General features: G+C 45.2%; 1 protein-coding gene, 4 long non-coding RNA genes and 1 other non-coding gene across 11 annotated transcripts in view; 4 read left to right on the top strand and 2 right to left on the bottom strand.

Moving 5' to 3' along the window:
* LOC129381379 (uncharacterized) overlaps nucleotides 1-5,298 on the top strand; it is a 20,375-nt gene extending 15,077 nt beyond the window's left edge. For both annotated transcript variants that reach the window (XM_072285258.1, XM_055064183.2), the window contains exons 4-5: nucleotides 1,578-1,700; nucleotides 4,025-5,298. In XM_072285258.1, coding sequence (XP_072141359.1) covers nucleotides 1,578-1,700; nucleotides 4,025-4,211 — 310 coding nt within the window. In that variant the 3' untranslated portion in view covers nucleotides 4,212-5,298. The remainder of the gene's footprint in view (nucleotides 1-1,577; nucleotides 1,701-4,024) is intronic.
* Nucleotides 5,299-46,186: 40,888 nt separating this feature from the next.
* Nucleotides 46,187-68,547, top strand: LOC140214250 (uncharacterized). 2 transcript variants are annotated; one of them, XR_011891209.1, is made up of 7 exons: nucleotides 46,188-46,281; nucleotides 57,899-57,991; nucleotides 59,906-60,010; nucleotides 63,258-63,352; nucleotides 63,969-64,107; nucleotides 65,317-65,481; nucleotides 67,504-68,547. It is a non-coding gene; the product is annotated as an uncharacterized lncRNA (long non-coding RNA). The 2 variants fall into 2 exon arrangements; XR_011891208.1 differs by having other exon boundaries at nucleotides 46,187-46,281; nucleotides 63,258-64,107.
* Nucleotides 48,187-48,259, bottom strand: TRNAS-CGA (transfer RNA serine (anticodon CGA)). Its single transcript has one exon. It is a non-coding gene; the product is annotated as a tRNA-Ser (tRNA).
* Nucleotides 68,548-68,556: 9 nt separating the features above from the next.
* On the top strand, nucleotides 68,557-71,111 carry LOC140214251 (uncharacterized). Its single transcript, XR_011891210.1, has 2 exons — nucleotides 68,557-69,592; nucleotides 71,039-71,111. It is a non-coding gene; the product is annotated as an uncharacterized lncRNA (long non-coding RNA).
* Nucleotides 71,112-73,147: 2,036 nt separating this feature from the next.
* LOC140213961 (uncharacterized) lies at nucleotides 73,148-94,369 on the bottom strand. 4 transcript variants are annotated; one of them, XR_011890889.1, is made up of 6 exons: nucleotides 94,284-94,359; nucleotides 88,438-88,822; nucleotides 78,504-78,645; nucleotides 76,533-76,756; nucleotides 74,389-74,781; nucleotides 73,148-73,220 (listed from the first exon to the last, which is right to left on the bottom strand). It is a non-coding gene; the product is annotated as an uncharacterized lncRNA (long non-coding RNA). The 4 variants fall into 4 exon arrangements; XR_011890888.1 differs by having other exon boundaries at nucleotides 76,569-76,756; XR_011890890.1 differs by having other exon boundaries at nucleotides 74,410-74,781; nucleotides 76,569-76,756.
* On the top strand, nucleotides 78,611-128,185 carry LOC129381583 (uncharacterized). Its single transcript, XR_008609766.2, has 3 exons — nucleotides 78,611-78,698; nucleotides 94,306-94,476; nucleotides 127,799-128,185. It is a non-coding gene; the product is annotated as an uncharacterized lncRNA (long non-coding RNA).
* The last annotated feature ends 15,994 nt before the right edge of the window (nucleotides 128,186-144,179 follow it).

Genomic DNA, 144,179 nt, shown 5'->3' with positions numbered 1-144,179 from the left:
CTCCAGCAGGCTATTTGTAACCAGTTAGGCCACCAACGTTACCCTTTGAAAAAGTCGGCATCGACTTGCTTGGCCCGCTCCCAAAGACGTCAGCTGGCTACCGCTGGATTATAGTATGCGTAGATTACCTTACTCGTTACACGGAAACGGCGGCACTTCCATCTGCCACTGCAGCAGATGTATCTTCATTTTTGTTGCATCACGTCATACTCCGTCACGGCGCTCCCCGTGTTGTCATCAGTGACCGTGGACGGCAATTCACCGCCGACGTCGTTGAAGAACTTTTACGGCTTTGTGGTTCTGCATATCGTCATTCCACTCCTTACCACCCGCAAACCAATGGCCTCACGGAGCGAACGAATCGAACCCTTACCAACATGTTATCAATGTATGTCGCCGCTGACCACAAGAATTGGGACGCCGTCTTACCTTTTGTAACGTAAGCGTACAATAGTGCCAAGCACGAAGTTACTGGATATGCGCCGTTCTTTTTGCTGTACGCACGCGCACCCGAGCTTTCTGGACACTATTCTACCTTTATCGTGCCAAGAAGATTCTTCCATCGCCCAAACTATGTGTCGTGCTGAGGAAGCACGTCGACTGGCGCATCTTAGGACGTTGTCCTCACAAGGCAACAGCAAGATTCGCTATGATGCGCGGCATATCCCCGTCAGCTTTACTCCCGGTGATTGTTTGGTTGTGGACACCTGTTCGCAAAAAGGGATTGTACCGCAAGTTTCTCGCCACTTACACTGGACCATTCGTTATACTCAGCCGCTTGAGTGATGTGAACTATGTCGTCGCCAAAGTGACGGCAAGTAATCGGCGTTCACGTGCCACGCAAGTTGTTCACGTGGCCAGACTCAAGCAGTACCATCACAGGTCCCTTTAACTGCCCCCGGGGAAAATGTCGCAGCACTGCGCGACTGAGGCAGAGAAAGAAGTAGTGTGCGCGCCTGATCTCGGGGTACTCTGCGCTGGCTAGGCCTGGGCTGTAGCTTCCCTCTCGGACCTCGTTTCACCTTGTAAATAAACATAATTCGTAACAATACCATATTAAAAAGGCTGCCCATATGCGACTATTGACTTCGGAACGCTGTCCGTAAATAAAGATTTCGAGCACTTGTAAAGGAATTCCGTTACGAAGGCCGTAATTCACTCGCACACATTGGCCATGATTCTGTGGCGTTGTTCAAGCTTCCGAGGGTACTCTATGGCTAGCCTGGTATTGTGCCAACGTTTCAGTAAGGTTGGTAGCTGTAGTGTCGAAGAAGCGAGGGTCATATTCAAAAGTTCTCAAATTTGTGTCTGGGATTGGAGTGCCCAATGTTGTTCGGCTACTACCAGAATAAATTTAGCACTGATCTTGCTCGGAAGTCAGTGCGCTAAACGAACGTGTCATGCATAGCCGAGAGATTTAAAGTACTATTCTTTAGAACGAGAAGCCGTCCCTGGCCGGAAGTAATAGCACAGTTTAGTTACCAGTATAGTTATCGCCATGTGCAAACGCTCTGCTGTGAACTTCAAAGCTACATATTTGCGTATTTGCTACGTTACATATGTTTCGTATTCGCCAGCTTTCGCAGAAGTAAACGCAACCAGTGCAGAAATAACCGCACCAGCGGCACCGATGAGTCAAAGTCCAGGAGGAGGATGGCTGCCAAGCAGAAAGCGCCAGCCATTTTGGAAGACGATGCGAGGTGAGGCCTGCCATATAAGTTCATTTAAATAAGTTCTTTGAAAAAATTCCAAAGAAGTCACCTCGTGGTGCAGTAGTTCTTCCAGGGGCAATTTCCCCTTCGGTACGGGAGTGCTGCTGATCGAAGGGTTCCGTTTATTCTTGTGGCGGTGCAGCAGATGCCGATATCTCGTATTCAGCGGAAGGCAAACATTGTAAATGTGCATATTGAACTTGCAATACGATACACATACCGCATGTAGGGTGTACCGTAGTGTTGTGTAGTTTCTAGAAAAAAAAAAAAACGTTAACACAAACTTTGAGTGATAAGGGCACACCCCTGTGCATGCCCTCGTGCAAGTTGAGTGCAAGATCTGCGTTAACAGAAAAGTTACCCAGCTAGATTAAGCGGCATCTTTCTATACGGCGACTGATTTAGCAAGAAAGAACGGCTTCCAATAAGTATGTAGTGGAATACTCATTGCGATTTTCACTCGGTCAACACAACCATATTTAAATAGCGGAAAGGTTAGGAATAAATAGTTTTCAGTAGCTTAGGAGCCTTCATGTAGAACGGCACGATTCCTTGCAAAATCGCTTTTGCATGACGTGAAGTCGCTCGTTTATTTATTCAGTTTTTTGTAACTTATTTATTTTTGATGTATTGCTTGCATAATGTGGTCTAGTTAGTCCGACCCAGCAGGCTCACAAAATATTCGGAAGGTAACAACACATGAGTTCAACTACAACATAAAATATAATCGGTCGCATCATCGATGCAAACAAATATAAGTGTACAAATAGGTAGCATTTTACCGGGATAAGTAATAGCGGATAAGGTTCATCAATTTCCGAAGCAACGCAAGTCACAACCAACGAAAGAAAAGGATGAAACGTAAGCAGGTTGTCTATTTACATAATATCAGATTGGAATGACCGTGCAAATGTATATTTGCAGAAAGAGATAAAAAAGACTTCTCTCAGCAGCATATTTCATCCACTGTGCGGGAAAACATGGAAGTAATTAACATATTTTTGCACGTGGCGCATGAAACTATAAGTTATGTGCGTATAGGTTGCTTAATGCGCTCAGCATTGTCGGCCTAATGGGAAAATGCATGCCAGTTCTTAACTGACTTGTTACGTAGGCAGCACGAAAATAATATCCCGCAAGTTCTTATTCATATATGCAATGCAGACATTTAGTTATGACACGTGATGCTCGACGGGGACACAGTCCACCTATATTTGTCAGAAATAACGCGAACAGTGCACTGCTTTGTAACCATTTATAACAACGTAATCATTGTAACAATAACCCATTATAGTCGTAAGCGTAGAAGAGGTCGTAAAGGATGAAGACATCCTCCTTCTCGGTCAAAATTAGTTTTGAATGCCGAAAGCTTCTCTTCCGAGGGCAAAATTTATCCCTTGTTCCTCGAAATTCTTAGTTTTCGATTTGAAGATGCACGAATATTCTCAATGGATGAACCAGGTAACTTCCTTGGTAAGTCAATTCCAGATAACTGAACTAACCTACTCCTTTTACATGTACGTTCTATTTAATGTAATAGGAGAACACGAAGTGTTCTAATTTGCGACTCGAAAGAGGGCTGTGTATCTCAGAGTTAGGCGCCACAGACCACCAAATGCATTAGTCTTCAGTTTCCGCTAAACTTGAGCCTACCGAAATCGGGCGATAAATACAAGTGCACGAAGTTAGCACTGAGGCTAAGCAGGCTAGTTTGCCAAGCTATGTATTCACAAATAAGCGTCTCGCTGCCTGTCGTAACAACAGACCGTGCGCCATCTTGAAACATGTTGTCGAGCTATGCGGGGAGAATGCTGCCGGAACAGGGGAAAGAAAACGGCGATTGTTCCTCGGTGTCTGCGGCTAGACTTGCAGTAGACATGTCTTTTGCAGGCATGCCTCAGAGTACACGGGCGATACAGCCTGCATTAGCAACGCGTGGATCGGGCCTCTGTAAAGGAGTCGAATTCCCTAAGACAGTTGCGAAAGTGCACGCGCCGAATAAACCTCATCAAATGCAAAGCATGTGCTAAGTCGCTCACGTGACTAGCGAGTCTTCAACTGCATGAGCGCGCGCACGTTGGCGTGAAGTCCCACAATGCAATGCGTGTGGTAAATGGCTCACGCAGATGGCGAGTGTTAATGCACATCAAGGTTCGCACGCGTGCGAGAAATCCCACGTCCGCCAAAAAAAAAAAAAAAAAAAGAGTGCCGAATCGTTTAAATGTGAGCGAATTCTTAGTGGCCGTTTCACCCTGCCCTATGGGCGTCAAATCTTTCGTTTGCCGAATAAGCAGTGAATCTTTTCCGTACAGCCCAGGTCTCGGACGTCACCGTCGTGGCCACACCGAGGGAGTGCCGGGTCAGTGCGATTACTGCGAAGCCTTTTTCGCAGACAAGTCAGCTTTCGACAGACACATGTGCAAGAAATTTACGTGCGTTTTGTGTGGAGCGTATTTCCCGGATACGGACCAACTGGTCGCTCACCTCAAAGCGCACTAATGTGCGCTAGTAGCGTCACTGGTGCACGGATGAAGCAACTCACTCGCGGCTTCTGCACGGGAACGGGAGAGTGAAGCTGTGTACAAAAAAAAAAAAAAAAAAAAAAAAAACGCCGATATTCGTTCGCAAATCTGAGAAACCGACCGAAAGCAACGTGTGCGAAGAAAAAGCCTCTTTTGACGTGAAAAGTGGCTGAGTGAAATGAATTTTAGAAGAATGCTATAGCTGGCTCTTCTACATCACTGGACTCGACTGTCGCCTGAAGAGTCTGGACATCTCCAATGCCAGAGAATTTTAAAGACCTTTCTCACTGCCCGCGGTTCGCATAACTGTGTTGTCCTAGAACTTGGCTTTTGCGAACTCACTTCAAGGCAAACTGTAATGGGCTGCAAGTTTGTGGTTTGCATAATTAGCACGTTTAAATGTACGCATAAGGTCCGTGGTTCCTCGTTCACATATAGAAGTTTCCCCTGCAAGCGTTTTGAGTGTTCTAGTAAGAAACGTTCATTCAATTTTTTTTTATGGATCTTGCAGTGGGAATAAAAAAAATTTGTAGTTTTGCAGAATCTTGAAAGCAAAAAAAAAATTGCCTTGGTGTTCACAGTGCAGTTTTCTGAAAATTTGATTGATTCAATGATTTATTTCGTGATTGCCAAGATAAGCGCGAGGCATGCTGCAGTCTTTGTGTATCTCACTGATTCCGAAGGACTTTGTGCTGTACCTGAAACTGAGCCGATGACATTGTATAATGAGACCATAAGTCAGATTCAAATTGCTTGGAGTTTCACTGCATGATGCGTTCTCTACAAATTTTTTACCTATCGTTGTTTTATCTTGATCGAACCTTTGTGACTTTCAAAGGGCAGTTTCTTATCCACATGGAAGAGATCTGTGTCGACTTGCTCTGCTTCATGGTTACAGCTGTGGAATCATTTTAGCCTGTGACAGGTACGGATTCAATAAGTGATAGACGCATTTGTGCTAGCAATGACTAGACAAGTACGCTAGAGTTTTTAGGCATGTGAACGATTAGCACTTATCCTGACGGGACTTTGTTCGATAATAAATCGTCTCTTACCCAGGTGGAGGGCATCTGTGTCGACTCGCCTTGCTTTACTTATAGGTGCACAATATCTTTAGTTCAATGCGGCGCGAGAAGAAAGGGGATGGAAGAAAATACGGGCAAGACAACGATCACGGTCATCTATCTCAGCACGCGCGCATATGCGCTGAAGAAAAAGAAGAATCAAGCACCCGGAGTTCGCGTACTGCTATCTGCGGCCATGAACAGAGAACGCGGTACGCCAGGCGATATTTCCGAGCGGTCCGTCGCCGCAAGTACCACACCGAGTAACGCCACGACAGCGGTTCCCGTCGCTGGCGGCAGGCTCAGCGACCACAATGGCGCCGAAGAACCCTCGCATGGCGAACCGGAACGACTGACGCTGCCTGACGCGGTGGAGACTGGTTCACACCGCGAAGACAGTGGAACAGCGGCTAAGCATCGTCACGCTGATGTTGAAGACGCCGAAGAGAAGTCTTCCTTGGAGCACGAAAAGAGCCAGGAGAGCCTGCAGCCAGAGTTGCCACGTCATAACCAAGGTAATCAAAAAAAAATTTTGTGGTCATTATTCCCAAAGAAGGTGTTAAGGTAAGACTAATTAGTAAGAGCAGGTGCTAGCCGATCTCGATGTCGAACGTGTCGTTAGAGACGGCTGAAGGCTAATGGCAACCAGCACATACGAGTTGTAAGCTTTGTGAACACTGATCCAGATGATTAACCCCGTTTTCTGTAGATGGCTGTCACGCCGAATAAGCGGGGCCGCAAACGGAAACTGTAATCGAAGCTTGCCCGATCCCGGGTGAAGTGTAATCAAAGTTTCTAATTTAATACGTTGATACTGATAGCATTGCATGATGCATGACCATGTGAGGATTTTCATGTGGTTCACAACGCGGGCCGATTCAATCTTTGAGGCAGGGCGAAGTCGCGTCGCCCCAAACTGCTTAACACAATAACAAATATGGCTAACCAGTAGCTTATCTCAGAAGATCTATAGAGAAGCTTTCACTTGAATTTGATGACAATTCTCCCTTTGGTTTCCGCCCAGTTTTCTTGATGTTCGCAGTGCGAATTTATTTCACATGCTTAATATTTCCGAACACTGCGATATCTATCAGATATTTTTGCATGTTGGAGTGCAGAAAGATGTAACGTAGTATATAAATTGGTAGAAAAATAATTGCACGTTGTAGTACGTGAGTCAATAAAACATATGTTCATGAAAAAGGAACAGGTACTATATAGGTGGCATCAGATTACGTCCCTTTATTACTTTAGCCACCTGAAATAGTTTTACACAAGAGGTGGATTACGTGAAGAAATTCACCGACGATTACCATACTTCCTAACGCCAAATTTGAGCGCAGCTCTATACGCGTTTTCATTTCGCGATATATTGAGGGAAGCAGTTTGAAAGGGACATGTAGCAATGTCGGCAATCGGTCAAAAATCTGATCTGCGGGTGAAGCGCGTCGGCTTTTAAACATGACTCGTCGAAGGTTCCACAGTGCCATCGCTGGTGCCGCTTGGCTTTCAGAAAGTACTACACAATTCGCGTCGCGCATACAGTCAGATTACAAAAAACAATCGCAAATTATTATAATCGAAACAAGCGCGAACGAGACCCAAACCAAGCAAACCAAACAAGCGCCAGAGAGAGCTGACGCGAGCAGACGATAGTAGACGATGGTGCGAAACGAGCGGTTCGGCTGAGATCGCATAGGAGTACGCATCGAGCGGTCGGGCGGGTCCGCATGACACCAGTTTCCCGCGCGCACGTCGCTGAAAGGGCCTCTCTCATTGGTCTCTTCCGTTCGCGACTCGAGTCTTTCATCTGCCGCTCCGCGTTCGCTCTTTCATCTTTCGCTGTTGCACTCGTTCGCTCGGTTACGTCGTCACCGCCGCCGCTCACCGCAGGAACGGGCCATTAAGAGATGTGCTCTAAAGGACAATTCGCATTGAAGTATTAAAGGTTAGTTATTGCTGGTGACCGCTTCCACACAAACCAGACGAAGCCGTTATTTCTTTGGCGTAGAAAGCGGTGTTGTAAGAAAGGCTGTATGTCCTTTCGGGAAGCAATGCTGGTCAAGGATGCCGGCAACACTTCATTGATAAACCCAGTCATATTTAGTAAGAATATGTAAAGCATTTTTGTGTGTGCGTGTATGGACGAGCTTTGTGGTGGCATGCTTTTTTTACTGAAAGTAGACTCGTCTAGCGAGGTGGCTTCTCTGACTCCCTTTATCATGTTGATATTCCTGCTTTAGACGCGAAGTGCAATTAGGTTGGATCAGGTTCATCATGCATGCCGGAGCGAAAATTCATCTGTGGTCTATAGTATCGTTTGCTTTATTTCCTCATTCCTAATGTAACAACAATTTCGCTCCCAAAGCAACTTACACGATCCAGTTATATCAGCGCTTGTTTACGAAGAACTCCCTTTTTCAGCGAAGGCTCTTTGAAGTTGAACGTGCTGAAGCTGCGCATTGTGATATGAGGAAAGCCGTAGAGCAAGTAGTGGCCAATACGGGAGGAGGAGGAGGAGGAGTAGGAGGAGGAAATAACTTTATATTGTGCGCCCTGCGAGTTGGTGGGGAGGGCCAAAGGCCCCGCCTAGGTGACGGCCAGGAGTTCTTGGGTCCTGGCGGCATCCTCGGCTCGCTGGACGGCCCGTAGTTGATCCTCGAGGGCGGGGCTGAGCGCGTGCGAAGGCTGCTGCTATAGGCCGCGTTTTTTTTATTGTTATGTATCGCTTGGCATTCCCGTAATATATGCTCCAGAGTGACTCTGGATTCACATGTTTTGCATTTGTCCGTTGGCTATACATCCGGATATATGATGTGCGAGAGATTCCCAATACAGGAGCATTCTTTTTTGTTTGTTTCATGCTTAGCGGAATGCAGCCGCCACCGCTGCCAGAAATGGAACTCGTGATCACGTGTTCAGCCGCAAACTCCACCATGGGCACTCCTAACTCAATAAATTGAAATTCAAATGTCTGTGTTCAGCGTCACCTAAACAGATTTTCGCGTTTAAAAGCATGCTAAACTCCACCTCGCAGGCGGCTTTTCAATTATATTTGTTGCACTGCACATCACTGGAATAGATTACTGCGATACACATCTTCAGGCGTTTGCCGCCATATTTTTTCACGTGTAACCTCACAGTCCACTTACTCTCGTGCTTTCAATGAAATTTTCTGTTGTAAGTCAACCCTGTGACACCTCTAGTCCGCTGCATCGTCCTTTGTTGATTTGCGCTGTTTTTCACAAGTGCGGAATGCCATCACGCCCAACGTATGATTATCGTAGTATTTGAGTTGGCAGCTTTGGTTTTACGAAAATTCGTTTAACATCCCGACAATGTAACTAAGCTGAAACATCATGTTGAAAACTCTAACGGTGTCTATGTCTAGGTGAGAGAGTTCGCAAACTTCATATATTAAACGTGCCAGTGAAGAACACAAATAATTTGTGGATAGGGCATTGTAAAAATCGGCCTGTTAGCGATTCCAGCCAACGTGCCTAGATTTTTGCACAAAGCTTCAGGCTTGTCCGCCGTGCGCTTTGCAGAGTTGATAGTCTATTTTTCGTGCAAACCTTTGGTGTTGTAAACGTTCTGCTTCAATTTTCTGAAATTTTCATGAATTCTCGGACACATTATTGCGCAATTACTCCAAAAGAATTTCGGTTCGTAGGCCAAATTCTGCTAATTATAGTCTGCATAATTTAGCGGTTCCTTTTAAGTGCAACCAGCTTTGTCCCCTCGGTGGTTGCCCAGAGGTATCGGTGGTAACACCGAGCGAAATATTGTTTTTAAAAAGGCTACATGACCTCTCTTACTATTTGATATTACTTAGAAGAGTACAAGCGCAGGGTGGCATTTTCAACCAACAGAGGCCGTACGGAAACCAGGTTCGCCTGGCAGGAACCGGAAGAAAGTTCCGCCCGGTGGCTATGCCGAAGTGCCAGGAATGCCGGCGACTTCTCCGCAGCCGACGGCCGACTCACGACGAGATCTTCCGCGGCACCACATTGTCGGGCCGTCCCCTTCGGTGGTCCACGGCTCCGGTGGTGCTGACATGCAGGTAGCTGACGTGCCTGGTCCTTCCTCGGCGGTCCACGTGGAACCATATCGTGGAGCGTGCGAAGTCCACGAACACGCTACGCAGCCAATGACGGCGATGCCAAGTGTCGAGACGCACGAACTCATCGGGCACTCGAATGCACCACATTCGGCACAGCGTGAGCTCCCTCCGCCACTGCTGAGTACTGCCACGATTTTGTAACGGTAACACCGATTGGATTGCTCCTTCTTTTTTTCTTATTCTTCATCGCAGATATTTGAGGACATTGTCTCATGCACAACGTTACGTTGGCGGAGCTAAAAAAACTCCTACTTTTGTATTGGCGTTGACCCCACCGCTGGACCATCGCCCCTGCTAAAGTTCACATTTCGTAGTTAAAGAAAGAAAACGGGCTTCGGTGATAAGAAATCCTACTGAGGCTTTCTCCAGCAATAGATTATTGATTGCGTTATCAAGGGTGAGCTGAATGCGCCTTCATTTTCCCCTCCAGGTTTGCAAAATATCGGTGCCACATTTTGCGGGAGAGAGCAAGTACTTCGAAGATAGCGAGTCCGAGCAGACAGACTGGCTGCATCCCACGTCGAAGGCGAACACTTGGACGACGTCGTCATGTAGACCGCAGCGACTAATCGGCAAAGGTACATTGGCTTCCGCATCTCCAGCGCACCCTCTGGATGCGACAGAGTCGCCCGTGGCTGGTTTTCACGCAACCGCAGGAAGCAGCAGTGTTCAGCAAATGCCATCCTTCTCCGATATGCGTGAAGAGGAGCTGCAGTCAATTAGGAGACGGCGTGAACATCTCGATCGACCAAGCACTGATTCTCGGGCCACAAAAGACGGCATATCTGTGCGAAGGTATCATTCGCATGCGACGCCATCATCGAGATTCCTTTCAGCCTCGTTAAGCAAAGACGACGGCTCGAGGACTGAAGAAGCGGAACGCGGGAAGATTTCTCGGCCGGCTACCGGGATCTCCACGTGGTCTTCTGGCGGGAGCTCGCGAATCCCATGGAAAAATACCACCACATCTGCAGTTGTTACAGCCGACCTTCCACAAACGGCCGCGGGCGCGAAGTTTGTGACGGCTCAGTCATCTCCTTCGCCTTCTGATCACCTCGAGTTTCCGGACCAGAGCACTACCTCCGAGCCGAGTCCGGAGAAGTGGCCGCCTTCACCCGCGCCAAGTGCGTTGTTTGAATCGCCCGAGCAACGGAGTCTTCGCTCGAAGCAACATTTCATGTTCCAGCCGCCATGGATGAAGAAACTGCAGGACAGCGATGCTCTGTCTCTCAGTTTCCACAGCAACACCGCTTCGACCCCGACTCCGTCGTCATGGACGCGGGACTCGTCGCCTAAGACCGCGGGATGCCGTGCAGACGTTCACCCCGAGGGCGTGACTCCGTCTTCTAAGCAGCTGAGCTCACACTTCCTCTCCAGCACGATGCAGGTATCGTTAGCCGACAAGAGCGTGAAGGTGCTCGACGCAGTTAGTCTTCATTTTGGGCGCCTAGAAAGGTGAAGCGTATGCGAAATTGACAAATGCGGAGGCTGGCGCGTTATGATCATAGCAGGGGCTTGGCCGTATCGGGGCGCTTCGATTGTGTGGGCTCGCGGAGGCCGAGTATTCGAAGGTGCGGAAGTGGCCACATGACTCTCTGCGCATGGAGGAAGGTGAAAGACTAGGAGGGAGCATCACGACACAATCTTGAAGTCCAGTCTCAAAACGATAAACCAAAGTATCATAATAAACAGGCTCTCAGAACGTGATGCTCTATCAATTCTATCTAGCTCATAATGAAAGTATACAGCGCAAAGTAACAAGAACAAGATAGAAGATAGGATGATTCCTCCTATACAACTTAAGTTTCTTAAGGAATCTTGGGATGTACATACACGTCAGAATTACACCTGGCAGATAACAAAAGCTACGGCACCCTTAATCTAACAGATTCATCCAGAACAGAGTCATCCAGCACTAAATTCACCAGAGCATGCGTGAACACTGAACGAAAGTCGATCAGGTTCATGAAACTGACGGCATTAGCACAAGTAGACATGAAATCACGAGGCTTGTGACAGAGGCCTATCACAATGTGCACGGTATGCGTGCATCGATCAGCCATCCGTCACGCACTCGGAGACTCGGACACAGAGGTGCTATATCTGTTATCTCTGTTATCTGGGATCAGGTGTTATCAGGTAACACAGACAGGCGAAACCGAGCACGGGCGCACCAGCTTGCCTGACCAGCCTGCCTCCCACAAAGCATTCTTTGTCTACAACTCTGCGTGATAGGGCGTGTAGTCATCGCCTGTCTCGCCATGTTGAAGGTTGTTTGTACTGTCTATTGGGGATGTGATCACTTTCGAGATGTTTCGCGTGACTCGACATAAGACGCGTTGGCGTTTATCTATGGCCGATAACGTTTCTGGTGCTGTGCCAAGCTTGCTATCTTTCCGCAGTGCCTGCAATACTTTCGGCCGTCTGCTTCGACGCGTCCGCTGCCGAGTCACTCGAAATATTGTTGAGATGATGACATCACCAGAGGTGATCTCTCGAGATTACCCCGGAAGAAAAAAAAATTACCTTTAGTATGTATGGTACGCCACCACGGCTGAAGACTTTTACGGTGCACGTTCGAGCAGTGCATGGCTGAAAAATGTTCTTTATTCCCCCTTAGGAATGTCTATAGTCCATGGTCGAATGAATTAAGATTACCGGAGACACTTCACAGTTATCGGGGAAAATCTTTATTGCTTGAAATAAATTAAACTCATATTTTATTTCTAGACGTTTTCACAAGACCCACGCGTGCTTGTTTGTAGTACAGTTCTTATGGAGCTGCTCTTCAAAACTGAATAAAGGTAAATGTCATCGACAACAAACAAGCAAAGTGCTTTCTAAGCTGGAATTTGTGAAGACAGCGAGGTTGTGCGTGCATGTTATTGCTGTATTAAACACGCGGCCGCACCTACTTGGTGTACTCAACGTTCTCCGCATATGCAAAGAAAAGCCTAATATTTTTAATTGCAGGTCTTTCTTTTGTAGCCAGTTAAATCGTGACACCAAAGTGAAACACGTGGACCGAAACGGTGACTGAATATCCACGTCTGTCGAGTCCCGACAGTTTTACGCAAGCCGAACCCGAGCTTTGGAATCTGAGCTCCGTAAACGCCACCGTGATGCCATCCACACTTGAGCCAACATGAGTACCTGCTTAAAGTTAGTAGCTGCAGCAGTCGCACATGCACTTTGTCCACACTAAACACCTGGAGAGATTAGCAGCACCTGCAGACGGGCTAGATGGTGCATTGCAGACCTGGAGAGATGTTCCCGTGTCCCGACGAAACGCCAAAGAGGCTAAACTGAACCTGTGACTGCGTAATCGTTCTGCTTCGACGGCTTGCAGGCGTTGCTCAGAAGGCGGCAGACGACGGTCATCTTGCGCGCTGCGCTTCTGTTGGCCGCGGTTATAGCCGATCTCCTCCTGCTCGGCTTATTCGGGGGCCAGGGCGACAGACGGCAAGGCCGTGCGGCCGCTGTGTGTCGCAGTGAGCCGTGTCTCGAGTACTCGCGCCGGCTCGCGGAGTCGGTCAAGCCAGTGATGCCATGGCTGCTGATTTATCAGTAGATCTACTGATTTTTAAAATTTTCTGCTGATTCAGTGATAAAGCGCTTGAATCTACTGATTTTCTTGCTTTTCTACTGAAACAAAAGTGAAATCTGCAACTTTTTCAGTACAGAGGTTATATTAATGTGATGCCACATAGCGAGAGAAAAAAAAACGTGGTTGGCTCCGAGGTTTTGAAGTATTCATTATTTAAGAACTTTTTTTGCGCAAACAGACAGGGACAAAAAAGAGGATCAACACAAGGACGAGCGCTTGATCCGCTTCTTTGTCCCTGTCTGTTTGCGCACAGAAAGTTCTTAAATAATGAATCTGTTCCAACTAGGCCGACTCGCAGTTATCCTTCAGTTCATTTGAAGTAATTACGCGCTCAATGTGCCTTATCGTGCAGCAGATGTGCGCTTTCTTCCTTTCGCTGCTTTTACCTGTAAAACGTCTTTTTCCAGCTAGCCAAGTAGACGTGTCAGCCCTTAGACAAATGCGCGGGAGCTGCGTGCAGGTTCGGTGCAGCACGTCGCGGAATGCGATGTCGGTGCATCGAAAACACGATCCATTCGTTCCTTATTTCGAAACGCAACTCGAGGCTTGCAATAAGTGCATTGAATGACTATTGCAGGCAGCTTTTGCCATGTTTAGCGGGTTTCTATCGTGGTACCATCTGCGGAAAACATGCCGAATCGGGAGCATGCCAAGAACGCTAAAATCACGCAGAAAAATAATGCAGATGCAAAGCACATGCTGGTGTCTATTTGAAGCGAAGTTTTATCTTTAAATGCTATACAACTAATGGCGATGCACACCACATTTTAATTTCATCATACGCAACGAGTAAACTTACGCAATGCTTAAGCACAGCCTTCACCTCGTACAATTTTTTTATGATTGTGCACTACACCGTTCAGAACCTATCCCCAAATGCAAACGTCAAATTGGTCTGGTTAACTCCCTGCCTTTCCTTCTAAAAAGGCCCTCCCTGGAAAGGCAAGAAGGTTAACCAGACTGAGTGGAACTGTCTGGTTAACCTCCCTGCCTTTCCTCCTCCTCCTCCTCCTCCTCCTCCTCCTCCTCCTCCTCCTCCTTCTCCTCAACCTCCTCTCTCTCTCTCTCTCTCAAATCGGTCGGACGCACAGTGCGAGACGACTGCGTAGTGATGTCACGAGGACGAAGACGATGTGGGATGCTTGTCGAGGGAAGAACGCTGGTGACAGGTGTGCGTACAGATAACCAGGACACACTTGTAGTCCCGCGTATTCGAGGCAGTTGAAATCTTTAAAGAAAGCGCGTTTCGGCAGCTCTGCTTCGGCGATCAAAGACGGCCATCTACTCTTTGCTGTTGCGGCTACGTGATTATGTCCCTGAGTATCTTCGAAGAGCGATCTTATCATTGTGGAAAAGTTTCTTCGTTGTTCGGAAAGTGAATAGGTTGAAGTTAGGAAAAAAATCGAATTTACGTTGTCCCTTGTGCATTGAGTGACTCCGCTTCGTATATGACCGTGCCTGTTTTCCTCGTGGACGAGCCTTGAAACTTTTCTTTGTGTTCAATATGGACCTCCTCTTTTGTGTTCGCTTCGGTTTGTAGCTTTAGGCAAATGTGTTTTCACTTCTCTTGAGACGTAATTAATTATTAAGGAGTTCATTATAAACCCCGGTGATATGTTACATTCTACTAAATCCTGTAACAACAGCAACGACAACAGCAGCAGTAACGACAACACCGACAACGACAACACCAGCAACGACAACGATAAGGACAACAACAACGACAACGACAATGATAATAATTTCTCAGTATTGCGTACATTAAAGTGAGGCGTTCAAGGCTTGGTCATGGGCCCGTTACTATTCATAATGTATATTAACGACTTGCCTGCCGTAATAATAGTGCTATTAAGCTGCCGACGATTGCGTTCTATGCCGTGAAATACATAGTCAGAATGATAACTATTCTTTATCCAAATCTAGATAATGCCTCAAGATGGTGCTCACCATTGCTAATGGTTTTAAATCCCACTTAATGCAGAATTATGTCTCGCGTCGCGCAACCTCACCTACTCCTTTCGGCTATGTTATCAATGGAGCAACCTTGAGCACGTGATTGTTTATAGATATATCGAATCCAGCTGAACAATAAGCTTTCGTGGCATGCTCGCATTAAACTCATCACTAATTATGCAAAAAGATCCCTTGGCTACAGAAGCAGGAATTTCTCTAAAGCCTCACCCATTTAAAATTACTGTTCTACAAAACACTAATTAGGCACGAGCTAGAGTACACGCCATCAGTTTGGGACACTGGTCAAATGACATTAGCAGATACTGTTGAGTCGTTTCTGAACAGGAAAGATCGTTTCACCCTTTCAAGTTATTCCCGTACACCTAGCGTTTCTTTATTGAAAGCAGACCTTGGTATTATTAATTTGCAGTTCCGAAGAAAAAATTTCTCGTCTTTGCATTCTTCAAAAAATTTCTTTACCAATATAACTCACTTAAAGAATTCATTTCAGAACCTTCGTAGATGTCGTCGCGTCTTGATAATCTTTTATTCCTTTCTATCGCACAGCCGCCTACCCAATTCCATCGTCTGCATCGAGCACGCATCTTTCAATACTGTGTGTGTATAGTCTTGGTATTTTAGTCTACACCCACCTTTGCAATGTCCTTCTAAGCCTTGAGGATTAGGCAAATAAATAAATAAATAAATAAATAAATAAATAAATAAATAAATAAATAAAAAAATAAATAAAATTTTTTTATTAAAGAGCTCAGCAACAACCTCGCAGGTCTTGGTGCTGGCGCAAGATAGGCAGGTATATATATATATATATATATATATATATATATATATATATATATATATATATATATATATATATATATACACACCAATATGTATGCCGCGTGGAAGTACCAGCAAACGGTAATATATAATCACTTTATGCTCACCGGCATAGTGCCAGTGCGCATCTCTGTTCTGTGTAATAAAACAATATGTGAATTCCTACATAAACCCTTAACATACAATATGCGCGCATTAGGCTCTCTGAAGCACCGATACGCTTTAATTAATTCTTTAGTAGACTTCATTTTCTGTGAACTGTTCCTGTTCTGTGTGTTCCACTGGGTGTGTGCCACCGTGACAAGAGGCACATAATCCTAAATGTATCTAAACGCGTGTCATACTTTTCTGCGCACACGCCTGTCATCGTCATTCTTGCAATGACAAGCATCGTGAGTTGCATTTGTCCTTGTGGCCTTTCTGCGTATAGGTCTCACACTGTGTGTCTTAGTTATTTAGCTTTTGAAATTCTGCATAGATTGTGAGCGGTGTAATCTACAAACATAAAATATTCCACGAGATTAAGGTTGCCACTTTTGTCGTAGTTAAACAAACATTTTGGTATTACACACTCCACGTATACACATTTCTACGCGTCGCCGTTAGTCTTATAGCACTTGATGACACACCTCACTTAATCTTGGGTAGCCAACCGGAGATAATCTCTGGTTAACCTCCCTGTCATTCCTTTGCGTTTCTCTCTCTCTCTCACTTAATATTCGCTCCACGAAAATTCCAGCGTAGACTTAACATTTGAATAATTCTGTTTTCATGTGACATGCATTGGCCATTACGAAGGGCTAACTTGGACCAACTGAGACATTGCACGTTGTACAACAGCACGAGGATACGTGAAAATGAAATTCTACTCTGGGCGATCCGTATTGGTTTTGTACTTCATTACTTTTCATATGTCCTCTTGGTTCCTAATACTGACTGCGAATACTTTCAGTAAATTTAAAAGGTATTTGTGGCAAACGGGACAATTATAATTTTTGAGCAGAATTGCGGAAACAGGCGGACATTATGCGGGTGAAAAAACGAACTGCATAATTGAATAATAAAAAAAACTCACTAATTATGTTACAACGCATATTACCCTTACAGCACTTATTGCAATTTATGAATTGTAGCCTTGGAGTTCGCAAGGTAGATCGAGTTCAAACAAATTCTCAGGATGGCACCAATTTCGAAATATTAATTCCCGAATTTCACGCAGAAATACATTGGTGGTCCTGTTATATTGTGCTTGAATGCATAAAACGGCGTTGTGTTAAAAAAGCGGAATGACAGTCCACATTTAAAGCAACTTTGATAGCGCGTATATCTAAGATGGTGTCATCCAAAGAATTCTTTTGAAATGGGTAGGCCTTGCACTCTAACGAGATAAAATTGTTAAATTGCGACATTTGATGTAAAGTAATTAGTTCAGTTAATTAATGAATTTTTTTTAATCAGTAGATCAGGCACTTCAATTTCTTGTGCAAGTAACGTTCACCTCTTCGAGTAGTCCAGCCAGAGTAGATTAAAAAAAGTTACGCGAAGGCTTCGCAGAAACAAAGTATATGCTACAGCGCTCTGAACAAAACCATCAACTGATAGGCTGCACAAAAATTTAGTCTGAGCTCTTCCTCTTGCTACTCGAGAAACAATGATATCCCTCTCGATTCTTGAATCCTTGTACATGCTTTGTACTTGCATTTACTTTATCGCGAACATAAAACTGTTGATAGAAAATTTACTAGTTGGGCTGTTTGGTAATCTAGTAATGATATACTGACAGTGCATAAGTGCACTAATAGAAACGAAGCACGCAAGCATAGTACGATCCTATATAAAAAAAATCAAGAATAGGATATAGTTTTGTCATCCATTTCGATATACCATCACTCCGTACGCGATACCGCAACTAATGCTATGTTCAAGCACGACAAATACCAACCGCTATATCTGTAATGTAATGCCTCATTGTTGTCTTTGAGGGAAAACGAAAATCTCCTTTTATGCCGAGTATTTTTCGCATAATTTTGTTTATTGTTGCCCAAACTTACCGCGTTGGTTTGTCTGGTTGCCCAGTGCACCTCAATGCAGTTATCAGCGAAGGTGACCGTAAAAACACAAATTAATGAAGCAGAAAGCAAACCCCGAAGAGAAAGAAAAATAAAGCAGTCATAATCATCAATATCAGACTAGTTATGTCCTCTTCCAGTAATTTAGAATAACCCTTGCTTTGCGTAAACTTATTTGTTATTTCTGCCTACTTCCTAATTTTATCACACCGCCTATTTCCCTGACATGCTCGACTGTACTACTTCCGTTATCTTGGCACCCATTTTTGTAACTTCAATAACCCACCGGTCATCTGCCTTACGGATTGCATGGCCCGCCCAGCTACATCTTTACCTCTTAACGTCAACTAAAATAACGGCTATCCTGTTTGCTCTCTAATCCACTTCGCTGCTTTCTTGACTCTGAACGTTATGCCTAACATTTACGGTTTTTTCTTAATCGCGAAGTCCCTGCTTGTTATGTCAGTAGCCGTAGAATGCAATGATTGTACCCATGTTAAGGATAGCGGTAAGCTGCTGATCATGGTCTAGTAAAGCATGCTGCATGCGATGCAATCAATTTTATTTTTCCTCTAAATTTCATTTTCTTGATCAGGATCACATTTGCCTATTTACCTTGATATGTGCTATGCTAGAGGCTGTAACCAATGGCTAATTCCTTTCTTTTGCTAGACAATCCGAGAATACTTTAGCCTAGTATATGTTAATCTTTTGCCTTACGCTTTCATTCCATTGGCTGAGTCATACCATAGCAGTCATACTTTACATTTAACGCCAATTCCCACAGCCGAAAAAAAAAAAAAGATAGCTTACCGCAATGATGTACACGTGAGAATTTCAGCACCAAAAAGATCGAAGGTTATAACCAAGGACTTATCCTTCTAGCAAAACGCATCACGTGCACCATAGTCCTTTCGACAATCAGTGGGCAGATGTTGCGCATGGAAAATTGCACGCTGCGTTAAGAAAAGGTCGAATAAGCCCAATGTCAGGAGAATATGATGATGGCGTCCGACTTCCAGGCATACTGTTATCTCCGAGAATTGAAAGAAACTGATCTTGAACATTCATAAGAGTGAACTGCGGCGAGAGAGATACTAGAGGGGAAAAAACATACTGTGGTTGGGTTAGTTACACGCTATCAAGGTTCTTGTCACATGCGAGGAATTTCGGTATGATGGATGCATGGTATGGATGGTTTATTCCAGTCTGCACAACTGTAATTTTGCGCTTTATGCCTCCGTTGCGCTATTTCGCTGTGGCGAGACATAAGCATTTATCCTCGGCTTTTTTAGAATTCATTTGCAGGGCATTGGCGTTGCGTTCATGTGCTTCGTTTCCCTGCTTTCCTTTTACTGTCCATTATTTTACAGCTCATCAGCCACTATCGCATCAGCTCGCTATCTGACGGTGTTCAGAATAGAGCCCCAAGGCTTCGCGTTCCTATCTTCCTTCCCCGTGCTTCTCACATACGCGTGCGATGTTATTTTTCTTTTTTTTCATCGGTGCCGAGAACGAAGGGCGTGTGATCGACATGGCCGTGTCGTACACGCATCTGTACGTCGAAGACGAGGCGGGCCTTTCGTGCATCACCCCCTTGGGATGGGAAGCTTGGGAGACATCACGTGGCACAATGTACGAGTAAGGCCAGCAAGGTAAGCGTATCGAAGACGTGACGGCTTGTGTCGGTCTTTCCATGGCCTTTCGCTCTGCCTAGTATTTTTTTTTTTTGCCTATAAAATAATTTCGCGCACACTAAACTCGAGTATGCTAATGGCTCTCGTAATTCTCAGCAATGCAGTGTGAACAAGACCTCATATTTGTCTCGTTGATATGGTGAATAAAATGTAATCGAGTCAACATTTATGACTAAAATAGATATTTATAACTAGCGTAGCCGCAATTATTCTACCTGACTAATGTTATCACAAACAAAAATTGCAAGATGCGCGAAGTGTAACTGATCCAGTGAAGCGATCCAGTGAATTTCTCGGTTGCGATTGGTTCCTTTGCGCAAGCTGCGCGAGGAAATTTCGATCCGGATGACGCATGACCTCGTGTTACACACCTATGACAGTACATGACTGTGATGAATTGGGGCCCAAAGTCGTTTTCACTTAACGACTCGGAAGTTGTTGAGCCCACCGACTCAATAGTAATAATATTATAAAAAATAACGGCACAACCCAAAATATGAACACGACAATATTACAGTGCCGTGCGCTCGTGCGTTAGAATTGCACCTTCACTTTCCATTGCAATTTCCCAAAGAGTCCCAACCGCAATAATGATTGCAGTTGGCACTCTTTGGGAGCCTCACCGAGTTCGCGGTATGATAGTCTGTTGGTTTATTTATGCGTATTTAACCTGGTCCACTGCAACACTGGTAACGCGGTATTCCGTGGTTTAATTGGTAAAACATGGGCCTGACGTGCTGAGGGAAAGGGTTCCAAACCAATCTTTGGATCAAGTTCGGTCACTGGTTATGTGATGAAATGTGCCGCTCCTCATTGAACTTCTTTCACGCCATTCGGGGTGACTGTATGCACCGATCTTCAGTGAAAATGTTTTATACGTACTTTGGTCCCTGGTTATGTACAGTTACGTACAATTACGCGACGTAGTGACGTAGTGGCTTTGGCGTTGCGCTGGTTAAGCCCGAATGCGCGGGATCGAAGCCCGACCGCGGCGGCCACGGTTAGATGGTGGTGACATGCAAAAAACGCCGCGTAACATTCACTGAGTGCACCGGAAAGAACCTCAGATAGTCAATATAATCCACATTTACACTCTGCGGCGTGACTCTTAATCACATCGGGATTTTCGCGAGCAAAATTCCAGAATTTAATTCTTTATGTGCCATTGGGTATGCACTGTTAAAAAAAGACGTGAAATCACAGGAACATCCTACGGGACCACAGCCACACGAACACCGCACCTGTCACGTCCTATAAAGTGCTTCAACGGCTCCGAACTCGCTTCACAATGGAATCTTATTTTGAGGTATGATAAGTACTTATGTTTAGTCTGACTGATGTGCGTACCGTTATTGTCTGCGATTACCAAGAAGCCAATCCTATATTCGTTTCGCTAATGCAGCATTGAAACTTCAATCGAACTAACTTTTGGCTCGGAACCTGCGCGACGACGCCACCGCGCGGAAGAACACTGCCAGGCGCACGCACTTCTGGTATCTGCGGTGCTCTCGGATGTGCGAGCTGCGGCCGGCTTCGTCCCGGGATTCATCATTTCCAGCGTATTATCGCAGCTGCAAGGGCCAACCGTGCAGCGCTGGTGATTCTCCGGCTCCTAGTCAAAGGATTGCACGGTGAGTTCAAGTGAACATGAATTCTTTGTTGTGGCAGAAAGCTGTTCATCTGCGAATCACTCATACACCGCCCGCCCGTGCGCCTGCCTTTCTGTATGGCACGCTTCGTTACTATAGGTTAATATTCTAGAACTCATGCGAGTGCCTTTGTGACTTTTAGCCGTGGCCATTCTTTTTGGGCATGTAACAGCAGCGTAGCGTGCTCTGTCGCCCCTGGAATTTTAATATTTCTCGCCCAATCGCCGGCCGGTGTTTGCTTGTCACTTCGTCTAGCAGCTCGAGGATCCGATATATGTAGCTGATGTGCCTGTGCGATGGTGATTTATATAGTGTGTCGTTGCACGAGTTTGTGTCGGCATTGACGGCGCGCTCATGTTTCCTGCGTGTACCTCACAACTACTCATAATAACGCGCGGAAGCACGGCCTGAGGTGCCACCCGCGCCTTTTAAACCCGTGTTCAGACTACGTGCGCTTCGTACGAAGCGTTCACGCGTATTGTAAGCACAGACCCCTAAAGCTCGACTAGTTTGTGCAGTTTGTGTTTGCGCATTGAGCAGAAAGTACGCAACATTCGCAACCAGCCTCGGCGTTAATGTTGGAGTACCCGCTACTTCTACGAGAGGCACAGATGCGACTGTTACGATGCCGCCAATGCGCGAAGTAGTTTCGGTTTGCATCTACCGGTCATTCGACGCTGCTGCGTAATTACCTGTGGTTCTGCTAGCACCTCTGCTATAGCTCTCGCTTACTAATCGGCGTCGTATTGAAAGCTGTGTTTCCCAGCTTTCCGTAAGCGCAGATTGGCCGGTCGTAATACGCACCTAACCGAAGTACTGAACGCGAATAATGCGCGCTTTATAGCGAATTAGCAGAAGTTCAAGCAGTTACGTTAAATGTGACAATTACTGCCTTTATGGCGGACGTGACCGTAGTCTGTTCACGGCTTTGCACTGGCCCACCGGCGTTAGGTTACGCGCTCAGGATGCGTTCGAGTAACGTTGGAATGTAACTCGCGAGTCAGCTGCGGTTATCGCAGCAAGAATACCTTTCTTTGGGCCATCGCGCGTAATTTCCAACGCTGGCGGCGAACTAGACGCGGGTAAGACTGCGTGACTTCGACAGAAACGCCACTCGTAATTGAGCGCCAGCCCGCATGATTCAGATATCTTGCTTATCTGTTTTTCTTGTTTGTCTTGATTTTTTTCTTTCATACATGCGCCTGCGGGCGCAGTTTCGCGCTAGGCGAGGCGTAAGGGCGGAGTGACTAAGGCGTCAAGACATGACATGGCGTCAAGTGACATGACGTCACGCGACATGACGACACGCGCGAGCCGTCACAAAGAAGTCGAGGAAGTGGCATGAGGGGTGATCATGCCGAGCGTTTCAAAGAGCTGGATAGCTTTGGAAGAGAGACTTATGCATGGGATCGTGGCCTAATAGAGCACCCGGCTTCTGTGCTCGACGGCCGAGGTTAGATACCGCCGTCGGTCCTACACATTGTTTTCAGTTTGCGTGGGGCTGTAGAAAGAGGCTTCACCCGGAAAGAGGTACAATCCAGGTTAATAGGCTAGTAGTGCTTTCGCACTAAAATAAGCAAGGAAGCTAACTGCGTTCTTGAATACTTGCGTCGCTCCTTGGTACTCGCACCACTTTCTAGTAGTAACGCTGGTAGTAAAACTAGTGGCATATTCAACAAAAGTATAACCAGAAATAAAATATTCCTGTTCAGTCTGGGGCCCTCGAAAACTAATGTGGCTGGGGCGTTACAAAGGCGAAAAGGCGTCACGTTAGATTCATAAAGGCCGCCCGGTGTGGCGAATGCGGTATTTGTCAGTCTCGTTCATCAGAATTTGCCAATATCCTGATCGAAGATTAAGGCTGGAGAAGTACTCCGTCCCCTGTAGCGTGTCGAAAGCGCCGTCAAATCGAGGTATGCGATACACGTGCTTGCGTGCGATATTATTTAGCGCTCGATAATCGACGCAAGAGCGAGCAGAATAATAATTTTCGCAGGAGAAGCCCAGAAGCTAGATGAAAGCAATATTTGGCGCAAGCACGCGGGAACCTGTTGTTCAATGACCTTCCGTTGAACGCTGATACCCAACAGGGGCCGCGTCGTATAATAGTAGAACTATCGGTTTTGTTGGGGTGTGTGGCAACAGAAGTCTGGCTCAACACAGTGGAACAGCTGTCGAAACAGCTTTGTGCTTCGCCAAGCACAAATTATTTTAAGAAAGCAAATAGTGGGAATTCCACAGACCTAGCATGGATTGCGGCCATGTATTCCCATAGATAGAATTCAGGTTGTTTAATCACCTTGCTTTTTTTATCACACAGCACTAAGAACAAACGGCAATAAAGGTGACATACTTGCTGTGAAATGTGTGCTACCGTTCGCAGTTTACAACTCTGTTTTCTGCAAAAGTTCCCTCTAGCCAAGACTGGCCAAGGTAACACTGAAAGGTAACACTCCAAGATAAGACTACATAGTATTGCCTTGTCTGTTATGCCCTGCCATTTTTACATGTTGACCACAAAAAAACAGGTAATGATGCTGTGAAGAAAGCATGTGAGGCTAGGCAGTTTATTTTGCAAGTTGCATCCGCAAGTTACAGCGACATGTATTAGCGCGCTCAATCTCCCTTACCCTTATTGCTCAGATAGCATTACCTGTAAACACTATTACTCAAAAAAATGAACACAACGTAGATTTATTGGACTAGTGCCTTTGGGGTTTTCATTGTACCTGATTCTGACTTCTCCATCAGAAAGACATGCCGTTCTTAATTTCTGCATCGTGTTACGTTGAAAGTACCACTTCTTTCCTGAGATTTGACAGCTTCAAGGTAAGTTATCACATTATTTCTTGGATATATAAGAGCAAAGTTTTAAATTGGTCCATCTCTGATGATGCCTGTTAAGAACGCAGTTACAAACATAGTTACACGAGCTGTTCACGCATGGACACCACCATGGCTACACGTATTTTCGTTGCCGTGTGCAATAGCCTAGCATAAGTGCCAAGATTTGGATAGATGATCGTGTGTGGCTCCCGAGATGTGTTTGCATCTTAACAAGTTACAATAGTGGTAGGGGCTGAAATTACATGCAAGGCTTAGTAGGTGATGCGTAATAAACCTGGTATTATAAGGTAGTTGTTGCAATTGTTTTTTCACGGGTGTTTTTGTTTGCATTTGTAACCTGCCTATCTCATATTCATTCCAGATAGCTCGTTGGCAAATGCGAAGAGTGCAAACACCACCAAATGAATACAAACAACAGAGCCTGCTCAAAGGCTCTGGCGGCTTGCGCATAGATTGCGATCCTTAAGAAAAAAATGGAGCTCTGACGCTCCTTTTTATTGTTGTTTGCTTCACTTCAGGCACTGACTTGCATTTCCTGCTTTTCATTTTCAGCTCCTCTGATGGCTCAAGACAGGCTATTCATGTTCTTCAAGTACACTACAACTGAAAGCCGACCTTGCGTTTTTTTTTTCCAAAAACTATCCTGAGTATTCATGTAGCCTTTATGGAGTATCGATTATTACTGCATGAAAAAATATTTGCTGGTGATGGACAGAAAAGAAAGCTCACCGACCGAATCTGAGCTTCTGATAGAGCCAAAAAGCTTATTTTATTCATTATTCTGGCTAACATATTTCTTACCTAATGACTTCTTGACTGTATGAGTTCTATTTTAATTAGACTGCCTAACAGATGGGTACAACACTGGGGAATGCTGCACAACACAGAAGGAAAGGAGTAACACACACAAGCATCTATAACAGTCGCTGATGTTGTGATTACTTGAATATCAATGTTCCATAATTTTATGACGTTTTCATTATTTATTAAACCTGCTGTACAGCACAGCAACCATACAAATTTATTATGGCGTCATTACAGCCACGATATCTCACAGATGAGATCCCTCATGCGCCAGTTACGGTTCCGACCCTGAACGTGGATCTTAAATTTATATAACCGTTTACCCATTCGTTCGTGGTATGGCATTGCTAATGTTCATAGGTAACTATGGCTTCAGTAGTATTACTCGTTATTAAGGCAACTTCCTGTCATCAAGAGTTTGAGGGTTGTCATGCCGTTATATGACGGGACTTTTTTTAACAGTGTACCTACTGCCTTTCACCCAAAAGCCCTGACGCCAAATTTGGCAGCTGGGCTGTCCTAGCAGCCCGGTATCTTGCAGCTTGCTGTGCGGACTTGGCGGCCAGGCCTTCGAGCATTATGCTGTCCGGAAGCCAGCCCTTTGGACCTGGCTGCAAGCTGTTGTTGCAGCCTGCCGTCTTGACGCCTTCCCTGGGAATCTGGCGGCCAGCTGATTTAGCGACCAGGTATCTGGGTGCCCTCTCCGTTAGCCTGTTGGCAGCTGTATATGATGTCATGTGGATCCCCGTCGATATAGTGGCCAGTTGATCTCGAAAGCTGGTAACTTATTACCCACCCAGTGGAGCTGGTAGCCAGCTGTTCTAGCAGCCTGGTGTCTTGATGCCCGCCCTGTGGATCTGATGGCCAACTGATTCATCAACCTGGTACCTCGATGCCCACCCTGCTGACCTGGTGTACAACTATTCTAGCAGTCTGGTGCCTTGCTGCACGCCCTGCAGACTTGGTGACCAGCTATTCTAGCGGCTTCCACTGCTGGTGTTCAGAGAATCGCGCGGGCGTTAAGAAAACGCTGATGTCAGTGTTTATTTATCTGTCAAAATTTCTTTATCCAAAAGACAAGCTGGGCGAGTTGTTTGTTAAAATACGTAAAATCAGCGTCTTTGTTAAATTCGCTCCTTTCGCGCTGTTTGTGTTCTGCCATGTTTTACAGTGACGCTGTCTATGGCTACCTTCCGGAAAAATTGTGGCGGCAAACAGAAAAGGCCTGCGGCAAAACCAACTTTCGCGTGAATGCTGTGTAGCTCTCAATCTATAGCAAGTACCTCGGAAAAAAATCATACAGAAATTGGCCACTAAGACAACTCTGTTATTACGCCGAATTTCATTTACTTGTCATAATTACTTTGTTCACAGCGAAGTTGTAAATGTTACAGAATTCCCGTTGGCTGTCGATACATGGGCATACAAGGAAAACGGCTGTAACCCTTGTTCTATGGAAACTATCCCGAAACAAATTATATGAGAGCCGCACAAACGACTATAACATTACGCCTAGTTTCATTTACTTTTCATACTTACGTAGTGCACAGTGTAGTCGTAAATATTGTGGAATTCAGGTATGCTGTCAATACATGGGCATATACGGGAGGGTAACGTACAGCTCAGTGTTTTTCCGCTGGAATAAAACTCTTGTCCTTCCAATTGTTATTCAGCTAATGAACTAGCAAGTATGCCCAATCACAATTTAAAAACATAACTGTTTTATTTCGTGCACTCCTTTGGACTGAGCAACGGTCAACGCATATCATCGCTCGCATCGAGGCTCGGTTTAACGGCCACCTGCGTCTAAACGGCGCTCCGTCGCAGCTGTGTCGACAACACATGCGTCTTTAGAGAGTCGTCGTAAAAGAGCCATTGGCCGCGTATCACAGTGACCACAACGCCATCATCACTTGCGTGGCAAGATAAAGAGAAAAGAGACAACAGATGATTGCGTATTTTTTTATATTTCGCATAAATGACGTATACATAATTATATGTATAGTTACATACTAACAAAACTCCGTACCAACATAATTTTTGCCGCCGTAGCAGCTTCGCTGGTCAGCCACCTTCACAGAGTAAAGTGGCTTCTCAATTTTTTGTATTCTAAAAATTGCATTCACTGAGGACGAACAGCCTGGCCAAGTTCATTCTTTTCCTCCTTCTGCTCCTCCTCCTGAATTTGGCATAATAACGGTATATGCAGACTGAATCGATATCGCGGGTTGCGTTGGCGTTGACTGCAATTTTGCGATTGAAGGTGCATGTGGGCCTCCCCAGGTTTCGCGAATAAATTTAGCCTATAACGTCTGAATGCAATTCACGCTGATTTTAATTGGATCAATGCTGGCTGCTCGTTCATGTAGGATGTACCCGTGGCTTTTGGTTGAAACAACGCGGGGATGGACAGCCGGGCGAGGTTCCGCTTCCTAGCAGACGAGGTGAGCCCAATCCTTTCGACTGCATTGAAGTATTTAAGCTCAGTCAGCTTTGTGTAGCAGTCACGCGAGGTGCCGTCCGCTGTATTTTGCTGTGACTGCCTTTTCTTTCTTGCCGTGAAGTTGGCCTATTCGCGAAACGTACTACAGTTGCCTGTTCAGTGTAGCAAGTGCCTATATTCAGTGTTCGTGCAGTTGAAAGATTAATCTGCTCGTTCCTTATTGCTAAACACAATTCAAAACTTGGTGATAGAGTACTCAAGGAATACTGGACGCAGGTTTACGTTTACTGAAGCGTCGCCCTTATCATATATCCTTTCGATGGTAGCAGCTTCAATGGGGAATAATGCTGAACCAACAGACATGGTATACTTTATTTGAAGTGGAGCTTTTTGTTAAATGCTATACAACTAACTATGATATGAACAACAATTTGATTTCATCCTATGCAACGAGTAAAGTTATGCAATGTATATGTGCAACCTTCATCTCGTACAATTGTGTGATGTGTTCTCTGCACCATTCGGAAGTTATTCTGAAATAGAAACACCGAATGAGGTGCATGCACATTAGGAGACGTACTTGTAGTGATGTTACAAGGACGAAGGCGATGTGTGATGCTTGTCGAGGGAACAGTGCTTATGGCAGGTGTGTGCACGCAGAAGTAGGAAACATTTGTAATCACATGTATTCGGCACATATTCAGGGAAATTGTAATCTTCAGAAAGCGCGTTTTGGCAGATTAGCATGTATGGTTACAAGCGGCCATGTACCCTCTGCGGTTGTGGCTAAGTGCTTATGGCCCTGCGTATCTTATGAGTGGTCGTATCGAAATAGGAAGGAATTTCTTCGGCGCTGGTGAACACACCTGGTTAAAATGAGAATGAATGAGAAAATGCGCTTGAAGAAACTTCGTTTGACTTCGAAGAATTGCTCACTGAAGTGAAGGCCTTATATGAGAATTAAGAGACCTCATAGTAGGAGAAAGTTGAATTTCACATCCTGGGTCGTCTCGCACCACAAATAATCTCGCATCTCTCGGTGGTGTAATCTTCCTTTGTGTATTTGTCGTATACTTCGCTATCACCAATATTGCTTCGCCTTTCCGGCGTATAACTGCAGCCTCTCTCTCTCGCTCTCTCTCTCTCTCTCGTTTCCTTTGCTGCGAATCCGTGTATAAGCGCTGCTGAGCGTGACTCTGTTGATCTTGATTTAGAGTGAATCCGGCTTGGACTAATTTTGGTTACTGAGTGAATTATACAGGGTGCCCCAACTATCATGCACGAAGACTTTAAAAAACGACAGTTGCGTTACTTGAAGAAATCCTAGTACATATTGTTTCCGATACAGTGGAGTAGCCCCCAGTAATTCTTTCGGTACGGAGATTTAATTCGGTAATTGCAGTTAATTATCTAACTCGAGAAGTACTGTCCTGATTATGAAAGTGTGTCAATGAGGCATCAATAGGCACCCCCAGATGACATCTAATGGTAGTGTTTTCAGCGACGTACTTATTGCGTACTGTTTTTTCTGACTGGGTAAGACTGCCATCTTCCGACTGGCATCTGCTGCTGCTCACGGTCGACAATTTTGTTATTACCACTGTTGTGCAGATACATAAATTAAGATAAATTGAAAGGCGCAGACTAGTATTTGGTTGCCACATTATAGTGTGTGCGAACTGCTGCGCTGTTGTTTTTTAGGCATGTTTTCTTATCTTTTCTATCCCTTACCCTATCCCTCTGAAAAGAATAGCCCACCGGACACTTAATCTGGTTAACCTCTCTGCCTTTCACCTCTTGTTTTCCCTTCCTTCCATAATTCCTTGAACAAAAATCTGAGGGGCTATAATGAAGGATTCATCCTTCAAGCAAAACTCATTTCAAGCATCGCAGTCCTTCGCGGCATGGGCGCAAGCTGCAATCGATGACATTCGATAATCAGTCATCAGACATAACGTAGGCGAAACAGTCAGAATATGCTCGGCGTCTAGTTCCCAGGCTTGCAGCAATCGCCGCAAGATAGAAAGATAAAAGAAGCTCACTTATTGCATATCCAGAATCGTAAGCTAAGACGAGTAAGATGAGGTGAAAAACATACGGCGATTGTGTTTGTCATGCTTTTGTAGCGCACGGCACCAATTGTGCTGTAACACAGGGAACTAGTACGGTATCACGGAGTGGATGGCCTAGGTGCTTGTGCACAAACTACTGTGATGAAGCTAATAATCTCTAGCCAGAAAATACCACGGCCCGTGCGTTTGCGTTTCAGCTGGCGTCGCGGTATGTGGGACCACGTAGGCAAATAACTATCATCCAGGCGCCGACGGCCTATGGTTCGCGAGCAACATCTTTCGCAATCACTTTCGGAGGCTATCACAGCGAATCCGTACGGGTATAGTGCCGAAAGAGTTCCTGGCTCTTGGCTAAGCTTGCTGTCTGACGGTTTACAGAATAAGTCAGTGTTTCGTGTCCCCTTGTCTTTCACCACGTTTCTTACATGCGCGTGCAATGCCTTTTTTTTCCATCGGTGCCGAGAACCAAGTGCTCGAGATGGAGATGGTCCGTTCTTGCACGCATATGTCGGGCAACGGCGGTGCTGGCCTTTCGTTAGTGATCACCAGGCACCGTGGGAGGCAGCACGGCGGCAGACAGTACGGGCCAAGCGGGCAAGGTGAGCGAATCGATGACGTGACCTGTTACATCGTAATATTTCTATTGCCTCTTGTTCTGGCAAGATAATTGCCTATAAAACAACTTTACCCACACTAAACTCGAGTATGCCAATGGTTCTTGCAGTTCTTATAAATTAGGTGTGAACAAGACACTATCAGATTTAAATAATTATTTTTATTGAATATTGACCAAATAAATATTTATAACTACCATAGCCACAATTAATCTGTGTAGTGCTGTCATTCCCAGAAATGTCAAACTGGGTGAGCTGGTACATATTTCGTCAAAACGCGCATCAACAACAGGTTACAAAGATAATAGGAAACGTGCGCTGCCTTACAAGGGAAAGTTCATTGGGAAACAGCTTCAGACCATCTGCGTCGTTCACAGCATGGAAAACTGCTGTCCAGTCTTTAAGTTATCAGCAAAAGATCGCCTTGTCTTGCTGTTTCAAGCGTGCTACCTAAATGGCTACATTCCCAACTCGAGAATCGCAGCAGTGAAATCTGCATTGTCTGCGTACTTCGCTTTTCTGTCGTATAACCTCTGTTAAAAATTAGTATCTACCCAATACGTCTACCCTCATAATCCCCTAGTGGCTTTGGTATAAATATATTATACCCCAATTGAAAGCTGCACCAAAGGAAATGCAATACGGTTTTCCAGACTTCTTTGTTATTTACGATAACGCAAGCTCATTCGGCGTGAAGCTGGCACCCGTGCTTGCCATTGGCTATAGATGTATTGAAACCACACATTTTCAAGCGAAAGCACAAGGATTTGAAGGGCATGACTAATGTAGGCACGGCGTCATTTCTAGTTGACCCGGAAATAAGAGCCCACCTTCTCAATACTGAAAACATATTGAAGATAACGACACAACGCAAAGCCTTGTCTTCAACAGGAGAATATTACAGTTCTGTGCAGTCGAGTGTGTTTTAATTGTCTTCCATTTATTGTGGTTTGCAGTACTTGGGAGCTTCACCCAGTTGGCGGTATGTTTGTCTAGCGGTTGGTTTGTTTATCCGTCTCTGACTTGTTTCTCTCCACCTTGGGTCAAAGGGTAGAGTGTGGTCTAATGGGTGGATCATCCGGGTGGTGTGCTGAGAGAGCAAGTTTAGAAACAAACCTTCGTACCAACTTGGGTCGCTGGTTTGTGACGGTATGCACCGCTCCTAAGTTAGTTCAGACCATTCTGGGTCACTGCGTATGAGGCGCTCATCGATGAACCTCTTTTGCAAAACATTAGTTGTGTGTCATTAGGCCCTGTAGTGCCATAGTGGCTTGGCGTTGCGCTGTTAAGACCGAAGGCGCGGGATCCTGGCGGCGGCGACCACAGTTCGATAGGGTGCAATTTATTTAGTCAGAAATACACATCAGGTTCTAATCGGAACACCGAGTGATGGGGTAGGAAGTACAAAAAAAATTACATGAAGCGTAAGCATATAGAAAGGAACGTTGTTAATGACTAAAAATTATATACAACACTGAACACACAACTTTACAAGAAGTGGGTGTACAAATTCTTTCGGAATTTTTCACGTCAAGGGATGGAGAGAAGGCTCTCGGGAAGATCATTCCAGACGGAAATGGCTTGCGGCGACGCTGAGGAATTAAAAGAATTGGTTCTGCCAATTATTCGCGTGAGGCTGAGATGACTATGAAGATGCCTAGAAATAGGTAGTGGGGATACAAGAACGAAACCGTGTTATGTTGTGCAGTGAATGTATTGGTACATCAGACATAACATGCGGTTGTTCTACCGGTACATAATGCTTGAATTTGAGTGACACTAGAGCGCCGGTCGTAGTCGGATGAAATTAATCTGGTGGTTCTGTTTTGTACTGCGTCTAACATTGAAACTAGGTAATCTTGATGAGGTGACCAGGCTGACGAGGCGGATTCAAGGTGCAGAGAGACCAAGGTTACATAAGCTGATTTGCGTGTGCTAGCAGGTGAGTGACGTAGGTTTAGACGTAACTAACCTAGTGTTTGGGATGTCTTAGCGCATATGCTAATGCTATGGATTTTCTAGGAAGGAGTAGACATGAAATTTATGCCCAAGTACTTATATAATTGCGCCCGAATCATTGGAGAGTTGTTCATTGAGTAGAAAAAGCTTTAATGTGTCTGTTTACCAGAAAATGAGACTATTTTGGACTTTGTCGAGCTGAGGGTCATTAGTGAATTACAAAACCAGGAATGTATTAGGCTAAGGTTGTTTTCAAGGCAGATGTGGCCATCAGGATTTTGATAGCTCTATATGAAATGCAATCGTCGACAAGTAGTCGCATGCAGAAGGAAATGTTAGAGGATAGGTCATTAATGTAAATTAGAAAAACCCGAGGACACAAAACACTATTTGGAGGCACGCGAGAAGTCATACCAGAAAGAGAAGAATATACAAGTGTTAACTGCCTACGAAATGTCAAACAATTTCGAAGACAAGATAGCGTTTGTGAGTCAAGTCCAAGCGAAAATAATTTTGAAATGAGCCTAGACTGAGGAATACGATCGAATGCTTTAAAGCTAAACAAGCCCACGAAATGCGAATTCTGTGCACGTTAAAGAACCCCAGGTGGTCACAATGAATCCGGAGTTCTACACTATGGCGTTCCTCATAATCATATAGGTAATATCCTTCAATATCCGTCATGCCAAGTTCGATAAATGAAGTGGTATGTGCCAATGGACATGCGCGGCAACTATATGAATCTTATTCATGCTAACTTGGGTCACTGCGATCTTCTAGCAGCCCGTTGTGTTGCTCCTTGGACTGCGGACCTGGTGGCCAGGCCTTTTAGCAGGATGGTGTCTGGCAGTCCGCCCTGCTGACCTGTTGGCCAGCTGTTATGAGAGTCTGGTGTCTTGATGCTCGCCTTGTGGATCTGGCGTGCAGCTGATCTAGCGACCTGGAATCTCGGTGCCCGTCCTGCTGGCTTGTTGGTCAGCTCTTCTAGCAGGCTGATGTCTTGATGACCGCCACAGGGATATGGTGGCCAGCTGATCTAACAACCTAGTACATCCATGTGCGTCCTACAAACTTGGTGGTCAGCGCTTTTTGCAGGGTGATGTCTTCATGCCCGTCCTGTGGATCTTGCGACCAGCTGATCTAGCGACCTGTCATCTCAATTGTTCGATTGGAACCCATCCAATGACCTAATTCAGGTAATGTTGATGCGCATCCTTCATCTCTCACAATTTTTATGATTGGGCACTACAACGATCAGAAGCTATTCTGAAATTCAAAAACCAAATCGCAGATATACATTGCGAGACGTCTTTGTAGCGATGCCACTAGGATGAAGGTGATTTGTGATGCTTGTCAAGGGAACAATGCTGAGGACAGGTGTATGCATAGAGAAGTGGGACACATTTGTAATCGCGCGTGTTCAGAAATATTTAGGGAAATTGCGCTCAATGAACTTTACGTGTAGCAGCTATGCAGGTATGTGCCTGTCGCTCATTTTAGGTGTAAAAGGCTTTCTTTTTCCTGCTCGCAAGTAGGTGTATCAGCCGTGAGACAAACGCACTATACCTGCTTTTACAGCTCAGCTCGTCGCCAAATTTGATGTCGACAAGTTCCAAAAATAACGTGTTCTTTATTCGGCGGCTACAAGCAGCGCTGTCCATGTTGTCTCGCTTCTCTCTGTTCCACATTCTGTGGTACAGCAGGATTCAGGGACATATAAGAAGTTAATAGCCCCAACCTAATTCACTTTTGCAACAAAACTAATGCCACATTAAAAGCTTTCATGCCAGACCTTCAGTCGCTGTCGCTCAAACTTCGTTGGCTCTCCGATCTGTACACAACTCACTGAAAAATGGAGATACGCGTGCAATATTTTCGTAAAAGCCGGTTTCTTGCATTCATTCTGCGTGGGTTATCTAAAACAAGCACGGTTGTTTCTATTGAACAAGATAAGGCGAGTACATACTGCAAAATAGAAACGGGACTTGTCTTTCGTTCTTCTGGTGATCACAAGGTCACGCGAACGCAAAAGAACCACTGGTGGCAAACGATTATTTCCTCCTCTCTATCACAAAGTTATCAAAACGGCCAATTGGGCAAGTTGGGAGGCTAACATCGTCCAGATCAGCCTCATTTTTCTTCATTAGTTCCCCGCTCTTGAATTTTGTCATTACTCTGAACTTGAATGGCGGTGTAGTCAGCACTGGTATCGCACTAGTTTTTGTCTTGGCTGACACTTTGCCCTAAGTTGGTGCATGTGATCGCGTTTGAGAGCGCCCACCTTCTTGCGCGAATACATATAACGTCTTCCGTCAGGCCACAACTTTTTCGAGGATGCCACAAAGTGACTTAAATTTTGTTATAGCGCAAGCTAGACAAGGACAACAGAAGGCACATCTGACACACACAGCGCTTTTTTTTTTTTTTTACACGTTCAACGTTAACAAAGATAATTCAGCTCTTTTGAAGATAATGAAATGGAAGGTTTACTGACGCATGCATCGCCGAATGTTGATATGTGTCTGGCTTCTATTATCAAGCGCGTCATTTCACACCTGCTTCTACTCATGAACACTGTTTCTTTAAATCTTGGTTTGCACTTGCATCTCTGGCAATTGATGGCAAGAAAGCCGTCAGCGGCCACGTTGTTAACTTTGTTACTATGTTCTCGTAGCCTGTCATTTATGCATCTACCTGTTTGACCGATGTAGGATTGTCCGCAGCTGAGAGGAATACGGTATACCACTCCGGCGATGCAATCAACGAATTTGTTTTTATGTTCTTTTTCGCATGCGCTACGTGGGATTATTTCTGGCCTTGTGTCTTTACAGAGGCTGACCAATTTATTAGGCGCCGAAAACGCAACGTTAATGCCGCTCCTTCCAGCAATCTTCTGTATTCTATGGGAGAATCCGTGTATGTAGGGGATGACGGCAACCTTTCCTTTGTTCATGTCAGGGCTCGACACGTGCACCTGCTCCAAACTGCTTTGCTGCGCCTTCTTAAGCAGTCCTTCTGCGACTGACACAAGCACGTGGCTCGGGTAAAACAGCGCAGCCTAAACGCGAGGCTTGCCGTACGAAGCTGTCGTACATTAGGTGTTGGCATGGTTTTTTCAGTGCTTCGCTGAAACACATCTTCGCGATTCCCCTCTTCACAAGCTTTGTATGCGCGGAATGAAATAGCAAAAGTGGCTTATTTGCCCTAGGTTCGTAACACCAGCAGGTTTCGTTATCGGTGAGCACAAACTTGATGTCAAGGAATCTAATGCTCCCGTCACATGGCATTTCAAAGGTCACTTCTAGTGGATTTAGACAGTCACGAATAGTGGTAATAACAGGAGCACATTCATTAGTAAAACAAGCAGATGAACAGTCAATTAGAACTAAAAAGTCGTCAACATATCTAAAAACTTTTACAACCTTAGATTCGTGAAGGCGCTGTGACAGGTCTCTGTCAAGTTTGGCTAAAAAGAGATTACTTAGCACTGGTGCTAGGCAAGAACCTATACACACTCCTTGTTTCTGCAGATACAGGGTACCTTTGTTCTCGATAAACGTAGATGACAAATAAAACCTAAGTAATTCTAAAAAATTGTCAATGGATGTACCTGCTTCCGTGCTAAACCTAACGGCACCATATGTATCTATGCAACTGTCAATACAGGTTAATAACTCTGATTGTGGCAGAGAATAACAAAGGTCTTTAACATCGGCAGAGAAGGCCTTTAAACGTTGATTTTCATGAGCTCTTACAAAATTTAAAACCTCCTCAGAACTCTTTGTCAGGAAAGGGTCACTGATGTCTAACAAGTTTAGTTTTTCTTGAAGGTACATAGAGACAGATTTCTGCCACGTGTCCCTCTCAGAAACTATCACCCTGAACGGTACACCTTCTTTGTGAGTCTTAGCGCTGAAAAATACTTCCAGACAATCCTTCTTGCTTTTTTTGATGCTGTTCATCACGCCTTGCAGATTCATCTTTTCACACAATTGTTGTGCTTTTGCTCTGACCTTATTGCAAAAGACGTCATTTCTTTCATTAAAAACTGCCGAAATAGCGTTTATAGCTTTCTCATTGAATTCTACATGCGTAAAAAACTGCGAAGCCGCCTTTCTTATCAGCTGGCAGCACACACAGATCATGCTGTAACAAGTATGATTCTACGTGTTTCACAGGTAATTTCTGACGTGGAGGCTTACAGCTTTTTAAGGCGCCGACACCTTCGGAGTTGATCCTCCTGGCCTCGTCCTCTGGAGCCCTTCTGTTGTCCTTGTCTAGCTTGCGCTATAACAAAATAAGATATACCGTACCAACAAGCCCCTATTGCTATCCTCAGTGACTTAAATATTGCTCGTTCATATTGCTCAACATTTAAAGACGCCTAGCACGTCATTTGAGCGGTGGGAGGTACAGCTGACCGGCGATACCCTGGCGGGACAAGAAGCTCTCGTCCAGCAAGTACGTCGAGCAGCCATGGCCAGTGGAGTCCTGGAATGAGGACACCACCCACTCGAACTCATAGCAACCACCTCGATGGTTCGAATAAATGTTTTTTTTCTCTCTCGTTCATTTAGGAATTTCCCGTGGCTCATGATGCAAACCATGGGGGTACCGACAGCCGGGACAAGTTCTGCTTTCCATCGAACGAGGCGAGCAGAATTCTAGCTGCAGCATTTGAAGTTAAGTAGTTACGCTCAATGAACTCTTCGTGCAGCCTCCATGCGATATTGTGCATTCGGCTGATTTTTGCAGTAAAGCGCATTCCTTTTCCTGCTCGCGAAGCTGCGAGTTCAAGGCAGCAAGCCAATGAAGTTTGTCAGTGTATTGAAGATGTCTTTTCTTATTACGAAACGAAATTCAAAACTTTTTTAAAGTGCGTTCAACGATTATTGGAGGCACATTTACGTTTGCCAAAGCTTTGGTGTGTTTTTGGTCTTTTTTGTCATAGCACAATCGGTGGAAAAAATGACGAATCAGGGACACGCCAATAACAAATTATGCAAAACAAAAAGCCATATGGAGATCCAACGCGCATGTCGGAATTAATTTGAAGTGAAGATTTATGATTGACTCTACACAGGATCGCTGAATATATTGCACTTAATTTTAGAGCTTCGCCTAAGCAACGAGTTGGATGCTGTGCAACGAATAATTTCATAAACTATTATGCACAGCAAAGTCCCAACCTTCACTTCATAAAATGTTTCTATTTGTTCCCTACATCGTTCAGCAGCTATTCTGAAATACTCACCAAATGAGTCGGATGCCCCGCTTGAGATATCTTTGCAGCAATATCAGGAGAATGAAGGCGATGCCTGATGCTTGTCGAGGGAAGAATGTTGATGACAGGCGTGATGTCACAGGTGTGATGACAGGCATATTCGAAGCAACCAGTTGTAATCTCAAGAAAGCGTATTTAGGCAGCTTTGCTTAGGCGGTCACAGACGGCCATGTGCACCCTCTGCTGGCAGCTACGAGCTCGTGCCTCTATGTGTATTTGAAGAGCTTTCAAAGAAATAAGTATTCCTTCTGTGTTAGTCAATGGACACGTTTAATATTAGAAACAATCGCGTTGTCCTTTTTCATACTGCGTTACTTGTGAAGCCAGTGCATTCGCGACACATTCGAGCCAGTTATCTTGAAACCAAGTAAGGTTCGCAATTTACAGAGGGCCACGTACCAAGGTGCTGATGCAACAACGAGCTTCTGTCTGCGAGTATCTTTGTAGAGCGATCTTATCATTTTGGGAAGGAACAGCTTCTTCGACGTTCGTCAACGGATTAGGGCCAAATTTAGAACGTTCGAGTTCACATTGCCCATGCTGCATTATAGGTGAGTCCAGTGTATCGCATAAAATCTATCCTTCTGCCCGTGCCTGTGTTCCTAGTGGAAGATCCTTGAAAATGTTCATTGTGGCCAGTAACTACCTTTTCTGTCTTGCGGAAACTTCTGTTTGCAGCTTACGGAAACTGTTTTTACTTCTCCTGTCACGTCGTTACTTAGGGGTTAATTGGAGACCACAGCGATTTGTTCCATTCCATTACCCACCTGTGATAATACTGATAATAATAATAATAAACATTCAGCGACATGCTGAGCTCGACAGCAAGACTACTACGTAATTAAGTTAACTATGTCATCGGTGACATGACTACTTAACTGTAGCGACTAGAAAAGGCTGCAGCACTCGCTGCAGAATGGCTTGGTGGGTTGCTTGGTTGAATGATTGATTTTTGGTTGGTTCTTTCTTTCGTTAGATCTCTCCTTAAGTCGTTCACTAGTTCGCTCGCTCAGTCACTTGTTCGTTGGTTCGTTCAGGCTATTCACTTACGTTGACCGTCATCCTCGACGGTTTCAAAAAAAATATTTCCCTGCCATAGCAAGCTAAGTAGTTTTGCCAACGACTTCATAGTCAGCACCACATATTTGTCATATCACCATCGTTTTGTAATCTCGAGGTTGTGCTCAGCATGTCGTTGTCAATGTCACCTATTGTCCCTATGACATCGTCGTATCCCTGTCTTATCGTCTACATTATTGTAATATGTCACACTACTGTAGCGTATTTGTCATCGCCGTCACACTCGTGTTGGTGCCTTGTTCAACCTTCGTAGCAGTCGTAACCACCACTGCGGCCGTGGCATCGCCTGGCGTCTTCGTGACATTCTTGTCGTACTTCAACGCCATTGTCTTTCCTTGTATTGTTTGGTCGTCGTTGTGCTTTTGTCTTTTCATTGTGTTTCTCTCTCTATCTCTCTGCTTCTCACGCATGCACAGGCAAGCCCCGGCACGCACATGTACGCATAAGCTATTCGCCTTAGGCGAAGAGGTTGAACTATGTTGTAACACGGCGGGATGCTTCACCTTGGGGTGCGAGATAGGCGGGCATGCAAACTCGCATATTGTAGGATTGTTTAGCCGTCACATACAACCTAACAGTGTTACAGGATTAGCTTTGATATGCACAATCCGAAAATTGCGTAATATAGATATGTGTACACTTCAAAGCGAAGCTTTCTTCCTCTACCCTCGCGGGTTTAGCTTGACTGATGCTGCTGGGGCGGTAGGCATCTGGGATGATAAATCCACCGCCAAGGTTGCCGAGTGGTGGCGCTGGCAACACTCCCAGGGTTAGTTCTAGTACACTCTAAGAACAGTTTACACCCTTTGGCGTGCCCCTTCTGCCACACAACAATAATCGTCATCTGCCTTGATGCGTTTCCTTTCTTTATCGCTGCGAGCCCGGAACTTTCCAGTAAAGAACGGCACGCGCGTTATCAGCATAGAACAGTTTACACCCTTTGGAGTGCCCCTTCTGATAACGCGCGTGCCGTTCGTTACCGGAAAGTTCCGGGCTCGCAGCGATAAAGAAAGGAAACGAATCAAGGCAGATGGCGATTATTGTTGTGTGGCAGAAGGGGCACGCCAAAGGGTGTAATCTGTTCTTAGAGTGTAGTAAAACATCAATACCCCAGAAAGCGGGTGGGAAAACGGCGCCGCGGTAGCTCAACTGGTAAGATGATCGCACGCGTAATGCGAAGACCTGCGATCGTTCGCCAGCTGTGACAAGTTGTTTTTTTCATCCACTTTAATATCCATGAATTTATCATTTAATTTAATAAGTACAAGTAATTTCCCCTATGTTGCACTTGCAATGGGAAGACGTGGGATCGTTCCCCACCTGCGGACAGGTTTTTCACCCATTTTCATTACCATTAATTTATCATTTCTTTAATTCAGCTAGTAAGTAAAAGTAATTTCCCCTAAGCTTTCCTTGGTGTCTGTTTGTTGGCTTCTCATGATAGCATTATTAAAAATCAGGCCCCTCGGTTAGCCGCCTTTCTCTTGTTGTTGACACCAGAGGTACGATGTTAAATATATCTAAACATCTGTCATACATCCCTATGAATACAGGTGTCACCACCATTCTTGCATCGACAAGCTTCGTAGGCTGCCTTCGTTGTCGGGACATCGATGCATAGATGTGTGACTGTGCATCCGACTTCTTTAGTGTTTGAATTTCGACCTTGCTTGAGAACGGTGTAGTATACAAATATAAAAGAAAAATCCAGAAGACTATTATTACGACCTTTGTAGAGGACAAACATTGTGTGGTTTACTTCCTTCACAGGATAGATGTAGGCTCAATTTTATGTATCGCCGGTAGATATATAGCATTTATTTACCCACCTCACGTAAGCTTCGCTTGACGTATATAGCAACAAGTGCATGGGATTTGCACATGCATTTTTGTCTGTCGTGCATCACACATTTGGCCGTGCTAATTTGTGCCCACTGGATCATTGTAGGTTGTACAACACTGTGGCAACGCAGGAAACAAAAATCGACTCTAAGCCATGGAGCAACTTTTCGTGCATTCCTATTTTTCATCTGCCATGGTTTTTATTTATAACTCAATTATATTTATTTTGCGTTGTTCATCGCAAAATCGTCACTTGCTAGTGAACTCATGTACGAATTCTGCTGTTCAACTTGTTACTGCTTAAAGCATCTTATCTTAGTCAATTCATAACTCATTGTTGTTACGATGAATGAAGCCAAGCGATCGTAGTTGCAAAAATGGGACAGTCGAATCCGTAGAGATGTGTGAGCGGAAGGAAATAGGTGTCTAGATGTGGCCTTTCACCTCTTGTGTTAACGAAATAAATAATTTCGTTGTGTACAGTTGAGTGGTTTAGAGAATGCACTATACTTATCCTAATGGTCATGCAATAGTGGGCTCTCTATTTCTTATGGAACTTTTATGAACACGTCGCCTTTTTAAAGCTAATAGCGTAAAAATAGACCAATAAAGGCAGTGCACGTGAACATAGCCCACTCTTCTGAGAAATAACTAAAAAACAGGCAAATATATTGGTGTGTCATCGTTTTGAAATACCATAACTCCTTGTGCGATAGCGTAACTTTTGCCATGCTTACATAATGAAGGTATTGTCCTGTTCAACGCATCCTTGTAGACCAACTATTTACAACCCCGCGCTTTAAAACACATTTTAGCAAGAAACCGGCAGTCATTCCTTCCTTTTTTATCAGGCACCGAAAGCTCAATGAAGACGTATGTTATGAGCTAGGAAAACAATTTTTGCAAGATAAACCTTCTTTTGCCTCTTGAGAGATGAAGCATGCGCAATGCGACTTCAAGGTAACGAAAAACAGAAAACAATCTTCACCAAGAGAGGCTTTATTAAGTGAATATTTTGAACTAGAATCAGAATACAATTTATGGGCGAGATATTTTACAGATTGATCAAAAAGCAATGATAAATGTAGGTGCTGCCGTCACATCAAATCAATTTTAATAACAAATGAGGCTTCCAAGTCGGGCTACTGTGTTTACTTCAGAACTGTATGCCATCTCGTCAGCTCTTGAAGGCATCCCGAAAAGAGAAAATGACCAATCTGCCATATTTAGTGACTCCTTGAGCTCTCTTCAAGCTCTCGCATCTAGGGTACCATGTAGAAATAATCTGCTCAGGAAAATATGAAATCAATGCACCAAATGTCACTTGAGAGCTTTAAACGTCACTTTATCCTGGGTTCCTAGTCATGTCGGAATCCCCGGTAACTAAAGAGCAGATTTTATGGCAGCCGGCACCAAAGATGTGGACCTATATGATGTTGGCCTACCTTGGCGAGATTATCGAGCACATTAGAAACAACAGTTGTAAAACACTGGCAGAAACTGTGGGATCAGCAAGAACACAACAGGCTTCATTGCATAATACGTGTTTTACGAGAATGGCGCGGTTGTCTCCACAGAAAAAGATTTCACGAGGTAATCCTATGTCGCTTATGAATTGGTCACACAAAGCTGACCCATAGTTACCTAATAAATAACAAACCACAACCAACATGCCAACACCACGGTAAATTTTTAAACGTGCTACACATTTTAATAACATGTCCCGGCTTAGAAAAATGGAGACAGAGATTTAGTAAATTTTTTTACGAAATAAGGATCCCTATGCCATGCTCTTATTGAGCGATGAATTACTCGTGCCATATTAAGATACTTCTAACTATTTAAAAGCCACAGGAACCCTACAAGAACTGTAGCACACTTCATGCTCTTATATTCTCACTTGGCCATTTACACCATTTTATCACAATTGAACAAATAAGCTATTTCGAAAAACATGAGCTTGGCGCATCATAGCCTGCACGGCTGCTGCGCCATTAAAATCCCAAGTCATCATCATCAACTTTTGCCGTGCTAACGCACGACAGAACTAACCGGCGTAAGTCCTGTCTTCACTAGTATTTGTCGCTTTTGTTCTTTATCCGACTGCCCCCGTCGGTATGTCTGGTTATTCATTGCGCCTCACAGTGTCTGTCGCCGAAAGTGACATAAAGGCTAAGCAATGAAAAATAGGAACCCAGTCCTCTGGAAAAGAATTGGAGTTGATGTCACCATTAGCGTATTTATGCCCTCTACCAGCGATTTGCTGTTACCCCTGTCTCGCACCAGCTGATGCCATATTACGCCCCAAGCTTCCTAACGCCGCTTACTTCCGCCGTAAAAATTTATGTGGCGGTTTGGTTTTAAATGCGTTAGCAGCTCATGGGTACTTGCACATCACGAGTGGCGGTATCACGGAGTGAATGGCCTGGCCTTTCAGCGCGATTGACAATCTTGTGGTTCTGTCGTTTTGCTTTTTCTCCTGATGACACTAATAACTATCATGACATTTTCCAGAGTGAATCATGCGTTGGAAGTTGGCGCTATGTTCTTGTGCTTCGCTTGCGTTTGCCTGTTGTTATTTTACTCTCCATCATTTACTGTCCTCCACGCATTAATGTCTAGCCAGAAAACACCACTGCCCGTGCACTGGCGTTTCATATGGCGTTGCTGTATAGGACGAGAAGAAAGGGGTTAAACGAGGGGCCCGATTTTTTATTAAGCATATCATAAGAAGCCAACAAACAAAGGCACCAACGCAGTAGAAAAAACTTGTACAGACTAATTGAAAATAAATAAATTATAAATTAATGGAATTGAAAGTGGATGAAAAAGCTCAACCGATGCTCTACCAATTGAGCTCAATTGGTAGAGCATCGCACGCGTATTGCTAAGACGTGGGATCGTTCCCCACCTGCGGCAAGTTGTTTTTTCAACCACTTTCAATGCCATTATTTTATAATTTCTTTATTTTTGATCAGTCTGTAGAAGTAATTTCCCCTGTGTTGTCCTTGGTGCCTTTGTTTTTGTTGGCTTCTTATGAGTTGCTGTATAGGGTAATACGTAGGTGAACAACTATGAACGAGGCGCGGACGGCCAGTGGTTGGGGAGTCAAATCTCTGGCGATCACTTAGGGAGGTGATGGCAGCGGACATGTATGGGTTTGCGGCCAAAGGGGTTCCTAGCTCTGTGCCAAGTTATTTTGTAACGGTTTGCAGAATAGGTCGGTGTTTTTTGGCCATCTTGTTCGCCGTGCTTCTCACATACGTGTGCAATGCATTTTTCTTTCCATCGGTGCCGAGAACGAACAGCCCGAGGTTGACATGGCCTGTTCTTTCACGCACATGTCGGGCAAAGACGATGCTGGCGTTTCGTTCGTGATCACCAGGAAGCACGGGAGGCAGCACGGCGGCCGAGTGTACGATTCAGGAGAACAAGGCGAGTAAATCGAAGACGTGACACCTTGCACCGTAATCTTTCCATTGCTTCTCGCTTTAGCAAGGAAATTGCCCACAAAACAATTTTGACACACACCACACATGGGCACATCAATGGTTCCTGTAATTCTGAAGAATGAAGTGTGAACAAGACACTATGAATTCTTAATTCCACATTTTATATAATATTAAAGCGAAGCCGCAATTCTACCTGACTAATGTTGTCACTACCGAAAGTTTCAGAGAAGGGTGACCCACAGCTTATCGAACGAGGAGGCGCAACAAGAACAGGGTGCGAAGATAATATCCTGACAAGTGAAACTTAATCGAAAAATAGCGTGAAAGAATCTGCATCGTCCACAACATGTATGTGACGCTGCTGTCCACAAACTTTCAGTTATACGCAAACGAATGTTTTGTATTGCTTTTTCTTATGCGGTGCTTCAGGGGGAACATTTATGAATGCAAAATCTCAACAGAGAAATATGCCAAGCCTAATCGCATCACTTTGTTGTGTAATCTCTGGGGAAAAAAATGGGTTGTATCTACTCACTCCGGCGTGCCTCATAATCGTCCAGTTACCTTAACATACACAGATTTAAAGCCGCGGCAAAATGAAACACAATACGGTTTTCCAGGCTACTGCGTTTGCTCGCGATATAGCGCCCAGAGAGAAGTGATGTGCAGAGTGCTCGATCAATTGGACAGTCGTACACTATCAGAACTAAAAGCTTCAGGTCAATTCTCCCGAAGAACATTCGGGCCGAAGTCCTTACTAGCGTTACTAAGGTTCCTGCAATCTACGGGGTTTCACGATAGAATTTAAGAACGCCGTCCCCGTAGCTCCATAGTGTACGTGGTTGGTTCGTGCTCGGCTCTTTCTCTATCACCCCTTCCACTTTCTTTCTCTTTTTATCCCGCTTAGCCCTTCCCCCCGGGCAGGGTAGTCAACCGCAATCACCTCTGGTTAACCTCCCTGCCTTTCTATGCACCATTTCTCATTCTCGCTAACGCAAGCCGAATCGGCATAAGCTGTCACCCGTGCTTCCCATTTGGCATTATATGAATTTAATCAACGCATTTTAAACGAGAACGAATTCGAAGTGCATGAGTGTGATGAATTGGGGCCCATAGTCGTTTGCAGTTACACTCGGAAGATATTGAGCCCACCAACTGAATACTGATAGTATTCTATAAAGGATAATGTCACAACTCAAAGCCTTAACATGGCAATATTACATTTGTGTGCAGTACTGCACACAACTGCGCGTTAAAACCGTACTTCTTAGTTACTTTGGTTAGCATTCCTTGGGAACTTCCCGCAGCTTGCGTTATGCTTGCCTGTTTGATGGTTTGTATATGCGTATCTAACCTGCTCCACTGCAGCTTTGGTAACGAAGTATTCCGTGGTGTCATGGTCGGAACATAGGGCTGGTGTACTGAGGAAGCAGGGTTCGAAACCAACCTTCGGAACAAGTTGAGTCACTGGTTATTTAAGGTATGTGGCGCTCCTCAATGAACTTTTTACGCCATTCTGGGACACTTTGTCTGTTCTGCTCATTTGTGAACCTATTTGTGAATCATTTGTGACCAAAGATGCTATTTTATAGCATCTTTCGTCATCATGACCATGGCGGTCAATGTAACGTGGTGGCGAAGTGCAAAAACGCCTGCGTACGGAGCATTGGGTGCGCGTTAAGCAACGCCAGGTGGTCGAAATTATCCCGAGTGCCTCATAATCACAATGTGGATTTGGCGCGGAAATGCACCTTATTTAATTTTTTTTACGTGCCATTGGGTGCGCACTTCCCTCCAGTCAATATCCTTCGCGCCAACTTGGGTCCCTGGGCTGTTCTACGGACCCAGTTTCTGCTGCCTGCCCTGTGGACTGGTGACCAGGCCTTCTAGCATGACGGTGTCATGCAGCCCTCCCTGCGGACTTGGTCAGCTGTTCTAGCAGTCTGGAGTCTTGATGCCAACGATGTGAGTCTGGTGGCCAGCTGATGTAGCGACTTGATAGCTTCGTGCCCATAGATTGGGCAGGTGGCCAGATGTTCTTGTGGTGTCCTCGGTTGCTGATCAGAAGATAGCACGTACCTTATGTAATCGCAGATGTCACTTTTTTTTCTGTCCCAATTTCTTTATGAAAAAGAGAAGTTGGGCTAGTTTTTGGTTATCATACGCATAATCAGCGCCTGTGTTAACTTCGTTCATTTCGCGTTGTTTGGTCTTTGCCATGTCTTCGTATTTAAAAATTCTTGAATAGGACAGACTGGTGGACTAGTTGGGAGGACATTATTTACACAGTATAACTAGTGCGCAGAAGCGCTGTGTCCTGTCCTTTTTTTGTCCATGTGCTTATGCGCCACTGTGCAAATTAAAGATTGCCTCCTCTGCAAACGGGAGATGTAGCCTGAAGCGCTTTCGCGGTTCGCTTTCGCGTTGGCTGCCATCTTGTCATTGACGGTGCAGGCGATTCTCACGTGCTTTCGTGAATACCTTTAGCTATAACGTCTAAACCCAACTAAAGCCATTTTTTTCAGGTCACCACCAAGCAACTGGATTAATGCTGGCTGCCAGTTTATGTAGGATAACCCCGTGGTTTCTGGTTCAGACAACGCAGGGTGGACAGCCGGGCCAAGTTCCGCTTTCTAGCAGACGAGGTGAGCGCAATCCTTTCGACTACTTTAAAGTCAATCAGCTTTCCGTGTAGCAGCCACGCGAAGTGCAGAAAGGTGAAGCACTGATAGCGATAGCAAATTAGTTGATAGCTATACGAAGTAAGGCTAGTAGTTTTATTGGCCACATAAACATGCAAACATTAGTGTACTACACAAATTAACAAGCATGATGTCATGTGCACACAGGTGAACATAAGCACATTGCGCTCGACGTCCGCGGAAACTCGGTCAAGACGCCGGAATGAGGAATCGCGGCAGCAGCAGCGAGCGAATTGACCTTCGTGCATCTCTCACTTCAACGCGGCACAAACGTCCAAATCACAGCGCATTCGAAGTTACGAGCACTACGCGCACTCTGAAAACATCGCCGATGAAGATGATGCCTGTGCAGGCGTGCACGTTGGCCACGTCGCAGATTGCTTTCAAGATACGACGCCCGCACAGGCCTCACGGTACGCAGAAGGCGCCGGAGAAGAACGCCCCCCTTTCCCTCCCTCGCCTAGCTCTTGTGCCTCGCGCGCGACAAGACAGCACAGTGTCAGACGTCTTTGTGAAGTTGTCACGAAGGCGATGTGTGACGCCCGTCGAGGGATGAATGCTGATAGCAGATATGAGCACAGAGAAGTAAGGCACACTTGTTAGGACATGTCTTTGGGAAATATTCAGGGAAATTGTTACCTTTAGAAAGCGCGTTTTGGCAGCTTATTGTGTGTGGTTACAGTCGGCCATGTACCCTCGGCTGGGGCGGCTACGTGCTTACCCGCCTGAGTTCCTCATGAGCGGTGGCATCAATATGAGAAGGAACATATTCTTTGGCACTGGGTAGCACACCGGGTTAAAATGAGAAACAACCGCGTTTCCTCTGCCCATGCCGCATCATCAGTGAGTTCAGTATATTGCAAAACGTTCTGTTTTACTCGTGGCCTGTTTAGTTTGTATGCGCATTATCCTTCAAAGTTTTCTTTGTGTGTAATATGTGCCTTCTGTCTTTTGTTCGCTTCTCCTTGCTGCTTTCAGCAACTACATTTTCACTTCGATTGTCCCGTCAAACTTTTAGACCTAATCTAAAAATATTACGAGACAATGATGTTAACATAACGACGTGATGATGATTGTGTTATCGGTGGCGTGACTACTGAACTGCTGTGTTATGATAAAGTTGAACCTAATCACGGACAGCGCGTGCTTCGACAGTGACGATGATGCTTAAGAATAAGAGGCTGCGAAAGGAGCAGCGCGTGCGGTAGAATGTTCGATTGCAAACTTCCAAGCATACAGATTTCTGCCTCTTACGCTAGTTTTCATGGTTGATCGGCGGTCGGACTCGGCAAGGAAACGTTCGTTCGTTCATTCGATATTTCGATTCGTTGGTTCGTTCGTTGGTTCGTTCACTGGTTCGCTTGCTGGTTGGTTGGTTGGTTGGTTGGTTGGTTTGGTTTGGTTTGGTTTGGTTCGTTCGTTCATTTGGTCCATCGTTCGCTTCTTTGTTAGTAAATTCTTCGTTAATTTGTGCTTTCCTTCGTTCGTTCGCTAGTTCAGTCGTTCGCTCAATCAACGGTTGCTGCGTTTGTTCGTTCGTTCTTTATTTTGTTCATTCAGTCGTTCATGTGTTCGCGCTTTTTGGCAGTCATTGTCGATTGTTTCTGCACAATGTTTTTTCTACGACAGCACATAAGTAGTCATGCCAGCGACGTCACAGTCATCAACACATAGTAATCATATTGCGGTCATTTTGTAATGTTATGGCTGTCGTTCTCCATATGTTGGTATCATAAGAAGCCAACAAACACTGACACCAAGGACAAGATAGGGGAAATTACTTGTGCTTAATAAATGAAATAAAGAAACGATAAATTATTGGAAATGAAAGTGGATGAAAAAACAACTTGCCGCAGGTGGGAACCGAACCCACGACCTTCGCATTTCGCGTGCGATGCTCTACCAATTGAGCTACCGCGGCGCCGTTTCCCCATCCACTTTCTTGGGTGCTTATGTTTCCTAGTAGAACCCTGGGAGTGTTGGCACTCTACCGTGGGTTCGGTTCCCACCTGCGGCAAGTTGGTTTTTCATCCACTTTCATTTCCGTTAATTTATCTTTTCTTTATTTCATTTTTTAAGCACAAGTAATTTCGCCTATGTTGTCCTTAACGTCAGTGTTTGTTGGATTCTTATGATATGACTAATAAAAATCGGGCCCCTCAGTTAACCCCCTTTCTTCTCGTTTATTTCATATGTTGGTGTCATCATCATCTACGCGTCACTGTCGCCATGCGGCTGTCGTCGTCGTTTCTGTAACTCATCGACCTCGTCATTGCACTGTCTCGGCCACACCAGTGTAGTGGTTATCTCATAGACCCTATATTGCCATAATATTAAAACTTTGTTGGCGTCATCACTGTTGCGGCCGTGTCCTCGTCTTGCCACTGTCGTCTTGTAACATCATCGCCGTGTGCATGCTTTCACTATATCAACGGCGCACTCACCATGTTTTGTCGTACTTCAATGCTATTGTCTTCCATTACAATATCTCATTTAAGGAGGCACGCAGGCGGGTAGCATACCTGCCAAAGAAAAGCTTTGCCGAAGTGGCGCGTCAGGGGGCAGCGTCACAACGGCCTCCGGCGGCTGTCCGACCCACAAGCAGTGAGTCGGCAGTCACGCCATCTGCCCCCGCGACGGTTGCAGCTAGCGCTGCTCCGTCAACCGAGAAGAAGGAACCATCGACCCCGAAGGAGGGCGCAGCCGAGGCTGCCTTAACTTCCGAGGTTCCTTCCTGCGCTGGCAACGGCCGGCGTAGCCAAATCCCTCTGGGAGCCCCATCGACCTCCGGGCTGGTGGGCGCAGGGGACTTGCCCTCCAAGGCGGGACTCCCTCTGAAATCTTCCCGCTCGCAAGAGCACGTGTCCGGCGCCTCACAAGAGGCAATGGACACTACACCCATCCTCAAGGCGCACCAAGCGCCTAAGGAGCGGCGAGGCTCCCTCGAACGCTCCAGAAAGAATAAAACCCCTATTACAGGGCCTCGAAAGGGTTCTGTAATCTAAGGCATCCCGTCCGTTTCCGTAAACACAGCACCAATTTATTTTAAATATGGATACACAAATCATTCAATGGAACATTAGAGGTCTCCTTACAAACCTTGATGATTTGCAGGAACTCATCCACAAACATGGTCCAAAAGTGCTGTGTTTACAGGAAACACATTTAAAATCTAAACACGCAAACTTTCTCCGTACGTATGTTACGTTTCGCAAAGATCGCGATGATGCCGTCGCATCATCGGGTGGTGTTGCGATTCTTACTCATAGAAGCATTGCGTGTCAACCTTTACAGCTACAAACGCCCCTTGAAGCAGTGGCGGTTCGAGTTGTCCTACTAAACAAACTCATCACCATTTGCTCCCTTTACATACCCCCGCATTACCAACTGAACAAACATGAATTTCACTCCTTGATCGATCAATTGCCAGAACCTTATGCTGTTCTTGGCGATTTCAATGCGCACAGCTCCCTGTGGGGCGACTCTCGTATAGATGCGCGAGGTCGCCTTGTTGAACAGTTCCTTTTTTCTTCTGGAGCATGCCTCCTCAATAAGAAAGAACCCACATATTACTCTCTTGCAAACCGATCCTTTTCGTCAATAGATCTTAGTATAGTCTCCCCGTCTGTACTGCCTGAACTTGAATGGGAAGTTACCGACAACCCTTACGGTAGCGACCACTTCCCTATACTGCTAAGATCATATAAAGAAAACGAATATCCACCATACGCTCCTAGGTGGAAGATTGAGACAGCTGATTGGGAGAAATTTCGATCTCTAACTAGTATCTCATGGGCTGACCTGTCTTCGTTAGGAATTGACGCTGCAGTCGAGTTTTTTACAGCATTCATAATAGATGTCGCATTTAAATGCATATCAGAAGCAAAGGGCTTGGCCTGCAAACGACGTGTCCCATGGTGGAACGACGATTGTAGGATGGCTCGTAAAAAACAGAACAGGGCGTGGGGGTTGCTACGCGCTTCTCCCACTGCAGAGAATCTAGTCAACTTTAAAAAAGTAAAATCCGAAGGCAGGCGAACCCGCCGACAGGCCAGACGAGAAAGTTGGCAGAAGTTTCTATCGAGTATAAACTCGTTCAGAGATGAGGCGAAAGCCTGGAACAGGGTCAATAGGATAAGAGGGCGACAAGCACATGCACTCCCTTTGGTAAACACAGAAGGCGATACCCTACAAGACCAGGCGAACTCACTTGGGGAGCACTTTGAGCACGTGTCGAGCTCAATTCACTATTCCCAATCCTTTTTGAAACTTAAAGAAATAGAAGAACGCAAGCCATTCTTACGAAAATCCAGAGAGAATGAACCGTATAACCAGCCCTTTAGTGTCGCCGAGTTGAGAGCTGCATTGAACACATGCAAAAGCACTGCACCGGGACCTGACCGAGTCATGTATGACATGATCAGAAACTTACATGCTGACACACAACTTACACTTCTCACACTTTTCAACACTATGTGGGCTGCGGGATACCTCCCACCCTCATGGAAAGAAGCGATTGTTGTCCCTGTTCTTAAGCAGGGTAAAGACCCTTCCTTGGCGGCAAGTTACCGACCGATAGCTCTTACAAATTGTCTCTGTAAGCTTTTCGAAAAAATGATTAATCGCAGACTTATACACTTCCTAGAACTCGCCAATACGCTCGATCCCAATCAGTGTGGATTCAGAGAAGGACGATCGACTGCCGATCACCTTGTGCGCATTGAAGGAAATATCCGCGATGCATTTGTTCATAAACAGTTTTTCCTATCAATATTCCTCGACATGGAGAAGGCGTATGACACAGCATGGCGTTACGGGATCTTGCGAGACTTGTCGGGAATGGGCATCCGTGGAAATATGCTGAACACTATTGAAAGCTATTTGTCAAATCGTACCTTCCGAGTAAAAGTTGGTAATGCACTCTCACGTCCTTTTACGCAGGAAACTGGTGTACCCCAGGGAGGCGTGCTGAGTTGCTCTCTCTTTCTCGTTAAGATGAACACACTACGTGCTTCACTGCCACCGGCCATCTTTTATTCCGTATACGTAGACGATATACAAATAGGCTTCAAATCCTGCAACCTCACAGTATGCGAGAGACAGGTACAGCAGGGCTTGAACAAGGTTTCCAAGTGGACAGACGAAAACGGATTCAAAATCAACCCCCACAAAAGCTCCTGTGTTCTTTTTACTAGAAAGAAAGGCCTGGTTCCAGATCCTTGTGTTCAAGTCTGTGGACATCAAATACCTATCAACAAAGAACACAAATTTCTAGGTATTATACTAGACTCCAAGCTTACTTTTATACAGCACATTAAATATATTAAAGAAGAATGTCTAAGGACAATGAACCTACTTAAAATTCTACCCCACTCAACATGGGGTAGCGACAGGAAGTGTTTGATGAACGTTTATAGGAGCCTAATTCGATCACGATTGGACTATGGCGCCGTCGTATATAACTCAGCCGCTCCGAGCGCACTAAAGATCCTAGATCCTGTCCACCATCTAGGTATCCGCTTAGCCACTGGTGCTTTCAGAACAAGCCCGATTGAAAGCTTATACGCGGAATCAAATGAATGGTCGCTCCATCTACAGAGAACACACATCAGCTTTACATATTTCCTAAAAATACATTCCAATCATCAACATCCATGTTTTAACACTGTTAACGATATGACCTGCACTACACTATTCCATAATCGTCCTTCTGTAAGAAAGCCTTTCTCGCTTCGAGTGAGGGAGCTTAGTGAAGAAATGCATGTTCCACTCCTCGAGCTTCGCCTATTGCATCCAGCGAAGCTGCTACCTCCTTGGGAATGGCAGCTGCTACAATGCGACACATCTTTTATTCAAGTTACAAAGCACGCTCCTGAGGCCGAAATCAAAATGCACTTCCTGGAACTCCGGCACAAGCATTCCTGTGCAGAGTTCTACACAGACGCTTCGAAATCAAATGCCGGGGTATCCTATGCAGCCGTCGGCCCATCCTTCTCGGAATCCAACGTACTTCATCCGGAAACAAGCATATTTACGGCCGAGGCCTACGCATTACTCTCTGCTTTGAAGCATATAAGAAAATCGAAACTTCCAAAAGCAGCGATCTATACAGACTCCCTAAGCGTCGTGAAGGCCTTAACCACAATCAGCAAACATAAAAATCCCGTATTTAATGAGCTCTATTCCGTCTTGTGTAAAGCGTACTCATCTAAGCAGCATATCATAATATGCTGGGTACCTGGCCACAGGGGAATTGAAGGCAACGTTCTGGCGGACGAGATGGCCACGTCTATAGCATCGCAAGTCGTTAACCCTACCGCTGAGGTGCCTGTCACAGATCTGAGGCCTTTCTTGCGAAGGAGATTGCGAGACCACTGGCAACGCATGTGGGACGCGGAAACAGATAACAAGCTCCACCTGATAAAACCACAGTTAGGATTCTGGCCCTCTACTACAAAATCGCGCCGAACAGATGTCCTATTCTGTCGTCTCAGAATAGGGCACACGTTTGGCACACATAATTTTCTACTAACCGGAAGTGAGCCTCCAGCCTGTGGTAGATGCGGGGAGAGGCTGACCGTACTCCACGTCCTCCTGGAGTGTCGGGAAGCCGAATCTGAGAGAAAAAGACATTTTCCCTTAGCATATCGGCAGCATATTCCCCTTCATCCATTAATGTTACTCGGCCCAGAACCGCTATTTGACACCAATGCACTTTTAAGTTATCTGAAAGATGTTGTATTGCATGTTGTTAGCCCCACATGTTCGTAGCGCCTCCTCTCTTCAGAGGATGGCGCTGTGATAGTTCTTTCGTATAGCACGTGCCTCTAGGCCCTTGTGGTTCAAGGGCTCCTGCGAGGCAACAGTGCTCCAGCTATTTTAACCATCTCATATACTTTCAATTCTATGTCATTCTTTTACGATGGATTTTAATGTTCATAGTATTCGTCGTTAGTCATGGCCATAATTTTATATCACGTAGATTTTATGCACTTTACAGCAACTATTTTTAGGCCACTTTACAGCCAAGTTACATCTCCATAATACATCGTCAACATCACCACTTGTCATGGCGCTCTTTGGCCACACCTGGCCCTTGCGCCATTAAACACCACATATCATCATCATCCATTACAACCTGTGGTCGTCGTTGAGCCTTTGTCTTCACAATTTGTGTTTCTCTCTCCTACGCAAGCACACATATAAAAAAATTATTCGCCTCACACTTAGAGGTTAAATCCTGTGGGAACAAGGTCCGAAGCTTCCCCTTAGGGTGCGAGATAGGTCGGCCTGCATATCCACAGTGGAGGCAAGCGTAAACATCACGTTAACCACCTGTATAGTGTAGCAGGGGCACTTTGATATGCGCAATCCACAGGTTGCGTAATTAAGACACCTTTGCCTACTCTTCCGGATTCGGCATGACTGCTGCTGCAAGTTGGTCGGTACATCTATTATATATAACCCGCCGTGGTTGCTCAGTGGCTATGGTGTTGGGCTGCTGAGCACGAAGCCGCAGGATCGAATCCCGGCCACGGCGGCCGCATTTCGATGGGGGCGAAATGCGAAAACACCCGTGTGCTTAGATTTACGTGCACGTTAAACAACCCCAGGTGGTAGAAATTTCCGGAGCCCTCCACTACGGCGTGCCTCATAATCACAAAGTGGTTTTGGCACGTAAAACCCCACAATTTAAAAAAAATTTTAAATCTATTATATATATGTGTGCGCGCGAAGGTTAAATCTGAGCCGACTGCAAGTACCAGTAAAAGAGCTCATATAAACCCTGTATGCTTAACCTCAAGTTAGTGCAAGTGCGTGTCTGTGTTCGGCGCAATAGAAAAATAAGTTCCCACAATATCCTAACATATAATATCTGCGCATACCTATCTCTAAAGCACACAGACCTCCCAGTGTATTAGCACAATATTATCAGTTATTGTATAGAATTTTTTTTTTGGTCTAGCCATTAAGTATCTGCCCGTGGGCGGGTTTCATTTCTTTGTCTATGCTTCAGAAAAGATATGGGCCACTGGGGAACATGTACTTGTTTCTTTTTCCGGTCACTATTTTTCACTGGCTAACGTATGTTAAACCTTACCGCTCGACGCAGGACGCTCCTGCATGTACCAGGACATTCTCCATTCTTGTAGCCGATTATTTCGGTGTTATGCGTTGTAGCCGAGCCTGCGTAATTAGATTTCAAGCGTGAGGCGAAGTGTGCATTCTAGAGCTTTTGCGGGCGCCAGCGATTACGCTGGAACCGCGTATGAGTCAAGTTTAAGTGGACCACGCGTGTTACTCTCAAGGCCAATTTCGACGATCGCCGACTGTACTTGCTGCTATCATTGTGCTCCAAGTGCCACTTGTTTTTTTTTGGCCATTTGTTTGCCGACTAAAGAGTATTTCGTGAAGGACAGCTTTGCAACTGTATTCACAGTCTCTACAGCCTGACGTTATGGTAATTGATTGTCTTTGAATTAGTCACTAGGTTTGTCTCAGTGGGTGTGCGCAATTTCTTGGCTAATCGTCCAGAATGAGTATGTGCCACTAAGGCACAAGTGTCAGAGAACCCTTAATATATGTCACGCATAAGTTAACGCCTGGTACACTTGCTTCAGCGGGCGGAAGGAACACACGAACGCAAGATGCAATACACACGTAACATTCATTCAATAGGCTATTTTAGTAACGGGAACACACGGTAAGATTCAACACTTATCACACACGGACTGCGTCCACCCTTGCTCAGCTTTCCGCTCACACTACCGCGTTTACAAACGTCTGTGCGGCGATCGTCTATTCGCTGTAGTAGTGGCGCTTACAGTACCGGTTCTGTTCGACGCGGGTATCGGCGTCCCCCGGTCTGTGGTCCGTCGATGCGATCTGGTCGTCGTCAGTCGTTGTTAGTGTCCGGCGTCACCGATGCCCCGGTCGACGTGACGAAGGCACGGTCGCTGAGGGGCTTGTCGCGCTCCGGCAGAGCGCGGCTCGTGCCGGCTGGCGCTCCCGGTGCGCGCCGGCCCAGCGTAGTTCTCCGGACGGGACGGTGACTGGCTGTAGCCAGCCTCCGCGCGTCCACGTTCAGCGGCACAAACGCTGACGTGTCCTGGCGGGTAGGTCCGGGCCAGCGGTAGTTCCGGGGACGTCGGACATCTGCTCGCCGAGCCTGGTACTCGGATGGGACGTCGATGTGTCGCCGAGGAACTGGGGCAGGACCCAGAGAGGCGATCTCCGGCCGTCTTCTCCTGGAACGCTGCGCCCTGGCCACCACGTCCTTCCCTGCGCGCGCCCCTTCTCCAAGATGGCGGCTCCACGCGCTCGCTTCACTCTTTCTTCCTCGTCTTCTTTCTTTCTTTATGATTGTCACTCCTGACAATATATCTAGACGTATGTCGTACTTCTCTATGCATACTCCTGCCATCACCATTCTTCCCGCGAGAAGCATCGTAAGTTCCTTTTGTCCTGATGTAGTCGCTCCGTAGATGTCTGACACTGTGTAGCCGCATGACTTGGTGCATGAATCTCGGCTTAGCTTGTGGTCGGTGTATTCTTTAAACATTAAAAATTATGGCAGAACTCACCTGATGATGAATCTCGATGGTAATGCCATTAGCATTAGAGCAGTGCGACGACACACCGTATTTTTCAAGCCATGTTTAAGATCTGTAGTTGTTAGTCTCAGACTTCCGTTGTTTTGGTTAGATGCCGCATGACTCGATATTCTCCGATGTTGCTACGGCACTGACTTGCCATAGTAACGCTTGAGGATTGCGGCTTCACGGCTACTGTATGACGTCGATGCAATAACGACTATTCAATGTCACAGAAGGAATGGCGTCGATGAAACGACAAAAGAGTTGTGACAACGACGGGATGATGACAATGAGATGACAATTCATAAATCATGACGCTGGTAGAGCGATGACAGCGTGATGACACCGACATGAGGACAATTGGAGGACACGAATGTAGGAGCACGATTGCCTGAAGACGACGGTATGGCCACAACCGGATGACGAAGTCGGAAAAACGATGATGCCATGCCGAGGATCGTATGACAACGGCGTCCTAATCAGTATTGATTGACGGCAGCATAATGACGATAGAATGATGGATTGACTTCGGCGGAGCGACGGAAGCAGTATGACGACGACAGTAGGACCACAATGGGATGACGTTGCTTAAGTGAAGACGGGGGTAAAAGACAGTGGGACGACAATGGCATGCGACAATGGGATGAAGACTACTATGCTCGGACGACGGAATAACGATATTGGGCGTACAAAATCAGATCGACGATGCAGTGACCGCAACTAAATCACGACCACGGTATGACGACTAATTTGTGACGATGACGCAATGACAACGATGGTTTCGCGAAAGTATGAGGACAATCAGACGACGACGAGTGTATGACAATGGCGTAACGACTTGATCACGAAGCCTCTATCACAACGCTAGTCAGAAGTCAGATGACGTGACGGGAGGCCGCTGACGAAGCTCGAATGACGATGATGCAACCACAAGGGCATCACCACCACCAGGACATACATAGAGGCCCAAGCTATTAGGCAAGTTGGCCTACTGGGTTGACCGTACAAGGCATGACGACGACGGCAAGATCAGAGTGGAATGAAGGAACTGGAACTACGATGAAATCAGCATTACGGCATCATGACCGTGAGCACACATCTATTAGCCCATGCGGGTAGACAACTTGGGTCATTGGCTTGGTATCGGAGGTTACTAATCGTATTGCAGAAGGTTTCTCCTCGCAATGATACACACATAATTCAAACACTAAAAATTTGGTGTGTTGATAACGAAGACTTGACCCTTCAAAAAAAAAAAAAAGAAAAATCTGTCAAGCACCGCAGTCCTTCCGTGGCATGGGCGAAAGAAGCAATCGATGACATATGACATCATACATAACGCGGGCAGAACTGCACGCTGGGTTCAGCAAAGGTCCAATGATCATGGACAAAATATAACAATATGCTGTAGACGTCCAGTCTGCAGGCTTGCAGCTATCGCTAAACGATAAAAGAAACTCGAGTCTTGCATAACCAGAACAATAAACTAATGCCAGAAATGGGAGGCAAAAACATAGGCGGTTGGGTTTGTCGCGCGTTAGGCGCGCATGGGTCGCTTGTTCTGTAACGTAGGGAATTACGGTATCGTGGAGTGGATGGGCTAGGCCTTTCTGCACAAACTAATGTCGCCATCCTAATTCTGTATAGCCAGACAACATTCCGGCCCTTGCCTTTGCGTTTCAGCTGGCGTTATGTATATGGGACTACGTAGGGGTCGGAGATCACATTTCAGGCAATTAATTGGGAGGCCATCACACCTGCCCTGTGCGGGAATACGACAGGATAGAGTTTCTGGTTCTGTGCCAAGCTTGCTACCTGACGGTTTACAGATTAGGTCAGTGTTTGGTCTCCTCATATCTTTCACCGTGTTTCTCACATACACGCGCAATGCCTTTCTTTTTTCATGTGTGCCGAGAACGAACTGCATAAGATCAACATGGTCGTGTCGTACACCTATCTACCAGGCAAAGACCAGTCTGGCCTGGCCTTTAGTGCGGGATTACCAGGAAGCATGAGAGACAGCACAGCGTCCGACTGTACGATTAAAGGAGAGCAAGGTGAGCGAATAGAAGACGTGACTTCATGTGTCATAATCTTTCTATTGCCTATCACTCTGCCGAGACAATTACCTATAAAACAATTTTATGCACCGTAAGCACAAGTACGCCAATGGTTCTTGTAATTTTTGGCACGACGCCGCGAATTTTCATTTATAATTTTTAAATACTTAATCAAATATTTTTATCTAGTGTAGCAAGTTATTCTACCAGGCTAATGTTATAATTAGCGAAAAATTCAAACTGGGTGAAATGTAACGTATCCCATGAAGCAGCGAATTAACAGGGTATGAAGTTAATAGCAGTCAGGCGCTGCCTGTCAAGCGAAAGTTCATTGGTAAGCAGCACGAATGCATCTGCGTCGTTCACAGCATGTGGCGCTGCTGTACACTCATTCAGTTATCAGCAAAAGTTCGCCTTGCCTTGCTGTTTTGCGTGCGCTACCTCAATGGCTACATTTATCACTCCGGAGTCCCAACTGTAACTTGCCTATAATCGCATAAAAAAATATGTCCCTATCTACAGACTGCGGCATCCTTCATAATCCCCGAGTTACTTCGGTAAATTATACACCAATTTAAAGCTGCAGCAAAAAGAAACGTAGCACTGTTTTCATAAAGGCATTCATGCCAGCCGCGGAGTCGCCGCCTCTCGAACGCCGTCGTTGGTTGCTCAGCGTGTACGCTACTCAGTTAGAAATGGCAAACATGTACAAAGTTTAAACGCCGGTTCTTAGAATTGATCCTCCTTCGGTTATCTTAAACAAGCATGGTGGTTTATATACCATAATCAATAAGATGAGGCGAGTACGTACTGAAAATAGAAACGGGGCCAGTCTTTCGTTCTGCTGATGATCACAAGGTCACGCGCGCTCTTAAAGGGACACTAAAGGGAAACAATAAATCAGTTTAGATTAATGAAGCATTGTTTCAGAACTCTGCAGGCAGTCATTTCAAAAAGATAGTTTCAATATTAGATGAGAAAATGAAGGTCCAACTATCAGTATTTGAATTTCGCGCCGAAACCCCCGTGCCGGTACGTCAGCGTGACGTCAGGTATTCCAAAGTATGTTTTCGCATTTCGGCCGCATTGACGGAGTAAAGGTTCAGGAAACTTGCCATGTTTAATATCTGGTTCCTTTAGAACACAATGTAGTCAATCTGTACCGCTATATATAATTAGTAGGCCCTAGAAGATGCCTCCAAAATCCAAGACGTCACAGCCCCCAGGTGCGGGAACTTAAGTAGGCGTCGCCACCTGTATTTCGTTCTTGCGCTTTTTCTGGCTTACCAAACGTTTTATCGTTGTAAGAGTGGTGTTTTTGGTGTTGTAGAAAGGTAATTTACTGATGCAGAAGAAATCATCTTTCACTTTAGTGTCCCTTTAAGCATCGCAGGTGGCAACCAACTGCTTCTATTTCTTTATCACAATAGCTTTATCGAAACCGTAAATTGGGCGAATTGTGAGGCTAACACACTCCAGATAAGTCTCTTAGTTCTTTCAACGCTGTTTGATTTCGGCAACTACTTTGTACTTTTAGTAAAGAAATGAACGGGGCTAGTGGTGGACGTTCATGATTATAATGCGCTTAGTGCTAAACTGACGAACGTGAAAGAGAGGACGCGGACGTACGTAATGCAACGTACGTCCGCGTCCTGACCTTCACGTTCGTCTGTTTAACACTAACCGCAATATAATCATGTACTTTGTACTTGAACGGTGGTGTAGCCTGCGCTGATATTGCGGCTTGTTTTTCGGCTTGGCTACCATTTTGCCCTACGTTGGTGCATGTGATCACGTGCAAGTGTGCCCACCTACTTGCGCAAATGCCTTTGTCTTCACTCGTCAGGCCACAACCTTTTTCGAAGGTGCCACAAGGTGGATGAAAGAACGTTTGCTTGCTCTTTCGTGTAGGACTTTCCCGTGGCCCATGATTCCAAGACCGCGGGCATGGACAGCTGGGCTAAGTTCCGCTTCGCCTCAGAGGAGGAGAGCAGCATCCTAGCTGCAGCATTCGAAGTTAAGTAGTTACGCTCAACGAACTCTTCGTGTAGTCTCCTTGTGACATGTGCCTTCGGCTGATTGTCTGCGCCTCTAAAGCGTTATCCTTTGCAGCTTGCCATGTGTATCAGCGGTTCGACAAATGCATTACAGCTGCGAGTTCAGTTAGGCGCACCACTGAATATGATGTCAGCGTGTTGAAAATGTAGCTTTCTTTCCTTATTCGGAAACGTAATTCAACACTTGTTGAAGGGGTGTTCAAGCACTGTTGAAGTCAGCTATACGTATTCCAAAGTTTTGACCTAGTTGACCTTTTTTGTCATGGCACCATAGGTAGATAAAATGACGAATCAGGGATACGTCGATAACAAATCGTGCAGAACGAAAAATTGTGTGGAGATGCAACGCACATGTGGGAATTATTTTAAAGTGATACTTTATAATTAAATGTACACATGACCCTTAGCTGTATTGCACTTAATTTTAAGTTTCACCCAAGCTACCAATTGGATCCAATGCAACGAGTAAATTCACGAATTCTTTCCATCACAAAAGTGATGCTTTCACCTCATAAATGTTTGTACTTGTTCACTGCATCATTCAGAAGCGGTTCCGAAGCACTCACGAAATAAGTCGGATGCACAGCGTGAGACGTCTTAGTGGCGATATCACGAGAGTGAAGGCGGTGCTTCTCGAGGAGAGAGAGAGAGAGAGAGATAACAAGGGCATGGAGGTTAACCGGAGGTAGTTATGGTTGGCTAACCATCATGGGGAGAAGGAGCAGGGAGATAAAAAAGAAAGCGGAAGGGATATATATATATATATATATATATATATATATATATATATATATATATATATAGAGAGAGAGAGAGAGAGAGAGAGAGACGAGCGCGAACGAACCGCGTACACTGTACATCGGTAGGGAGGCGGCGTTCTTAAGGTCTATTGCGAAGGATGCTGATGACAGCTGTGCGCGCAGAAAAGTGGGACCCATTCGTAGTCGCATGTATTCGGGGCGTATTCGAGGCAACTAGTTGTCATCTCCATAAAACGTAGTTCGGCAGCTTTGCATAGGCGATCACACACGACCAATAGCACCTTCTGGTGTTGCAGCTGCGAGCTCGTGCCCATAAGCGTATTTGAATAGTGATATTATCTTTTAGAGAAAAAAAGCATGTTTCCCCTAGCCATGCTACGATATTAGTGAAGCCAGTGTATTCGCGACATATTGGGGTCAATTGAAAGAAAGAGCCATTAGACGGTCACAGAGGGCCGTGAACCTTCTGCTGCTGTTGCAGCGACAAGCTTTTCTTTTAGTATTATTTCAGAGCGATCTTATCGTTATGCTAAAGAATTTGTTCGATCTTCGTCTGTGCAGTAGGTTAAAATTAAGAACAATCGCGTTAACGTTATCCATGTTGCATTATAAGCGTGACTGGTGTATGACAGAAAACCTTTCTTTCTGCCCGTGCCTGCTTTCTCTGTGGACGATCCTTGCAAATGTTTTCTGTATGCATCACGGGCGTTCTGCCTTGTGTTCACTTATGTTTGTAGCTTTCGGAAGCTGTTTTCACTTCTCCTGTGACCTCGTTCTTTAGGAGTTGATTGTGGACCCTAGGAATTTTGTTCGATTCAATTAACATATAATAATAATAATAATAATAATAATAATAATATTAATAATAATAATAATAATAATAATAATAATAATAATAATAAACATTCAGTGACATGCTGAGCTCGACAGCAAGTTTACCACACAGTTGCCTTGTCAATTTCGTTGACTATGTCGTCGGTGGTTGCAGAAAAGGTTGCAGCAGGCGTTGTCGAATGCTTCAGCCAATAGCATTCTTGCCTCCTTCGCCCGTTTTCTTGGATGGTCGGTGGTTGGACTGGGCAAGGAGTAATTAGGCTTGGTCAGTTGCTGGCTTGGTTTGTTGGTGTGTAGGTTCTTTGGTTCCTTCGTTCGTTCGTTATATAGATAGTCCGCTTGTTCAGTCGTCCATGAAGTTGGCACGTCCAGTTACTTGTTCGTTGGTTCGTTCAGGCTATTCGCTTACATTGGCCATCATCGTCAGTGTTTTCAAAACAGTTTCTTCCTGTCACAGCACTGTAAGCAGTTCTGCCACCGACGACATGGTCAGCATCACTTAGTCGTCAAATCACCACCGTTTTGTAATCTCGAGGTTGTCGTGCTGAGCATGTCATTGTCATCTGTGGCCGCAATGACACCGTCGTATACGTGTTTTATTGTCGGCGTTATTGTGCTGTCGTCGCCGCACCACTGTTGTGTCTTTGTCATCGCCGTCATGATCATGTTGGTGTCCTAGGCAACCTTCGTCGCAGTCGTCACCACCACTGCGGCCGCATCGTAATCCTACTACAATCGTCTTCGTCACATCGTCGCAGTGCTCGGGTTACCACTCTCATCATAGCGCCCTTTTCATTCTTGTCGTACTTCAACGCCGTCGTCTTCGCAATGTGTGGTCGTGGTTGTGCCTTTGTCTTCTCATTTGGTGTTTCTCTCCCTTTCTCCCACTCACACGAATGTACACTCACACACAGAGAAATGATTCGCCATAGGCGAAGGGGTTGAATCATCGGGTACCTGGGCCCGGAGCTTCGCTTCCGGGTGCGAGATGTAGATGGGCATGCAGACCCGAACGGTGTAGGATAGCTTAAGCGGTACATACAGCCGAATACTGTAATAGGATTATCTTTTATAGGCGCAATACAAAGGTTGAGTAATGGTTTAGGTACGTGGATATTTTAAAGCGAATGTTTCTTTGCCTACCTTTGCGTGTTTAGTGTGGCTCATGCTGCTGAGGTGGCTGCAGGCATCGGAGATCGGAGAGGATATATATATATATATATATATATATATAATATAGACAGACAGACAGGGTGTGCCAGCTAGCTTTATTACTAGTTTAAAACTATGCAAATGCCATGTAGCTGGACCGAGCCACGGTAACACCCCGGCAAAACTCTGTTTTTCTAATAAACAGCCTCTCTCTCTCAACCAAGGTGGGTCACAGGTAATTTTAGTGAATTGTTCACCTAAATGCAGAGCAGTCAATATTACTGAAGAATTAAGCGAAAAGCATGCGCAGCACTAAGGAGGCCACAACTGTCGAAATGAAATATATGTGAGGCGTGTATCAACATTGATGGAGCATGTGGCAGGAAAACAAAGTGTATTAGCCTATTATTTATCCAGGGAGAGTTAATGCAGTGTTAATTAACATGAAATCGTTTGCAGGACTGTTGCGGAGCAGGCAGGAAGCTGTCTGTCGTGCTTAAATGAAGCAGTTCGCGTGTTTGTTGCAAAATGAGATCTCCGTGACAGACACAAAGGTAAGATACGTGCACATCATTGTCTGTCGACTTTTAACATGGCATTAGGATTGCTTTCATGGAGTAAATGGACATGGTATTAGGGGTGTGCGAATATCCGAAATTTCGAATAACAAATTGAATATATTCTTATACAATTCAGTCTTCTAATTGTCCCTCTTTATAAGTTTAATATTTTTCGAATATTTCTCAAATATTTTTAAATTGGAAACTGTGTTATGAAATCTAATAGTGGAGTTGCAGTACGGTACCGTTTGTCCTCGCATCTATATTAGGCATACAAGTGAAGTTACGCAAAGGACCAGGCTACGTAATTTGAGCCAGTTGTACCACCTTTGACAACTTAATAAAGTAATATCTGATAAAAAACCGATATGTTGCCTTGCATATGATGTATGCAATTCCATCGTAAACCCGTCGTTGACACCTCGTCACACGTAACATTTTCACGCCAAACTGGTTTGAGAAAGACATTGGCCTGATTGACGTAATAGTTCTGCGGAAACCCGCAAGGTGGAGAGAAGTAATTAATAAAGGGAAAATTAGCCATCCACCCGTTCGCAGCAATTGCTACAAAGGAAACCCATACGTGTTCCTCGAAAGATAAGCCTCGCAGTTGAAGAAAAATTCGTCCTGGTCCGGGACACGAACCCGGAACCACCGCCTTTCCGGGGCAGCCGCTCTACCCTCTGGGCTAACCAGGCAGCTAGCAGATGGCAGGGCGAAGTCGAATTTGTCAACAACTTGAAGCAAAGGCAAGAGTTTGACGTATAGTTCTGCGGAAACCCGCAAGGTGGAGAGAAGTAATTAATAAAGGGAAAGTCAGACATCTACCTGTTCATAGCAATTGCTACAAAGGAAGCCGTATGACTTTCTTTTGTAGCAATTGCTACGAACTATCTGATTTTCCCTTTATTAATTACATTGGGCTGATCTACCGCACTTGTAGGTGATAGAAATGCGAATCAGTTTTTGAAACTTGTATCAGAATCATGGGAAAGTATTTTAAGTGGAGTTGTTAGCACAATTTGTTTTATTTTCCATCATGATGCTGCTCTCTAAGAGCAACATATAGCAATTTAGTATTCCTGCTAAACTGTTTTAATGTAAACAAGTTCAATTATGATCGCTGCTGGTGAATATTGCAATTCTGTCACATCAGCTGTTATTTCAAGAGGTGCGCACTACTTGCAAAACAAATTGCAAAGTGGTATTAGCTGACGAACTGACGCAACTAAAGTTAAAGATTCATGTTAGAATGCATGTCCTCGTTGTCGAATTGAATCAGTGGAAGTCAAGAAGTAACCTTAGTTGAGCAAGAACTCCCGTGGTTAGCACTAGTTTTAAGAAATATCTCCGATGAAATGCATTGATTATCCGGTTGAAACTTGTAAGCATTCCTTCTTGTTCAGTGTTCACAGTGTGAACTGGAGCGCCAATGCATTTCATCACACATTGCTAAGCAAATAATTTTTGCTCAAATATCGCTTTGTTCCTGTTCAGCTTCAATTTCTAATTTCAAACGTGTGAACTAAAGTTCACTAACCTCACTAATTACAATACTAACATTACCAACCTAACTTCACTAATTATGAAGTTAACAAGGGGTGTTTTGTTAATGAATTAACATCACTCTGTAAATTGTATTGCAAGTATTGTCCACCGGTGCAACAATTTGGCTGATGTGCTAAAATTAAGATGTTTATCACAGGGGACCCTTAAGTCTGCTCCTATTAAAATAGATAATCTTGCATGACCAAACATGTTTCCCAGATACCTTTAATTCTACAGATTTACGGTCAAAATATCAGTGCTGGTATACCCCTGCTGCCGTGTTCTACACCCAAATGAATGTTCTACTAAATGGAGGCTCAATAGTTATAACCTGATGAAAAAATGTTTCGTGATAATACCACATTTGTTACATAGCATGATGACAGGTGACTTGAGCACTGTCTTCGCAGCGTCTACGATATAGCCATGGAGAAGCGGCTAGAGACAGAGACCGAGGAGTGCATCGTGAAAGCCGAGCCGATCCAAGACGTGCGCCTGGTTGAGCTCTTCCCTTACGTTCGAGAAGATGGCTCCCAGAAGCACGGAGATGAAGACGGCAAGCAACATACGACAAAGTAAGGGTACCACGTTGAATGGGAAAGTTTAGATCAGTGCCCGTCTGTGCAACGACGAAGAATCAACGGAGAACACCAGAGGCTATAACATGTAATGATCGTTTGCCTTCGATTACATTTATAATTTAATTTATCAGCACCCACTGTAGTAAGTAAGTTGTGGTTATGGCTAATGACTGCGGTAATGCGGATAGATAGGTAATGCGGTAATGTATTTCGAGATTGCGGATAGATCTCAGTGGTAGTGACCACATTTCGATAGAGGTTAAATGAAAAAACGCTCGTTTACTTAGCTTTAGGTGTACGATAGAGAGCCCCAGGTGGACAAAATAAATCCGGAGTCTCCCACTACGGTGTGTCTCATAATCAGATTGTAGTCTTGACACAAAACACCACAATTTATTTTTTTTCTCAGAAATTGGCCGATACTACTAACAAAGACTTGGTGCCATGCCACCCAATGATGGACCAAAAGAACGAAAAGTGAGAAGGATTGTTACATGATATGACCAAATAATGCAAATGTCAGTGTTATATTTGCGACTGAACAATGTCCCAATCCTAGAAAGTTTCAGAGCAAAGGTTACACCATGCAAATTACTAGCAAAAACATATACGAAGAAAGTATTGAACAAAATGAAGTGTCCTCTCCTTCCATATCCTGTTTTTCTTCGTGACAGATACAGCAAAACCTTCACTCAAGCCTTTAAAAATAACCAGCACGTTTACAAGCTATATTAACCTAGTTGACACGTAAAGGGATATGACCTCCTACAGGTGATTTCAATATGAAAGGGAACACCTACTTAGGTTTAAAGAACCCGTTGTTCCAGAAGTATTGAGCTTGAACAGAACTTTCTGACGAGTACTAAGCTATCACAAGGAAGAAGGATGGGTCAGGTGAAATTTAATTTCAACTTGAAAACAAAATGCCCACCAATGCAAGTCTGTTCTAATAGGCAGATCATGCGTGAGCAAAAATGAGCGCTCCCCTATATATGGTTCGCTTCCAAATGTCTATACAAGGCTCCGGTGGGCCGCAGGCTTCGGTAGTTTCTGCAGTCCATTTCGTAAACCTTACAGGTCTAAAAACTCGGAGTCCTTGATCTATCCGCGACAGTGTCGAATTATTTCTAAACCGTTTTGACGTCACAGTTCCGGAATCTCACGTACGCAGGAGGCCGTGAACTCGGCTAGGTATACGAGGCGTTGACGACCTCGTAGAGAACTTAGAGAGCTGAGGGCAAAATACTGGTGCAACTGGTCGCTTCTCTCACTCGAAAGCCGACGAGAGATGGGGTACATCTTCGTCCTACAGTATACTCAAAATAGGCGGATGATGATGATAATAAAAGCGTGGCATTTCTGTGCTGCACGCGAAACCTTTCGTAAGGATAGCTTGATCTGTGCCTTGCATTCAGAGCATATAATCACTCGTTTCTGTATCAGAATTCATATACTGTGCCGATTCGTAACCTGGACTCGTGATTTTGGCAAACTTTGGCAGTCTTCTCAAAGGAGCAGTATGTAATTCACCGGTGAATATTGGAAATATTCAGGGTTGTTTGCTAATTATAAGAGGAGCCATGAAATGGCTTATTTTTTCCGCCTAGAGTTGTCCCGCATGGAGCATGAGGGTTGAGCTGCGTTTTGTCACCGAACGCCAGCTAGACGCACACGCTGCAGTGCGAGGGTGTTGTGGCGTTCGATAATTTCGACACTATCTTGTTGTTTAGTTTATATCAACTATAGTACTTGTATACTTGCTTGACGATGCGTATTCTGATTATAATAATTTTTCGTAGAAAGCTTAGGGCGTGTTACCTACTTCTCGAGTGTTTCGAGGTGTTTTCTTTCGACTGCCACTTTGCATGACCCGGGTCCGTTAATTTCGTCTTCGCGCTTCCCGTAGCCCCGCCTTTCTATGGAACAGGATGCCAATTCCTGAAAACTGAGTAAAATACGGGACATGCATCTCTTTCTGCTTGAAGGATTCTCAAATGATTGGTTTTTTTTCTACAGTTCCTCAGCGGCGTGCTCACCGAATGTGGCGATGATGGCGAGGATATCCCCACCGCGGACTTCGAATGGCAGTCCTTCGTCAAGGAGCAACTTAGCGCGCGGACCACCGAACAGTCGCCGACTCAGGCTGGAGAGATTCAGCTCGGACGTCAGGTCTCGAACCTGCCTCAGAGTGGCCATACTTATCGTCGCGAAGACGTGGTCATTGGCTCCATTGCCGAGTATTCCGACAAACGCGTGGTTACGCACACACAAAAATAAAGACTCACAACACCGCTGGCCAAAAGGATAGAAGACAACGACGATGACGACATGTAACGCCCATGACGTGCAAGACGACTCATACTTAATTTACCACGAGTCGAACTGACAAGTGTTTGCGAGGTAGGTCCTGGGTAGCCGAAATAGAGTACCGATAACACGATGGCCTACCGAATTATCGAGTTCGTAAAGGCAGAGGAAAGAAGAGTGAAATTTATAAGCAATGGTTCCTTGGACTAGTTGGTTACATACATGGGTTGGGGTCACAGCGATCATCCTGTTTAGCTCTTGTCAGTGTTTTCCAGCTCTAACTTTTAACTGAGCGTTTATTTCCAAAATACCACCGCGTATGTAGGGCCGCGCACCGAAATAGTCCCAATCACCACACATGGAAGGATGAAAGATGCGGGAGCAGCATTCAGCTCGGTCTACGCTACTGAAGCGAACAATGGCTAACCTGTCTTCACAACGCTCTCCGGAAATCATGTTCCCATAAAATTTCTAGAAGATTTGACATGCAAAAAGCGTGCATGGAACTATGGTTGCCCTGACCATGTATCAGTAGCAGGAAGTGCGTTAAACAGAGTAGCATGCACATGAGCAGTAGTGATAATACGAAAAAGGTCGTTGTGCCGTATTTGCATAACCTATCACGCGCACTAAAGAAACTTGGACGAGAGGTTAAAGCAGACGCAGTAGTTTCTGCTCTGGAGAAATTGCTCAGCTTATGCAGCGCCACTGATCAGTCTGTTAAAAAAAAACGCAGATTGCAAAAAGAATTTTCTACTCTAGTGCCATGCGTAAAGAATGTCTATCGCCTTCCGTTATCATGCAGGAAGATTTACGTTGGACAGCCTGAATGATACGTTAAGAGAACGTAACCGGATATTAAATCGATGCTAAGATGCTTATGTGTCTGTGCAGTCCGGTCATTTCGGGCGTAAACTCGTTTACGAAGCGGTCTGTTTTATTTGAACGCAAAGTTACGCGAGAAGTTGACGCTGCTTTGATAGCGAGGACCTCTGATAGCTGCATTAGTTGCCCTTCACTTGCCCTGACTGCAAGTGAATTGGCGTTCCTTCAAGCGGTCGGTTTTCGTGGGTGGTGGTTGGGACGTTTTCGGTGTGCGGACCTGCGACTATGTTGTTTTTATGGAAATAAACGCTCTCTTGAAATTTGGCGCTCGTAGTGTCTCGCTCTTGTCCGTGTAATCCAGTGCCGTGACCCCCCATTGCTGAAGGAGTGGAATGTGTGTGGATGGGACGAATAGCTCGAAGAACGGAAAAGTACACGTCGCGCATGACTGCAAAATTTGGCTGGGATGTTTACAGCGAGCCGCCAATGTAGTTCAGGACCATTGAACCCTGTAATGCTTAAGTCATGTTCAATATACTGCGTAGTTTGGACGCCGAAATCGAAAATTGTGCGCGTTACACAAAGTAGCCAAATTCCACATTGCTAAAAAAAAAAAAAAACGCTAAAAAAATTTAGGTGGGACATCAGAAAGGGAGAGACGCGGCGCTGTGCGTTTCAAACGGCGCCGTTCTTTTTGAACATGGGGAAACTACCAACTCGCCCAATCTGCCGCTCTTTAGCCATATTCGCCCGAGCCAAGTGTCAGTGTTGAATAGCTTAGGAAGCCAACTACTAGCGACAGCAATGATTCCCGCTGGTCATAGACCATTCTTTAGCACAAATATGCCATGGATGGCGAGAAATAATGCTGAGGAAATTCGGCGAGTTTTTTATGTAGAACAGTGGCCATTACAACGTTAAATACTCCCCAGTTCTGTCGGTGCCAATGTTTTTGGATGCCTTCGACGGCAAGGTAAGTGTTCACTTCAATAACCAGTGGCTTTGTAAGTGGGCAACGAAGCCCGACACTACTACTACTGCAATATCCACAGTGCGCCTTTGAGACGTACAACAGGTTCAGTACATAAAAAAATATCGGATTAACTTATGACGCGCGCCTCAATTGGCGCCTGTGTATTGATTGTGTAGCCAGAAAACGTACACATGTCATTTCCATTTTCCGTAGGCTAAGCAGCCTCCTTATAAGAGCCACTTCAATATCGCATGTACTTTCGCGCAGTTTCGTAGTTTGCCAAGAGAAGGAAAGCGCAGTCGAGGACGGCAGAAGACTAGGTGGGGCAATGAAATTAGGAAATTCGTAGGCGCTAGTTGGAATCTGCTGACGCAGGACAGGGGTGATTGGAGATCGCAGGAAGAGGCTTTCGTCCTGCAGTGGACAAAAAGGCTGGTGATGTTGACGATGATGTGCTATCGCGTACGTTTCTCGGGTGCTCCGCCTTATTTTATTTCCGAATGAATAGTTGTGTGCTTGTGCTTAGCCCAATGCTTTCTTAAAGCTGTTCCAAATATTGTCTCTGTAGAATCGATTTCCTTCAGAAGCTACTGCCTTCGGGCTCTTGCAAATGTGCTTGAATATTTGCGAGTAACTGCTATGGCGTTCTGAAACATTTCTCTGTCACGTTAATTTTGACTTGCGTACTTGTAATGTACTTCCGGTTCCCGGCAGCTGGTGGTTTTTCTTTTTTTTTGGTACTGCAAAATTACTTCAACTTATTTCCATCGTCCCTGAGACGTATGTGCACATTTGGACTACATAAACTAAAAGCTGAGGATCAGCAAATGGGCAGAGCCGCCTCTTCATTTTACGTGTACGCGTGTTCCTTGACACGCCCAGAGTAATGCTTTGTTTCATGTATGTTTAAGGGCTTCGAAATAAAGTTGCATTGAATTAATGCCGTGCGTGTCCACTCTGACTTCGTTTTCCTACAAACAATAAAATCGTACATACATTACCGTGTAGATGACTTTGAGCGCGGAGAAGAGCCAGAATGTCAACAGTCAACCGGAAACGAAAAAAAAAATCAAATAATGGTGTTTCCGCGTACTTTTCTCTCGCGTTCCACAATCTTCGCTAACAGCCGTGCTTATTAGCCGGAGGCTTCCGTTAAGCTGTTCCAAACATACCTGTGGAATGGATTTCGTTGTTTCTCGCACAGATACAGCCTTCTGGGTTTTACGATCTCCAGGACTTCGGAATTGCCACTAAGAATTTGTGATAGTATTTGTTTTCCCCTGCCAGCGTTACTTTCTATTCCCGGCACCTGTCATTCTAGTAATGAATTCGATGTCATATTTGTGAGAAATTTGCACTTTCGGCGTCATGTGCGCGCATGTATACGGCGTAAATTGAGGTGAGAATGTTCGGTTTTTGATCGTCCCTCAATATTGTTTTTTACAGGGCCGGAGGAATGCTTTTGCTGGTGTACGAATGGTTAAGAGCTTCGAAATAAAGTTACGGTGTGTGGAATTAACGCCCGTGCGTGTCTGGTCTCTGTTCGCTAGCATTTTCTTTCAGCGTGGACAAGCGTCTGAGTGTCGCCAGTCAATCGACAACTAATTCTGTCAAAGGGGGACGTGGGTCTTCTCATAAAAGGAATTGAACAGCTTGCTATAACCGCTCCTCGCAGTGCTACTAAACCGGGTCAAGGAGTGAAATAACTACAGCGTGTTCAGTGACGCCCGATACAGTTCCGCTACGCTGCTGCAAAGTGTACGCAGAGTGTAGCGTAATGTGCACATGAGCACGCGGATAGAGCATGTGGTATGTTGTCGGCAGAACGAACTGTGTGGCCAGCTAGGCAGCAATAGCGGCCCAGCTGGCCAAGCTACTGGTCGAGAAAAAAAACGGTGTGCGGTGTGCCGTTCCGGTAGCCGAGCGGCTTGAGTGTTGATCTCGTATCCTTCAGTACGGTGGTTCGATTCCCGCTGCCTGCATCGCTGTGAAAAAAAAAAAAAGGCAGCGATGCGGATGCCGGGGCTCGAAGTGCCATCCATGAAGGTTCGAGGTGGACCGTTAAGGCTGGGTCTCGACCTCTAGAGGACCTCCTGCATCGTAGTACCGGCGTACGCATGGCCAGTGCGCGGATTGAAGGCGGTGCGGACGTCGGCACAACGACGCAGGTGACCCCCTAGGAGTTATGTCGCCGTGCAGCTTGCTGCCGGAACTGGGAGTTCCGGCACCCAGCTGTGCTCTCGGCCGCCGGAATGTGGCGGATAAGAGGGAGTTTTGTGTCATGGTGCACACTATTTCCTCTCGCTATCCCCCGGGTATCCTAAGAGGGTGGATACCTGCTTCTTTTGGGGGAAGTGCGGAGGGCACCCCACGGAGAAGGGCGACCACACGCGAAAGAGACGACGCCCAGAGAAAACCGACCTGCAAACGACCTGAGCCACCCCTCCACAGAAAATCGCCGCGCACCCAGCGACCCCCCCCCCCCCCGATCTTTTGCCGCGCCAGCTCTATAGAGGTCGGCCCTCCAAGAGGTCGCGCGGACCTCCATAGAGCGCCCGAGGGCCGCCCGACCTCTATAGAGCTGGCGCGGCAAAAGATCGGGGGGGGGGGGTCGCTGGGTGCGCGGCGATTTTCTGTGGAGGGGTGGCTCAGGTCGTTTTTCTCTCGGCGTCGTTGTGTCTTCTCTTTCGCGTGTGGTCGCCCTTCTCCGTGGGGTGCCCTCCGCACTTCCCCCAAAAGCAGCAGGTATCCACCCTCTTAGGATACCCGGGGGATAGCGAGAGGAAATAGTGTGCACCATGACACAAAACTCCCTCTTATCCGCCACATTCCGGCGGCCGAGAGCACAGCTGGGTGCCGGAACTCCCAGTTCCGCCAGCCAGCTGCACGGCGACGTAGATCCCAGGGGGTCACCTGTGTCGTTGTGCCGACGTCCGCACCGCCTTCAATCCGCGCACTGGCCATGCGTACGCCGGTACTACGATGCAGGAGGTCCTCTGGGGTCCGAGACCCAGCCTTAACGGTCCACCTCGAACCTTCATGGATGGCACTTTGAGCCCCGGCATCGCTGCCTTTTTTTTTTTCAGCGATGCAGGCACCGGGATTCGAACTGCCGTCCTGAAGGATACGAGATCAACACTCAAGCCGCTCGACTACCGGAACGGCACATCGAACGCTGTTTATTTCTCGACCAGTAGCTTGGCCAGCTGGGCCGCTATTGCTGCCTAGCTGGTCACACAGTTCGTTCTGCCGACAACATACCACATGCTCTATCCGCGTGCTCATGTGCACATTACGCTACACTCTGCGTACACTTTGCAGCAGCGTAGCGGAACTGTATCGGGCGTCACTGAACACGCCGTAGTTATCTGAATCCTTGACCCGGTTTAGTAGCACTGCGAGGAGCGGTTCAATATAGCAAGCTGTTCAATTCCTTTTATGAGAAGACCCACGTCCCCCTTTGACAGAAATACTTGTCTATTGACTGGCGACACTCGGACGCTTGTCCACGCTGAAAGAAAATGCTAGCGAAGAGAGACCAGACACGCACGGGCCTTAATTCCACACACCGTAACTTTATTTCGGAGCTCTTAACCATTCGTACACCAGCAAAAGCATTCCTCCGGCCCTGTAAAAAACAAAATTGAGGGACGATCAAAAACCGAACATACCCACCTTAATTTACGCCGTATACATGCGCGCACATGACGCCGAAAGTGCAAATTTCTCACAAATACGACATCGAATCCATTACTAGAACGAGAGGTGCCGGGAATAGAAAGTAACGCTGGCAGGGGAAAACAAATACTATCACAAATTCTTAGTGGCAATTCCGAAGTCCTGGACATCGTAAAACCCAGAAGGCTGTATCTGTGCGAGAAACAACGAAATCCATTCTACAAGTATGTTTGGAACAGCTTAACGGAAGCCTCCGGCTAATAAGCACGGCGCACGGCAGTTCGCGAAGATTGTGGAACGCGAGAGAAAAGTACGCGGAAAAACTACAGAACAGCACGAAAGTACTTCCGATGCTCAACAAGCTTTTTCATTCTTATACGGCGATTGCTTAACATGCTAATGTCACGCGTAAGTTTGCCTGCTACACAACACAGGCGCCAGTTCCGAGTGATAAATTATCCCGACGTCTTCTACTCAACCTGCGGTACGCCTCCCAGATGAACTCCAAATTTTGCAGTGGTGTGGTGTCCTTTCAGGATTCGTTATCCACTGCTGCAGTTTTTCAAGTACTTTGACGCGTTCGCTGTTCAGAGCATTCAACACAGACACCAAACGTATTTGGGCGCATTAAACCTTGCAATGCCCAAACAGCGTTCTACACAAAATACGTACAACTTGATTTCTCGCCATGGAGCGCAAACTTATACTGAAGATAGCTTCAGCAAACATAACGAGCACTGCAGCTAGCAGTTATATTGCAGCCGAGTTTCACACGTGAACAGCTTAGGAATGTATGTCGCTACTTCTGTTTCACGTGCAGAAATTTGAAATTCAGTCTCGAACGGCGCAGCAATCGGAAGGCGCGTTATGCATTGCAGGGTTAAAAGGATCCTGAACAAAGTTCTTCGCTTATTGAATAACAGTAGGCAAATAACATACGCCACCGCAAAAGTCTCCGGCTAATTTTGCAGTCGTACGTGGGTTTTTCGTTATTTCAGCTAGTCATGCACTCCACCAACATTCCACTCCTTGCCTTCCCTTCCCCCTTTACCAACTATATAACTCGGTAAGCCGCCGTGCTATCGGTGCTCTATTTCGAAGACCCGCCCGTAACTCACCTCAAGCTACCCAGGACGTACCCCGGAAACACTTTTTAGTTCGAGTCGTGGTACGTGAAGTGTAAGACATCTTTCACGTCATGGGCGTTACACGTCGCCATCGTCGTCGTCTTCTGGCCTTTTGGCCTGCGGTGTTTTCAGACTTTATTTTTGTGTGTGCGGAACCAAGCGCTTGTTCTTTTCAGCAACGGTGCGAATGGCCACGTCGTCGTGACAGTGAAAGGGGGCACTCTGACGCAAGTTCGAGACCTGACATTCGAGCTGAACCTCTCCAGTCTGGGTCAGCGGCTGCTCGGTGGCTCGCGCACCAGGTTTCTTCAGATCGAGGGATTCTCCGAAGTCCGTGGTGGGCAGATCCTCGCCATCATCGTCACTTCCGGTGTGCACGCAGCTCTGGAACCGTAAAAAAAAAAATTGAGAGCGATGGCAACTCCTTCAGGCAGAATTAATTGCTTGCAGCGCGCTTTCCTCAACTGTCAGGAATTCGCATACTGTTCGATGCCAAGTTGGTGCTACGAAAAGTGGGAGGGCGAAATTTACAGACCCTGCTTCCTAGCGCCGCTTACGCAGCATATAGCCCAATTAAAGTCCACTTTATTTATGTACTTAATTTTTTATTTACTTACAATACCTAACAGGCTGCTCATCGGGCCAATATGTAAAGGGGCTTTACGCGGTAAATAATATGCTGACGAGTACTGAAAGAAACATACATATATTGGCTATGTACGAAAAATAATACAATCCCAATACTCTTAGTCAAGCGAATACACAACAGAGTTCATATAAACTACACGACTGGACATTATCTAAACTTTTGGACGCCACAACGTTCTTGCGCTGTTGCGCATGCATCTAGTTGGCGTTCCGTTTCAAGAGCACAGCCCGACCCACGTGCTACATATGGGACAATTCCAGCCAGAATATATACGCCATCTTATGGCCCACCCTATTAATTGCAAAGATCTGAATATTTCATATAGCGACCTGTCAATGGCACGCTGCTCATTTGTGAAGCGAGCCAGTGTGTGTCAAAAGCACGAGTCCAAGTAATGAATCGGCGGAGTATGAATTCCGATACAGAAACGAGTGCTTATCTGCTCCGATTGCAAGGCTCACATTAAGCTAGCTGAAGGAGATGTTTCATACGCAGACCCGCCATTACGTACTGTTAACTTGAGGGGCTAAGTTTAGCCAATGGGCTTTAACTAGATTTTAATTCTGAACCACTGTACCATCAGCATATATACAAACCTGATCAGAAAATGACAGAATTGAATTTCTGGTGAGGTAGGTACATGGAATATAATTGCTATGCAGCCTCTGTTTAAGCATGTAGCAATAGTCTGTAGTGTAGGTTTTGGTGTCTTAATTCAAATCGCATAAACAAATGCAGGTGAACTTCGGAACGGGACGATATGTCCGAATATTTTCAGAATTTTCACGTTTGAAATTACGCTGATGCTACCCCCAATTGTGATTTACTTGTTTCAGTACTAGCAAATTATTCCGAAGCTCAGGATTAGACCGAAAATGTTCAGCTCAACAAGGAAAAGTAGTTTACAGCATGCGTTCATTTCTAATCCAACTTTTTCACTTTTCTGTGCTGCGCTCTGTCGCATGCCGCTGGCAATGCTTTGGAAGGGAGCCGGGGCTTTCGCCCTTCGATTTGTGCAGCTGCACCGATGTTGAGTCTGCGTCGGTTACGCGTTTCGTCGATCGCGGCTGGCTTCTTCATGGTAGCAATGTCGTACCTGGAAGCCACGTCGCAATCATCGACCACCGGATGAGCAAGCCTGAGCGCTCTCTCGTGCCAGCAATGCGGCCGTTAAAGGCGTGCCGAGTTCCGTCTGCGGACGCGGCTGCCTTAGAGTTTGTTGTCGCTGACTTCAGCAGTTGAAACTCGCTTTGTATAATTTTTACACATACTTTAGACCTCACGCATATTGAATAAGTCTTAGCGCGCAGCCTTGCGTGTCGGATTAGCCAAAGCGGTGCATTAGTTTACATTGACATCTACATCCACAGATCGTTGATTGTTAGCGTAAAATATGGAAACGGTGCATCGCTGACATGAAATGTGAAAACGTAGCAAAATGTACTAATCTGTAAATATCAGCGGCCGAGTCAATTAAACAACATACTTTTGCACTTAAAAACGCTGAGCAAGAAGGTTCAACCTTGCTGGACATCCTGGCCAACCGACATCCAAAGTGGAGCATCCGGCTGCGCGAGGACAACAGTGGGCTTCAGCCTTGCCAGGGGCATGAACACTGTGGCACCTACGTTGCTCGCAGCTGCTACATGTGGCTTGACATGAGCATGCTGCAGGAGATGTTCACCTCGCTGCTACAGAAGTCAGGTCGACCTGGGATGATGCCACGGCAACAGTGAGAACGACATATACTCGTCTTTCTGAGTTTATTGAATAATTGACCAGGCTAAACAGTTACAGCCACATTAGAGAGAAATCAGGAGTAATTTTGTGTCGTTCATTCCTTTATTTCGATGAACAACGGATTAGCACAGGGGTCTGGCAATGCATATGCCAGGCTTATGGCCGGGCAAAGACTACAGCATGGGTCCATATTAAGGCTAGTTCAATAGAGCGTTACCTTCAGGTTTGTCTTTCACATGACTGTCAAAACCTGTTGCAGTCGTTATTAGTGTTATATAGCATAACCAGCATGAAACATTTGAAACAACTTTGCCCCTACAATACACCAGGTAATAGGTGCGACGGCTATGGGCAGTCTATGAAAACCACCTATCCGCTGTTCTTTATACGCCTCGCATCCTTTATGCTACGCAAAATTTCAGAGCTCAAAACTTCAAGCAAGGGAAACTAGGCGTTTTTCATATGCTGTAGAGAGGTTTCATTTGCGGATAGTTCAAGAACAATTAACCTTATACTAATGGAGCTCTTGCTAAAACAACATTTCGTTGTAATTTTTTACGAGTTTAAATGAGCGCTCAAAAGTAATTCGAACATGGGAGCTGCGGCCGACGCTATTCTAATGCCCAATCCGCTCGCGCAGCCTCAAAGCTGCTAGAGGGCATCTTGATGAAAATACAATGATCACCGGCCTGCGAGGATGCGTAGTCTGATTTATTGTTTTCCCTTGACTCTACTAGAGGGCATTGTGATGCAGTTCAGCCGCAGGTATCCTGTTCTAGTTACTTTTGCTTGCACCTGTACTCCATACGGCCAGAAATACATGCCCACAATATGTTTCATTCGTTTTTTTTTTAAGGAAAGCTATGTTTGGGAATTACATGGTTAACTAAACGGCAAGACATTGCCAGTTTACAACATGTTTTAGGAAGCAACTCTGGCAAGGCATAAACGACGCTAAAGATTTACAGAAAGAATAATCACTGCAATGTACGTGAGCAAGATGCCCAATATTTCTAACATTTCCAGCGCAGGGTTACGAAAACATATACAACCTGTTTACACGACGAATCGTTCAAAGCGAACTAACATTAACTAATAACTCGACCAAGAAAATGACATTTACGACAACATACAAAGGGGTTACGACAATTATACAACATATACTACAGGAAAGCGAGGCAAGTAGACAAGAGAAATTTCACTGCTGGGATTCTGGAAGGATAAATGTAGCCACTGACGCGGTGAGCACGAAACAGCAAAACGAGGCGATCGCTTGCTGATAACTGAAAGTGAATTGGATAGCAGCGTCACATGCTCGAAGTGAACGACGTAGATGCTTTCATGACATTTTCCGATTTCCTTTGTCAGGAAGCGCACGTCTGCCATTTTCTTCCTTCCCTGTTATTATGCACTGCTTCCCTGGATAAGTTGAAGTATACCTAATTCGCAATTTTCGATACTGACAGCCTTATTTAGTTGGCATTGTGGACTGCATTAGTTAGATTCATTTCCTGAATTCCTTTATATAAGCAAATACTGCAATAAAATTTCGTAGCGCCTTGGTCACACTTCCTTGCTAAGAATTACAAGCATTGGCGTACTCGAGTTTATTGTGCGTGAAATCGCCTTGTAGGCGATTACTTTGGCAGTGTGGAAAGGAATTGAAAAATTACCCCCCCCCCCCCCCCCCAACACGTGATGTCTTCGATACGCTTACCTTGCTGGTTTGACTATTGCAGTGGGTCCCCTGCTGCCTCTCCCGCTTTGCTCGCTGATGGCGCATGAAAGGCCAGCGTCGTGTTTGCCCGACAAGTAGACGCAGGACACGAACATGTAGATCTCGCGCAGTTCGTTGTCAGCTCCAATGAAAGAGAAGACAACGGACACGCATGTGAGACGCACGGTGAATGCGGTGAGTAGAAGAAACCTTGACCTATTCTGCACAACATCAGGAACCCAGCTTGGTGCAGAGCCAGGAACGTTTTATATCGCACACTCACACAGATCGGGTTTGATCACCTCTGAAAGTGATCGCCCGAGAAGTGATTGCCCAAGATGTCGCTTCCGAACCACTGGCCGTCCACGCCTCGATGATAGTTATTCACCCACGTAGTCCGATATACAGCACCGCCAGCTGATACGCAAAGGTATGGGCGGTGTGTCTTATGGCAAGACATTAAAAGCTGAAGGGCAATAAATTATGGGCAGCAAAAGAAAAAGAGGCAAACGCAAGCGAAGCTCACGAACATAGCGCCAACTTCCAACATATGAAACATTCTGGAAAAGGCGAGTGTAATTACTTTGTCTCATCAGAGGGAAGAAGCAAAACAAAAGAACTGCAATTGCAGGTTGTGCAGAAGGAGACTATCTGCACTCCATGATACCACTCCATGACTCCGTAATTCCCCACGTGACAGCACAAGCAGCGCCATGCGTTACTAACGCATGACAAACGTATTCGCGGTATGTTTTTTTACCTCGTCTCTATCGTCTGAATTTATTCACATGAATATGCAAGATTTGAGTTTCCTTTATACTTCGGCGATGGCGAAATGCGAAAACACCCGTGTACTAGATTTAGGTGCACGTTAAAGAACCCCAGGTGGTCGAAATTTCTGGAGTCCTCCATTACGGCGTGCCTCATAATCAGAAAGTGGTTTTGGCACGTAAAACCCCATAATTTAATTTTTTTTTATTCTTCGATGATTCCGGTAAGCCCGAGAACTGTACGCCAACAGTAAATTCTAACATTTGGCTCAAGTTCATGGACCTTTGCTTAACGCAGCACGCAGCTTTGCCTACGTCATGTCTGATGATTGATTATTGAATGTGATAGATTGCATAAGTGCCAATGACCCGTATGGACTGCGGCGCTTGAGATGAGTTTCGCTAGAAGGATCGATTCTTCGTTATACCCCTACCATATTATTGCTCCCGAAATTATCACATGTATATCACGGTGCTGTTCAACTTTTGCCTAATATAGGATTTCATGTTACTCGCAAGGTGGGACCTCTATGGTATGTCTGAGTCGACAACATGCAAGAGTAAGGTTTAATATTAACATAAGAAACATAAAGTAACGTTGAATTGCCTAGGAACAAGATGTTCACTCGCGATTGGTAGTCAGCCGAAAATCGGTGAAACAAAACGCATACCGAGGCTAACCAGCCAAGATCATGGAAAGACCATTTGTAATAAATAAACATCGGCTGGAACGCCCCCGACACGCATTAAGCAATTAAGACTGGCAGCTTACTCGTGCCTTCGAAATGTTTGCAGTGTTTGTTTTCGCCAGCTGCTAACATATTGAACAGAAACATTGGGATGAACAAAGAACCGTCAGATGAAAAATCTTCGACCTCTCGGTAAGGGACAGAAAGACAGCGGAATAGTTTGTTAGAGCTAGACGCTATTCTAGTTGACAGTAAGAGGAAAAGATGATACGCAGGGCAGTTATCCGCTGGTTTGGAAGGACGGCAGGCAATTAGGTATGGTATGGTATGAAAATTAGGAAGTGGACAGGCATAATTTGAATCAGATGGCGCAAGACGAAAGGTTATTAGAAATTGCTGGGAGATGACAAACAGGCTGTTGGTGATGATAATGACGCCTTTATTTTTCCCTTGAGGTGAGCTTTGTTATTCATCGCTTAACTTTTTACGGTCACACTCGCTGATAAACGCAATGTAATGCAATAGGCAAGCAGACGAACAACTGCTGTAAGTTTGGGCAATCACCAACAACATTAGGCTACAAATACTCGACATGATTGCAGACAGCGGAGTGGTTGGTTATAGGTAGCCGTTATTCAAGTTGAGATTAAGAGGAAAAGACGGAGCTGGGCAGGCCAGATGATGCGTAGCGTAGTTAACCACTGGTATGGATGTGCTTGTGAGGACGGCAGGCAATTAGGTATGGGATGGCATGAAAATTAGGAAGTTGGCAGGCTTAAGATAGAATGAGATGGCGCAAGACAAAAGGTTACTGGAAATTGCTGGGAGATGACAGAAACAGGCTGCTGGTGATAATGATGACGGCTTCATTTTCCCCTTGAGGCTAGCTTTGTTTTTCATTCCTTAACTTTGTACCGTCACGCTCAATGATATACGCAATGAAATGCATTAGGCAAGCAAACAAACAAACGCGGTAAGTTTGGGCAATAAAAAACAAAATTAAGCTACAGGTACTCGAGAGGACAGGAAATAAGAGAAAGCGGAGTAGTTTATTAGAGCTAGCCGTTATTCTAGTAGAGATTAAGAGGTAATGATGGAGTTGGGCAGGCCATGTAAATCGTAGGGCCGTTAACAGCTGGATTGAAAGTCCTTCCTAGGACGGCAGGGAATTGGGTATGGTATGGTATGAAAATTAGGAAGTTGGCTGGCGTAAGATAGAATCAGCTCGTACAAGACAAAAGGTTACTGGAAATTGGTAGGAGATTACATACACAGGCTGCTGGTGATGATGATGATGATGACAGCTTTATTTTTGCCTTGAGGTTAGCTTTTTTAATTGCTTAACAATTTAAGGTCACGCTCGTTGATAGATGCAATGAAATGCAATAGGCAAGCAGACGAACAAACGTGGTAAGTTTGGGCAATCACCAACAAAATTAAGCTACAAATACCCGACACGATAGCAGACAGCGGAGTGGTTGGTTAGAGCTAGCTGTTATTATAGTTGAGATTAAGAGGAAAAGATGGAACTGGGCAGGCCATGTAATGGGTAGGGCAGTTAACCGATGGTTTGGATGTGCTTATGAGGACGGCAGGCAGTCAGGTATGGGATGGTGTGAAAGTTAGGAAGTTGGCAGGCGTAAAATAGAATCGACTGGTGCAAGGCAAAAGGTTATAGGAAATTGCTGGGAGATGACTTAAACGGGCTGCTGGTGATGATGATGACGGCTTTCTTTTCCCCTTGAGCTTAGCTATGTTCTTCTTGCTTATCCTTTTACGGTCACACTCGCTGATAAACGCAATGTAATGCAATAGGCAAGCAGACGAACAAACGTGGTAAGTTTGGTCAATCACCAACAGAATTAAGCTACAGATACTCGACACGATAGCAGACAGCGGAGTGGTTGGTTAGAGCTAGCCCTTATTCAAGTTGAGATTAAGAGGAAATGACGGAGCTGGGCAGGCCATGAAATGCGTAGGGAAGTTAACCGCTGGTTTGGATGTGCTATTGAGGACGGCAGGCAATTAGGTATGGGATGGCATTAAAATTAGGAAGTTGGCAGGCGTAAGATAGAATGAGATGGCGCAGGACAAAAGGTTATTGGAAATTGCTGGGAGATGACTTAAACGGGCTGCTGGTGATGATGATGACGGATTTATTTTCCCCTTGAGCTTAGCTATGTTCTTCTTGCTTATCCTTTTACGGTCACACTCGCTGATAAACGCAATGCAATGCAATAGGCAAGCAGACGAACAAACGTGGTAAGTTTTGGCAATCACCAACAAAATTAAGCTACAGATACTCGACACGATAGCAGACAGCGGAGTGGTTGGTTAGAGCTAGCCCTTATTCAAGTTGAGATTAAGAGGAAATGACGGAGCTGGGCAGGCCATGAAATGCGTAGGGAAGTTAACCGCTGGTTTGGATGTGCTTGTGAGGACGGCAGGCAATTAGTTATGGGATGGCATTAAAATTAGGAAGTTGGCAGGCGTAACATAGAAGGAGATGGCGCAAGACAAAAGGTTATTGGAAATTGCTGGGAGATGACAGAAACAGGCTGCTGGTGATAATTATGACTGCTTTATTTTCCCCTTGAGGCTAGCTTTGTTTTTCATTCCTTATCTTTTTACCGTCACGCTCCGTGATATACGCAATGAAATACATTAGGCAAGCAAACAAACAAACGCGGTAAGTTTGGGCAATCAAAAACAAAATTAAGCTACAGGTACTCGAGAGGACAGGAAATAAGAGAAAGCGGAGTAGTTTATTAGAGCTAGCTGTTATTCTAGTAGAGATTAGGAGGTAATGATGGAGTTGGGCAGGCCATGTAAATCGTAGGGCCGTTAACAGCTGGATTGGAAGTCCTTCCTAGGACGGCAGGGAATTAGGTATGGTATGGTATGGTATGAAAATTAGGAAGTTGGCTGGCGTAAGATAGAATCAGCTTGTACAAGACAAAAGGGTAACGGAAATTTGTAGGAGATTACATACACAGGCTGCTGGTGATGATGATGATGACAGCTTTATTTTTCCCTTGAGGTTAGCTTTTTTAATTGCTTAACAATTTAAGGTCACGCTCGCTGATAGATGCAATGAAATGCAATAGGCAAGCAGACGAACAAACGTGGTAAGTTTGGTCAATCACGAACAAAATTAAGCTACAGATACTCGACACGATAGTAGACAGCGGAGTGGTTGGTTAGAGCTAGCCCTTATTCAAGTTGAGATTAAGAGGAAATGACGGAGCTGGGCAGGCCATGAAATGCGTAGGGAAGTTAACCGCTGGTTTGGATGTGCTTGTGAGGACGGCAGGCAATTAGTTATGGGATGGCATTAAAATTAGGAAGTTGGCAGGCGTAAGATAGAATGAGATGGCGCAAGACAAAAGGTTATTGGAAATTGCTGGGAGATGACAGAAACAGGCTGCTGGTGATAATGATGACGGCTTTATCTTTCCCTTGAGACTAGCTTTGTTTTTCATTCCTAAACTTTTTACCGTCACGCTCCCTGATATACGCAATGAAATGCATTAGGCAAGCAAACAAACAAACGCGGTAAGTTTGGGCAATCAAAAACAAAATTAAGCTACAGGTACTCGAGAGGACAGGAAATAAGAGAAAGCGGAGTAGTTTATTAGATCTAGCCGTTATTCTAGTAGAGATTAAGAGGTAATGATGGAGTTGGGCAGGCCATGTAAATCGTAGGGCTGTTAACAGCTGGATTGGAAGTCCTTCCTACGACGGCAGGGAATTAGGTATGGTATGGTATGAAAATTAGGAAGTTGGCTGGCGTAAGATAGAATCAGCTCGTACAAGTCAAAAGGTTACTGGAAATTTGTAGGAGATTACATACACAGGCTGCTGGTGATGATGATGATGACATCTTTATTTTTGCCTTGAGGTTAGCTTTTTTAATTGCTTAACAATTTAAGGTCACGGTCGCTGATAGATGCAATGAAATGCTATAGGCAAGCAGACGAACAAACGTGGTAAGTTTGGGCATTCACCAACAACATTAAGCTACAAATACCCGACACGATAGCAGACAGCGGAGCGGTTGGTTAGAGCTAGCTGTTATTCTAGTTGAGATTAAGAGGAAAATATGGAACTGGGCAGGCCATATAATGCGTAGGGCAGTTAACCGATGGTTTGGATGTGCTTCTGAGGACGGCAGGCAGTTAGGTATGGGATGGTGTGAAAGTTAGGAATTTGGCAGGCGTAAAATAAAATCGACTGCAGTAAGGCAAAAGCTTACAGGAAATTGCTGGGAGATGACTTAAACGGGCTGCTGGTGATGATGATGACGGCTTTCTTTTCCCCTTGAGCTTAGATATGTTCTTCTTGCTTATCCTTTTACGGTCACACTCGCTGATAAACGCAATGTAATGCAATAGGCAAGCAGACGAACAAACGTGGTAAGTTTGGGCAATCACCAACAACATTAGGCTACATATACTCGACACGATAGCAGACAGCGGAGTGGTTGGTTAGAGCTAGCCCTTATTCAAGTTGAGATTAAGAGGAAATGACGGAGCTGGGCAGGCCATGAAATGCGTAGGGAAGTTAACCGCTGGTTTGGATGTGCTTGTGAGGACGGCAGGCAATTAGTTATGGGATGACATTAAAATTAGGAAGTTGGCAGGCGTAAGATAGAATGAGATGGCGCAAGACAAAAGGTTATTGGAAATAGCTGGGAGATGACAGAAACAGGCTGCTGGTGATGATGACGGCTTTATTTATCCCTTAAGGCTGCCTTTGTTTTTCATTCCTTAACTTTTTACCGTCACGCTCCCTGATATACGCAATGGAATGGATTAGGCAAGAAAACAAACAAACGCGGTAAGTTTGGGCTATCAAAAACAAAATTAAGCTACAGGTACTCGAGAGGACAGGAAATAAGAGAAAGCAGAGTAGTTTATTAGAGCTAGCCGTTATTCTAGTAGAGATTAAGAGGTAATGATGGAGTTGGACAGGCCATGTAAATCGTAGGGCCATTAACAGCTGGATTGGAAGTCCTTCCTAGGACGGAAGGGAATTAGGTAGGGTATGGTATGAAAATTAGGAAGTTGGCAGGCGTAAGATAGAATGAGATGGCGCAGGACAAAAGGTTATTGGAAATTGCTGGGAGATGACTTAAACGGGCTGCTGGTGATGATGATGACAGCTTTCTTTTCCCATTGAGCTTAGCTATGTTCTTCTTGCTTATCCTTTTACGGTCACACTCGCTGATAAACGCAATGTAATGCAATAGGCAAGCAGACGAACAAACGTGGTAAGTTTGGTCAATCACCAACAAAATTAGGCTACAGATACTCGACACGATAGCAGACAGCGGAGTGGTTTTTTATGGGTAGCCCTTATTCAAGTTGAGGTTAAGAGGAAATGACGGAGCTGGGCAGGCCATGAAATGCGTAGGGAAGTTAACCGCTGGTTTGGATGTGCTTGTGAGGACGGCAGGCAATTAGTTATGGGATGGTATGAAAATTAGGAAGTTGGCAGGCTTAAGATAGAATGAGATGGCGCAAGACAAAAGGTTACTGGAAATTGCTGGGAGATGACAGAAACAGGCTGCTGGTTATAATGATGACGGCTTTATTTTTCCCTTGAGGCTAGCTTGGTTTTTCATTCCTTAACTTTGTACCGTCATGCTCCTTGATATACGCAATGAAATGCATTAGGCAAGCAAACAAACACACGAGGTAAGTTTGGGCAATCAAAAACAAAATTAAGCTATATATACCCGAGAGGACAGGAAATAAGAGAAAGCGGAGTAGTTTATTAGAGCTAACCGTTATTCTAGTAGAGATTAGAGGTAATGATGGAGTTGGGCAGGCCATGTAAATCGTAGGGCCGTTAACAGCTTGATTGGAAGTCCTTCCTAGGACGGCAGGGAATTAGGTATGGTATGGTATGAAAATTAGGAAGTTGGCTGGCGTAAGGTAGAATCAGCTCGTACAAGTCAAAAGGTTACTGGAAATTGGTAGGAGATTACATACACAGGCTGCTGGTGATGATGATGATGACATCTTTATTTTTGCCTTGAGGTTACCTTTTTAATTGGTTAACAATTTAAGGTCACGCTCGCTGATAGATGCAATGAAATGCAATAGGCAAGCAGACGAACAAACGTGGTAAGTTTGGGCAATCACCAACAAAATTAAGCTACAAATACCCGACACGATAGCAGACAGCGGAGTGGTTGGTTAGAGCTAGCTGTTATTCTAGTTGAGATTAAGAGGAAAAGTCGGAACTGGGCAGGCCATGTAATGCGTAGGGCAGTTAACCGATGGTTTGGATGTGCTTCTGAGGACGGCAGGCAGTTAGGTATGGGATGGTGTGAAAGTTAGGAAGTTGGCAGGCGTAAAATAGAATCGACTGGTGCAAGGCAAAAGGTTACAGGAAATTGCTGGCAGATGACTTAAACGGGCTGCTGGTGATGATGATGACGGCTTTATTTTCCCCTTGAGCTTAGCTATGTTCTTCTTGCTTATCCTTTTACGGTCACACTCGCTGATAAACGCAATGTAATGCAATAGGCAAGCAGACGAACAAACGTGGTAAGTTTGGGCAATCACCAACAAAATTAAGGTACAGATACTCGACGCGATAGCAGACAGCGGAGTGGTTGGTTAGAGCTAGCCCTTATTCAAGTTGAGATTAAGAGGAAATGACGGAGCTGGGCAGGCCATGAAATGCGTAGGGAAGTTACCCGCTGGTTTGGATGTGCTTGTGAGGACAGCAGGCAATTAGGTATGGGATGGCATTAAAATTAGGAAGTTGGCAGGCGTAAGATAGAATGAGATGGCGCAGGACAAAAGGTTATTGGAAATTGCTGGGAGATGACAGAAACAGGCTGCTGGTGATAATGATGACGGCTTTATCTTTCCCTTGAGGCTAGCTTTGTTTTTTATTCCTTAACTTTGTACCGTCATGCTCCTTGATATACTCAATGAAATGCATTAGGCAAGCAAACAAACAAACGCGGTATGTACATATTATATATATATATATATATGTCCGCAGTCGCAATTTTATATCTGCCGTGACGTGATTCGTGCCGTTACTTCGTCTTATCAGTCGCGGTAATTGTTACACACGAGTGTGTGTTCGTGCGCGGCGGTGCTGATTACACTTGCCTATATCTGTTATCTAGACCAGATGAGCATCATCGCTGCATTGAACAACGCATCCTTCATGCTACGCAAAGTTTCAGAGCTCGAAATTTCAAGCAAGGGAAACTTGGCGTTTTTCATATGCTTAGAGAGGTTTCATTTGCGGATAGTTTAAGAACAAACAAGTAATTTTATACTAATGGAGCTTTTGCTAAAACAACATTTCATTGCAATATCTTACGAGTTTAAATGAGCGCTCAAAAGTAACTGGAACATGGGAGCTGCAACCGACTCTGTTCTAATGCCCAATCCGCTCGCGCAGCCTCAAAGCTGCTAGAGGGCATTTTGATGAAAATACAATGATCACCGGCCTGCGAGGATGCGTAGTCTGATTTATTGTTTTCCCTTGAGTCTACTAGAGGGCATTGTGATGCAGTTCAACCACAGGTCTCCTGTTCTAGTTACTTTTGTTTGCACCTGTACTCCATACGGCCAGAAATACATGCCCACAAGATGTTTCATTCGTTTTTTGAAGGGAAACTATGTTTGGGAATTACATGATTAGGTAAACGCAAGACATTGCCAGTTTATATGTTTTACGAAGCAATTCTGGCAAGGCATAGACGAGGCTAAATATTTACAGAAAGAATACTCACTGCCCAATATTTCTAACATTTCCAGCGCAGGGTGAGAAAAACATATACAACCTGTTTATACGACGAATCGTTCAAAGCGAACTAACATTAACTACTAACTTGACCAAAAAACGGACATTTACGACAACATACAAAGGGGTTACGACAATTATACAACATATTGTACTACAGGAAAGCGAGGTAAGTAGACAAGAGAAATTTCGCTGCTGGGATTCTGCAATGATAAATGTAACCACTGACGCGGTGCGCACGAAACAGCAAGACAAGGCGATCGCTTGTTAATAACTGAAAGTTAATTGGATAGCAGCGCCCCATACTCGATGTGAACGACGCAGATGCTTTCATGCCATTTTCCGATTTCCTTTGTGAGGAAGCGCACGTGTGCCATTTTCTTTCTTCCCTGTTATTATGCGCTGCTCCCCTGAATAAGTTGCAGTTAATCTAATTCGTAATTTTTGGCAGTGGTAACCTTATTTAGTTGGGATTCTGTACTGCATTAGTTAGTTATTTTCTGAATTTTTCTTTGGAAAAGAAAATACTGCAATAAACTTTCATAGCGCCTTGTTCACACTTCCATGCTAAGAATTACAAGCTTTGGCGTGCTCGAGTTTATTGTGCGTGAAATCGTCTTGTGGGCGATTACTTTGGTAGTGTGAAACGCGATGGAAAAATTAAGACGCAACACGTCATGCCTTTAATACGCTTACCTTGCTGGTTTGACTACTGCAGTGGGTCCCCTGCTGCCTCTCCCGCTCGGTCGGTTGATGACGCACGAAAGGCCAGCGTCGTTTTTTCCCGACAGATGGATGCAGGACACGAACATGTCGATCTCGCGCCGTTCGTTGTCCGCACCAATGAAAAAGAAGACAACGGGCAAGCATGTCAGACGCACGGTGAATAGGGTGTATAGAAGAAACGAGCTATTCTGTACAACATCAGGAACCCAGCTAGGCGCAGAGCCAGGAAGGTTTTCGATCACGCACTCACGCAGATCTTCTGGAATCGCCTCCGAAAGGCATCACCAGAGAAGTGGACTTCCCAGATGTCGGTTTCGAACCACTGGCCGCCCGCGCCTCGATGATAGTTATTCACCTACGAAGTCCCATATACAGCAGCGCCAGCTGATACGCAAAGAACGGGCTGGGGTGGTTTATGGCAAGACATTAATAGGCTCATGGTCAGTAAATAATGGACAGTAAAAGAAGAGGCACACGAACAAAGCGCCGACTTCCAACTTATGAACCATTCTGGAAAAGGCGAGTATAATTAATGTGCCTGATCAGAGGGAACAAGCAAAACGAAATAACTGCAATTTCAGGTTGTGCAGAAGGGCCTAGGACATCCACTCTATGATACCGTAATTCTCCACATGACAGCACAAAGTGCTCCTTGCGTTACTAACGGATGACAAACGCATCAGCGGTATATCTTTTACCTCTTCTCCATCGTCTGGATTTATTTACATGAATATGCAAGACTTCAATTTCCTTTATAATTCGGAGATTCCGGTAAGCCCGAGAACTGTACGCCAACAATATATTCTAAAAATTGGTTCAAGTTCATGGACATTTGCTTAAAGCAGCATGTAATTTTGCCTACGTCATGTCTGCTGACTGATTGTTGAATGTGAGAGTTTGCATATGTGTCCGTGCCCCGTATGAACTGCCGGGTTTGAGATGAGTTTTGCTAGAAGGATCGATTCTTCGTTATACTGACCCTACCATAATTTTGCAGCAGTAATTATCACATGTATATCATTGTTCCGTTCAACCTTTTTCTAATATACAATTTCACGTGACTGGTAAAGTGGGACCGCTATAGTAAGTTTCAGTCGACATCAAGCAAGAGTGAGGTTTAATATTAATATCAGAAGCACAAAGTAATGTTGAATTGCCTAAAAACAGAAAGTTGAATCGCGATTAGTAGCCGAAAATCGGAGAGACAAAACGCATATCGAGGTTAATCAGTCAAAGGCCGCCGTGATCAGGGAAATACCATTTGCAATAAATTAACATCGGCTGGAACGCACACAGCACGCATTAGGCAATTACGACTGGGAGCTTACTCGTATCTTTGAAATGTTTGCAATCATTGTTTTCGGCAGCTGCTAACATATTCAGCAGAAACATTGGGATGAACAAAGAACTGTCAGATGAAAAATGTTAGACCTCTCGCTCTGGGACAAGAAGACTGCGGATTGATTTGTTAGAGCTTGCCCTTATTCTAGTTGACATTAAGAGCGAAGGATGGAGCGGCCAGGCCATGCACTGCGCAGGACAGTTAACCACTGGTTTGGAAGAGCTTCCGAGGATGGCAGGCAATTAGGTGTTGCATGGTATGAAAATTAGGAAGTTGGCAGGCGCACCATAGAATCAGCTGCTGCAAGAGAAAAGTTGTTGGAAATTTCTGAGAGATGACATAAACAGGCTGCTAGTGATGATGATGACGGTTTTGTTTTTCCCTTGAGATTAGCTTGGTTTTTCATTTCTTATCTTTTTACGGTCACGCTCGCTGATATACGCAATTGAATGCAATAGGCAAGCAAGTGAACAAACGCGGTGAATTTGGGCAATATCCTACAAAATTACGCTACAAATACTCGAGAGGATAGGACATAAGAGACAGCGGAGTGGTTTGTTAGAGCTTGGCGTTATTCTAGTTGACATTAAGAGGAAAAGAGGGATCTGGGCAGGCCATGTAATGCGTAGGGCAATTAACCGCTGGTTTGGAAGAGCTTCCGAGGATGACTGGCAATTAGGTATTGCATGGGATGAAAATTAGGAAGTTGGCAGGCGCACCATGCAATCAGCTGGTGCAAGACAAAAGGTTGTTGGAAATTTCTGAGAGATCACATAAACAGGCTGCTAGTGATGATGATGACGGTTTTGTTTTTCCTTTGAGATTAGCTTCGTTTTTCATTGCTTATATTTTTACGGTCACGCTCGCTGATATACGCAAATAAATACAATAGGCAAGCAGGTGAACAAACGCGGTGAAAATGGAAAATAACCAACAAAATTAGGCTACAAATACTCGGAAGGATAGCACATAGGAGACAGCGGAGTGGTTTGTTAGAGCTTGCCGTTATTCAAGTGGAAATTACGAGGAAAAGAGGGATCTGGGCAGGCCATCTAATGCGTAGGGCAATTAACTGCTGGTTTGGAAGAGCTTGCGGGGATGGCAGGCAATTGGGTATTGCATGGTAGGACAATTGAGAAGTTGGCAGGCGCACCATAGAATCAGCTAGTGCAAGAGAAAAGGCTATTGGAAATTTCTGGGAGAGGACATAAACAAGCTGGTGGTGATGATGACGATGTTCTTAATTTTCATTTGAGGCTAGCTTTGCTTTTCATTGCTTAACTTTTTAAGGTCACGGTCTCTGACATAAGCAATAAAATGAAATAGACAAGCGGACAAACAAACGTGGTGAGTTTGGGCAATAACCTACAAAATTACTCTACAAATACTCGACAGGATAGGACATAGGAGGCAGCGGAGTGGTTTGTTAGAGCTTGTCGTTATTCTAGTTGACATTAAGAGGAAAAGAGGGATCTGGGCACGCAATCTAATGCGTAGGGCAGTTAACCGGTGGTTTGTAAGAGCTTCCGAGGATGGCAGGCAATTAGGTGTTGCATGGTATGAAAATTAGGAAGTTGGCAGGCGTAAGATATAATCAGCTGGTGCAAGAGAAAAGGTTGTTGGAAATTTCTGAGAGATGACATAAACAGGCTGTTAGTCATGATGATGACGGTTTTGTTTTTCCCTTGAGATTAGCTTGGTTTTTCATTGCTTATCTTTTCACGGTCACGCTCGCTGATATACGCAATTAAATGCAATAGGCAAGCAAGTGAACAAGCGCGGTAAGTTTGGAAAATAACCAACAAAATTAAGCTACAAATACTCGGAAGGATAGCACATAGGAGACAGCGGAGTGGTTTGTTAGAGCTTGCCGTTATTCAAGTGGAAATTACGAGGAAAAGAGGGATCTGGGCAGGCCATCTAATGCGTAGGGCAATTAACTGCTGGTTTGGAAGAGCTTGCGGGGATGGCAGGCAATTGGGTATTGCATGGTAGGACAATTGAGAAGTTGGCAGGCGCACCATAGAATCAGCTAGTGCAAGAGAAAAGGCTATTGGAAATTTCTGGGAGAGGACATAAACAGGCTGCTGGTGATGATGATGGCAGTTTTATTTCTCCGTTGAGGTTAGCGTGGTCTTTCATTGCTTATTTTTTACGGTCATGCTCGCTGATACACGCAAATAAATGCAATAGGCAAGCAGGTGAACAAACGCGGTGAATTTGGGCAATAACCTACAAAATTACGCTTGAAATACTCGAGCGGATGGGACATAGGAGACAGCGGAGTAGTTTGTTAGAGCTTGCCGTTATTCTAGTTGACATTAAGAGGAAAAGAGGGATCTGAGCAGGCCATCTAATGCGTAGGGCAGTTAACCGGTGCTTTGTAAGAGCTTCCGAGGATGGCAGGCAGTTGGGTATTCCATGGTATGAAAATTAGGAAGTTGGAAGCCGTAAGATATAATCAGCTGGTGCAACACAACATGTTGTTAGGAATTACTGGAATATGATGTAAGCAGACTGCTGGTGATGATGACGATGGCTTTATGTTTCATTTGAGGCTAGCTTTGTTTTTCATGGCTTAACTTTTTATGGTCACGGTCCCTGATATAAGCAATAATACGAAATAGACAAGCGGACAAACAAACGTGGTGAGTTTGGGCACTAACCTACAAAATTACGCTAAGGATACTCGAGAGGATAGGACATAGGAGACAGGGGAGTGGTTTGTTAGAGCTAGGCGTTATTCTAGTTGACATAAGTGGAAAAGAGGGATCTGAGCAGGCGATCTTATGCGTAGGGCAGCTAAGCGCTGGTTTGGAAAAGCTTCCAAAGATGGCATGAAATTAGGCATGGTATGGTTTGAAAATTAGGAAATTGGCATGCGTAAGATAGAATCAGCTGGTGCAAGACAAAACGTGGTTGGAAATTTCTGGGAGACGACATAAACAGGCTGCCGGTGATGTCGATGACGGTTTTATTTTTGCCTTGAGGTTAGCTTTGTTTTTCATTGATTATCTTTTTACGGTCACGGTCGCTTATATACGCAATAAAATTAAATAAGCAAGTGGACAAACAAACGTGGTGACTTTGGGCAATAACCTACAAAATTAAGCAACAAATACTCGAGAGGATAGGACATGAAGACAGCGGAGTGGTTTGTTAGAGCTAGGCGTTATTCTAGTTGACATTAAGAGGAAAAGAGTAATCTGGGCACGCCATATCATGCGTAGGGCAGTTAAACGCTTCTTTGGAAGAGCTTCCGAGTTCCGAGAGTATCATAGTTCCTTCCTCAGCGCAAATATGTGGGAGAACCGCAAAAAAAAAAAAAGCATTCATAAAGCATGCTCACCACGCGAAGCACGCAACAGCAAAAGTGAGGTGAAAGAATGGCGGAACGAAAGATTTACAATATAGACTGTTTGCAAAGTATGTCTTACATGGTGCAACGGTTTAAACAATATAGCTTCGCTGTTCAACCATCTTCGCGGTTGGGAAGGGACGGTGATTATTTTGTAATGTGCGAGCGTGACATTCGTTGCGCTGTCGCAAAAAAAAAAAATTATGTTACCCTGGAATGCATCATATAGGGCTCTTATATTTCTCCTGTTTTTGATTTCTTTTCTTAGAAGATCGGGCTATGCCTACGGACTTCGCTTCGATTAGTTATTTATTCACTATGAGTCTAACTGTGTTGTATTACCAACGAGCCCAAATTGTAAATGTATTCATAAGGATGTTTTATATTCGCGAGAGGCAAGTGCAAGTATATTGGAAGGACTAATAGTAAAGAATTAGATAGGATCACGTGGTTTCTGGAGTAGCAAGGCAAAGAGCAGAGAAGAAATAGTAGCGTTGTGCATCCGCTTGTGATGTTGTCCAAAACGGTGCAGCATATATACCACTGACTCATACAGAACCAACACGACATGGGAAACATAGTGAAGTACGAAATGTCCATAAATGGTCTAGGGTAGAATTTCGTTTCCCTTATCGTCACACTGCCGTACATCCTGCAATGTCCATGTTGGATCAAGTTATGCCGTCAAAATATGTGACGCATGCCACACGAAAATAAAATTATGCGGATCCTCGGCATATGTTGCAATTTATACGATGTGAAGCTTAAGTAAAGGGTGCAATCAAAAGCTGTCCAACTGACAACGATGCGTACAAATATGTTTACTTTCATCCTGTTGAGTCATGTTGGGCAATAACAAAATTAAACGACAATAACATCATTGTGTTCGGATTGTGGGCCGCATTAGTGAAATCTTTTTTATAATTATTCCTTAATATAAGAAAATACTGAAATAATATTTTGTAGCGTGTTGTTCCCACACCATTGCTAAGAAATACAAGCATTGGCGTACTCGAGTTTGAAGTGCGTGAAATCGTTTCATAGGCGAATAATTTGCCAGTGCGAAAGGCAGTGGAAAAGTTACGGTGCAACAATTCACTTCTTCGTCGCGCTCACCTTGCTTGATTGACTCGTGCAGCCGGCCCCCGTGCTACCTCCTCCGCTTTGACCTGGTGATGACGCACGAAAAGCCAGCATCGTCTTTGCCCGCCAGATGGGTGCACGGTACGACAAAGTCGATTTCGGGCCGTTTATCCGGAACCAGTGGAAGAAGACAACGGGCACGCATGTGAGACGCACGATGAATTGGGTGAGTGCGAGAAACCTTACCTATTCTGTACACCATCAGGTAGCCAGCTTGGCACGTAGCCAGAAAGGTTTTCAGCCATACACTCGTACAGATCCCGCGTAATCTCCTCCGAAAGTGATCACCCGAGAAGCAATTGCCCAAGACGTTGATTCCGAACCACTGGTCGTCCGCGCCTCGATGATAGTTATTCACCTACGTAGTCCCATACACAGCAACGCCAGTTGAAACGCAAAGGTACGGGCCATGGTGTTTTTTGGCAAGACATTGATAACCTCATGGGCCGTAAATGATTGACAGTAAAAGAAAAAGAGGCAAACGCAAGCGAAGCACACGAACCTAGCGCCCATTTCCAACATATCCATCATTCTGGAAAAGGCGAGGGTAAATACTGTGTATCATCAGAGGGGAGAAGCAAAACGAAAGAACCGCAATTGTATTTTGTGCAGAAGGGCCTAGGCCATCCCACTTCAAGATACCGTAATTCTCCAAGTGATAGCACAAGGAGTGCCGTGCGCTACTAATGCATCACAAACGTATCCGTGATATGTTTTCACCTCATCTCATTCGTGTGAATTCATGCGCATTTATATGCAATATTTCAGTTTCTTTTATCTTTCGGCGATTGCGGTAAGCCCGAAAACTGTACGCCAACACTTTCTAACATTTGGCTCAGGTTAATTGCATTTTTGCTTAACGCAGCATGCAGTTTTGCCTGCGTCATGTCTGATGACTGATTGTCGAATGCAATGGACTGCATCTAAGCCCATACCTCGTGAAGACTGCGGTGCTTGAGATGAGTTCAGCTAGAAAGATCAATGGTTCGTTAAAAGCTTACCTGAATATTGGTTTCGAAATTACGGCATGTATATTCAATACCACATGTATATCCTATCTTGGCGTATAACCATTCCGCAGGATTGGCCAAGAATTGGCAGACACCCAGTGGAACATGCCAACTTGTACAACATGTAAAACTTTTTGCGATTATAAGATGTCGTTTTACTCGTAAGGTATGACCTCTATGGTAAGACAGAGCCGACAACATGCAAGAGTAAGGTTGAACGTTAATATAAAGAAGGATAGAGTAACGTTAAGTTGCCTAGCAACAGAGTGTCCATTCGCGATTGGTAGTCAGTCTCAAGAATCGGTGACAGAAAATGTTTATCAAAGCCAATCAGTGAAAGGCAGCCGTGATTAGGGAAGACCGTTTACAATAAAATAAACGCATACGGCACGCAATGTGAAATTATGACTGGCAGCTTACCAGTATCTTTGAATTGTGTGCAGTCATTGTTTTATGCAGGTGCTAACATAGCGAGCAGAAACCTTGGGATCAACAAAGAACCTTGAGATGAAAAATGTACGACTTATCGTATAGGGACATCAAGACCGCGGAGTGAAATTGAGGGCTAGTCGTTATTCGAGTTAACATTAAGCTGATAAGATGGAGCTGGCCGGGCCATGTAATGTATAGGGCAGATAACCGGTGGTATATTAGAGTTACACAATTTGTGCCACGGGAAGGGAAGTGCTATCGAGGACGGCAGGCAATTAAGTGCTGCGATAAAAATAGGAATTTGGAAGGCATGAGATAAAATGAGCTTGGGCAAGACAAGGGTTATTGGAAACTGCTGGTAGGTGACGTGCTTGGAAACTGCTGGTGATGATAATGTATGCTTTATTTTTTTCTTCATGAAAGTTTTTTTTTTCATTACTGAACTGTTTACGGTCATGTTCGCTGGTAGACGCAATGAAGTGCAATAGGTAAGCAGACGAACAAACGCTTTGACCTTGGACAATAACGAATAAAATTTACCGACAAATGCTCAAGAAAAAGGCAGGTATAATTTATTTTTCTTTGAAGACGCGGATCAGGCGTTACATTACAGATATATCGGTCGGTTGTTTGTCATGCGTGAGGACGGCATTAGTTGTGCTATCTCGTAAATGACTATTGTATCTCGGAATGGATGATATATCACCTTATGTTTGTCGGATTTTTTATTTTGTCAGAGGATCGCGCTATGCTTGCGGGCTTCGCTTTAATAGAACATTTATACACTATCAGTATATATGTACTATATTGCCAACGAGCTCAAGTAAATATTTTTATCAGCAGTTCTATATTTGCGACAAGGCAAGTACAAGTACACTGTAAATAGACGTAGTCAAGAATTGAGTAAGATAACGTCGTAAATAGGACAGCAAGGTGAAGAGCAACAACTAAATGCTTACGCATCCCGTCCGCTGATTGGTTTGTTCAAGAGAGTGCTGCATATATACGATAAGCAGAGTTTCATATCCCTCCCTGTGCAATTCTCTTGTCGGATATTTCTGTGCGTCCAAGGCTGTCAGAATGAATCGATAGTTTTCAACTACGTCTTTTGTCATCGCACGTCTAGTTAGAGCTCCGTTGACGGCCTCCGTAAAGTTTTGTACGTCCCTAACGGTAAGGGTAAGAAAACGCGCTTAACAGTGTAAACATTTTTACAGAGCAACGAAAGGCCATGGAAAGAGTAGGAAGCAGGTGATTGTGTTTTTGATGCGCTCACCTTTCTGGCCAGGTTGTATAGTATGGCCGCAGTTGTACTGCTGACTCCCACGACGCACGAAAGGCCAGCATCGTCCTTGCCCGATATATGCGTGTACCACGACATGGCCACGCCGATCTCGTGATCGTTCATTCTCGGCCCCAATGAAAAAAAGAGAAAAAGACACCACATGCCTATGTGAGAAGTAGATTTGAAGGGATGAGAACACGAAACCTTGACCTCCTATTCTGCACACCATGAGATAGCGAGACTAGCACAGATCCAGAAACGCTTTGGCCCGTATACGTGCACAGATCCGGTGTGATCTCTTCCCAAATTGATTGTCCAAGAAGTGATCGCCCCAGATGTTGCTTTCGAACCACTGGCGGTCAGCGCCTCGATGATAGTTATTCACCTACGTAGTCCCGGATACAGTAGCGCCAGTTTAAACGGTCCGTGTGGTTTTATGACAAGACACCAATAGGCTGACGGGCAGTAAATGATGGACAGGAGAAGAAAAAAGGGAAAGGAAAGTTAAGCACACGGACATAGCGCCAACTTCCAATAAATGAGTCATTCTGTAAAATTCGAGGATAAATGTTGTCTCATCACAGCGACAAATCAAAACGGCGCAATGAAGCGCAAAATTACAGGTTGTGCCACCCAATTACAGGCCTTGGCCACCCACTACATGATCGCGAAATTCTTGGCATGAGACGTGCACCGTTGTCATCCGAAGATAACGTGTAACAAAGCTAACCACCCTATACCTTTATTATAGCTCGAGTATCTCTCTCTACCTATAGCTAATTTTTGTTAATTTACAAGATTTGAGCTTCCTGGAGCTTTCGGCGATAACCATGTGCCTGGAAGTTGGACGCCACGAGAAAATTCTCCGGACATTTGGCTTACGTTCAGTCGACCTTTACTTACCCTAGCATGCAGTTTTCCCTCTGTAATGTCTGCCTTCTGATTTTCAAATGTCGTAGACTCCACCTTCCATCCTTTCCGCTTAAGGGCCGTTGTGCATGCGATGAGCTTTGCTACAAGGATCAGTTCTCTGTTATAACGTTCCAGCTCCTTGGTGCCGATATTCTGGTGTGTATAAATATTTTTTTATCTATTATGGAAATTGGCGTTAAAGTATCATTACTATGGTACGACTGAGCCCGAGGAATGAGACTATTGCAAAAGATTAGTATACATAGGGCTATAAGGTAATGTTGAATTACCTTGCACGAGAACAACATTCCCCGATTGGTAATCAATTTCTACAATAACACATATCAAAGCAAATCATTCATTGGTGATCCTCATCAAGGGAAGGAAACACAGAGGGAAATAAAATCGGTCGCATCGCATACGGAACACCTTATGAAATCATAATCTGCAGCTTACAGCTGTCCTTGAATTGGATACAATCACTGCATTCTGCGGGCAGTAACGTGAGACCCAGAGTGTTCGAGACTGTCAAGTAATATTTAGAAGATAAATGTTAAGTATAACGTTGAGAGGCAGGAAGACAGCGATGTGGATGTTAAAGTCAGCAGGGGTAGCCCATATTTTAGTTGACATTAGAAGGAAAAGCTGGAGCAGGGTGGAACATTCAGTGCGTAGGGCAGATAACCGGCGCATTATTAAAGTTACACAATGGGTGTCAATGGAAGGGGAAATGCAGTAGAGGACGGCAGGAATATAAGCGGTGTTATAATGTTACGAAGCTGCCAGGCATAAAAGGCAATCAGGTGGAGCATGGCGAGGGTCACTGGAAATTGCTGGGAGGGGACAAAACAGGATGACGATGATTATGATGACAGGTGTATGTTTTTGTGCGGGGTTCGCTTCATTTCCATTGCTTAGCTTAGTTTTGACCTTCTTTGATAGGTGCAATGAGGAACAACGCGTAAGCAGACGATCCAACATGGTCATTTTGGGCAATAGAAAACAAAATTAAATGACAAATACTCGAGAAGAAAGAAGACATCATTTATCTTCCCCCAAGTACCCCAATGAAGCAATACACTACAGATGTACTGGTTGTTCTCTGTACAGCATGAGCGTGGTATTGGTTGCGCTATCGCAAAAAAATGTGTTACCATGTAATGAATGCTATATCTCATTTCTACTACATATTATATATATATATATATATATATATATATATATATATATATATATATATATATATATATATATATATATATATATATATATATATATATATATATATATATATATATATGTATATATATATACACACACTTCTATCTTCATTTGTTTTGTTAGGATATCGAGCTATGCTTGCGGGCTTGGCTTCGATTAGTTCATTATTTAACCATGAGTATGATTGTGTTATATTACCAACGAGGCAAAGTAGTAAATAGGATGTTTTATATTCGCGAGAAGGCAAGTGCAAGTACATTGTAAGGATAAGGAGTAAATAATTGAGTAGGATTACGTGGCTTCCGGATTAGCAAGGTGAAGACTAAATGCTTGCGTAGCCTATCAACTTCTTATTTTGTTCTAAACTATACATATAATTGACTTGTACAGAACCAACACCGCATATGAAACGCAATGAAATACGCGATGTCAATAAATGATCCCGAGTAGAATTTCGTTTCCCATATCGTCACGCTTCCGTACATCCTGCAATGTCCAAGTTCGCCCAAGTTCTGCCTTGGAAATGTCTGATGCATGCCACACGAAAACAAAACTATGGAGATCCTCGGCATATGTTGCAATTTATGCGAAGTAAAGGGTACAATCAAAAGCTATCCAACTAACGACGATTCCTACAAATGTGTTTACTTTCGTGCTGTTGAGTGTGTAAACCCATAAAACGTTTACATTTATTCAGCACAAAGATCAAGACTTTAATCTCATGGAACCTTTATCTATATTTGTATACTGCACTGTTCAGAACCTGTTGTGGAATTCAAACAAAGAACAAGGTGGATACAAAGCCTAAGACATCTACCCAGCGACGTGACGAGGGCAAAGGCAACTTGTGCTTGTCGATGCAAGAATGGCGATAAGAGGTGTACGCACAGAAAAGCGTGACACATGTTTGTGTACATATTGGAGCATTTTGGAGTGTACATTTTTTGTTGAACATACCGACAGGATAGCCAGACAAGTGCATTGAAGAATCAATCTATCAGAATGTGCTAATTTATTAGGATGTCTCTCTTCTTCAGGTATACTTATGTGCAGATATTACATGGTGATGTTTCATGTAGGAGTATATGTAGTTTTTATTACGCAGAACAGCGGTTCGCACTGGAACTACGTTGCTGGTATTCGCACAGAGCTTATATAATACCTCGTTTGCTGACACTTCCACGCGACGCACATGTAACGTTAGAACACATTGTGTGTGAGTGTGTATATATATATATATATATATATATATATATATATATGCTTCATAACAAATTATGTACATATTTTGACATTGTGCCTCCAGAAGCATGCGCTTTTGAAACTGCTCCTATTACGTTGTGCGCATAGTGTTTACATTATGGTTACGCTAGCTGCCACTGTGTGTAGATATCTACTTGCCTGATTATCTCTCCGCAGAGTAACGGCTCTGCAAGGTTTCATGAGATGCTTCACCTCTTTTGTCATGCAAAACATTTCGTGGGCGAGTCCCTGCGAGGCCGTTCAGAGGTATGCGTGAGTGCGTGCGAAAGAGAAACTGAGAAGGCAATGTACGATGACTATTGAAGGCTGAAACATGACAAAAATCACGAGAACATGATGGTGCCAAGTACAACATAAACCCTTAGATGGTGTCGCGAAGGCGACCGCGGCAAAACGATGACATGGCCCCAACGGTGATGAATGCGACCAAGATTAACTGTGACGTCGACAAGACGGCGATGACATAACTACAAGGGTGTGAAAACGACGGCACAGTAACGAAACCAGTGAGATAAGAAAGCGACAATAATAACTTCTACGTAACAGTGACCCGTAAATGATCCGACCGACATGCGGAGTATGATAAACACAAGATTACAAAACGACAGTAATATGACGGCTATACGATGATGACTGACGGCGGTGGAAGGACTACTTAAGTGCTGTTGCAGGGAAAAAAGTGTTCATATGCTATAGATAATAATTTCCAAACAAACGAACGAACGAGTGAAGGAACGGACAAATTAAATTACGAACGGAGGAAAGCACCTACCGTTGACTAAACGAACGATTGAACGAGCCAACTAACGAATGACTGAACGAGCGAACGAACGAACCGAAGAACGAATTAACGAAGAACATAGTAACGAAGGAACGAACGAATGAACGGTTTGCATGCCGAGTCCGACCATCGACCCTTGCCCACCGACCAACCACCAGAACGGGCGAAAAGGCAATAAAATTATTCGCTTAGAAGTTTACTAGCGTAAACCTTCTAAACCGTGCGCTGCTACTTTCGCCGGCGCCGCCACTGCTGCTGCGTGAGCAGCGGTGGCGGCAAAAGTAGTCAATGGAAGCAGTCTATGGAAACAGTCAATGGAAACAGTCAATGGAAACAGTCAATGGAAACAGTCAATGGAAACAGTCAATGGAAACAGTCAATGGAAACAGTCAATGGAAACAGTCAATGGAAACAGTCAATGGAGACAGTCAATGGAGACAGTCAATGGAAGCAGTTAATGGAAGCAGTCAATGGAAACAGCCAATGGAAACAGTAAACGGAAACAGTAAACGGAAACAGTCAATAGAAAGCGTCAATGGAAACCGTCAATGGAAACCATCAATGGAAACAGTTCATAGGAACAGTCAATGGAAACAGTAAACGGAAACAGTCGGTGGAAACAGTCAATGGAAACAATCAATGGAAATCGTCAATGGAAATCGTCATTGGCGGCGCACCCGCAGTGCGTGTTTAGCGTTGTACCCATTTCGTGCCGCAGCACTTAGGCAGTCGCGCCACCAACCACACATTCACCATCACGTCGTCATGTCAACGTTGTTCTCTCATAATCTTGTTGTCTGTAGAATGTAGCTGTTGTTGATTATGGTTAGTATATTTACAGGTTAACATCTAATAAAATAAACACCTAGAATTTGACGGGACAACTAAAGCGAAAGAGGAGTTCCCGAAAACTGGAAACAGAAGTGAACAAAAAAGCGAAAGTACACGTTGCAGACGAATCTGGGCAATGGCTATGTGCCCTGTGCGTCAAAGCAGAGTGCACATGGCCATGAATGACCCCTTGCGCAAAGCTGCCGAACAGCACTTTCTCAAAATTGCCATTTCCCCGAATATTTATTTATTTATTTATTTATTTATTTATTTATTTATTTATTTGTAAGCCTACACTTCGCCCATTCAGGCATTAGATTAGGGGAGGGGAGATATTACATAATGAAAGCACACGAAGTGTGCAACACATACATGCGCGAGCATTATAGAGAGAAGATAAGAAGGTGTACAATTAGCACAGTCGGTAGAATTAGCATGTCAGATGAAACGCAGAAGCTATACAGTTCAATGGAGGGTGAACACACGTAAAGGGAATATGAAACCTATCCTAGAGATACACAAACATACAAAGTGGTGTACACAATAGCAGCACTGGTAAGCACATGTTCTAGTTCTCTGTGCACACACCTGTCATTCGCATTCTTCCCTATACAAGCATCACACGTATCCTTCACCCTGTTCACATCGCTACACAAACGTCTCACGCTGCGCATCCGCCTGATTTGGTGTTTGCATTTCGGAGTGATTCTGAACGGTGTATTGCACAGTTCTAAAGGTTGTCCAAGTCGAAGGTTGCCCATAAATATTGCGTGGATTTATCATTGCATAGGATGAAATCGAACAATTGTGTTCGCTGTAAAACATTTATTAAGAAACGCCTCAAATAGAACATGTGCGTCGTATCAGCATTATCTTTTACTGATGCTGCCGCGAGAGAAAGGATAAAAAACGAGGTTAAACATCAACAAATGTCAACCTGCTTGCAGTATGTCCTGAATACTATCAGCAAGTTTTGAATAGCGTTTGGCAATAGGGCACCTACAGGTTATTTCTTTCATCTACATGACAATAAATTCAGGCACGTGGTGCACTGAAGAGGCAGCTGTAGCACATTTGTCTAACGGCAGATTCGCTTTTCTTTTTAAGCACGAGAAAGGAAGCGCTTACAGAAAAACTAGTTGATGGCAGTTCGCGTGGCCTCAACGCCAAAATTTATCAGAGCATAATTCAAAACAGTCGCAAGGATTTTGCTTACCTTGTCTGCAACTTGACTGTGCGTCCTCGCGTTGTTTGAACCAATAGCCACGGGGGTGTCATGCATAAAAGAGCAGCGATCATTGATGCATCTAATTCAAGGTATCTTCAAAAAAGCGGTTTGAGTGGCGTTCGCGCGTTATAGGCTAAAGGTATTCACCAGAGTATGTGAGCACTCTTTCTTGCATACACATGCACAGTTTATGGCGAAATAGCAGGCAATGCGAATTCTACCCGGTATATCGATTCAGCATACATCGGCCGTTATTGAGGCGAAGACAATATTTAAATACACAGTAATGGCACGAATCAAAAGCGCGAAAATTACGAGGACAACACAAACGCTGAAGTTCTGCATGTTAAACAACTCGCCCAACTTTTCTTTTTCTTAATGAAATTGTGATAGAAAAAAAATACATTTGACACCTCTTATTTCTTAATGTACGCGTGATCTTCTGATCACCAGCCTAGGCGACCAGAACTACTTGCCACCAGGTATACAGGGGGCTCAGCAAGATGCCATACATCTAGAATAGCTGGACAACTGGTAAGCAGAGCGGGCACCGAGATACCATGTCTCTAAATCAGCTGACAATTAAACATGCTGGCTGGGCATTAAGACACCACTCTTCTAGAACCGTTGACCACCATGTCCTAAGAGTGGGAATCGAGTTACCAGGTCGCTAGATCAGCTGGCCACCCTATCGTCAGGGCGGACATCAAGTCACGTGGATCCTAGAGCAGTTGACTATCACGTCATGAGGCCGGGAAGGAAGTTACCAGGCCGTCATATCAGCTGGCTACCAGATGGACTGGGTGGGGATCAAGACATCAGCCTGCTAGAAGAGTTGCCCACCAGGTCCGTGGTGTGGGCTGTCAGACACCATCATGCTAGAAGGCCTGGCCACCATGTCTGCTGGGCAGGTAGCAAGACACCGCACCGTTGAAACAGCTCAGTGACCAAAGTGGGCGTGACATAGGTCTACTGAAATGCAGCGAATTCCTCGACTTCCAAGTGGCAGGTACCCCTGCACATAGAGTTTCATATTAGCATAAGTAGAAGGAAATCTGGCGCTGCGATCGTTCAACCATCATGGGAATGATGGCAAGTACAGGCTACGGATTGGCATTCTGTTGACTGGCAAACTAGTCTACAAGTATTTTTTTTGCAGTTTTGCTTTCGCTCCAAGCGAAATTGCTATGACATGCAGTGGGACAGTGAAACGCAAATCTCTCTGCCTTTGTTCTGTTGCTCGAAGTGGCGATAGCGCGCTGGGCCAGCGGCTGGGACGATTTGGGTCACGGTGTGGTGTCGAAGCCCTGACGAGAGAGCGACGGCATCGTAAACGTTGAAAGAACATGTTTTGACCGTTTGGACCTTGGTTTGTTAAGTGTGTTAGCTTGGCGCTGTAGCGTTACGTGCTTTATGAAACTTCAGAAGAGCAAAGAACTGATACAAGTCATAGACAGTTGAACTTCTAGTGGCTTGACAATCAAGTTTGCTTGAGGGCTTCATTACAAACTGCTCGTTGATGTACTCGTTGAAATGCGTGTTTTAGGACATTGAGAACACAAACTTACTTGTGGTAGGAAAGGTTGCTGCTTCCCAGCTGTAATGTAGTGTCGCAAAATGGGTAATTGCAAAGCCACGCCGTAACGCTTCGGAAGCGGTACGTCAACATAAAATAAAATGAAGCATACTCCTAGGAGGCCTCGAGCATCCCTGCTAGAAGTGCGGCAGATGTGCTTAAAAATACTTGAAGACACTCAGCAATTGTGACAGCCGACGCAGCCTTTCGAAAGAGCGAGAGAGTTCGCAACTGCCTGTCGTCTGCGAGAAGTCTCGCGTTCGCAGTGAGCAGGCGTCGCAGCAGACGACACTTGTAGCATTCCTCTCAAGGGCGCAACACTTTCTCACAATACAAAATTTTTATTTCCATAAGTACTTGAGTATTTTTCTATAAGTATATGTATGGTTATTATTGCCGTTGTAAAATAAATAATTATTCTCTGGCATTAAATCGGGAACAGAATTGCACAAGAATGCACACCCTGGTGTGTCCTGGTGAAAACCATAGTAAATCGTGCTTCGATCTCAAAGTCATACAAAGTTTATGTAACGTATTGCGCATTATATAAGACACTGCAGAAATAAACTTGGATTTTACGCGACAATATTTGAGTATAGCTTCGTTTACTGCGCCGCAAGCAAACACCGCTAGTCTAAAGATCGAAGTCAATCCGAAGCCTGTACTTCCCATCATTCCTATGTAGGTTGAGGCAACGCTCAGGAGAAGCCCCGTAGACACTAGCGCCCCATTTCCCTCTAGAGTATTTAGAAATCCTATGCCCCTGCAGTTTCCCAAGTTGGCATCAAGGATACTGAATGCGGTCGCCGCTGTCAGGATTTGATCTCACGCCTTCGGACTTTGCAGCGAAACGCTAAATACATTGTATGACACCAGGGCGATTAATGGCACATAACCAAACACCAAGGTTGGTGTAAAAGAAGTTCACCGATGAGCGGCACCTACACAGCGACTCAGAATGGCGTGAAAGATGTTCACTCAGGTGCGGCACATACCTTCACATAGCCACTGACGCAAGTTGGTGCGAAGGTTGCTTTCGAACCATACTCCCTCAACACCGATTTGTCCTACCCACGGAATAGCGTGACCCAAGGTGCTTGTAAAACAGGTTAGATACGGATAAACAAACCAGCAGAGAAACAAACATATCCAAAACTGGGTTAAGTTCCCAAGGAATGCTAAGCACAATATTTATTAGGTACAATTTTAGACAAGTAGAGCGCAGCTATCTGGAAGATTCTTCCAGATAGCTGGAAGCTATCTTCCAGATAGCTGACGGCTCGGAATGACTTCCGAGCCGTCAAGTGAATACTACTCTGGGCCCCAGATCACCACAATCATGTGCTCTTAGTTCTTATCCTTTTTTGAAATGTGCATATTCATTGAGTATAATGCCCAATGGCAAGCACTGGTGGCAGCTTTAGGCCGAATGAGCTTGGGTTGCTGCTGATCAGGAAGGAGCCTGGAAACATGCATTGTGTTTCCTTTTGTTGCAGCTTTAAATTACTGTATAATATACGAAAGAAACTCGGAGATCATGAAAGACGCCGCAGTTTGTAGATACGGACTAATTTTCACCAGAGATACTACGACAGGAAAGCTGATTACGTGGACAAGACAGATTTCACTGCTGGGATTCTGGAGTGATAAAAGTAGCCATTGAAGGGGCGCGCCCGAAACAGCAAGACAAAGTGATCGTTTGCTGATAAGTGAAAGTTAATTGGACAGCAGCGCCACATACAAGTAGTGAACGGTGCAGATGCTCTCAGGCTATTTTCCAATGAACTTTCGGTTGTTAGGGAGCGCACGTCTGCTACGTTCTTCGTGCCGTGTTCTTGATGCACTGCTTCACTGGATGAGCTCAAACTAGGGCTGTCTGCAATTTTAGGTAGTAATAGCACCTGCCACGTAGAATATTTGTAGCATCGCTAGTTATCAAATTTTGCTTGATTAATCATTAAATAACAAAATTACGAAATAAACATTTATGGCGTCTTGTCGTAGGCGCTAGTTGGAATCGGTTCGCGCAGGACAGGGGTAATTGGAGATCGCAGGGAAAAGCCTTCGTCCCACATTGGACATAACGTAAGCTGATGATGATGGTGATGATGTTCACACTTCATTGCTAAGAAATACAAGAAGCATTGGCTTACCCGATTGTTGTCTGTGTGAAATTGCTTTATAGGCAATTGGCAGAGCGAAAAGCAATGGAAAGGTTACGACGCAATACGTCACATTTTCGAAGCGCTCACCTTGCCAGCCTGGCTCGTACTGTCGGCCACCGTTTTGCACTGACGCATGACTCGGAGATGACGCATGACTCGATGATGACGCACGAACGGCCAGCATCGTATTTGCCCGACAGATGTTTGCAGGACACGACCATGTCGATCTCGCGTGGTTCGTTTAGGAGCACCGATGAAAGAAAAAAAGAGAGGACATCGCGTGCCTGTGTTAGAAGCACGGTGAAAGAGATGAGGACACGAAACCTTGACCTTCTATTTTGTAAACCATCATAGTTCAAAATAAACCAAAGGAAGCTCGTAAACCAATGAAAGCTCGTAAGCCACTGATAACATCCCGCATCCTTAAGATTATTTTTAAGACCAAAGAGATTGAAACGGGCGCGGAGATCGACAAAGTAGACAGCCGGCTTGCGCATCTCATCGAGGCCAAACAGTCGATACTCAATCGCTGGAAGAAACAACGGCTTAACCGCAGACTGCGAAAGAAGGTGGCGGACCTGAACCGAGCGATCGAGGATCACTGCCGCGCTCTCTGCATGCAACAGTGGAACGAGATCTGCAACGCGGCAGACGGGCAGATGCATAGCGGGAAGACGTGGAACCTACTGCGGCACCTGCTCGACGAAACGAAGACCAAGTCGCACCAAAGGGACAGACTCGCCAGGCTCATACATCGGGCGGTCTCAGCACACGGCGTCGATGAAGTCACCAGGCGCATTAACGACAAATACCTGCCGACTACACCTACCGAACAACACGCGCCGTACAGCGGCCTGCCTAACGCGAAGCTGGATCGTGACATCGACGTCGAGGAGGTACGCGCGGCCCTGCACGACCTCAACAGCCGGTCGGCAGCCGGCCCGGACCTCGTCACGAACAAGGCGCTCAAGAACCTCGATGACGGCTCGATTGAAAAGCTCGCAAAATACTACAACAAGTGCTGGAGAGCGGGCGCGCTGCCAAAGCTGTGGAAGACAGCCAAGACCATCCTGATCCCCAAGCCGGGGAAGCCGCCGGACACGGATAACCTCCGGCCCATCTCGCTCACGTCCTGCGTGGGCAAGGTGCTGGAGCACGTCCTGCTCAACAGGTGGCAAGACTACCTGGAACGAGAAGGGCTGTACCCGGCCACTTTGATCGGCTTCAGACAGCATCTGAGCACGCAGGACGCGATGCTGCAGCTCAAACACCAAATCATCGATGATGGTGGCAGCGCCCGCGACAACAAAGCCATCCTAGGGCTCGACCTGCAGAGCGCCTTCGATAAGGTGAAACACTCGGCGATTCTGTCCCAAGTCTCCAAGCTCAACATGGGGGAAAGATCCTACAACTACATCAAGGACTTCCTCACGGACAGGACCGTCGAGCTACGAGCAGGCGACCTACAGACGCAAGAGAAGAAGCTCGGGAGCACCGGAACACCGCAGGGATCGGTCATTTCGCCGATGCTGTTCAACCTGGTAATGATCGGAGTGGCCGAAAAGCTCGGGCGCATCGAAGACGTCAGGCACACCATCTACGCGGACGATATCACGATATGGGTGACCGGTGGCAGCGACGCCCACATCGAGGGCGCGCTGCAAGCCGCCGTTGACGCAATAGAAGACCAGCTGGAAGGCACCGGACTGAGATGTTCGCCGAGCAAATCGGAGCTTCTCATACTCCCACCTACCAAATACAGCAGAGGCAAGTCCAGACAACGCGAAAGCGAAAAAATCAGAATCGTGACCAAATCCGGCAACGTGATCCCCGAGGTCGGCAAAATTAGGATCCTAGGCATGGTCATCGAAAAGCACGGAAGGAACGGCGAAACCATCACCCACCTCAAGGCAAAAGCAGCCAACGCGATTCGACTCCTCAAGCGAGTCACCTCCCGAAAGGCTGGCATGAGAGAGGAGAGCCTAATTAGGCTCGTCCAATCTTTCGTCATCAGCCACGTCGCGTACGTTGCAGCCTACCACAGATGGCTGCAACACGAACGAAACAAGATCAACGTGCTCATCAGAAGAGCGTACAAGACGGCGCTGGGCCTGTTCGAGTCCACAAGCACGACCCGCTTGTTACAACTCGGGCTACACAATACGCTCGAAGAAATAGCCGAAGCGCAACGGACCTCTCAACTGGAGCGGCTGTCCATGACCAAAGCCGGGAGGAAGATACTGGACGATCTGGGAATAAGACGCTCGAACGAGGTGGAGATGAAGCTCCCCGTCCCCGAAGAGGTCCGACGCCAGACCAGAATCGACCCCATACCGAAGAACATGAATCCCGAGTTCAACAAGGGAAGAAGAGCGGCGAGGGCCAAGGCTCTCATCGACCAGCATGCCAACGACGAACACGCGCGGTACGTGGACGCGGCCGAATACCAACGGAACGCCTTCGCAGCGGTCGTCATAGAGGCGTCAACCGGCGCCACGAGGACGGCAGCGAGCGTGAGAAGCACCAAAGCGGAGCAAGCGGAGGAGGTAGCCATCGCCCTGGCCATCGCCGACGCAGAATGCCATACGGTGCTGAGTGACTCAAGACAGGCGGTGCGTAACTTCGCCAAAGGGCAAATCTGCAGGAAGGCTGAGCGCATACTGCGAGCGGTAAAACTAGACGAACGAAAAGTACGACTCAAGTGGTTCCCGGCGCACGCGGGCGACGCGTCGGAACGCAATGAGAACCATAATGAGACGGCACACGCCGCGGCGCGAGCGCTGACCAACCGCGCCCCGGCGAGAGACCGTCCGACGTGGTTCGGAACTAAGGACCGCATGACGGATTACAATGAAATCGCGAAGGCCTACCGCTTGGCTCGCAGGACTCTTCCACCCCCGCACCCGAGACTGAGTCGAGCGGAGGCGGTATTGCTGAGACAGCTCCAGACCGGATCGCTACCGAGCCCGAAACTGATGCATCGCATGTACCCCGAGACATATCCGACAGATATGTGCAGAGTCTGCCGGAGGGAGACCGCAGACTACACGCACATCTTGTGGGACTGCATGAAATATCCAGAAGACGCTAAATCAAGAACACTCCCACCGCGGCTCGAGGCAGCCGCAAAGAGCTACGACCGAGACGATCAGCTCTGGGCCGTCCAGCAGGTCCTCGAGGCGCTCGAAAGGCACGGACCCAGCGAGCCGGCAACGGCGAGCGGAGATCCGCGCCGAGTAACGGCAACTTCGAGGATGACGTAGGCCCTCGTCGGGGCGCGCGAGCGCCCAACTGCAGGCATAAATAAAGTTTCTCCAATCCAATCCAATTAAGAACAAGCTATGCCAGTAGTTATTGCTGAGTCATGGCTCTGTTTATTTCATAGTTAAAAAAAATCCTCAATAAACTAAACATCACATTAAGGAAATTAAGAACCAATATCATTTACCCTAATCCGATGGGATTAGTGATTAGAAGACTCTCTGGAGCTGAATAAGCATGCTTGTAAGCTCTGAACGATCTTGTTCACCTGTTTGTCTTACAAGTGATGGTGTCAGCTATGTTGGTAGAGACTTAACTGACAAGTTTAACGACTATTTCACCTTGTTGAACGTGAACATCACCCTAGTGTTCTTAATTACGTAAAAATCAGGAACTAGTTACCATGGGTCTTATTGAGTGTGATTGCTATGAGGTGGTAGCCGCTTTAAGGCCTCTGAAAGTCAGTAAATGCGCAGACGCTCTTGAACCTGTATTATGTTATTTGTCCAATTCTAACGTATATTTATAATTTGTCTCTCTGTAGCGGTATTTTCCCATCAGAGATAAAACAAAGCGGATGTTGTCATTCTTCATAAAGGAGGGGCTAACTAAGTTCCCAGTAATTATAGGCCCATATCCATTTCACCGATTGCTTTCCAAGAGATTAGGGCAAATTATCTATGCGCCTTTTTTGAATTTTTTTTTATAATTATGATTTAATAACCAGTAATCAGTTTGGTTTTAGAGAAATATATTCTACCGAAGTTGCATTGCTAAAACAAAAGGAACCTATTCTTATTATTGAAAACGAATAATTTATAAATATTTATACATTTCTCGAAAGCATTTGACCGAATACGCATAAAACATTTCTTTTAAAGCTTCCAGCTTATGGCGTGAGAGTTATTGCGATCGCTTGAGAAGTGATAACCCCAGACGTTGCTCCCGAACTCCTGGCTGTCCGCGCTTCGATGATAGTTATTCACCTACGTAAAATCATATACAGCAAGGCCAGCTTAAATGCGAATGTCCGGGCCATGACACTTTCTGACAAGACGTTAGACGTTAATATGCTGCTGTACAGTTACCGATGGACAGTAGAGGAAAGAAGGCTAAGCGCTAGTGAAGCACACGAATGTAACGCCAACTCCAACCAAATGAATAATTCTGGAAAAGGCGAGGATTGCGACTAAAGTCTCATAAGAGGGGAGATGGTAGGTTGGAAAGAAGGGCTTAGGCTATTCGTTCCGTGGTACCGCAATTCCTGAGGTGACAGCATAACCGAACCCATGCTATACTAACGCATGACAAATTCAAGCGCCATGTCTTTTACGGAAGGGAATTAGTGGTGCAAGGAAGTTTGCAAACATTACATGTAATCACATGGCGCAAGACAAGGATTGTTGGAATTCGCTAGCAGAACGACATACGCTGATGATGACATTGATGAGGATCATGACAGCTAAAGTTTCCTTCCTGCCGGTTGTCTTCCTTTATATATTGCTTCCATTTTTAAGATCGCCTTTGGCGACTGACGCTACGAGCTGCAATGGGTAACCAAATGAAAGGACGGGGTCAGTTTGAGCAAGAACTAACACAAGCGAAAACACTCGTGAAGAAAGGAGATACGCCTGTTGGTTTTGTCGTGCGTAAGCGTGGAGGAGGTTGCTCTAGCGCACAACTAGTTAAGGCATCCTAGAATGATGATATAGGCTTATGTCGCTTATACACATTTGCCCATTTTTGCACTGTCAGAGTATTTGTATTACATTACCAAACAGCAAAGTCGCAACGTTCTTATCCAACAAGTTTAGAATGGTGACATACTGATAAATTTGACCAATAGAGAGTCTAGTGTTGCATTACTATCAGGATAACTGTAAAGCATCGTCTAAGTCACTAAAATGTGTACAAAAACATTTCTGCTTTAAAATATGACAAGGGGTGGGAAGCACCACCACACTCTTGTTTTATTCCTCTGGTACATTTCTACGCGTTCGATGGTCAAGCTTTCCCAACTGGGATGGCTTGGCTACACTCATCGTAAGAATAACGAGTAATGAATTGAGTAGGATAACGTGGTTTCTCGATTTGCAGGATCAACAGCAGGATTTAAACTCATGTTTTGACTGGGAGTTTATTTTGCTCAGAATGGTGCAGAATAAATGTGATTAGCTTATAAATAAAAGAACACCGCAAATGAAAACAAGGGAAGTACAAGAACGTCAGTCCATGGTTAAGCGTCGAATTTTGTTTCCTGCATTGTAACGCTGTTGTACAACCTGCAATTAAACAGTCGGCCCGAATTCACACTCTCAAATGTCTGATGCACAACATACGAACAAAATATGCAGATCCGATGCACTTTTTCAAATCTTTGTGAAGCGAAGGTTAAGTGATGCATGTAAACAAATGCTATAGATCAAACGGCGATGCACAAAAATTATTTCATACTGTGAAGCGTTTTATCGCATATAATTTGTGTTTATCGACCGGAATGGTGGCAATTGCAATCTTGTGCAATATTTTATGTTTAGAGACTATATTGTTCACAAGCGATGACCAGACTCAAATGCCAAATCAGGCGGCTACGCAGTATTAAAAATCTACGCTGCGATGTCACGTGAAGGCGACTTATGATACTTGTCGATGGAAGAATGGCGATGACAGGTGTATGCACTGAAAAGTATGACATTTCTTGATACGTTTAGGATTCTGTATCTCTGGTATCAGACTGACCTACTCAGTGGTAGAATATACTGAATGACCAATTCAAGGAAAGTGAAGTGCAATAAAGAATCAATTGTTTATAATGTGCTAATTAATAAGGAAGTCTGTTCTTCGGAAGCGCGCACGCGCACCCCCCCCCCCCCCCCCGCACGCACGCACGCACGCACGCACGCACGCGCGCGCACACACACGCGCGCACACACACGCGCGCACACACACACGCGCACACACACACACACGCGCGCGCACACACACACACACACGCGCGCACACACACACACACACACACACACACACGCGCGCACACACACGCGCACACACACACACGCACACGCACACACACACACACACACACACACACACACACACACACACACACACACACACACACACACACACACACACACACACACACACACACACACACACACACACCTCCCGGATTTGGCATGGCTGCTGCTGGGTCGGTCGGCCCCTCGGCGGATAGATATAAATTTACACACCTAAATACTTGCGCAACTTGTGTATTGCGCATGTAAAGGTTGGTCCTACTACACTGTTGAGGTTGTTTAGGGGATCGTTACGCTAGCCTTCTCCTATGCGGGTAGCCGCCTCCATGCCTGCCTATCTCACACCCTAAGGTTAACCTCCGTGCCGTGTTACCAGATGATTAAACCTCTTAGTGCAAGGCTAATAATTTGTGTGTGCATGTGCGTGTGGGCGCGTGACAAAGAAAGAAACACAAGTTGAAAAGGCAAGTGTTTAACGACATTCCCGACATGGCGATACCGCTTTACTGTGACGGCAACACGACGTCGAAGACATAGCCGCTCCAGGGGTGGGATGAAGGCAGCACAATAACAACGACAAAGATACGGAAACGACGACGACGACTTGGCGGCATTGACAATTAAGTGAGGAAGACATCAACATACTGACCCCAACCACAACATTACGAAATGATGACGATATGAATACAGACAATACAGTACAGAATACAGTACAAATGAAATAAGAGTAGCTGCGGTAGCGAATGGTGGGGCTATTCGCAATGCTCGCTCGCTAATATAGGGCATTTTGTTGGTGCTGTGGGATGGTATTCGTGTGTATGGTACTCTAATATTGCTGCAGACTAGCATTCCCGATGTCCAAGGTCGAAGAGCCCAATGGTGCGAAGACGTCGACGACGATTAGCGGCTAGCGCTAACTGTTGTCTTTCGGCCAAGTGCAGCGCATTGATGGTAAACATACTTGTACATAGCGTCGCCTCTGCGTCTTCCCACGTAACATATTTGGTGGAAGCGGACGTTCCCTGTACCTCGTCACGGAGCTTCGTAGTGGACGGTGCGTCGAGTCCCCGTCATGGCTCCCGGAGATGACAGCTCGACTCGAGTGGCAACATGGGTCTTCACTCCGTCTGTTCGGCCCATCTCTCTGACGCCCGCTCGCAATCTTCGATTCCACCCCATCCCACATATTGTTATTCACCCCGTTCCCGCAAACTGTCTGAATGGCGCACTGCTGACAAGCCCATTTGTTCTCGTTGCCGTCGAATCTTGACCGTTTCCCGCCGCTGTCGTAATCGCTGAAGTTCCCCGGACCAGGCCGCCTATACTGGCTCCTCTCACCTAAGCGGCTCTTGTCGTACCTATGCCGCACGGTCTGACTATGCCGCCATTGAACCTCCTGTAAAGAACTACACCCATTCTAGGTCGCCTTCGCCCCAACACTGACAATCTCGCTCGCCTCAGCTTAGTCGCTCATATTCCTTGACTCCCTACGGACGCTCGCAGCCGGAAAACTAAACTACCGAAGCCTCTGTTCACCGATATGTGCTCCAGGGCGTCATTCTGTACCGAATAAACTTCCTCCCTGACGGATGTGATCTTGTCGTGCCCTAGCATCTACGACGTAGTGTACACTTCGATCACCATGACGCACCCACGGCAGGACACCTTGGGGTATCTCGCACTACGACCGCGTTCGCCCCCACTTTTACTGGCCCGGTCTAGCTCGCTCCGTCCGACGCTGTGTTGGTGCTTGCGATTCCTGCCAGCATCGGAAAACGCCTCAGGTTTTGCCTTCCGGTCATCTCCAGCCGATCACCGTCCTTGTGGAACCGTACTTACGCGTTGGATTTCATCTCCTCGGCCCCTTTCCCACATCCTCTGGCAACAAATGGGTCGCCGTTGCAACTGATTACGCCACCCGATACGAAATCACACGCCCTCTCCCAACCAATTACGCCACTGACGTCGCAGACTTTCTCTTGCACGACATCATCTTGTTTCATGGCGCCGCGAGATAGCTGCTTACTGACCGGGGTCGCAATATGGCAAGAGACATATTTATTATGTCGCCAGGTGGCCGAGAGGCCTCAACTGGCAAAAAAAGTCTTCAAACAAGTAAGCTTGCATTGTTTATTGTCAATAGCGAATGAAGCATTATATGATCACAATTTTCGTACAGGTCAGGTGGACTTCATGCTGCCAGTCACTTAATTTGCAACATACAAAAACACAGACAGGTATCTATTTAATAGAATGGAAAGCTGAAATCGGGCGAATTTTCCTCATCGTGTTAGGCGCGCCGCTTAAATCGGGTAGAACGAAGCTTCAGAACGCCATTTATGCTGGGCTATCCTCGTACTGTAGTTGCGTACAGTGCTGCTTGGCATGTTTCAAACTGTACGTATATTGTCTGCGTTCTGTGATTTAAGTTAGAGTAAAAAAAAGAAACAAAAAGTGCTCGGCAAAGTTGAAGTGTCAGCACGCTTGCACTGCAATGTCCCAGCCTTTTCATAACAGATCGGCAAGAGGTGCATAGTGTAGTAAAAAAGAAAACAAAAGACGTTGTGGTAACATTTCAAGTGCGTATTTTCCGATCTTGATATTTCCTCTGCACATTTAGTGTTCAGGTGCGGCAGTAAAAGTTTAGAGACAAGCGGAGTACTGATAGGAATGCAAGGAACGTAGTGGAGACAACAGTGCTCACAAAGATGTCTGCAAAGACTGAGTGAATAAACAAGGAGACTATAAGCAATCACCGTAAGTGCTGACGTATCCTTTGAAAAGGCAATTAACGGTTTCATGTTGACCAACAAAACTCTTTATTCATATAACGTGAAAAGCTTGCAAGGAGGTGAAAACTTCGACAGAGTAGCGGAGGTGAGGTAGGGAAGCCTCAGCCTGGAGCTGACGTTTCAACAAGTAAACATATTTGTGATGGTCGTGACGAAGGGAAGTTTTCACACTGAGGCTTTCCTTGGTCGTCCATTGTTGATAATCTGAATGTTAAGCCAAATTTACTGTTCAGCGAGTATATTTCAAGAACGTTCTGGGAACACATTGTGCTCAGGTTTTTCATCTGGTGTTTGAACAGAAAAATTGTATTAGTCCGTCATGTTTTCAAATGTGGAATAGGCCAGTAGTTTGAGTTCTAACCTTTTCTAACATCTCTTTTATTACTGTGCAGGGCTAACCTAGTTATTGATTTCATGCTAACTGTGCCTGAGCAATGTAAGAGTGACTGTCAGAGATTCACTCACCATGAAGCGCCATTTTCTCAGAACTTTATTGAACGCTTTTGATCGTTTTAAACTTGTTTGCATTTCCTTGCAGCAAATTATAATTGTAAGGGAGCATGGGATGGTACTATCGCCCGCGAAGCTGATTTGCAAAGAGTAGATGACAGAGTTTGTGCATTGCGAAGTACGAGCTTTTAATCTTGTTCTGTTCGTGTTGTTATGGTTCTGATGACCAGAAAATAACAAGTTGGGACTCAACATGCTACTTCCCCATTTGTCATAAAACTACCCTAAAATTTAGTAACTTGTATGTCAAAACTTAGTATTCCCGCTCGGTGCAATACATCATTTTAGACTGTTGCTTGCCTGTTAGGGCTTACACCCCTCTATCTGGCAAACTTGAAAACTTTTCATGGTGAGGCACCTAGTTCAAGAGGAGCTATTGTCATTATGGTGACCGTTGAGCTTCTTATGGCTTGGCGTTGGCAGCCTGCCCACCAGTAATCTCTCTTTTGTCCGTCTTCCTGAAAAGATAAATGATGACGTGATGACAAACATGCAAGAAAGAAACTGCGAAACAAAAGTTTGTCGAATAAATGAACAAATAACGGTTCTAGTTGACGTGTTCAGAAACGTATCTTGTGAGGATTCTGGCCCTTGATATTACTTCCAGTGTTGGCACATTCTGTGTTGAACTGTGCGTCCAGAGACAATACAAAGGGGTGAAAAAATGTGAGCAGCGTCTTGGAGGCTGGAGTTAAAAGAAAAAAAACCTCAATTATTATATTGGAAATGTGGGTGAGTTTGTTATTCATGTCTGAATAAGAACAGTGCACAAGAACGCTCCATGACAGAAAAGAGTAGACAGACACGACACTGCTTCGCGTGTGCATTTCTCTCAATTGTGTCCTTGTGTCGGTTGTGCTTATATATAGTCAAACATCGATTAGATGACAGTTGTTTATACCAGATACTAGCAATATTTTTTTGTATCTCAAATGCATCAAATCTAACTCTCTCGCCGGAAGTATATTGGCCCCTAACTATCAGTGAATTTATTGTGGTGCATCATTTACACAGAAAAAACTAAACCTATTTATTATTTATGCTGTACTCCGTATTATGAATTTTAGCAATGTGGCAAAACGAAAAGAGCCTCGTTTGAATGGCCTTTGAAGAGGAACCACCATAATAAGAAATTACTGACGAAACATGTGTCATCCGCCTTGCACACAAAGAAAATTCAAAGTTAAAAATGCGAAGCACTGATTTTTACTCACCGGTGCATGGGGCCAAAGGCTGCAGGGTAATCCGCTTTCATGGGTAGACTCCAAGCAGACTGTACTCGGTTCTAGTGATGAATTTTCGCTTTAGGTAGTCCGTTTTTTTTTTTTTCAAGCAACACGTCCTTATGCCGCCATACGCGCCAGATCAATAACGATGGAAGTCGTCCAGCCGTTACGCCTTTGAAACATCGCAGCTGATAATATTCACCGTTTTTAAACACTTACGCTTAGTAGAGGCTATCGAATGTTGGACGCGTAAGTTTACTGCGATATTGTTCTTATCGAAACAAAGCTATTTTAGAACGAACCCGCGTGCTACTGCTCGAACGAAACGACCAGCCCTTTCGAAAATGTTACCGCACTACAATTTGAATCGATAAACGACGCGCATTGCAATCGATACCATTGGATTGTTGCTCATTGGGCGTTAGTGAGATCTCAAACATTTATGCAAGTAATAAAGCACAGATTTTAATAGCAGAACTCCATTAACACGAATGGCCGACTTTTGTAAAGAATTACATGCTAACTGTGCTTGTTAGATTGTAGATGTGCTAACAGAAGAAGTACGAATTGAAGTATACGACCAAATTACAGTAGCTCCATCTAGGCACTTCATGCTAGAACACTCCGCGGTTGATTTTTTCGCTCTGGGGTGATCACTGTAACTACAGAGTGTGCTGGGCCTGATGGGACGACGGTGTGATGGCGACTATGACCTCAGTTCATGACTAAGTACTTTGCAGCAACTAACACATAATAGTTCCAATACAAGCTAAAAGCTTGAACGATCGAAAGATCCAATGGACCAACTAATGAAGCACTGAAAGAGGGAACTAACCAATGAACTAACGAGTGAACGAACTAACGAACGATTGAATGCACGAACTATTGAACGAACAAATGAACGACTGAATGACTATGGTAACGAACGAATCAACGAATGAACGAGCGTTTTCCGGGCCGAGTCCTAACCCCGACCAACGACCATCCATGAAAATGGGTGAAAGAGGCAAAAAAGAAAAATCTATTCGCTAGAAGACTCAACAACAAACATTCCACAGCGCACACACCTGCACTGCGGTTTAAGTGTCATGTTCAATGACGATGCACGCGCTGTGGAAATTTAGAGTTGAAACTTTTTCCTTCCACAGCAGTTAAGTAGTCATGCCTCCAACGACATAGCCATCGTCTTATGTCAACGCCATTTTGTCGTAATCTTCTTGTCGTGTACAGCATATCGCTATCGCTGATTAATTATTATTACCATTATTATTATAGGTTTTTAAATAATAACAGATAACTGCGACCAGCTCTTAACTTCTAAAAGGTGACTTCACGAGGCCGAAAGTCGTGAACAGAAGTTAACAAAAGAGAGAAGGTACATATGACATACGAAGAAAATCTTCAAGGATCGTCCACAAAAGCCGCAGGCATGGGCAGAAGCAACATTTAATACTACACACTAGTCTCACTAATATTGCAACATAGGCAACGCTATCTCAAGTGTTGAAAATTTTAGCCTATTGCGTTGACGAACGCCGAAGAAACTCCTCTTTCCCATAATGATAAAATTTCTCGTACAAGCAGCAAGGCACGTAGCAACAACAACCGAGGGTACATGGCCCTCCGTGACTATACACTCAAAGCTGCCGAACTGCGCCTTCTTCAGATTACAGGTGCCTCACTGTGTTCAGATTTCCCGTGATTTCATATGCATCCTACCTACCCGCCTACCGTAATACTTTCTGAATGGCGTAGTTCACAATTATAAAGAATCGTCCCAGGTGAACGTTTTGCATAAACATCGAATAAATTTATTCGTTGCATACGGTGAAATCAAACAATTGTGAGCATCGCCGTTAGTTTTATGGCAGTTACATAAAATTCGTTGCATCAAACAGATTCCAGTACGTGCATTCGACCTGCATAACATCTTTTTTTCGGCAGAGTTTTATCGTTCTTGGCATGACCCTGACTCGGCATGACCCTGACTCGGCACGGCAGAAACCACCAAGAACAATGACAAAACGTAGGGAATGGTAACGATGCCTGCAACAGTCCTTGAATGCGCCTTGACTAAATTGTGAATCGCGTTTCGTAATATGAAACGAACAGGCCATATTTTAAGCGTGCCGGCATTAAATTGGGCGACGTGCTGCACTGAAGTAACAGCTATAATACACTTGCTTTATTATTGATACACCTACTTTGCTGGCAGGGAAAAAGAGTGTTAGCAAAAATCAAAGAAAGGTACACATCGCAGAGCTGCTACACGAAATATATATGAGCGTAATTACTTCACTTCAAAGCATTGGAAATGATTGCGTTCACCTTGTCACCTGGGAAGCGGAACTTGGCCAGGCTGTCCGTTTTCCCGTTGTTCGAACCATGAGCCACGGGGAAGCCCTACAAGCGCGAGCAGCCAGCATTCATAAACCCAATTGGTGGCAACTTTGAAAATTTTGCGACCTGACAGCTGAGGCTAATATTATTCACGAAAACAGGTAAGCACTCCTGTGCTGAACCACATGCACCGACGAATAGAAAACTGGCATCTAACGCGAACGCAAGCCGCGATATTATTGCAGGCTACATAGCCTGCTACTGTGGCGAAGGCATCGTTGAAGCACGAGGAAATGGCCGCACCCAGAAAAGGCGATTTGAACTAATTTTTATTTTAACACGTTCACATCAAATTCAGTGGAATGCTGCACTGGACTGGAACCTGTATGGATTTCGTCTGGTGGTTGATAAGCCTGCTGAGCGAGCAGGAAAAAGCGTTTTACGGCAAAAAGAGTGGAAGGCACTTAGCATAGCTGCTGCGGGGAATGTTGATTGTGCGGAATTATTTCAAAACAGGTGCAAGAAGTGGTCTCACCTCATCGGCTTGGAAACGTAGCTTGATCTGTCCGGCCGTCCCCGCGTTGCTCGAACCGCAAGCCACGGTAATGTCCTACAAAAATGAGCAGCCAGCGTGGCCACCATTCTTTCAGTTACTGTGCGGTCGTTTCAAAAAAGCGGCGTGAATGCCGGCTTGACGCCAGGAGCTAAAGATGTGCACGAAATCAGGTGAGCACTCTTGCACACAACCACATGCGCCGAGATATGGCAATATGGCAGCCAGGGTCAAAGCAAGCTGCAATATCGGCACAGGCTACCTCGCCCCCTATTGCGGCGAAGGCAACGTACCAGTGCCATAAACTTGCCGAAATCAAACGGCGCTAAAAAGACGAAAAAAAAAAAGACGCTGATTTGGATGATGGTAGCCTACCAATTTGCCGAACTTGCGTTTTGTGAAAGAAATTGCGATGGAAAGATAAGGTGAGAGTGAAACAATCTTTTGCCACCTGTGGTCCTTTATCGCGCGCTTTACCTTGTCATTACCAGCAGAAGTAAAAACGGAGGCCTTGTTTGTATGTTTCAGTACGTAGTTTCAGTATATATTTAGTTCAATATATAACAACGTCCTTATTCAAGGTTCCCAAGGCATAATTGATTCAAGAAACCGGCTCTTACGAAAACTTACGCGTCTTGTCATATTTAGGTGAGTGTGGTTAAAAGGCCGGGAAGCCAACGAAGACATTGCAGTTGGACGACGGCGACTGAAGGTCTGGCGTGAAAGCTTTTATTGTCGCACATATGACGACATACTTTTGCCGCAGGAGTGAATTAAGTTATGTGCTATTGTTAACGCCTTTTAGGCGGATATGAATGCAGCTATACCACGGAAAGTGGAACGCCGCAGGAGTGAATGCGCTATTGTAAGCCTTTTAGGTTGAACCGAATGTTGCTACACCACGGAAAGCGAGACAGCACCAACAGCGCTGCCTGTCCTATATGTTTTCTGTAAGATACTGCGCTGGCAAAATACGTGGCTGACTCGCCTTTACAACGACTGCGGGCGTAATGACATGAACGAAGAACACATGCGCTCTTATATATTCGTAAAATAAAGCTTTACCAGTGGGCTCAGTATTTTTAATCATTAAGTTACTTCACATTTTCGTTCGAGTGCGTTGTCACTTATTACTCGTTTTCTCCCTCGAAAGGTAATGAGTTCAAGTGCCTTAATTGAAGCTGCCTTAAATGACTGTTCCTTACGTAACTTCACCTTAATTAGCGCCGAAGGTCGTGCTTTGGAGTGCCGAAAGTAACTCTATCTCAGAGAGAGGCCTTCGTCCTGCAGTGGACATAAAATAGGCTGATTATGAATTAATTTTTCTTTTTTTTTTGAGGCATGATGAGTGGCATCGTAGCCAGCTGCGGCAGAAGACGAACATGCGAGCAGTTGTACGAGCGCGTGTCTGCGCCAGGCGAATTGACATTATTTTCCTACCGCGCGTCGCGTATTTCAGACCTTCGGGGTTATGAGCCACTTAAGGCTTTCGACTTGAAAGAAAGGCCCGCTCGCGGGGCTCACCTTGTGTGCCAGCCGCAGTCAATATTATGTCTGCCTCACGCAATTCGAGCGGTTAACTCTTCTTATCAAGGGTGCCACTGTGCCGTAAAGTTGTGGGCTCGTGCGTGTCGTATCTTATGAGAATTGATTGTGCAGTTATTATCTCGTAAAGGTAAGCCTTAGCCCTGTAATACGCAACGCATCCCTTATACTAGAGGATGAGTTTCTGAGCTCAAAAATTAAATTTAAGCAAATGAACCTAATTGATAGCCTATACTATCGTCTTTAATACGCTGGGGCGAGGTCTCAGCCGTGGATAGCGTTAAACAATAATCACTGAATAAATCATTACTAAAGCTCTTACTAAAATAATTTATTCGGCCTTTTTTTGTAAATATATACGCTCCTTGGCCAGAAAAATGGCGAGCAAGTTGCGTTTATTTACCTGAATAAGTAACTGCGTTTGGGCACTATGGATTTAATTAAACTGCAAGATATTGATTTTATGCAATACATTTTTGTTTTATGGAGTAACAATTAATTTACGAAATTTAGTTTACTGAATATATAATTGCTTTTTAAGTGACTGTAAGAGGAAGTTGTAATTTCACAATAACAGTAAGCCAATGCTTTAAGTGTAGCAGTTTATCAGAAGCATTGTGTCTTCTTGCAATGTTTCGCGAAATGCTGACTCTAAAATATGCGACGACATGCGTTGCTGTCACAGCAACTTTTTCTTAGTGTGTATTTACGCTGGCCGCGGGAATGCATTCACTGCAACAGCAAAGCATTTCCCGGCACATTCCTATTCTCGAAGTTGGCGCGGCCACATAATTTCTGGCAGGGGATAGCGCTTTCAGTCCTATAGCTAATCAACTCTGCAAATAAACCAGGCATTTTCAAAAAGATATTTATTAGTGAAATTTAGTTTCTCTAGGGTGATTGCTTGAGCTAGTTGGTAATTCATGATTAAAAATAACGTACACCGCGAAGCACAAGGACTGCGATAGAAGACGTACACAGCGCTGACTTCCGACAAGTTATTCTACGCATGAAATAGCCTTCCATTGCTTTGTATCAAACTGTAGTTTTTTTATCAACAGTTAATGCGTAAACTGGAATTTCCACCACTTCTATGAAGTGTGCCAATTAATAATTATTTTCAAAAGAACCCCCTTTTTTCATTTTTTATTATCACAAATCTGAAGCAGGCGTCACCGAATAACACGGAAATAAGGCAGCGAACAATATTTTATGGACAAAGACACTAAGTAGCTTTATTTTCTTTACAAACGCGCTGTCTTTCTCACCTTCGTTTCACTCCACAATCGTTTGAGTAGTCCTCAAACTAACTTAGTAGACATACGCAGTACATTCCATCAAATTTACGAATATTTGCGACCACACAACACCCCAAAACGGAGTGGCGCCGAATGCATCTGGCTCATATTGTTACGTCGAGTAGATTAACAACTTTCAAAGCTTAGCAACTGCATTATAAGAAGTGAGACGCCACAAATGAAAACGAAGAAAGACTGGAATGGTACCCGCCGTCGACGTCTTTGTTCCGCCCATGGGCGGTGGTGCTTAGGTCCTTACACAAACGCCGGCTCGAATCCCGCAGCTTTTCTAAAGCTGGTTTCGTCTTGCGCTGCTGCTGCCGATTTGCCTTCTCGTAAAACACTGTTAAAATGCACACACATCAAGTATTTACATCCCTAAAGGCAAGGTTGCGGACCGACGCCCTCCACCGATCGAACGCCATTTGCAAACTGAGCGGATGGAAGTTGTCAAGCAAACCCAACTTCCGGCAAGCTTACTGAAAAAAAAAAAAAAAAAAGATACTGCACAATAATTTCGCGAATTTCTCGCGCTAAAACACCAGCGAGATATAATCCACGGCGTAGCAGGTTAATTTTCACCACCGTCGACGTGCATGCAATGTTGGGATCGCAATGTTGGGATGCTGCGCAGCTGGGATCGAACCCGCGACCTTCCGCACAGCAGCGTATCGCCTTAACCACTGTGCTAACGCCCCTGCTGCGCCTTGCACTTCATTTGTTGGGAATAGCTTTCCTGAACACTTTTCCGTGTGGGTGATTAAGTTAACCGTATCAATTACTGTCATTATGGCGCAGAATCAAACTAAGCTAACATAAGTGCTCGCAAGTGCACCCTGAGGCCGTACTAATAACGCCACGTCCCGCACAAACAATCTGAGCTTTGTTAGTAAATTACCTGCCCGTAATAAAAAAAGAGTAACGCCGTCTGTGCTAGGAATGTAGCTTGCTAAGCCAGAAAGGACGCGAAGATAAAAAAAAAAAGATACGGTTGTGGTGCACGTTCCAACCCGCCGTGACGTCATCACTTTTTAATGGCATGTGCTCGGGCCTTAGTTAATGTTTTCATCGGTAATTATGGACTATATCGCATTCCAAAAGAGCCAAAGAGCGAACTGGGCAAGTTTTCAGACCTTTTAATGCGCCCCATGCAGCGACCGAAATAGCAAAGCGACATTTTGTTATCCATGACGACACACTGATGAACAAAATTTCACAACAAAATAAACTAAATAAATGAACTTCGAACTTCATTTTCTCTTCTAGTGATCGACCTAAGACCGCGAAAGTAAATAAAATATAGTTTTTATGAACGGTTTGTTCGTTTAAGTTCATTTAGCTCTTACCATTAGCGTGCCATTAAACACAGATCGTTACGGCACGTGCGAGAGACAGTGTGTACTCTATGTGCTGAAAAAAAAAGGGAAGCTCGTAGGTTTTGCTAGGGCTCGAACCATGGTCCTGCGAAATTCCACCGAGTAACGTAGCGCGGATGACGACTTTAGCATTGCTCATATATACGCGCGCTTTCTTTTTGTTTAAAGAAAGTGATCTCCAGACACAGCCGTAATCTGGCTTTCAAAGGTTTAAATGTGGATGGATTTTCGCAACATCTTTACCATACTCGCACAGCCAGGTACACTGCTTGCATTCAGAACCCAGTGCCCCAATGCGGTCCAGATTCGAACCCGGTACCTTGTGGTCCGCAACGGAACGGCTTAGCCACAGACATACCGAGTTGGATAAAGAAGCCGCGCTCACTTTGGATGTTTTTGGGGACAGTTAACGTTTAGTTTGGGCGCTGGTACGCCGCAAGGAGTACTTAGGAGGGAGGCTCGCGATTTTTGAAATTTTTTTTCTTCACGTGATCTAAGTAGATGCTGGCGCACGAGTACAGCGGAGGCGACTTCTTCGCTCTTGAATACAGCACACAGTTTCAACATACAACACATACAAATTAACGTGCAGTTGCAACAAGGTTGGGTTATCATATACAAGTGAAAATAACACCACGACATTACAATGACACGCTTAAAAGAATAATGCGAACAACAGTATTAAACGAGAAACTCTCAAGCAACGATGTCAATTAATTTAGGTCACCTGAGGTAGACCCAAAACAAGGGTACCTGTGCTTTCATTAAGTAGCCCGAGCGCAATATGACCCTCGCAGTTGGGAATCAAACCTGCGACCTCGCGCTCAGTAGCAGACGCTTGACTGAAGAAGACGTTCACTGGTAAAAGCCATCCTGAGCTGGGGTTCTCATTTGTCAGCGTGTAACCTGCTGTTCTGGCCACCCCACGAAGTGCCGTCTGCAACGATGTTGTGATCAAGATTGTAACCGAGCGTTTTAATGCACACTCACTTATTTTCCTGCTTTCATGTGTAGCGTGTACGGCTTTGCTGCTATCCACTGACCGGCAACATTCGAGAGTCGCTTCAAGGATTATGGCGAAAGGAATGTTGTAAAAAATTAGAACGTTAAAGGAAACACGGCATTCTTGCGCTATTCCTACACTGAGCAAACATATGCACATGAATGGTGGGTAGGCCTTCTTTCTTTAGAAGGATTTGGTACGCATGCGCATTAGTCTGCGCAGCCTATCGCGTGCGGCGGTAGGCGTGTGTGTTCGAAATCAATCCCCCCCCCCCCAAAAAAAAAAAAGAAAAAAAAATGGCTGACACCACTTGCTTTTTAATTGCATCAACTCAATTACTGCGCACAACAGTTGTGCGAATGCAAACGCCTGATGCTCCCCATTGGTGGCATACCGCAGTGATGGCACGTGCTGGTTGGAAGCTTCTGTCTACCGCGGTGCCAACTCGCACAGGTAGCGCCGCTTGGAGCGGATGGCTCAGCGCCTGGCATAACTCGGCGCTCAAAAAGACGCGCAATCAGTTCTGTATCGGCGCTTGGAAACAAATGATAGAAAGTAGGCTTACACGAAATAAGGGTTCACTTGGTGGAACGAGGATCGTTTTTCTTACTATATATATTTTTTAGTTTTATGCTCGTCTCTAGCCTCCCACTCACCATGCCGAATCTCTTTCGTACTGCGCATCGTTCTGCTCAGGTCCGTTGACGCACTAAGTCGAGAGTGACACCTTGAGCTTATCTCGCGGCTAGTGACTGCTGATTAGGTGAGCGTGTAGTACTGTAGTGCACGGACTCGAGTCACGTTGGCACTGGCTTGATTCGCCACATTAAAGTGCATTCTTCTATTTCTTTATTTAATGAATATCTGTCAAAACGTGCGCCCGAGCGGACAGATCAAGCGCATTCAATAGCTGATAAAGTGGTTGCTCGCAGGAGCACTTGCAGGTTTTTCACTCCCCATTCCCCTCCCCACGTGTAGGGTAGCAAACGGGACTCAGTCTGGTTAACCTCCCAGCCTTTCCTTCTTCCATTCTCTCTCTCTCTCTCTCTCACTGCGAACGACACTTACGGGCTAGGAAATGGGCCAATCATATTTGCCCGTTTCCTGTAGTCATGGTCTAAGTCTAGCCCGGTATATGCCCGTTACCTGCTGTAAAATATAGGTAAAGAAATACGCGTAATAGTATGTAACATACACCTGCGATAAAAACGCGAAGCGCTGGAATCGAACCATTGACCTCGCCTTGACCTCATCAGATAGTTTCATTAACGCTCGCCGAAACCACTCGGCTACAGCTGGAACAGTTACTCCGCATCACCAGCAGGCATCATGATCTTGATCTGGATTTTGAAACAGCAATTTTGAAACAACATTGCGGCGAGTGCATGGTCGAGCAATATGCATTCTAACTCTTTCTCGCGATGTTACGAACTGAGTAAGCTCCTGATTTCCAGTTAAATTATAACTTTCGGTTTTTGCGCCAGTTGTGGTAAGCCACTGGCGTTAATAACGTTATAACAAACAGCGAGTCATTTCATGTTTCTTTACTGTGAAAATCCACAACACCTCACTAGGAGACAAGCTTTGATATTTTAAGCCTCCCGCCAATAATATGTATATATGGCAAGCGTCCGCTTGTGTTTGTTGGAACTATAGAATAGCATAGCGCATCAAATTAGTATTGCACAGAAATTGTTAACATAACTGAAAAAACGGTAATTTTTAACTAAAGTTTTCTGCTTAGTGAAGTGGTGGGTTTTTGTCTTTTGATTCTGTCAACTCTTGTGTAATTCTTTTTTACCTTGTAGACTAGTGCTTATTTTCAAGTGTTATATGCTGTTATTCTATTATATTTTCCAGCTGACGAGCCTCTCTGCGACGCCTGTGCTGAGCCGTGCTCCATCAAAGGCTGCAGAAGGCAGTGCCAACCTTTCGCTTCTTTAGAAATAACCACTTTTCTTTCTCTCTCTCTTTCTCTCTGTTACGTAACTTTATTCTCCTTCTTTTAACATTTTTTTCTCTATTGTGGGACATGTTCTGGCATCTCCTTGTAATTAACTGCTATTTCTCTTTTCGCTGTCTCATAGGACTGACAATTTTCCAAAATGTATTTTTGTACCCGTACTAGCCTTTGGCTATGGGACCACGCATATTTTGTGTACCTTATCAAATAAAGTGATACGCAATAAAGAAATAAGAACTTTATCGTCGTTTCTTGACTAGCTGCTGGAGTGAGGTGAAAGCAGATTCACTGAAGTTCGCAAACTCCCTGCAGCATTCCTATCCGAAGAGGAATTCGTCCAAAGGTAGGGTCTTTTGTATTCCCTCACTGAAAACTGCAGGCATGAATCATTGCACGAAATACATCTATATAGTGGCTCAATGACTGAAATTCACCTCGAGTTCAGACTAAATCAACACGCAAACTGTAGCGATTCCAGCCGTTCTTGCCGCGAATTATTCCATGCTGTGCTCGCGGGCAACTTCTCTCCGCGTTCGATACAGTTGTCCGAGTGCTGTTCTTCGAGTTGGCGTCAAATGGTGAGCAGTATCTCTGTTCGCAAGAACGTCGGTGGGAGGCAGCTGGCGGGCGCTTGCCTCTAGCTCGATGGTGTTCTCACTGCTGGATTTGCTTAACACGCACACGGGTAAGTATTTTGTTGTCAAGTTGAAACAACGCATCACACAGGAGAGCAATTATTGGATGTTAGCGCTGCGCCCATAGTAATATGGCCACATTCAAAAGGTACTGTCGTATCGGTGCTATGCGTGGTCTGTTGACAAAACGGGCCGCGGAATTCTACGTATCGTACTTCAGGGTGCATTGCCCCGTGACAGCTGTCTTGGGCTCAACAGATGAAGTGAGCAATGATGTCATGGAGATTCATTAGTGTGTTGTGTCTGAATCAGAAAAGCCAGTTCCGTAATGGATCGCCAAAGCAGAACAGTGCTTGTGCACTTCTGATAAATTTCAAATATTAGCCACTTCTATTGCCTGCCTTGGTATCAATGTCAGCGTGACAACGAGAAGTGGCTGAAAGAAGAGGCAAACACGCAGCATACGTAGAGGTGAATGCATGAGAATCGTGAACGCAATGCGCAGAGTAGTGCTGCTCACCGGGACTACGCATCGGCTGCACTGCAAGACAAGGCGCTGCAAGAGGGGGGCCTCACCACAGCGCATACCATGGGAAGCATAGATCAGTTTGGTGAAGCGATAAGCCTCGCCTTAAATGCCCTCTCTGCTATCCTTTTTATACCAGTCGCTTCACTGCTCTATCACCAACGCTGGCGACAATCATTCAGCTGTCAGCAGCCCTGCGGTAGAGGATTACAGCCTTGTCCGCTCTCCCTGCCTTTATTTCTATATTTTAATAAATATTACAAATAAATTATGTATTACGCATTGGCTTTACTGCGATTCAAGACACTGCAGGAAGGACTGTGGGAAGAAAACTTTAGCCCTGCTTTGTCGAAAGGTAAGCCTCGCAATTACTATGTATATAATCTCTGCTATCCTCTGTACAGCAGTAATTTCAGTGCTCTGTCACCCACTCTGGGGACAGTTATGCAGGAGCCAGCAGCGCTACGATAGATTACAGCGTGGTCTGCAGTAATTTGCCTCTCTCCCTGCCTTTAATATGTATTTTTTAATAAACGATACAAATAGGTACATCTTATACTTTCTATTGGCTTCAATGCAAAACAAGACACTGCAAGGGGTCATCTTCACTACAGCAAAGACGGTGCTGAAAAAATTTAGCCTGGCTTTGTTGAAAGGTAAGCGTGGCAATCAATATATCTATGATCTCTGCTATCCTCTATATCCCAGCCATTCCCCGGCTCTATCACCCACTCTGGCGACAGTCATGTAGCTGTCAGTAGGCCGGCGGTACATAATTACAGGGTGGTCGGCAATAATTTCCCTCTCTCCTTGTCTTTTATTTTTGTAGTTTGATAAACAATGCGAATGCGTACATCATATAATACCCATTGGCTTCACTGAAAAACAGGACAAGTTGTTGGCTTCACTAAAGGGAAAACAGTGGAAAAAATTGGCTGATGGCTTAGCTTAGTTAAGCCTGGAAGATTGCGAGGTTGCAAGGCTGCACCTTGGTTCGGCTGATGGTGTGGACATGGTTGGCCTTTGTTAAACTTATGGCTATACATCATCCGACATAGCGCAAGGCAGCGCGCCGACCACTGCGAGGAGCCGAGCTGTAGCCCCATTTATCTTCCTAGCGTGATGTCACACCAGCGAGCACCCTCTCTCGGTAGCGCCGCAGCAGCGGCGCGCAAGGCCACGGTCGGATTCGAGTGGCCGGCCGTGGCATGGCTTCGCCTCCACCATCGATGCCGTGAGCTGGGGCCCCGTCTCTCGGTCTGGCGTGACGTCACACCAGCGAGCGCCCTCTCTCGGTAGCGCCGCAGCAGCGGCGCGCAAGGCTTCGCCTCCACCATCGATGCCGCGAGCTGGGGCCCCGTCTCTCGGTCTGGCGTGACGTCACACGGTCACGTGACGCGCAGCTGCGTAGGGAGGCGCCACGACCACCGATGGGCCGAAAGTGCGAGCAGTATTGCTTTCGCAATAAAAATGTAGCCCGGTTTTGTCGAAAGGTGCGCCTGGCCAAGAATAAGTATACGATATGTGCTATAACCTATACACCAGTCATTTCACCGCTTTTTCGCGCACTCTAGTGACGGTCGTTCAAGTGTCAGCAGCCGTACGGTAGAGGAGTACAGCGTGGTCTGCAGTAATTTCACACTCTCCCTCCTTATGATTTTATTTTTATACTTATAAACAATACAAATACGTACATTTTATGCTATGCATTGGCTTCACTGCAAAACAAGACATTGCAAGCAGTCGGCTTCACTACAGCACAGACCGTGGGAAAAAAATTTGAGGCTTGATTTCGCGAAAGATAAGCCTCGCACTGTATAAGTGGCGCTACCGTTTAAAGCTTCGCGCCGTCAAACTTTCTCCCCGTCTTTCTCCTTTCCTCAGGGCTCGCACTCTCGTTCGCCTCATTCCTATTGGACTACACTACGTCACGTGTCGCCGCAACTTCTTTTTTTTTTTTTAATCACCTCTCCGGTCATGTGCGCTGCGCAGCTTTACAACGCGTGGACATGATTCATCGTACTACCGCCGTAAATCGGGCGTAGAGGGGGTGCTACGTCACGTGACCGTTGTAGTCCAATAGGAAGGAGCAGAATAGTAACACGTGCGGCGAGAGCATGAAAAAGAAAGACAGAAGGAACATTGGCGCCAAGTTTAAAAGAATGGAACTGCGTACGCACTGAGGGGCGTCAGATGGGCCCAAATCGGCCTGAAAAAATTTTCACACGGTCCGTGCTGTGGTGAAGCCTACTTCTTGCGGCGCTTTGCATTGCGGTGCAGCCAAAGTACCGAAGCGTACTTTTCGCATAAATGACACGAACATTTTTACGCCGCCTTTATGATACACACTGTGGTGAGGACTACTCGTGCTCTTCCATGTGATTGACATTATTGTGACGTCAGTCGTAATGCTACGTTCCGCAACTATTTAACGTGAATACACGTTTTAATCTTCAGGCCTTGATTTTTTAGGCTATAACCAGAACCAACAATCGGCGTATATATTTGTCCGCTTGCAGACACACTTAGTGATAACAGTTATTCAATTTTGCTACAGTGCATTGAACGGAATGACAATTGTGAGCGTTACTTTCGTTAAGATTTGAGCGCTCCAGTGAAATGGGGAGGCATTGCATGGTTTTGGAGCTTCTTTACGCAATCATTGACCCGGAACCTTTGGTACAGCTATTGCCCTGTCTAGCCATCAAATAAATATGAGCGTAACTATATAAAAAAATAACAGTAAAAAACAAAAGCGCCAGAATAATTTTATCTGACAGTATGATCAACCACTCGTCGAAGACCTGAATTGATACGTGGCCTCACCAACAGGCTAATATCGATAATCTTGCGTTTCATTTTGCTTCCAAGTTGCCGCAACAACGATATTTATGCGAAAACATTATAATGGCGCATTACGCGATAATCCGGTCCTGTCGTCGGCGGCATGACTGTAAGATGGTGCCAAGGATGGCCGACGACGCAAAGGCTAAGTACACGTCAAAAATGTTCGGAGCGGCGTCATATTTGTCCGGCAGTTTTCTGTTGTCAAAGTGAATAGAATTGAGAAGAAAATTCTGTGCGTTTCGCGTGGGAATCGAACCCGGGCCTCCGGGATGCGAGACGAGGGCGCTTTCCCGACACCACGGTGGTTCCTTTTTTTTTCTTTATTACATGGAAAACAAAACTGACGGTATATTACAAAGTGGACACAACTACACACTCACGGGCATGGCTGACTAAAGTTGTGCTTAAAGTTGTGAGTGACTCGTACGTCATTGCACACGTCACGTCAATGCCTCCGTTACTGCATCTCACGAGTCACTTGCTCTTCGGATTTCATCGGCGATGCGGCAATGAACTCTCGACGTCAATTCAAGCGTGTGTAAAACGTAGGTGCGCCTAATGTGTGCGTCATTGCATACGTCACGCCACTGCCTCCCGCGCGTCACTTGCGATACAGATTTTATCGGTGCTGTGTCTACTGGCATGCACTCCGAAGCATCTACCTCAACGGCATCTGTGGAACGCGGTCGCCCATGGAAGCACGGGCAGAAGACGAAGCAGGGGGACTCAAAAGGGAAGGCCATGCAAGTTTACACGGTGGACGACGATGTACCGATGAATACCTGAGCGAAAACGTTTCCTCAACACCGCTACGATGCTTTTGCATACTCACGTAAGCAGTCTTAAGTGCTTCTACCGAACGTTTTTGAACAAGTTTTCGTTCGTTTCATGAGTAGCTGTTGCAGCTAAGCCATTTGAAGTGTCTGAAAACCTTAAAACATTGCAATCGGCGCAGTAGCTCGCTCGAAATTCGCCTTTTTTTTTGTTGCTCACAATGTTTGTAAATACCGATGCCCCCTTTTTCCTAGACCCTTCATATTTCAAACTTCGTCAGCCAATTTGTAACGAATCGTTATTCGTAAAAAACAGTGCGGCTCATCCGGGACGTGGGGACAGACACAGGAGTATAAATTACCTCTGGCGCTCCCCGTTTAAAGAACAAAAATAAAGCGGAAGAAAGAGGGAGGGAATATGACGTAAGGTAGCTAATCTCCGCAAGTCAACCTTCGATGACGGCACACCAGCGGCACTAGTTCTAGACTTCGCTACAGTGGGCTTTGTAGGAAACTTTATGGTTAATCGAAGCCCTTATACCGACGCCCTTGTCACGCTTTCTTTCTTTTTCTAAAGCCATTCGTTTACATTTTCATGGCCGGCCTTTCAAATTGTTTTGTGACGCTCTATCACAAAGTGACATACTATGACTATAGCGGCGGCGAAATGTGAAAACACCCGTGTATTTAGATTTAGGTGCACGTTAAAGAACCCCAGGTGGTCGAAATTTCCGGAGTCCTCCACTACGGCGTGCCTCATAATCAGAAAGTGGTTTTGGCACGTAAAACCCCATAATTTAATTTTATGGCTATAGCGGCAAGGACACTACTGCCCTACTTGCATGCAGGGTGTTCCACGTAACTTGAACGAAGTATTTAAAAAAGAAAGTGGTTAGCCACAGCTGTATGAAACCAAAAGCATGTAGTTTGCCTTCATGTGGTGCTCTATAGAATATTTCTATATTTCGGTTGATTAGTTTGTTTTGTTAACTAAGGTGAATTATGCAATTTTATTTTCATATTCACTCGAGGGCCAAGTGCGTTTTGCTCCGCCGTAGAGGGCATTCAGAAACGACCGATCCAAATTCGTGTGGCGGCGTAAGTGGTGCGTGATAATTTTCTTCTGGGTTTGAAGAGAGCCCGCGAAATATGAATTAATACCACTTGAGTTCGCTCATGCGCTATCGTATGCAGCGCTCCCAACCGCACTTCGTGCAAAAGAACCACGCGCGCGGACCATGGCGAAGGTGAGCGCCTGTGGCTATCGCCTTCACAGTGCGTCTGCATCTTTGGCGGTGGCACACGGAAAGCAAGCGCCGTCTTCCCTGATAAGCGATAGGTTCGACGCACTTCTGAGAGCGCTCAAATAGGATAGCGCACGCGCTCAGTCACGTGACTATTTTATATTTCGCGAGCTTTCTTAAAACGCCGAAAAAAATCATCACGCAGCGTTTACGCAGCCACAAAAAAATTGGATCTTTCGTTCCTGAATCCCCTCTACAACGCAACGACACGCACTCTGCCTAAAGTGAATAAAGAAGATTTTCCATAATTTATCCTACTTAATTAGGAAATTACACGTAATATAAAAAGATGCTCTAAAGAGCGCCACATGATAGCAAACCATATATTGTGGTTTCACTTAGCTGTGGTTAGCACTTCTTTAGAACGCTTGGTTCAAGTTACGCGAAACTCCCTGTATATGCCCCGTCAATTACGTTCGCTCGTTTAAGTGACGTCATGGTGGAGGCGCCCTTTCGTTGTCCTCTTTCCAACAGGTGATATCCTCTGAAAGATTCGGCCTGGACTCCTTGAGCCTCTTGTGCACGATATCTCGAGTACCAGGTCCCAGCCATAAAATGTGATGAATGTTTGCCGTATAGAGACGCCGTAGCATTTTTTTCTTACCTTTCTCCGTGGTTCGACAGTTTCTGGAAGATCGTGGAGGCTCGTCTAATTTGTCTTACCTTTCTACAGAGGATGCAGTAGGCGTCGCGTTTGCTCGGGTGTCCGTCGCTATTTTTGGGCGATCTTGTACTTACCTTTTTTTTAGTCTTGCCTTGAAATGGCGGCTTTCGTTTTCTTCGTACTTCTTTGTGAATAAGAACGTGTGTTCATAAGTTCTTGTGCAGATTTTGATGTACACTCAGAACAACATTTGTCTAAAGTGGCGAATCGGCCTGTTCGGTGGTAGTTTATAAAAAAGAAAAATGAAGACACAGGAAGGCGCCACAATGAGGCCACACATGGTCGATTCGCATGCTAGGGCCATGCGCTATAGGATGAACATAAGTGGAACTTTGCAATTATGTCACAGTAACTACTGCTGACGCTGGCGGCCCCTCGACCACTCTGTACAAGCGCGATTCAGACTGTAGTGCTATAGTGACTCCCTATAGTGACTTACCCTTTATTCTTGAAATTACGTGCGCGTGCTGGTGAGTGGCAAAGTGAGCATTTTCTCTAGTGTGTGTGTGTGTGTGTGTGTGTGTGTGTGTGTGTGTGTGTGTGTGTGTGTGTGTGTGTGTGTGTGTGTGTGTGTGTGTGTGTGTGTGTGTGTGTGTGTGTGTGTGTGTGTTGTGTTGTGTTGTGTTGTGTGTGATACCTTAAGCTTTAGTCTTCAAGTAAGTGGAGGTTCCTGAGCAAGGTTCAAACAGTAAACACTGGTGGCATTGCTCCCCTGGAGATCCGTCAGTAGCCCACGGTGGCTTCATGGGTTTAGAGTACCTGCTTGGGGGCACTTGTTTATCGACACGCAACTGGATAACATTTCTTCCTAAAGGAGCCAGAGACTTGTACTGACAACTTTCGTAAATCTGTGGACAAGAAAAAAAACAAATAAAAGGCCCAGAGACGAGAAAATAGTGAAATTCGGGAACTTTCCTAGATTCTGTATATATATATGAAAAAAGTAGCTGGCCCTTCAGTTGATCCGCTGTAATAATCATCCTTCATCCCCTAATTAAATAATATCAGTGGTATGGAAGAGCACTCTACGAGTACAATTTGACTCCGTGTTTCTCTGTACTGGTTTTACTGAATGAAATCACAGTGCTTGAAGGACACTCTATACCAGTACAATTGGAGTTCGCGTTTCCTCTTTCTTTCTTTAAAATCACCTTTCTCTCACTACGTGCCACTGAGGCGAGTGGCGCCTCGTATGCTGTCTGCCTTCGTTTTACTCGCTTAGTGCTGTCCACAAATTTTTTGACGTTTCTCGGCCATGGTGTCTTGGTACAGGACCTCGGCTGGAACCCTTGATGCGGGCCTGGATCTCGGTGGGAGCTGCTGCTTCGTGTCCTTCAAGTAGTCGCCGATCAGCGTCTAGCTATAGTATGTGAGTTTGAAAAAGGAAATTTTTGAAGATATCAGTACAGAGCTGTGACTGCCTCTTACTAGATGGTCACCCGAATAGTACTGCACAGGGAAGGGATGTTGGGAATGCAAGAAGTGATAGAAAAGGGGGAAGGTGTCGAGCGTAAAGGCCGTCGAGAGGTACAAGCAGTTGAAGCGGAAACGCCGTTCTGTAGTCGCCTAAATAGGTTATGGCATTTGAAAAACTCAGGTAAGGCTACGAGAGCTCGCTCGAGGAAGGACAAGTATCCACTTGGGAAAAGAAAGGCCTCAGGGTTGTCAAGGTGCAAGCATGCGAATGCGAACTAACACCACCAAGCAAGTCGTGGCTTCTCTAGAGTCTCGATAATAAATTGAAACTTTTCGTTTCATTCATTCATTCATTCATTCATTCATTCATTCATTCATTCATTCATTCATTCATTCATTCATTCATTCATTCATTCGGCGCACTGCTAAAGGCTGTTCTCCTATTTGCACAATACGCGGTGGAAGCAGAGGGGGAGGTGGAGTCACGATCAAATATCACGCAATCCAGTGTGCATCTGTTACGACCTACGCTTTACGATTATTAATTATGAATTTAAGATTGAGTGGCGGTAAATGTAGTACAAGCATGCATGCCGATATGAAACTTAAATGTGGCCCTACGCCACGAAGATCTCGAGCGCGTACGAGCCATGTGTCAACGCCTTTACTATTTTTGAGACACACCTGGCGATTTCTACTCCGACTTACTTGCTAACCCCTACCATATTCTTTTACAGTAAACTGATGTTAAGACGGTCTCGCTTAAGGCAAACTTTCAGGTATGAGGACCACGGCACGGTTGGTTGGTTTCAGGTAGGCCCAACGTGAAAGAAATCTGCTCAAAACGGAACGCTAATTCGGTTAAATCGAACTTCCGCAGTCGTCCCTGATACCTGCTACCTGCTCTAACAAGAGGCCCTTATCGGCACACTTGGAGGGAGTGAGGCTAGTTACCGAAGAAGTAAATGGTGATTCTGTAGACGCAAACAGCTACGCAGATGTCGACGTGCAGGTGGAAACCCGCAAGTCTGTCACTGAAAAGTGTGATTAAAACGGCCCTCGATGTGCCCCTGCATTCAAACAATTGCGGTCAGGACACCGTCCAGTGGTGCTGTAATATTATGTAGCAGATAACGGCCTGGATCCCTTGGTGCTTTTTTTCAGTAACATGAGGAGAATGAAGAAACGTTTTGCAAGCGAAGTAAAATTTCAACTTCAGTGACAGAGCACAGGTTTGCCAAATGCGGGCAAGTAACAGTTAATGCATAGCCTGAGTGTTTTTAAAGCAATGTCTAGCATCATGAAATTTTAACAAGTGACTTTCTTTTTTACATGTGCCTTTTCCTTTAGGCGCAGTTTCATTTGTTGATTTGTGGGCTGTTCCAGGAATAATGAGTTCTGTTATTTAGATCCTTTCTGTTAATGCGAACTTTCCACACGGCGAGCAGCTATCCACTGTTCCTTCGATTTAGTTTTAACGGGATCCTACTGTATTTAATATTTAGCTTATCCAGGCGCGGCGCTTACTTAATTTACCAATCTGAGGGCTAAAAACGTCAAATCAACAGACCAGCAGTCAACTGTGTTCCAATAAAGGGTCTCTGAATTGAAAAGACTACTGTGCACAGGGGCAACTATGGCCGCTGGTATGAAACACCAATGATGTCTTGGGCGGCACTTCGAGCCAGTAAGAAGACGATTCCGTGACAGGCAATTTTTCTTGCTGTGTACGCGACACAATTTAGTAGAGCTACGAGGCATACGGTTTTACTTACGTGACTGGTGAAAGCCAGGAACGTGTTGACATCACCACTTGTACTGTGGCTTGAAAGAGGCGTGACTGAGCACAACTGGTGGAACGCTGGCCCCCTCGTATCTGTGTTGAGGGAGCTAGGCAGTGTCAAATGAAACCATAAACACACACATACACAACGCCGGGATTAAGCAGCATTGGGCTCGTTGCAGATTGGTGAGCACTTGGGCACGTCTTGCGAACGTGTTTCGACTGCATGCGCTGTCGGGAGTAAGAAGCATAAATTGTTGCGTGAAGTCGTAAAGGCTGCAGACATTTCTAGACGAAGTTTTGACTGTGTGAGCAAGACCTTTATGTTTCTGAAAGTGACAGAAGCGCGCAAGTCAAGAGCTGTTGCTGAAGTGTACTATCGAAATAAATCTGCTCCCGGAAGGGCTACCTTGGCTGTGAGAAGCCCCGGGTAACACTCCTGGAGCCAACCCTGTACAGGCAAACAAAAACCCAAAGAAAGTTAAAGTACCGCATGCGTAAGTGGAAAGACGTGGGATCGACTGCCACTTACAGCGAGCTAGCTACGGCTCATGGGTCGAAAAATCCGATGTCAGACGCTATTGAAAAATTGACCGTCTGGCGTTATTGCAACAAAATTTATCGACACCAAACTTAATGGGAGTCGAACCCACCACCATTGGTGGGAGTCGAACCGACGGCCATTTGTGGGTGTCGAAACAACGGCCTTGGACGTTAATTACGGCAAAATAATAAGGCACAGTCAAGCAAGATGAGTTACTTAGGGCACTTGGCTCACGGCCTTTGGTGGGAGTCGAACCCTTGACATTTGGTGGGACTAAAATTCAATGGCACCAAAATTGATGCTGCCACCACTGATGGTTGGAACCTACGACCATTGGTGGAACTTTGATGTTAATTAAGGAGAAGTTAATTTGGTGGGAGAACAAAACAATAAGAGGTAACAACGCCTCCGAACGCGAATTCAAGTAATTTAATGAATGTCTCGTGACCACGTGGACTTTCGCCTCCATTCTATTTCGCATATGCTAAAGTGACTTAACTTTCGCTGTTACAGTACAGTTAGGTGTAACAATAACATCCCTTCGTGCTTTATCTGGCTTCATTGTGCAGTACATCGAATGGTTGTCGCTCTAACAGATTTTAGTGTTCTACCTCGTATGTTCATTCTTATGTTGCGACGTACCTGCGCTGGTATTGTCTACAGAATGGGTTCTATCAGCGTGCCTGGGAAGGAGACCTTCTGGAAACTAAAAGCCGCCTTTATGGTTTGTGTAAGCCTTCACTAGTAGTTAAGGTTAATGAAAAAGTAAATTAGGGATGTTCACGTGCCAAAACCAGGATATGATTGTCGGGTACGCCGTAGTGGGGGGACTCCGGACTAATTTTGGCCACCTGGGATTATTTAACCAAAATCTAAGTAGATGAGCATTTTTCTTTTGCATTTCGCCCGATTTAAGTGCGGCAGCTGCTTTCTGGACCGAACACTCGAGCACCGAAGAGCAATGCCATAGCCACCAAGCTACCGTGACGGGTAGTTAAGCTTTTCATAGGAGACGATTCTGCCCAGCAGTATGAATTTTTCCTGCAAAATTTTCGCTTACAAATGTTAAGTATCCGCTTGAATCCGCTAAATGTACGTGAGCATCCTGCTGAAGATTAGTTTAGAGAAATATGAGCGAGAAACGGGGCAGAATATAGTGAACAGATTTTTTTATAAGTAGCTATATGGTATCAATTACAATGACAACCAAACTGCCAATGCTAGGAAGACACCTCCAGATTTCCGAATTTTGATGGTGGGTACACCTTCCACAAAGTACACCTTCCACATGGTGGGTACACCTGATGGTACACCTTCCACAAAGTAGTTCATACATACTTTCACCAAGAAAAAATATTCCCACTTTACGAAGTGAACTGGGTCAGATTAGATACATGAACCAAGAATTCAATGTAACTTTCTTAAGTGTATGCTCTCAAAGAGAAGCACTCTCAACAAGAAGTTTTTGACTGGGAGGAAGAAACACCTCCAGATGCAACTCAGAGGGCATGGTCATACATCTCCAACTGTGCTTTGAGGCTGCTTGTTGAACAGGCTGAATAATCCACTGTGAAACATTCTAAACAAGTTTTAAAATTTCCCGATCCGTTCGTTTATGGTTGGTAGGGAGATAAATCTTAGAATCACTGCTAGCCGTGAACTTGAGGAATGAGAAGCTGATTTAAAAACAGAATACGTGCCAACACTTCAAGTCGAGCTTTAGCTTCTTAGAAAGAGGAAACTTTCTTCAAGGTTGCCCAGCTTGCAACTTCTAGAGGGTGCACCGCCTACCTTGGGGAAGCTTCAGCTTCTAGTGCGGCGGGTACTTTCAAGATGCGCCGTCTACTCGTCAAAACGCTGAAGGATGCCGCCATTGTAGAGCTCGAGCACGTCCGCGACGTCGGCAATGGACGGATTGTGCGCCCAGACGTCAAGCAGACCACGTGGAAGCTGGTCGGACGCACCGCTGGCGACATATACGAGACCAATGAAACAGAGTGAAACGGGGTGCCATGGCTCCACCTGCTGCAAATCGAGGCAAGATAAATGATAAGGGAAATGCAGGAAAGCTTTCTGAGCTGGCAGGCTGAGCCAGGTTGGTCATCTTGCATTGGGGAAGGGAGAAAAGGGACTAGAAGATGAGTACACGTCGCGTCTATAGAAGGTGCACCTACGCTTGTGCATTCACCATCATGATCATTCTCCCAGTCATCGACAGTACAGCAGCAAGTTACGGTGCTTTGTAACAAAAATGGCAACCAGAGGCGTCTCCCGCGGCTCTTGTTCGAATGTATAGATCTGCCAGCCTACTTTCATGACGTCACAGCTCGAAATCGAGTAGTGCTGCTGCCTAAAGCTCTTTGTCTGGTACAGAGGCTCTATCGAGGACGAGTGTGAGAACGAGGACAAATACTGAAGGACACCCTCGGAAATGCTGCTCGTGAAAGAAAAAAAAGTACTGTGCCAGCAGAAATCTGGTCTGCGTCTGGGATTAAACAAGAAATGCTGTGCTGCCGTAAGGATCGCAACGCGTGTCAACAGCGTAGCAATGGTCGCGTTCGTGACGCAAACGCGAGCTGCTCTCGTTGACAAAGTGCTATCTGCGTGAAACAGGCGCTGTGGTTTCCTCCTGGCGTATTTTGTTCCACGTTTATTTCACGTGGTCAGTCGCTGTTAAAAAGCTCGTTCAACTTAACATCCTTGTTGCACCTACTATAAGTAGGCATTGGCCTTGCCAGAGTCATTTGATAAGTGGCCTTGTTGGACGTCCTTTAGCTTGTCATGCGTAGCGTTAAGAAAAAGTAATTACATTGTTCTTGCTAAATAGATACTGAAAAAGGAAGTTTCTTTCCTGATGACTTACACTTCAGCGACACTGGAAAGTTCACTCTTTACCCTGCCCGGAGACTTGCTAAGCCTTGTCCCTGTCACATACGCACAATGGGGAGATAGCCTTAAGTATGATGGTTAAGATGAACGGGAAAAAGACGGTGAATTAGCGTTTCGTAAGTTAACACAAATAGATAATAAAATCCTGTAGAAGAAAGATATAAATAGAAGGAAATCGGACCTAGAATGCTTTAAAAAGGAAACTATAAAAAATAATTTGCCGCAGGTGCCATCATCGCTTTATCGCCAACAGAAATAAGCAGAATAGAAAAAGAAAAACAAAAAAAATCTGTTTCGTTCCGTTTCGTTTCCCAAACACTGGTGCATACCCACTATGGGGGATTGGCCTAGAAGCAGGCGGTTTTCCGTATGGTTAGAATTAAAGCAAAACCAGATTCGAACAGTGGAGTGTGGGACTAAAGAACTCTAATTTAGAAGTACAATGAAAATGGTGTTAGGAATTTTGATAAAATAAGTTAACATAAAGAAATGAAATAATAGAAATAAAGTCTATCATTGCACTTATGATTCAGTCTCGTTTCTGCGATGGGTGAGCCGACATGTTCTCGTTGTCGTCGGGCCAGCTACTGCCAATTTTCGGCAGCACCTAATGAGGCAGCAAGGAGAAGTGTTAGGCTAAGCTGTGCAACTAAGTTATGCTCCTGTAACAGCAAAACACCAATTTTCACTCCCTAGGAGCCTCACGTAAGCCAAACAAAAAGTAAGGCGAAAGACGTTCCGATGACGCCTGGGTTGAAGTTCTCGTGCGAGCTCGTCGCCACATCATCGTTTTCGGCAACATCTTCTCGTGCCTAGCTGCTTGATTATCGTCGTCGTCGTCGTCGGCATCATCATGATCATTATCATCATCATCATCCTGGCTACGCCCACTTCAGTGCAAAGGCCTCTCCATACTTCTCCAACTGCTCTTCCCTTCCCTTGGAATCCAGTCCGTAACCCTTAATGACCATCGGTTATCTTCCCTCCTCATTACATATCCTGCCCATGCCCATTTCTTTTTCTTTATTTCAACTAAGATGTCAATCACACGCGTTTGTTCCCTCAGCCACTCTGCTCTTTTCTTATCCCTTAACCTAGCACCCATCATTCTTCTTTCCATAGCTCGTTGCGTCGCCCTCAATTTAAGTAGAACCCTTTTCGTAAGCCTCCAGGTTTTTGCCCCGTAGGTGAGTACTGGTAAAACACAGCTGTTATACACTTTTCTCTTGAGGGATAATGGCAACCTGCTGTTCATGATCTGAGAATGCCTGCCAAAGGCACCCCAGCCCGTTCTTATTCTTCTGATTATTTCAGTCTCATGATCCGGATCCGCGGTCGCTATGTGCTCTAAGTAGATGTATTCCCTTACCACTTCCAGTGCCTCGCTACCTACCGTAAACTGCTGTTCTCTTCCGAGGCTGTTAAACATTAATTTAGTTTTCTGCAGATTAATTTTTAGACCCACCCGTTTGCTTTGCCTGTCGAGGTCAGTGAGCATGCATTGCAATTGGTCCCCTGAGTTACTAAGCAAGGCAATATCAGCGAATCGCAAGTTACTGAAGTATTCTCCATTAACTCTTATCCCCAATTCTTCCCAATTCAGGTCTCTGAATACCTCCAGTAAAAACGCTGTGAACATCGTATTGATTATCGTATTGAGTCCCAGCTGAACCAAACACTCCACCCTGGCACAAGTTTCAGAAGCCTTTCTTCGGCGAAAGACGGACCAGGTACAGGCATAATCATCGAAATCCGTGGCGTCACAGCGACGTTACGGGCGCTGAGGTGTTCCGCGCAAACATGAACAAAAAAAAAAAGACGACGAGCTAAACCTTTGCGTTTCTCACGTAAAAATTCCCCGTTTTCAAGTGAATGAATGATACCAGATGCTGACCAATAATAATCAACCTTGGAAGAATACCTTGCATTCTATAAGCAACGCGTGAAACGACGAGAACGACTTAGGTAAAACACAGGAAGACGCCATAACACAAAGCGCTATTTCTGTGTTCTCTCTCAGTTGTCCTCGTCCGAACGTATATGCTGCCTAGAATGGATAAGTTACAACTTCACCGTTTCACAGCACCTAGCTCACGCGCAGCTGCATGGGTCACCTGCATAGGTTCTGCCCGTACTGTCAAGCTGGATTAAGGGGCCTTCCCTTAAGTGCCCCGTGCCCCCGAAACGGTGAATGACCAGCCGTGACTGAAGATTAATTGTGCACGCGCCAAAGCTCCATTAGTCCTCGCCAACATCAGCCATGGTCCCCGTCGCCCACGCACTACCGATCGCCAAGCCCACGCGCGTCTGCAAAATTGTCTAGACGTCATTCACCAAGCCCGCACCAGGAAAACTGAAGCAAGCTACCTGTGGAGGTGAGGCCGCGGATAACCACAATTATGAAGATCCTACAACACGATTACAATGCGACGACGAGCTAATTCCAGTAAACAGGTACAGTAACGAAAATATTACGTCAGATTTGCGGTTGATAATAGCTGGATCCGAGCTGAATGCCTTAGTCGGCGCAGGCGTTGATTATTCGGTAATAAGCTATTAAATGGCGAAGAAACTGAAAAAAGGTTGTGATGCAGTGCACCGGACCGCAGATACGCATGGTGGGCGGTAATCTTGTTACGCCCCTTGGCAGATGCACCGAAAGGCTTAATATAAGAGGCTTCACTTGCGTTTATGACTTTGTTTTACTGCCATAATGTTCAAGGGAACTTATACGAGGATTTTCTAAAAGCTAATGGCACCATAATTAACCTACGTAAGTCCAGTGCGTCATTCTAGACAGAACAAGCTATATGTGTGGAGGAATCGGAGGAGCGACGTCTTGCTGCATGTCGTGTCGCTGATGATGATGTAAGTGTGCCGCTACGCTGAAATGTAAT

The sequence above is a fragment of the Dermacentor andersoni genome, chromosome 11 (assembly GCF_023375885.2).
Source record: "Dermacentor andersoni chromosome 11, qqDerAnde1_hic_scaffold, whole genome shotgun sequence".
Lineage (NCBI taxonomy): Eukaryota > Metazoa > Arthropoda > Arachnida > Ixodida > Ixodidae > Dermacentor > Dermacentor andersoni.
This window is presented reverse-complemented; position numbering and strand designations above follow the sequence as displayed.